General features: G+C 32.9%; 14 protein-coding genes, 1 long non-coding RNA gene, 1 other non-coding gene and 1 pseudogene across 24 annotated transcripts; 5 read left to right on the top strand and 12 right to left on the bottom strand.

The window, feature by feature from the left end:
• Positions 1 to 390: 390 nt before the first annotated feature.
• On the bottom strand, positions 391 to 2349 carry LOC125836852 (60S acidic ribosomal protein P1-like). Its single transcript, XM_049516016.1, has 3 exons — positions 2038 to 2349; positions 1583 to 1798; positions 391 to 594 (listed from the first exon to the last, which is right to left on the bottom strand). Exons 1-3 carry the CDS (start codon positions 2104 to 2106, stop codon positions 541 to 543), a joined length of 339 nt encoding a protein of 112 aa, XP_049371973.1. The 5' UTR covers positions 2107 to 2349; the 3' UTR covers positions 391 to 540.
• Positions 2350 to 4244: 1895 nt separating this feature from the next.
• Positions 4245 to 8315, bottom strand: LOC125835880 (extensin-like; annotated as a pseudogene).
• Positions 8316 to 9717: 1402 nt separating this feature from the next.
• LOC125838653 (probable rRNA-processing protein EBP2 homolog) lies at positions 9718 to 11342 on the bottom strand. The gene is made up of 2 exons (XM_049517701.1): positions 11268 to 11342; positions 9718 to 10719 (listed from the first exon to the last, which is right to left on the bottom strand). Exon 2 carries the CDS (start codon positions 10702 to 10704, stop codon positions 9811 to 9813), a length of 894 nt encoding a protein of 297 aa, XP_049373658.1. The 5' UTR covers positions 10705 to 10719; positions 11268 to 11342; the 3' UTR covers positions 9718 to 9810.
• Positions 11343 to 12736: 1394 nt separating this feature from the next.
• On the bottom strand, positions 12737 to 17125 carry LOC125838622 (GTP-binding protein BRASSINAZOLE INSENSITIVE PALE GREEN 2, chloroplastic). Its single transcript, XM_049517674.1, has 3 exons — positions 15830 to 17125; positions 14934 to 15101; positions 12737 to 13448 (listed from the first exon to the last, which is right to left on the bottom strand). Exons 1-3 carry the CDS (start codon positions 17048 to 17050, stop codon positions 13068 to 13070), a joined length of 1770 nt encoding a protein of 589 aa, XP_049373631.1. The 5' UTR covers positions 17051 to 17125; the 3' UTR covers positions 12737 to 13067.
• Positions 17126 to 19462: 2337 nt separating this feature from the next.
• LOC125838632 (E3 ubiquitin-protein ligase SINAT2-like) lies at positions 19463 to 27522 on the bottom strand. Of its 3 annotated transcripts, none has more exons than XM_049517686.1 (4): positions 26997 to 27522; positions 23007 to 23309; positions 21123 to 21506; positions 19463 to 20027 (listed from the first exon to the last, which is right to left on the bottom strand). In XM_049517686.1, the coding sequence occupies exons 2-4, from the start codon at positions 23223 to 23225 to the stop codon at positions 19704 to 19706; spliced, it is 927 nt and encodes a 308-aa protein (XP_049373643.1). In that variant the 5' UTR covers positions 23226 to 23309; positions 26997 to 27522; the 3' UTR covers positions 19463 to 19703. The 3 variants fall into 3 exon arrangements, with proteins under 3 accessions (XP_049373643.1, XP_049373638.1, XP_049373647.1); XM_049517681.1 differs by having other exon boundaries at positions 27015 to 27445; XM_049517690.1 differs by lacking the exon at positions 26997 to 27522 and adding an exon at positions 24339 to 24367.
• Positions 27523 to 37361: 9839 nt separating this feature from the next.
• LOC125837121 (uncharacterized) lies at positions 37362 to 41481 on the bottom strand. Its single transcript, XM_049516267.1, has 6 exons — positions 41306 to 41481; positions 40352 to 40548; positions 38775 to 38855; positions 38412 to 38648; positions 38111 to 38188; positions 37362 to 37652 (listed from the first exon to the last, which is right to left on the bottom strand). Exons 1-6 carry the CDS (start codon positions 41418 to 41420, stop codon positions 37416 to 37418), a joined length of 945 nt encoding a protein of 314 aa, XP_049372224.1. The 5' UTR covers positions 41421 to 41481; the 3' UTR covers positions 37362 to 37415.
• A 1595-nt stretch (positions 41482 to 43076) lies between these two features.
• Positions 43077 to 55227, bottom strand: LOC125837698 (histone-lysine N-methyltransferase ASHH3-like). Of its 3 annotated transcripts, none has more exons than XM_049516782.1 (14): positions 55123 to 55227; positions 53596 to 53655; positions 52006 to 52141; positions 51682 to 51793; positions 49755 to 49854; positions 48231 to 48309; positions 47970 to 48141; positions 47762 to 47842; positions 47467 to 47647; positions 45791 to 45818; positions 45611 to 45701; positions 44280 to 44370; positions 44107 to 44185; positions 43077 to 43572 (listed from the first exon to the last, which is right to left on the bottom strand). In XM_049516782.1, exons 2-13 carry the CDS (start codon positions 53617 to 53619, stop codon positions 44111 to 44113), a joined length of 1170 nt encoding a protein of 389 aa, XP_049372739.1. In that variant the 5' UTR covers positions 53620 to 53655; positions 55123 to 55227; the 3' UTR covers positions 43077 to 43572; positions 44107 to 44110. The 3 variants fall into 3 exon arrangements, with proteins under 3 accessions (XP_049372739.1, XP_049372735.1, XP_049372746.1); XM_049516778.1 differs by having other exon boundaries at positions 55129 to 55202; XM_049516789.1 differs by having other exon boundaries at positions 43226 to 43572; positions 47515 to 47647; positions 55123 to 55217.
• A 2533-nt stretch (positions 55228 to 57760) lies between these two features.
• Positions 57761 to 64063, top strand: LOC125836651 (cysteine protease ATG4-like). 2 transcript variants are annotated; one of them, XM_049515864.1, is made up of 8 exons: positions 57761 to 58714; positions 58825 to 58910; positions 59180 to 59230; positions 59422 to 59801; positions 61487 to 61625; positions 63319 to 63374; positions 63465 to 63535; positions 63622 to 64063. In XM_049515864.1, the coding sequence occupies exons 1-8, from the start codon at positions 58234 to 58236 to the stop codon at positions 63843 to 63845; spliced, it is 1488 nt and encodes a 495-aa protein (XP_049371821.1). In that variant the 5' UTR covers positions 57761 to 58233; the 3' UTR covers positions 63846 to 64063. The 2 variants fall into 2 exon arrangements, with proteins under 2 accessions (XP_049371821.1, XP_049371814.1); XM_049515857.1 differs by having other exon boundaries at positions 59180 to 59314.
• Positions 64064 to 64951: 888 nt separating this feature from the next.
• On the bottom strand, positions 64952 to 66258 carry LOC125836668 (inactive protein RESTRICTED TEV MOVEMENT 1-like). The gene is made up of 2 exons (XM_049515875.1): positions 66043 to 66258; positions 64952 to 65278 (listed from the first exon to the last, which is right to left on the bottom strand). Exons 1-2 carry the CDS (start codon positions 66244 to 66246, stop codon positions 64952 to 64954), a joined length of 531 nt encoding a protein of 176 aa, XP_049371832.1. The 5' UTR covers positions 66247 to 66258.
• A 640-nt stretch (positions 66259 to 66898) lies between these two features.
• Positions 66899 to 75040, bottom strand: LOC125836685 (uncharacterized). 3 transcript variants are annotated; one of them, XR_007443462.1, is made up of 4 exons: positions 74939 to 75040; positions 73788 to 73917; positions 67786 to 68002; positions 66899 to 67084 (listed from the first exon to the last, which is right to left on the bottom strand). It is a non-coding gene; the product is annotated as an uncharacterized LOC125836685 (long non-coding RNA). The 3 variants fall into 3 exon arrangements; XR_007443464.1 differs by having other exon boundaries at positions 74934 to 74956; XR_007443463.1 differs by lacking the exons at positions 73788 to 73917; positions 74939 to 75040 and adding exons at positions 68097 to 68226; positions 69209 to 69353.
• Positions 70305 to 71945, bottom strand: LOC125836677 (inactive protein RESTRICTED TEV MOVEMENT 1-like). The gene is made up of 2 exons (XM_049515888.1): positions 71742 to 71945; positions 70305 to 70666 (listed from the first exon to the last, which is right to left on the bottom strand). The coding sequence occupies exons 1-2, from the start codon at positions 71943 to 71945 to the stop codon at positions 70340 to 70342; spliced, it is 531 nt and encodes a 176-aa protein (XP_049371845.1). The 3' UTR covers positions 70305 to 70339.
• Positions 75041 to 79243: 4203 nt separating the features above from the next.
• LOC125837248 (probable ribonuclease P/MRP protein subunit POP5) lies at positions 79244 to 82731 on the top strand. Its single transcript, XM_049516414.1, has 4 exons — positions 79244 to 79303; positions 81379 to 81569; positions 81674 to 81811; positions 82254 to 82731. Exons 2-4 carry the CDS (start codon positions 81392 to 81394, stop codon positions 82400 to 82402), a joined length of 465 nt encoding a protein of 154 aa, XP_049372371.1. The 5' UTR covers positions 79244 to 79303; positions 81379 to 81391; the 3' UTR covers positions 82403 to 82731.
• Positions 82732 to 82987: 256 nt separating this feature from the next.
• TRNAA-AGC (transfer RNA alanine (anticodon AGC)) lies at positions 82988 to 83060 on the top strand. The gene has a single exon. It is a non-coding gene; the product is annotated as a tRNA-Ala (tRNA).
• A 2651-nt stretch (positions 83061 to 85711) lies between these two features.
• Positions 85712 to 92220, top strand: LOC125836070 (formate--tetrahydrofolate ligase). 2 transcript variants are annotated; one of them, XM_049515158.1, is made up of 5 exons: positions 85712 to 86150; positions 87533 to 87682; positions 88422 to 89597; positions 90449 to 90595; positions 91728 to 92220. In XM_049515158.1, the coding sequence occupies exons 1-5, from the start codon at positions 85995 to 85997 to the stop codon at positions 92001 to 92003; spliced, it is 1905 nt and encodes a 634-aa protein (XP_049371115.1). In that variant the 5' UTR covers positions 85712 to 85994; the 3' UTR covers positions 92004 to 92220. The 2 variants fall into 2 exon arrangements, with proteins under 2 accessions (XP_049371115.1, XP_049371118.1); XM_049515161.1 differs by lacking the exon at positions 85712 to 86150 and adding an exon at positions 86529 to 86604.
• A 4394-nt stretch (positions 92221 to 96614) lies between these two features.
• LOC125836643 (lignin-forming anionic peroxidase-like) lies at positions 96615 to 100092 on the top strand. Its single transcript, XM_049515845.1, has 4 exons — positions 96615 to 96870; positions 97409 to 97597; positions 98405 to 98570; positions 99459 to 100092. The coding sequence occupies exons 1-4, from the start codon at positions 96658 to 96660 to the stop codon at positions 99869 to 99871; spliced, it is 981 nt and encodes a 326-aa protein (XP_049371802.1). The 5' UTR covers positions 96615 to 96657; the 3' UTR covers positions 99872 to 100092.
• A 1328-nt stretch (positions 100093 to 101420) lies between these two features.
• LOC125836625 (lignin-forming anionic peroxidase-like) lies at positions 101421 to 104308 on the bottom strand. The gene is made up of 4 exons (XM_049515822.1): positions 104033 to 104308; positions 103384 to 103572; positions 102683 to 102848; positions 101421 to 102027 (listed from the first exon to the last, which is right to left on the bottom strand). The coding sequence occupies exons 1-4, from the start codon at positions 104237 to 104239 to the stop codon at positions 101615 to 101617; spliced, it is 975 nt and encodes a 324-aa protein (XP_049371779.1). The 5' UTR covers positions 104240 to 104308; the 3' UTR covers positions 101421 to 101614.
• An 8189-nt stretch (positions 104309 to 112497) lies between these two features.
• Positions 112498 to 115344, bottom strand: LOC125836634 (lignin-forming anionic peroxidase-like). Its single transcript, XM_049515834.1, has 4 exons — positions 115091 to 115344; positions 114442 to 114630; positions 113683 to 113848; positions 112498 to 113027 (listed from the first exon to the last, which is right to left on the bottom strand). Exons 1-4 carry the CDS (start codon positions 115295 to 115297, stop codon positions 112615 to 112617), a joined length of 975 nt encoding a protein of 324 aa, XP_049371791.1. The 5' UTR covers positions 115298 to 115344; the 3' UTR covers positions 112498 to 112614.
• Between the last annotated feature and the right edge of the window lie 11807 nt (positions 115345 to 127151).

Raw genomic sequence — 127151 nt, 5'->3', positions numbered from 1 at the left:
GGTGTCCCAATCTATGTTGCTCGGATTCTTCAAAAATGTGGGTGTGTCAGATCCTTCAAGAGCAGTGCAATTTTGCAGGATCCAACACAAGTAAAGTAACATTTTTGGAGAGTCCGAGCAACTTAGGTCACAATAACTAGAGATCAAACAGTAGAGAAGTCCATCCAAACATGTAATAGTGCTGTCAAAAATATCGAGCACCATAAGATAGAAATAAAACAAAAACTTCAGCTTCTGGTAATGCCATGAACGAACTCATTCCCAATCACATACCATAGTCTCCATGTTGACTATAGGGAGAGCTACTGGATTGGTATGATCGGATTGTCCTCGTTATGAAAGTTTAACAGATCATCCAAACCATAAAACGACATAATTGGAGTCGGTAACAAGTAACATAACTGATGTTCATAAACCATAATTATGTCAAGGTTACATTCAACAGTGACAAGCAGATCAAAAATCTCCTTAACAAGGGTGCTATAACCAAGTCTAATCAAACTTTTAAAAAAGAACCAAAAATCGTACTGGGAGTAGCTCCTAATCAAACAGACTGAATCCCATATCGTCATCACTTTCTTCCTTGGGCTCTTCCTGTTCGTCATTACAACAAAAGCAAACAAAAGTTAAAGAGGTTTGCAACGACAATGAACTACTTCTAATCAAACAGACTGAATCACATGTCATCGTTACTCTCCCTCCAATCAAACTGACTGAATCACATGTCATTGTTACTCTCCCTCCGCTCTCACCACAAAGCACATTGAGGATTTGAATTATACTACCTCAAGTAGTAATAAAAGGGTTCTAAATCTAATTTGTGATTATGTAAAATAACAGTTTAGCAAACATACAAGGTTGGGTCAGAAACTACTCAGCTACCAAATACATTGCATACGACTCTGCTCTCACCCGCTCAAAGAAAAAAGATTAAACTTGAAAAACATTTATAAACTTCATGATTGAGGAGATCCTACAAACAATCTAACATAATTCAAGAACTCCCAATTAAGGAGATTCCACCAAATAATCATAATTACTTTCTTATACTGCAAATCATAACACCTTAATAATAAATTCAACATCCAAACATATCTTAAGAATACACAATTCATCATCAAAAGATTCAACCATGTATTCAAAATCATCTTACATCACTAACATCTTTGCCAAAACTTTTAACTCTTCACCATTTTTAATTTTTTTTTTTGATAACCGAGAAATCCGTCTATGACCGGCCCTTTGGACCAATCACAGCCTTCTAAACTCGGTGGATAATGGGCCCGCCCCTCTACCCTTCTCCACTTAAATACCGGGCTTCGCTTTGCATGGTGTGGGGCTTGAACCTGCGACCTAAGCCACAAATCGTCCACCTTTTGCCACTCGAGCTAGGTCTTGGGGGCTTAACTCTTCACCATTTTTTGTAAAATTATTTATCCATTTTGTTCTCCTTAAGAGTAAATGATATCCAAAAACATGACTCTAAAAAGATTTCAGGATATGCTCATCAAAATCACATTTTTCAATAACAATTTTTCCCTTTCATTGTTATAGAAGCAAAGTAAGAAACATTTCTTCTCACCTTCTTTTCCTCAGCAGCAGGGGCAGCAGCTGCGGCACCACCACCAGCACCACCAGTGGGGGCAGCAACAGCGACTGCACCACCACCACCACCAGCACCGACATTCATGATGAGATCACCAAGGTTTTTCTTCTCAGCAAGCTTAGCAAACAATAGAGGCCAGTATGGCTCCACTGTCACATTAGCTGCTTTGACTAAAGTTGAAATTTTCTCAGCCTATTAACACATCAAACACAAACAGATTCAATATATGCAACGATGAAGCCCTGTAATTAGAAAATATTACACATCAAACACAATCAAAATATTAGAACACATGAAAAACACTGGATTAGAAATATTACACCAAAACCACTATCGAAAAAAACCCAATAGGATTTGAAAATATTACACACTACAACAAAATTACAATAAAAAACACTAGGATTAGAATAATTAGGGCAAGAGAATCTTACGGTGATTGGAATGTCCTCATCATGGAGGATCAAGGCAGCGTAGGTGCAAGCAACTTCTCCGTACGACATATTGATTAACTAACCATAACAGAAAAAAAACATGAAAATGCTCAATCATTTTGAAAATGGAAAAACATAAATGAAAATACTAATAAATGTGAAAATCACATGGAAATGTTCAAACACACCCAATGATGAAATAAACTGATAAAAATGCTGAAAATTACATGAGAAAGCTTAATAACATTCAAAAATGGGGAAAGCCACATGGAAAAGCACAAAACTGCTAATGGACGATGAAAATCACATGGAAATGTTCAAACACACCCAAACGTTACTAAATAAACTGATAAAAATGCTGAGAAAACTATGAAGACAATATGAGTAAGTTCAATCACTTTTAAAATGGTGAAAATTGCATATAAATGTTCAAACAAACCCTAAGATGACAAAGTAAGCAAATGAAAATGCCAAGAAAACTGTGAAAACAGTATAACTAAGCTCAATTGCATTCAAAATGGTGAAAATTACATGAAAATGTTCAAATGCACCTAAAAATGACGAAACAAACTGATAAAAATGCTGAGAAAATTGTGAAAACAATATGAGCGAGCTCTATCGCATTCAAAATGGTGAAAATTACATGGAAATGTTCAAACGCACATAAAAATGACGAAATAAACTTATAAAAATGCTGAGAAAACTACGAAAACTATATGAGCAAGCTTAATATGATTAAAAATGGCGAAAACTACATGAAAATCTCAATCAATTTGAAAATGGCAAAAAATAAACGAAAATGCTACTAGAGAGTAAAAATCACATGGAAACATTCAAACACATCCAAAAATGACGAAACAAACTGATAAAAACGCTGAAAAAACTGCGAAAACTATATTCTTAAGCTTAATTGCATTCAAAAATGAAAAAAATAATAATCATATACCTTCGAGAAGACGGCAAAGAGTGTACGGCGAGTTCGAGAGCAATTGCTGGTCTTCTCCTTAGGGTTAGGGTTTTGTAATTATAGTAGTTATAAACTTATAACGAAAAGAAAGACCTAAATGGGCCTAGAAGGTGAGAAGAAGTTTGAGGCCCAATTTTGTTAATGAAGCCCATTATTGCCCATGTTAAAATTTGTTCAAATTCATCTACTTTCACTTCATAGAGACTCAAGTTTAATTCCCAAAAAATAAAACGTTTGTCTGATTGGTGAATAAGTTAAATATGAATTAGGCTTAACACATAGTTAACCTGGTAACTTATTAGGATTTAGACATTTGAACTAAGCAATGATTCCTCGTCAAGTAAGTTAGAGGGGTGTGGACATATGTGTATACCGACTAGGGATGGAAAGCTGATTTCTCTCATTCCACTCGTCTAGTCCTCTTCACGAATTTGTACAATCAATGCCACAAAAATAGTTAGATCCATTATCAAAGAAATAAGGAAAGGGGCGACAATTTGGCACCAAATAACCAGAGGTGTGGAAAGAGTAGTCGTGAGAAGCGAAAAAACCATCAATAAACGGCGATAGTTCATGGAGGTTTCTACAGAAAGACCCCTTGATTCTGGCAATGTTCCAATTAAACATATCAACTCCTAATAAAGTGTTTCAATTAGACGTTTTTAAATCAAAACTTGAAAAAGAACTTTTACACGTATTTGCATTCGTCTATTAAAGTAGTTAAGTTAATTACATAAAATATATTATCTCCTTTAATTAAACGTATCAACCTCAAGAAAAAAACGCTTAAGGTTTAACAACTTATTGAGGAGAATGAAAATATAAAGAAAATGATTAATTGTATCTAGTTAACTTAACTATCTAATATACAACTCAAAATTTGAATTGAAAAAAATGTCTAATTTAGATATTAGGAGTTGCAGTGTTCAATTGAAACACGTCTTAGTTCGAGTATCTAAACAAAATATCCTGACAAGGTATCTAACATAAAATATCCTAAATACATTGTTTTTCCAGTAATTTATCAGAAAGCATTTTCTGCAATACAAGGAGAATTGAAGGGGTTGGTTACTGTCTCTATGACCCCCAATAAGAAAAATTGCATATTAAGCATTATAACTGATGCATGGACAGCATTGAATTTTTCTTCAAGGCTTTAGTGGGGGTGGGGTGTGGGGTGTGGGGTGTGGGGTGTGGGGAGGAGGTGGAGGGGAATCAACACGAAGGTATGTAGTTTGAATCATTTAACTCTAACAGAGGCCATCAAGTCTTCATATTCAGATCATTCTCTTGTTTCTCTGCCATTGCTGGATTACCACCAGGATGAGGATGTCGTGGGACAGACGTGGACGAGAAGGGGTCATATGATGTGATCCAGAGGAGCAAGAGGCAGGCCTACCATGACGGAAGAAGACATTGTTGGGAGCCTCAAAGTTCTGCGGTCGAAAGCATGGCATTTGGATTATTTTGCTGAAGAGGCACGGAGTTTACTCTAGGAGGAAAAGAGCCTACATGATTTGGAGCTGGCCTAAAGTTCATAGGTTGCATTTGAGGGCCAGTAGGTGAAGCTATACCCTGATTTGAAAATGTCGGATGCCTAAATTGAGGGAGAGGGCCAACAGGTCCTCGAGCAAAGTCAAGTGACATAGGTGGTCCTGGCTGACTAATCTGATTGCTTAATTGGGGTCTTTGAAATCCTTGAATGACAGGTGGGGGATTTGGATGGTCTATTGCTGGTCGTAGATGAGACGGAATCATATTGGATTGAGGTGGTGTAGACCCTAAAGATGGTAAAGGATGTCTTAAGTCCACCAATTTGTCCAAAATGAGCGGAAGGCATATATGGCTGCTGCATTAGTGGTGCCTGTGGGATAGAGTGAACAAAAGGGTTTCGAGGAACTGAACCAAAACCATCTTGCATACCATGTGGTGGACCAAAGGGCGAGGATGTATTTGACAGGTTGGTAGATGACGGTGATACTTGTTGAGTGTTGCTGACCAGGGATGCTGAAGAAATCCCGGAGTTAGCAGGTCTTGGAAATCGAGGTACTGGATTCTGAGATGTAGGTCCAGGAAACCATTGCCCTTGGTATGGCTGAAAATGACTTTGAAGTTGAGCAGGTTGTGCTCCAAAACCTGGTTGAGCCATCCCTTGATCTACTACAGGAGGAGGAGTCAGGCCAGGTGTTGCTTCAACCGAAATAGTTTCTCCATCACCTGATGCTTTTGTGGTTGTGGCGCAGGAGTCATCTGAGAACCAAATGGAACACTTAACTTTATGACGCGCACACAAAAAAAAAAAAAAACTGAATTGCTGCATTGGTATTCACAGTAACACCATGTAAAACACCATACTACTGTATACTTACTGAAGCTGGGGTAACCAGAAGTTCAATTAAAGCAACTGCAGCATCAACCTTTTCATATGTCTCAGCTGATACTTGGACATGCATTTCCTCATAAGCACCAGAGTCAGTTTCACCAGAAGTAACTTCTACCTGGGGACAGATTAAAACACACGTCAATTTTCAAGAAATCAAGGTGAACAATAGGTATATGTCGTTGCAGCTCATACAGGAGGCTTGAAATCCAGACATGATGATCTAATACTAGGAGCAAGTAGAACATAGATTGCATAAAAACTACAGTTTATAGGTGTCTCCAGCCTAGTCTACAACAACATACCCAGCGTGATCCCATAAATAAGGCCTGGGAGGGTGGGTGTACGCAGACCTTACCCCTACCTTGGAAAGGTAGAGAGACTTTCAGATAAGACCTTTGGCTCGAGAAAAGCATTCAAAACAGGTTTGAAAAATACCAAGAGTGCAAAACTATAACCAGAGTATTGATCATCAGCAATTGTACAATTAGATGACACACTGAATATAAATATACACGACAACAAAGTCAGTAATAAAATAATGTCGGAGCTCCAATGTGGGCTCCGGACACCGGGTGGGAAACCAAAATAAAAAATAAAAAAATGTCACGGCTCTTAATAATTACTATATGTTCCACAGTTTTAAGTTTGTCATATAGATTGACCTTAAAAAGCACAAAGAATTGTGCCAATAATAATGCCAAATAAGAGGTCAGACAGTTCAATCTGCATGATTTACATTGAAGAACTCGCAGGAGTCACTTAAAGATGAATCAAAAAATGAAATCATTTATAGGTAACATTTTAGGAATATATCACAATTGTTCTATGCTATCTGGATACCGGTTACAGGCTACAGTTTGAAATACACGAGCACATGAGATGCTTAGCCAGGTGAATACCCTGTACTAACTTGAGCTAAATTTCCCTCTTAAATAGTAAAACATGGTATATAACTAAATCGACTAATTAAAACCCTTAAAACATGAATTAAGAAACAACTAGCTTGTGGCAGTCAGAATCAGTATATTAAAAGACATGACATTGAATTGAATAATTGCACATCTACCATTTCATATCTAAACATGTTCATTTTTGTTGTGGAAGCAAGGACAACTAATAACAATTTTCTCCATAAGTCTCCCGTTAATCCATAGTTTGTCTAACTTGTTTTGCAAGGGAAGGCCATCATTCTCATTGATATCAACACATATTCAAGTCTTATAAGAATGTAAATGTAGTTAATAGAGTAGTAATTTTAAGCCGAGGAGAAGTGTAATCCAATACAATACAGATGATCCTTAATCTTGTTCCAGTTGATAAGAATTCTAAAATATTAAGAATCAACTCACAGAACCCAATGGGAGAACTATTGGAACAAGAAAAAAAGAGAAGGAGCACAAAGTGCCAGAAAACTGGGCTAAACTCACAGGTGCTGGAATTTTTGCCTCCTTTGGTACAGGCTTATAACCAGCAGGTGGCTTATAACTGGGATTCAGTTTTAGAATCTCCCCTGGACATGAATAAAAACAGATAAGATGTATGGTGTATTTGATAATGGAAGAGTAAAAGTCAGTGACTCGAGGGATCAATGATTAATCAAAACATACCAATGATTTCCCGTCTTTCGAGTTGCAGTGATCTCACATTCTACATCCACAGAAGACGTCAGCATAAGAAGCTAACCCACGCAAAATTTGCAACTAAAAAATCTTAATGAGTTGATTTACCTCATCATTAGGTTGATGATCTGAAGACTCGTGATCTTTAGCAGGAGAGGCTAATAATGAGTTTTTGCTGCCTTCTCCCTCCAAACTCCTAGGACTCAGTAGTTGTGTTATTTGATCCACACGACTCTGTGCAAAATTTGTAACGCAGCAATATCACTTAGTGACCTGGAGTAGGAAATTAACAAAAGCCATTCACACAGAATTACACCGTCTTTTAGGACCCAATGGACAAAGGGAAACTATTAATGGCCCATCAAGCCATACTCCATCAATATAATTGAGGCCATAGATGCGTTAAAAAACATTTTTTTTGGGGGGGGGGGTTGATAGAGTTATGATGTTCTTCAAGAAATGTCTAGGATGATTCTCATGTCGCACAAATATATGTGAATGTAATTACGGTTTATTTCTATGTTGCTCGAATTCCCCTAAAATGTTGCCGCACCAATGTCAAGTCCTCCAAAAATGCACTACTTTTGAAGGATCTGCCATGCACCCGTCAGCATTTTTGAAGAGTATGAGCAACATACTTTATTTTCAGCTGTTTGATCAATGTAACATAATATGTATACATATTGCATATATATGCATGTAAATGTGCAGTTACACATAACCTAACATGGTAAAACAATTTTTTAACGACTGTTTTGGAGTGCCCTTGTCCATGTTGTGGATTTCTTAAAGAAAGGCATGCCCTGTTATGATTCTCTGTATCTATATGAGAAACACATGCATAGATTCAATATTAAGGATCACAAAACATAAAACACAAAAAAAATTGTGTAATCTCCAAAAATTGTGTAATCTCAACAGGTCATTTCTTTCTGATGCAAGAAATTATCAAGAAACGTAAAAAAAAAAAAAAAAAAAAAAAAAAAAAAACTAGAAACTAAATATTCTTTTAATAAAGTATTACTTTCAATATATTTCTCAATTTCAAGACAAAGCTTAAAAAAGAAGAGAAAATGTAAATAGGTATATATTGCATAGCAATCTAAAGCACCTGATATGTCAAAGTTCTTGCTTTTCTGACAGTAGTATCCTGTGTGAGATCAGGGCGCCATTTAGTTTTCCTTTGCACCTGTTTAGTGCTATCTTCATTTACAGAATCACTAGCTCCTTTTTTTCCTACTCGAAATACCGGAACCAATGAACCAGCTAATATACATGAGCTTACAATGATGATGATGTTTGAATACATAGTATGCACATAACTAATTACAGAATACTATGACCCCTGATTTTCTACTATAACTGCTATAAAAACCCTAACTTCAGAAGATGCTCCTAAACAGACATAAAACTCAAAACAAACATTTAAAAATGTGAACACCCTAATGCCAGTGTTATAGCATGTATGGCCAAGTACTTTGGAAGATTAACTGTTTGTGTTTGGGGAATTAATTTGAAAAGCACTTTTGTCAATATAGGAGCAACAATTTGTGCTTGACGAAGGTACCAAAAGTGCTTCTTCCAGGGAAAACACTTAACTTTACCCTAAAAGCTTGGTTAAATATCTCAACTCTCTAAAATAATCTCTTAAAAAAAAACTTTTGGCTTCCCAAAAGCTTGGCCAAACATGCTATAAATCTAGTGTGCATACATAATTCTTTTTCTGTTTTGTTTGTTTTTCCCTAAAGTTAACATAGAAAACAACTCTTCATGAACAGATGCGGGTATTAAGATAATCTGTGTCATCCATCAACTAATCCCCATCAAACAGACTGTAATATCACAAACTGAACTTCCCACTTTCCTCAAACATAAATGAAACAAAATCCACAACATTAAAACTTCCATTTTCCATACCAAACCCCCAAATCATTTCACACAGAAAGGAAAGAACATATTTTGGAATAGCACAAGAACAATAACAACATACCCCGTGTAATCTGGGGAGGGTAGAGTGTAAGAAGACCTTACCCCAACCTGGTGGAGATAGAGAGGTTGCTTCCAAAACATCCTTAGATCAAGTGCAGCAAATCAAAGTACTTGTGAAAAAAGGGAATATGGCAGAAAAGAAAGCACTACAGAGCATTCAGAAAAAAGAAACAAAACAACAGCGAAATAGTGCGGTAACAGAAACACAAGTGGTAACAGATATCAGAAGCAAGAAACTGCACATATAACCCTAATACTACTGTGCTCCCAGACTCCCACCAAGCCTAACCCAACTGTAAAGCAAGTCAAAGTTCAACTACCTACTAATCTTCTACCCTAATCCACTACCTCCATACTTTCTTATCAAAAGTCATGTCCTCAGTAAGTCAAAGCTGAATAGCACAAGAACAAAGGGAAAAAAATGAATCTTGATTTTACAAACAACGAAAAAAGGAAGAAAAATATTGACAACAACAAACTACCCATTACCAAAGAAACCTTAAATATCAAAAACCCATGTCACATTTTTACTAAGAAAGAGAAATACAAAACCTCAAAACTGAACTTTTCCACTTTCCACTTTCCTCAAACACATAGGAAGCAAAAACTACAACATTCAAACCTTCATTATTACAAAATCAAACTAACAAACCATTTCACACAGAAAGAAAACAGTATATTTAACAATAGCAGAAGAACAAAAAACTGAATCTTGAAATGAATAACAATAGCTCTCAATTAAGTACTATTTCATCCGCGTAACAAAGGAATAACTTTGGTCTAGTACAACAAAAAGTAGTAAGTGATAACCAGAACTATCTCTTTACGCGCTTGTTGTTTTTTGCAGAACGATCACCTTTGTGGAATCCTCCGAAATCGTTGGTAGTGTCAGCAGTGTTCTGCTTCTTCAAACCTTTTCTCCCACCAAATCCAAACTTGGAATCCTTGAATTCCCTGCTTTTCCTCTTTTTGTCAAACCCCTTCCCTTTCCCACCAAATGTTGCTTTCCCACCTGAACGATCTCCGGGAGATACACCAGGTCTCTTCTTATTTGATCTCTGATAGGGTTTATCAGCATTTCCTCCATTAAATGCCAAATCTAGACCGCCAGCATCTTCTTTATCAAAGCCGCTTTGTTGCCTCTGCTTCCTCCACTTTTTAACAGACTCAATCTCTTGCTTCTTCTGCTTAGTTCTTTCCTTCATCTTCTGTGCTTGTACATCCTTCGCAAGTTTCTTGTTATCTCTGGCCTTCCTCCTCTCCTCGGACTCCTCAATCCTCCTCTTCTCAGCCAAGAGTCGGCCCTTAACTTTCTCCATGTGAGTGTCTGACTTCACCATTTCCGCATAATAATCAGAGGGCCTCAGAAATGGTTCACCAGTTGACTGAAAGTTGACGTACGCTTGGCGTATACCCTCCAACCCCTGCGTGTAAAACGAGTGCTCCCTCGCCAAATCATCGTTCACATCCACCTCTTCTTGCTCCTCCCTGTTGATGCTAAGCCTGTGAGTCCAATCCAAATCATCAGGCCAACTGATATCAGCCAGCCTTTCAAGCAAACCATCCCTGTTATATACAGCAGTTTTTGAAGGTTCAGCCAGCTTTACGACTTGCTGATCTCCTTCTTCATCTTCCGATTCCGACTCTGTTTCTGGATCGAAATCCTCATTCTCTGGGTTCATCATAGCCATTTCATCCGCAACCATCATACACAATCACACTTTCTGATAAGAAGAGTGAAAACATAATATTAGATTTACTGACTAACTAGCTCAAATTACCAGTCACAAGCTCAAATAAAGGAGGCAGGTTGGCATCAAACATAAGACTAAGTTGATAAAAATGCTGAGAAAACTGCAAAAACTAAACTATATGAGCAAGCTTAATATCATTAAAAATACTGAAAACTACATGAAAATGCTCAATCACTTTGAAAATAGCAAAAAATAAATGAAAATGCTAATATAAACAGTAAAAATCACAAAACACATCCAAAACTGACGAAATAAACCGATAAAAAACGCTGAAAAAACTAAGAAACCAATATTCATAAGCTTAATTACATTCAAAAATGAAGAATTTTTTTTTTTCGATTTCTCACACCAAATTTGCACAGATTAATCTGTGTCTCAGAAATCATCCAAGCAAATAACAGCCAAATTAGCACTAAAAAACGCCAAAAAAAAACAAAAAAAAATATATATGTGATTTCAGTTTTCTAAATTACATCAATGAAAAACAATGGAGATTAACAGAGAGAGAAGAAACTTACAAACAATTGGAAGAATTCGAAAAAGTTGAGAGCTTTTTTTGGGACGAAGGGTTTAGGGTAGGGTTTTAGTATTAAATGATGGGCTGAAATTTATTGGGTTATAGTAAATGGGCTTGAAAGCCCAGATAAGGCCCATTTACCCAAGTAAGACTAAAATTACCAGTCATAAACTCGATACTTTCATCAATTTCTTTGAATTTCATTATTAGATAAATAACGATTCAACACTGATGTTGATACGCATTACTATGCCATTACGCGTATACATCAAATTGAGAAAAAATATTTATTTTAATGGATTCATTTAATTGATATCAAATTATCTAAATATCGATAATTCTATCAATTTCTTTGAATTTCATTATAAGATTGATGAAGCTTCAATACCGATGTTAATACAAAACAATATGGGATTACGAGTATACATAAGTTTGGAGAAAGAATCAGGATATTTCAATTGTTGAAGTTGAAGATGGAAATATCAATATCCGTTTAGTTGCTAATGGCTCGATATATTGAATATTTTAGAAAAAAATGGTTGAGGTTTTTATAGTTTATTGAGGCGAATGAAAATAATTAAAGAAAATGATATATTTTATGTGGTTAACTTAACTACCTAATGTACAACTCAAAATTTGAATTGAAAAATGTCTAATTAGAACACTTTATTAGGAGTTGAGATGTTCAATTGAAACACGTCTTAGTTTGAGTATCTAAACAAAATATCATGACAAGTTTAAGGGGCTAATTATATATTAAGCCTATGAATTAAAATACAAGAACTAAATAACATAATGAATATAATTTTATAAGTTCAGGTGACGAGATAAAAAGAATAGTTTGATGCACAAAGCATCTTATCGCACCCAAAAAAGTATAATCAACTCTGTAGTTGCACAATCTTTGAACAAATTGATTGCAACAGTACCTATTTATACAACTTATAACCCGCAGAGTTTTTTTTTTTTTGGTTTCCCACCCGGTGTCGGAATCCACATTAGACCTCCGACTAACTCTGGATCGTGCACTACAGGGCCATTTGGGGTGGCGATCCCAACAAGAGTTTCTCCATACTCAGGATCAAACCTGAGACCTCTGATTTAGGGTGAAACACTCCTACCAGTGTACCATAACCTGTAGAGCTAAATATGATGCCTATAGCATAACAAAATTGATCAGATGATAGTAGGGGTGGAGATCTAACATTGAAAGTACGAGTTCGACAAAATCCAATAATTTCGATCCAAACCATATGTGTCATGAAATCTACTGAATATATACATAAAATAAATATCATAACTCATAAACTTCAAATTCAAAACATACAAACTTCGAATCTTGAATAAGCCTCTAGATGGTAGAGCAGAACCAAACATCTCGGTTTGTGTTGCATACATGAATCCTTCAGCATTTAGCTTCATTTAGGTATCAAGACATTTTGGCATCGATGAACAGCAAAATTTGTGTATAAAGAAGCTTCATTTACGAAATGAGACATTTTGGCATCGATAGACGCCAAAACTTGAGTATAACGAAGGTAAGAACAGCGTAAAGGGGATACCGCCATCACAGCAGAAGGTGTCTTGATATGCAATAGTGGATGGACCCTGAATGCCTTTGCTTAATGCATTTCTCTGGTTTTGATGCCGCGTTTTTCTTTGCAGGGGGCAAAAATCATGGTAGAAACGCATCAACTTATCCAAGTCCCGGAGAGGTAATAGGTGATTATTCCCACGTCCGATCTACATTCCAGTGCTGGGACAAGCAAAGTACATTGCCAGATTGTAAATGCTTCCACAATTAGCAAGTAGTTGAAGCCACATTGACAGATGATGGTTTTGCAGGTTTTTCTGCAGTAGAGTCGCTCAGTTTCCTCTTCTTCTCATCACGGCGCTGCTTATTTGAGGAGCGGTCAGCAGTGGAAACAATTTTTGAAACAGTAAAGCCAGCAACTTCAAAATCATAGGATCTGTTTGGGAGTAACGCGTTACGAACAATGACATCAACACCATCATATGTCCAGACACCTAATTTAGCATCTCCCTTTAGTCCAATGGCAAACCAACCAAGACCAGAAGCAGCAATATCAACAGAACTAGAATCCCACATATTTCCATTCACATGAAATTCCTTCTTCAACCATTTCCCTAGCTCTTCAGATCGTCCCTCTCCAATCGGCGGCTGACAAAATGAAAATACAATATAGCATTTAATCATATCATATACATCAGCCAAACTGTCAAAGCACGGAAGTAACTAAATCAGGTTTCTACATCTACTAGGGACTTTTAAGTCAGTAGCCAACTACAGGGAGACTTGTTTACAAATATCATGAAGTGTCTGAAGAATCTGGCCCCTTCTAGCGGTCCTTTTATGAACCTAAGCCATCTAGACTATGCTTCATCAATTCTCAACCTTACAATTCTAAAGGTTAAGAAAGAAAAACAAATGAAAGCAGCAAAAGAATCATCATACAACTGAATGAACGATTCAGCAGAGATATCTGGAGAAACCACACTAGCTCAACTCAGATTCCATATATTTTGACACCTGGTGAAGATTTAAAACACAGAATGGAAGTGATGTAATATCAAACACGCATGTTTAGGAGTATGTTTAGGCAGATAGACCATTCACCCAGTGCCGCTACCCACTAAGGCTGACCTAATAGGAGAAGAGACTTGGAGGTAACAACCAGAATGAGACATTATTTGATCGTTGAAATGCCAATGTCAGATAGCACTTTTTCTTCTTGCCGAACCAGTTCCAAACATAGCATCAGTTTATAGAAGCTATGAGAAACTTGAAGGATGCTCTAAGACTATTGACGGCGTGGAGGTTGAGGATTGGGGTAGAAGGCTAGGTAGTACATAGTTCCGCATCTTGTCTCTCCTGCTAGTAGTATTAGTATTATTTTACTATTTTCGTATTTTTCATTCTTAGTTTTCTATTACTACTTGTTGTCACTTAAGCCTCTATTTTCTTACTATTCTGTTGTTATTACTGCTTATGTCTTCATAAATGTTGTGTTTTTGCTTTCCTTGAGCCAAGGGTCTATCAGAAACATCCTCTCTACCTGCCACAGTAGGGGGTAAGGTATACATACACTCTACCCTCCCCAGACCCGACTTGTGGGACTAAATTGGGTATATTGTTGTTGCTCTACAACTGTTGACACCTTTAATTCCCGGCGTGAGGATGTTCCAGTACCTAAAATTTCTATTACCAAAGAGCATTTATTTAGCCCTCACCAGTTCCAAACATAGCATCAAACTGTTTTACTTTGTTGCTTTTTTCTTAAAAGTCAAGCACCGAATTCCCTACAACGCTATCATCCAACACTGTTATTCAGTGGCACAGACCATCAGCAAAACTTTCAAACTCTTTCACCCCAACACTCAAAATTCATGACAGAAGCAAAGCCAGCTTCAAGCTAGATAAGACTAAATTCAAAGACGCAACAAATTAACCGTCTTCTGTTGACAATAATATTTTTTTCTTTTCTGCAGTTAAAACTGAATTTACACCAACAGTATTGAATACGTGCAAAAAAATTAATAGGAAGTGCAATATCATAAACTTCAGACAAAAGGGATTTGTTAAAACGAAAGATTTGAAATTAGAAACAAAGAAAGAAGAACATCCAATTCCTAAAGCAGATAGTACCTGCAGCTGACGCCCAAAATGTTCTTCCAGCATTGTGCTGACGTTCTCTGTCCTCCCCATGTGAAGTGGAATTAGCGGAGATGCCCAAACTGTAACATACACGGAATCAACAGATAATTCTTCCACATCCAACCGCATGAGCCCACCTATATGAACTGAATGTCCAACCTGTCCACAGCAAATAATGAAATCATGAGATTTCAAAGTGGATAAAACAAACTAAACCAGAGAAAGCATGTTCTTCAAGTGAAGTTCAAGCATAAGCATAGGAAGACACATCTGATGGAGAATAGGTGCAATGAAATGATACATTTGGGTTGTCTTTTCATATTTAGATCCTGTATCTAAGACTACACAAGCAACCAAAACGGTCATATCTCCACAAGCATTTTGCAGGTCAATAATCTAATCTCTGGTAATATCTTTCCTGGGCATACATTGCCATTAGATTCTCTTTTTAATGCTCTACCGCTTCACATAAAGTATTTGACCTGACCAAAATCTTTTTACAAAATGGAAAAAAGTAAAACAAACTTTTGTGAGGTAAGTAAGTTCAGATAGTTGATTGAAACATATTACAAGCACCAATAAGCACTACACGGGAGAACTTAAGCAAGTATACCACCTCAAAAATGAGAAAGGAATAATGAATTATACTAAAGTTGCTTACTTTCTTATCTGGTTATCTATTAACATTCAGTGCAAAGATTGGATAAGACTAAGATGAGCAAAACGAGATGGACTCAGTAAATTTTCATGTATGATAGTAGTTGATTTCTCCGAAAGACGATAAACAAAGTCAACAACACTCAAAACTGAAAGTGAAATGCAATAGAAAGAAAGCTTTTGCAGTAAAACAACACATTCTTTAAGCAGCCTAGAAGAGAATTATGAACCTTGATTCTATATGTCCTTGGCTTCAACTCTTTACTTATATGAACTAGCTTCTGCTCATCCCTAGTCAACCTTGTCGAAATCTGATGCGGATGTAAAAGCCCCGGAGTATCAAACAACTTGGCATTCCTTGGAAGCACCCCTTCTACCCTCAATATCCCCAATGTAGTCCCCGGCACCGGTGCCTCTGTTAAATGACTTAGATTTCCACCTGAACACTTCCCTATTGCATTGATTAATGTGCTCTTTCCAGCATTTTGTGCTCCTACTGCCCAAATATGCCCTCTTGGCCCGGCCAGTCCCACTACATCATCAATCAAATTCTTCACTCCCCAATCCCTCACTGCACTAACCATATGTACACTCGTCAACTTAATCGCCCCACCCTCTCTTGCCCTTGTCCTAACCCAATGTTCAAGCCTAGTAGGTGATAATGAGCTAGGTAAAAGATCAATCTTTGTAACTACCAATACCATTCTAGGTACATTCCCTGATTTCCCCTCCTTCCACGCCCGCGAATTCTCTTCAATTGTCCTAGAAACTAACTGAGCTACTTTCCTAGGAAACGATCCATCGAAATCAGATGCATCAACCACCATCAAAACAACCGCCCTCGCCCCACTACTCGACATCAACCTCCTCCCAACAGTATGATCAAAATCAAAATCAGGCAACAAATTCTCCACACTTGGATCCTTAACCTTCCCATAATGCCTCAAACTATGACACCTAGCACAAACAACAGGCTTTTCACCTTTCTGCCCTGGTTTTTCAACATTTTCTTGATTTTCATGTTCTACATCCTCATTAAGCAAACCCCTTTTCAGAGAAAACGATATCTCAGGCTCATCAGCAACTGGATTCTTGTTAATGGGTGTTTTATAATTTGGGGGTTTAACACATGGCTTGATGAAATACCCTGGTTGTTTTTGGTCAGAATCTTGCATTTTAACACCACAACCAGGGCAAACAACATCAGAAATGGATTCCTCAAAATTCCCATCTCTAGAAACTGGTAAAGATTGGATTTTTATAGGTGTAGAGTAGTTTCTAAAGCTGAACAAGAATGGAGGGACAAGGGTTTTAGCAGGGTTTTGGGTATTAACATTTTCAAGAATTGGAGGAGAAGAGTTGGGTATGGGATTTTTGTGTGTATATGCTGAGAGAGAAAGTGGAAAAATCAATTTCTTCAACTTTGATGAAGAAATTGATCTGATTATCATTGTTCTTTGATTGTTCTTTCTGTAAATCTAAGGTTGTTGTGAAAGAGTTTCAAGAGGCATTTGTACCCTTTTTTGAGGGTTTAAGGAATTTGTTGTCTCTTTGGGCTGTCTAAAACTAGCTAGGGTTCATTGAAAATTTTAATTTCGGGATCTAAATTACTCTAGACAAGCTGTTTATGACGAGCTCGATGGCTCATCAAGAAAGAATATTAGGGGTTTCAAATTTGAGAAATTCATTAGGGAGATTCTTGCTCAACCAATCAAGTTATTCTTATGAATTTTTAATTTTTTCTTTTTTAAAAGAAAAATGATAATTTTGAAAATTCTGTGTATTCGATTTTTGAATTTAGGATTTTGAAAAAATATAATTCAATCTTAATGAAAAAAAATTGATTTAATTTGATTTTTTTCTTTTCTTTTCGATTTAATTTATTTTTTGATTATTGGATCACGTCAGAAAAAATAATATGAATCTATTCGATTTTTATTTTAGGATTTTGAAAAAGTATCATTCAATCTAAATAAAAATAAATTTGATTTGATTTATTTTTTTCTTTTCTCGATTTAGTTTAATTTTTTAATTATTAGATCATGTCAGAAAAAAATAATATGAATCTAATATAATTTAATTGAAATAATGGACATTTTATTATTACTAAAATAATCCAGTATGCCTAAATATTATAATCAAAATAAAATGTAAATGTTATTTAATGCAAGTTGATTCTTTTATTGAGCATATATCAATAATTAAATATGTTTTATATAAAGATAAATAATTCCCCAGTTGCTGAAATGAGTCTGCTCTTGTTAAAAAGTAAAAAGAAGAGTTGCCACTAATGAGATTCGAACACACGAGCACTTTAAGTTTGCATGTCTTCGCTCTTTCAAGGCACATGAAATCACTTAGGATCACAATTCCAATCTTTGTTGGTCGTAAACCTTCCCTCATAGTGCCCCAAGTCAAATAAGAGAGACGAGAAAAATGCAACTATCTAATCAGGATCACAATTTCGACCTTTGTTGGTGAGTTCACCCTATTAGTGTTCCAAGCCAAATAAAAGAGGAAAGAAGAATGCAACTATCTAATCAACATCATAATTCCGACATTTATTGGTCAATCTACCCTAATAGTGGTTCTCCAAGCCAAATAAGAGATAAGAAGAATACATCTAATCAACATCACAATTCCAACCTTTATTGGTCGATCTACCCTAATAGTGGTTCCCCGAGAAAAATAAGAGAGATGAGAAGAATGCAACTATCTAATCAGCATCACAATTCCAATCTTTATTTGATCAATCTGCCCTAATAGTGGTTCCCCAAGAAAAATAAGAGAGATAAGAAGAATGCAACTATCTAATCAACATCACAATTCCGATCTTTATTGGTCAGTTGGCTTTAATAGTAATTCCCCAAGAAAAATAAGAGAGACGAAAAGAATGCAACTATCTAATCAACATCACAATTCCGATCGTTATTGATCGATCTGCCCTAATAGTGGTTCCCCAAGAAAAATAAGAGAGACGAAAAGAATGCAACTATCTAATCAGCATCACAATTTCGATCTTTATTGATCAGTCTGCCCTAATAGTGGTTCCCCAAGAAAAATAAGAGAGATGAGAAGAATGCAACTATCTAATCAGCATCACAATTCCGATCTTTATTGGTCAGTCGGCTCTAATAGTAATTCCCCAAGAAAAATAAGAGAGACCAGAAGAATGCAACTATCTAATCAACATCACAATTCCGATCGTTATTGATCGATCTGCTCTAATAGTAATTCCCCAAGAAAAATAAGAGAGACGAAAAGAATGCAACTATCTAATCAGCATCACAATTTCGATCTTTATTGATCGGTCTGCCCTAATAGTGGTTCCCCAAGAAAAATAAGAGAGATGAGAAGAATGCAACTATCTAATCAGCATCACAATTCCGATCTTTATTGGTCAGTCGACTCTAATAGTAATTCCCCAAGAAAAATAAGAGAGATGAGAAGAATGCAACTATCTAATCAACATCACAATTCCGATTGTTATTGATCGATCTGCCCTAATAGTGGTTCCCCAAGAAAAATAAGAGAGACGAAAAGAATGCAACTATCTAATCAACATCACAATTTCGATCTTTATTGATCGGTCTGCCCTAATAGTGGTTCCCCAAGAAAAATAAGAGAGACGAAAAAAATGCAACTATCTAATCAGCATCACAATTCCGACCTTTATTGGTCAGTATGTCCTAATAACCCCCCCCCCCCCCCCCCCCCCAAGACAAATAAGAGAGACGAGAAAAATGCAACTATCTAATCAGGATCACAATCCCGACCTTTCTTTCCTATAAAAAATGACTATTGAACACATAAAGAAACTATATGAGGGACTTGATAAAGAAACAAAAAGGCAAGAGAGAATATACAGAGAGAGACTAACAACCAGATAGATTATCATATGGCAGGTCATAAAAAAGCTTAAAATGCCTCACAACTTTAGATACATGATCCACAGTTGAGCTAAACTACAATCGATACGATCGATCCGAAAAACCAGAAACTGTATAGAACCATTTACAAAAAATTAAGCCACCAACCAATTTAGCGATAACTAACTATACTTTCTGGGCATCCCCGCAATGAAGGAAGATGCATATATCTAGTTTACAATGGCTCTCGCCAAATACGCCCAGCTACCTTTAGCTTCAGCTCCTTCCTGTCACCACCAGAGAAGAAGAGTGCCATGCTCCTTTGAATAATCAGCCCGTCTAAACTGTCTCGGACAGTTTTATGACTATCACGGATGCTCCTCGGTACTCCCTGCCATGTTAACTTTCTGCCAAATCCACCTACTTCAAGACTATAACTAAATCTTTTCGCATCATCATCATCACCCATAAAACGAAGGAATGCCATGTATACCGGTGCCAATCCAAGATTGAAAGCCTCAAAGTGCAGGCAAAACTGGTGCCCAAAACAGTTAAAAACCTATTCCAGGAAACAGCAAACAAACTATTACCAACAGCACATTGCAGATGGAACAATGTGAAAATCCACAAAAAAAGAACCTCAGTTATCATGGCTAAATGCTAGACGGAAAATTAATTGATAGGCGAACAACAAAATTATGCATGCTCTTGTCTGCCTTCATTTTCAACCAGAAAAGATAAAGCTGGGCATAAAAGTATGAACCTCCTAGCAATAGCTAAAGTACAAACATGACGATGAATAACAATATGTATACATCACTTCTACAATTGGATGAAGAAAACTACTCCTCTGTTTCAATTGTTTGTCTGGTTTTGATGTGACATGGAGTTTAAGAAAGTAAAGAAGACTTTTGAATCTTGTCATCTTAAACTAAAAATATGTAAAATGTGCCAAAATGTCCTTCAATCTTATTGGCTTAAACATGTCAATGTGGAGAGTTGGAATTAAAGAGTTTGCTAAAAAGGGAAAGAGGCATTATTTTTTAAACAAACTAAAAGGAAAGTAAGACAAACAAATTGCAACGGACGGAGTAGATAATAGTGTCAATCTTTTTTTTGATAAGGTAAATAGTAGAGGATTTTTCCTCAAAGTATCTAATAGGAGGCCAAGATCTAACTTTTAAGAGGAAAAAAGTAACAGAAACAGCCATCAGTTTCTCTCCTTTCACAGATAACAGCTTCAAAATTTTCTAAAGATTTTCTTTCAATGTTACTTAAAAGGGCATGTGAATCTCATTGGGATTTCACCATCTTCCAACGAAGGCAATTCAACTTTAAGTTGTTGATAAAGAAGCACAAAAAAACTGGATGTTTGTGTTTCTTTTCCTTGTGCAGGAAAGCTGTAAAATTACAACATACCCGGTGTTAGCCTACAAGTGGGTCTAGGGAGGGTAGAGTGTACGCAAATCTTACTCCTACCTCATAGAGATAGAGAGGTTGTACCGTCTTATCCTGCATTGCTGCAAGAGGCTATTTCCATGGATCGAACCCGTGACCTCCTGGTCACACGGCAGCAACTTTACCAGTTACACCAAGGCTCTCCTTCACAACAAAGGTAAAAAAAAAAGAAGAGAAAGAACGAGAGAAGACTAACCGTCAACATCCATGTAGCATTCTCAACTTCTTGAGGATTAGATTTGACATAACGATGATTAAAGGTACACCCATCATGCATATCAACCTTGTGATCATCTTTTAGGTGTGCAACGAGGTACTGAATATCACCAGTAACAGCGCATTCAGATCCTGCATATGGGCAATTGTATGGGCGAAATCTGCAGTTCTGCTCATGTCGAAGCCTAGTATGATAAGTGAATATATCTTGACAGCCATAAATTTGGTATCGGCACGGCAATTCTAGTGACTCAGCAATTTTTTCCAGTGCTAGACATCTAATGTTTCCAAGCTCATGGCGGCAAATTGGACATACATGTACTTTTGACTTGCACTTCACGCATAATGTGTGGCCATTTGGACACTTACAAGAAAAAGATCAACAAGCTCAGTAAAAGACCAAGAAATGCATAATGGACTTGAAGAATAAGAACACAAACTTAACAAAAAAGAAGAAGAAAAACGAAACAAAAGTTCAGTCGGCCAACATTTTTTTTGAAGGGACAATATCTTTTTCTTTTGATTGTGCCACAAAACTATCACTCACTACCCTAGAGAAGGAAGTATGCAATGAATACTACATAAACTGTAAATAGGAAAATCATCTTTCCAACTTTCTATCCCGAAAACATACCAAAAATCTGCTATTAATGTTAAATTATATGCTTTACTGACTTCTTTGTGGCAATTCCTTCACATAGGCCATAGAACTAAGAGATGCATTGGGTATGGGTATGTAGACTGTAGTACAATACATAAATATGTTTATCTTGTAGGAAACTAGGTGCTCTCTATCGTTAACTAGCAACGACAAGCATCAAATTTTCACAATAATTTTCTCTAATACAGCTTGTAGAGTTGACTGTCCATAACATGAGACATAATTCCTTCAGGAAACTACGTGCGCTCTTATTGTTAACAAATGATCGGAAGTACAGACTTTAACCATCATTTTCCCCTCATACACCTTATTTGAAGGAAAGAAAGGATCATTCAGACTTCAAGAAAGAAAGATGGGAAACCCTTTTTTGCCATGCCCAAATAACTTGAAAGCTACTATACTTGACCTCTCTTTCCTCAAATGAAAACGTTTTCCTCCTCCAGCTTTTCTTACAAATCTAGACAACTACAAGATTACATTAGAAACTTAATGAACACCTCTCTAGTATGAACACAAAGAAAATAAGAAAACAAAACTGGCCAATTGCTTCGCACAAGATTTTGAAGCACCGGTCAAAGATATCAAGGAGTATGGTCCTTCAGCGAGTAACTTGTGGCTCTTGAAAATAAAAAGAACTCAATTACATGCAAAGTTAGATCCTATCTAAAGGCTTAAACTGCTAGAGAAGGGACACTTCTAATTAAGTATTTTTTTGACATGCAGGTTTGATTTTTTTTCCTTGGCAAATGACGTGGAGATTCCTAAAAGCCTGAATTGATTATATTATGCTGCAACTTCATTAAGATGTGTGACACTTGAATTTAAAAACTAATTAGAACCATTTATAGTCATTTGTCTAGAAAGAAAGCATAATGAGATATTATGGAAGCTGGACATAACTCCCATCAAAAGTGAGATGATTGCATCAACTCAAAAGCAAACTTATGTAAGATAGTACAGCAGTAAAACGTTTTCTTAGAATGCAAAATTCACTATCCAATACATTCTTAGAATTTGGTCTATTAAAAATCTGGTGCTCAATAATCATTTGGAAAAATATCTGCATCCTTATCGAAATTCAACAGCAAGTACCAAAAGCTCCTCCCACCCTGTACCACTTTGGTGAATAACAGAATGTCAAGAGATCACAAATCACTCTCAATGCAAAGCTGCCATTCCAATTTAAGAAATATTAGAATCTACCTGGTGAATTGGTGGATACATTGGATTCATACAAACAGGGCATTCAAGTAGCTCATGAACAGCACTATTAGATCCCGCTCCATTCTTCCCACCAACAACAGCTGCAGCTTTTCTAAAGGGGGAGTTTTTGAATTCAGCACTTTCTGGTGCAATACCATAGTCAGCATATGCACCGCGGGAATCACCAATATCCTGGTAATTACTGCCTCCGGGAGCCATGGTATCTATATAAACTACTAGGTGTTGACAACAATATATATCCTCCTCAAATCTGATCTTCTAGCTCTCTTGACGGCCCTGATCCTGCCACCAAAGGAAGCACGGACATAAATTGGAAAGATATTCATTTTCTGTATAAAAAGGCAGAGAATTCAACCTATCAAACAGAATAAGAAAAAGATCTACATAAATGAAAAATCAACAAGGGGTCGGAAAGGAGGTTTGTGCCACTACTAGTTAGAACAGCCTATTTTAATGCCAGTTAATGCATGCAATCTAACACTAACCACTTATATGGAAATTTATTTGTCAAGTCTTCGATGGCTAACCAGAGTAAAATTTTAAGAAAATATTCATTTCGCAAGTAAAATTAACACGAGAGTTGGGAAAAGGAGAACAGCAGAAAAGAAGTTTAGTTATACAAGTTAGTGTCCCTATTATAAATAATGAGATAACTAGTCTATGAACTTTTCGATTGTCAGCATTCAAGATTAGCAAGCTGCACACATGTCTAGAACAGAAGTCAATTTAATGTATTGTCTTTCAATAACTAGGTCTTGTGTCAAATAATTGCTGTAATAAGATACTTGTGTAAGATCAAAATTTTATTATTCGTAAAAAGTTTGACCAAAGACTTAATTCACCGAGTAAACTTGCTATGTTGTTGTCAATTAATTCACCTATCAATTTTTTTTTTGAACAAACACATCTAATCCCCGAAAGCAATTGCAAGTGGTCCTTTGGCAACTGCAAGAAGTAAAATTAAGATATAAATAATAGTTGCACATCTGTAACTTCTCTTCAGATACTAACAAAGTCCTTGCATTGCAAATAATGCGAAGCTATGCTACTCTCAGGACAAAGCATCCAGAAAAGTGTAGTTCAAGATTGGGAAAGAGTGTTTGTAATGGAAACCAAGCTGCTACAACCTAGTCCAAGATTTAAAATTCCTTTATAGGCATCATTTGATGGGGTCATAGAAATCATCGAGGTGAAGTTTGAAAGATGGACATAAATAAATATAGGATGTTTTATTGATCTTAAAACAGCAGAAAATATACAAAGAGGACGATTATATTGGAGAACAAAGTGATATCTTATCCAGAATGACACCTCATCTGCAGCTGAGTTTCATGGTATGGATTGAGCAACCTATCCAAGACAGCCTTAATTATTGGAAATCAAAGCGACATTTTGTCCAGAATGACACCTCATCTGCAGCTGAGTTTCACGGTATGGATTGAGTAACATACTCAAGAAAACAGTACTTCTTTGGACAAGCCCAAGAAAACTAGTCCCTTCGTCATAAAAATTTGTCCAATTTCATATCTAAAGAGTAAGAAAAAAATCTTCGACTAAGATTTTCAAGTGTCTCATGCTGTTTGAAATGGAAAAGATTACAACTTAAAAAGTTTCTAAATATCCAAATTTATTTCAAAGTTGTTTTTTCATAAGTAAAAGTTTTTTATGAGGATTTGGCATCTGATGCTTTGCAAAGCTTATAAATGTATCTTAACTTGTAATTAAAGTTTCTTACCAAGAGCTAGTTATACTAATTGCACAGCAAAAAGAATATCTGGTCTCATTTCGACTGTGTTATATATTTTTTTTACCGGACACTAACTATTGAAAAGAGTGCATAAACACAGTGGTATAGGGTATTCAAAAACCAAGCAATGTGCTTTTATGTAGCACCAAAGTAGCACTTTGGATTTGTCAATTTGAAGTCAAAGCACATAGATTGAGAACGAATATCACAACCATAGCCACATGGCAAAAATTTGATAGAAAGATGAAAACACATCAGGAAACTATATCTTTGGGTAAAAGATGTGTGTTGGCTAGAGAACTATCCATCACTCCCATGCAATAATCAAAATTTGACAACAATTGGATCCAAAGGTAGAGACATATAAAGAATTAAAAGTAATTCTTTTCAAGATACATTTAGAATTTCATTGACAATAATAGGGCGGAGGGAGAAAGAAGTTATTGAAGAGTGAGGTAAGGTATATAGTAAAATACTCCTATTCTTGGAAATTCTCAAAAGGAAAGTAAGCTAGTAATTCTAGGGCTGAGGGCAATATTAAAAGGAATGGCATTCATACAACTCCTTTATATGCAGAGAACTTTGATTTAGGTGCGTTAATAATCATGAGACTCTTACAAAGAAAGTGATGCCTAATAAGTATAACGACTTAGTAAATACTTTACCTGCTCAAAAAGAAGTATAAAGACTTAGAATTATGATTTTTTTCAATTTTCAAAAAACTCCTTAAAATTTGTCATGCAGCTTCCCTCTTCTTTAGGGAAGTGAGTGTGATATGCTCAAAAGTTGTTTCGAGTTTCGACACTAACCTGTCATTAAAATTGTCTGCCCGACACATTTGCTTAACATTTACCAGCCAAGGCCATCAAACATTTTAGTGTTCGTGCAGGATACCTTGGTTAACCAAACAGACTCCCCGAGATGAATAAATCCAAGTTCTTCAAACACAAATTTTCTTAAGTTAAGTGTGGATAGAGTTTCCCCACCTGACAAGGTTATCCTAAATGTCCAGCAAAGTATCACCTCAATAGGAAGAAGCATAGACAGCATAGCAACTAAGGTATCTCACTTATTTCCAACATCACACTGAAAAAGTACCATATAAAAATCTTCCCAAACAATTTTCTTACACGTGAAGCGAACAAAATGCCTACAACATCAAGAACTACTACGCCTCACTCCTCTTACCGAAAAGACGTAACTTTAATTGGACAAAAATGAGAAGAAAAAGAAGAAGCAACAACAACATAACAACATACCCACCCAGTGTAATCCCACAAAGTAAGGTCTTGGGAGGATAGAGTGTACGCAAACATTACCCCTACCTTGGAGGTAGAGAGGCTTTTTCCGATAGACCCTCAAACCGAGAATTCAAACCAATTTTATGACACAAAGGTTCAAACTTTATGAGCTCATAAGAACTCCCACAAACAAGAAAAGCACAAAAAGGAAGAAAAAAAATCATCATCCAACAAAATTTGCTGATCAACAAAAATAGTAGCCAATACTAGAACAAACATCCAAAGATCCAAACTTTGTTAATCATTTTGAGGAGAAAGAAACCTAAATCCTTGACAAGAGAACATTTCTGAACTCTTCACTTTTTGCCAACATTCCAATTTTTCGATAACCCAGTAAAGGCAATTCAAAAACAAACTCTGACAGCTAGCTCAAAAGTAAAAAAAAAAAAAGGACCCAAGATGCTACACCATATACTTTCTTCACATTTATCTTCCCTCTTTTAACCTTTGATTCCTCAAATTCAAACAAAATCACCAACTTCCCAGAAAGAAAAAGTAAAAACCTGAAAGCCTTCAAACCACAAAGATTATCAGCACCCCACAAACATAAACTTCAAACCAAGAAAAGATACCACAACAGAAGTCCCAAAATCTAAGGTAAAGAGAAAAAAAGAACCAATCTTATGACACAAGGTCCAATCTTTATGAGCTCATAACAACTCCCATAAACAAGAAAACCACAAAAATCATCAGCACCCCACAAACATAAACAACAAACCAAGAAAAGATACCACATCAAAAGTCCCAAAATCTAAAGGGAAAGAAAAAAAAAAACTAGAACTCAAACCAATTTTATGACACAAAGGTCCAATCTTTATAAGCTCATAACAACTCCCATAAACAAGAAAACCACAAAAATCATCAGCACCCCACAAACACAATAAAACACCAAAATCTAAGGTAAAAAAGAGCAAAACCAACCAAGATAAGATTTTGTACCTAAAAGCCTGATTAACTCATCCCATCCTCTACAAAAGCAACCAATAATTGGGTCTTCCTGATAGGCTTCATCAACCAAAAAAAAAAAACAAAGAACAGAAAATTAAAGGGTCTTAACAAAAGGGTAAGAGTGGGTGGTTGAGATGAACCAAATATCCTTAAAAGCTTTCTCCTTGATTTTCGTGTCCACCAAAACAGGCTCTTGTTTTTTCAACAGTAAATCTGAGAAAACAAAACCATTTGTTTGTTTCTCTTTACCAGTATACAAATCTAAGGGTAGCAAGAGTCAAAGATTTGAAAAGGGTCACAATCAAATCATGTAAATCCTCATAAATTCATAATTATTTAACTTATAATTGAGACAACCCCCTTATAGTTTACTGATTTTTGTGACACATACACATGTTTGTGTACAAATAGAAAAAAATTGAAAAAAAAAATGGATTTTTTTGAAATGGTATTGTGAATTTTGTACAACACAGCATTTTTTGTGGAAATTTTGTCTTAGAGGATGACCATTAATGGTGGACTTTGAAGTTTGATGCTGTGTTGGCTTTTTCTGCTGAGGGGGGTGGGGGTCACCTTTTGTTTTCTTGATTTTCTCGCAAAAAAAAAAAGGGAAAAAGGTGGCATTTCGCGTACGCAACGTTTGAATTTTTTTTATTATTACCATATGACTCTTTTTAGAAAAAATTGTGATGATGTTCGGATTAGTTTACACGATAAATTAATTATATGAGTATTTATTACTAGTATTTAATAATATAGATATTAAATAGTTTTTTATTTTTTTTATATACTTGTAATAAATATTGGATAGATTTTTTGTCGAGACTTCGAACGCATATTGAATAACATTTACTTTTTATTAATATAAATATTGAGTAATTTTTTTCCATTAAGATTGAGATTGATGAATAAAAAATTATTCAGTATTATTGTGTCATTGAAATTTGAACATAATATTTCGTATATGAACACAATACATATTGAATATTCCTTATTTATATTAGTGTTATTTTACTAGATCTCGACTATTTCATTATATTTGTTATTGAATTATCATGATTGTTAGTTGAATTCTATTTGTCTGGACTTAAGGAGATGAACATAAATTATCAATTATTTCCTTCATTTATTATAATTTAATTAATTAAATTGAATAATTAATCTAAATAACATCTCATGTAATCACTTAAAGTAAGGATAATTATCAAATATATAATATATATGTATAAACCAAATAAGAAACTATATATTAGAAAAATAATAAATGAATCAGACAGTCTATTTAGATCATATCCTTATGTTATACATTATCATCTTGTATACCATCATATTTTTCTATGATCGATTTCTCTTTAAAATTGATTTTTCTTTTATAATAATAATAATAATAATAATAATATATATATATATATATATATATATATATATATATATATAATATTTTTATCTATAAAATTAATCATGGAATTTTAGTGGTGGATATTGTGTACAAGCAATGAAGCCATGTGGAAGCTGAAATCAATCAGCAATTATTAAAAAAATTATGGGAATTAAATCACTTTTGAACTTGAAGTTTGGCCATGCAAATTTTTCTGCTTAAAATATTTGCTTGGTTAACTTTTTCTTTAACTATTTTAAAAATGTTTCTTTTTTTTTAAAAAAAAAAAAAAAACATTAAAGTACTTTTCTAAGTTGAAAATTAATAGTAATAAAATACCTACCACCATATAAGTAGCGTAACCACATATAATAAAGGATAATTACTTATATATTTTTATCAAATATTTATATTATATGTATATAACAAATTACTCTTCTATATATGTATGTATATAACAAAAAAAAATATTCAGTGAAATTTCATGAATTAGGATCTGGGAGACGGTAGTATACACAAATTTTATAACTATCTTGTAGAGATAGATTCTATTTATAAATTAGTCAAAACACTATTTATAGTTGCATATAAAATCTTGAATATTTTTAATAAATTCTTCATTTTACATTTCCTGATATTTTAGGTGTTTTTTTTTTTTTAGAAAAAAACAATTAACCAAGTACAAAAATTTCTGTGCATTTTTTTTTTCAAACTTTTTTGTCAAAAAATTGTAGTACAAATTAATGTCATTAGCCTAGAGGAATTGATTTCTCCTATATAGTCATGGCCTATTTTTTTTGTATTTTTTTCAAATTTGTGAACCCCACATGATCTATTCTTTCTAACAAATTTAATACTTTAGTCAGAGGGACCATATGCCATGTCTGTGGTATTTAATGCTATATTTAAAAAATTAATTATTGGACCAATGATTTTTCAAAAATAATTTATATTCATAAAAAAAAGATTTATGTATACACTATTGTATTCAAATTTCACTTATAAGCATTAGATCTGTTATTGTTATTATTATGGTTTCAAATTAACTATTCATTTGACTACACAATCAATGTGTTTTAAATTACTTTTTAAAATAGGCAAAAAAATATAATGTTATTCTTAATATTGGATTCGAGGCTTAAAAGAAAAATAGTTTTTGCGCAACTAACATTTAAAATGAGATTTTTTAAAGTGAATTTAAATTAATCAAATTCAAAATTAATACTGAACATCGATTGACGGTAAAGCAGAACACAACAATAATAACAACATATCAGTGTAATCTTTCAAGTGATTTTTAAAATAGGTGGTGTGTACATAATTTTTACCACAATAGATATTCTGCTCGACAAAATAACAAGGGTGAAGAAAGCAATATCAAAAACTACATATTTAGCATGACAAAATATATCGAAAGGAAACAACCACTGTAACAAAATAATACGATAAATAAATTACAATAAATAATATATAGAAAGAGCTCCAAGGAATAAAAACCTACAACAAGAGTGATATCATAACCATACAAAAAAAAACGTTGATTTTTTTTAAAGCTTAAATCATCAACAACGATCTCTTAAAGTTATTTTCATAATTCGATAATTCCAAAATAGCATATTTAGGGGGGTTGGGTCACCTTAGAGGAAGAAGAGTTTTGGGATACGATGGAATAGCAGAGGTGGGTAAGTTACAAGATATTTGTATTGTTTGAAATTTCTTTTACTTTATAATACAATTTAAAGTAATTTTTTGGACTCAAAAAATACTAAATGTCATTAATTAATTTGTCAAATTGTCATGTTATCGTGTGTATTTCACACATTTTATACTTTTAGTTTATTATCAAAAAAATTTAAATGGTTCAGATTTAAAGGGGTAAAAGTGTTCAATAGGTACAAGTCTCGATTCAGGTGTCTAAGTGAATTATGTGGACAATTTTAAGAGATCGCCGATGACTTAAGCTTCTTCTTTTTATGACACATTACTAATATTTATTTATCACGGACCGATAAAAATGTGAATATGTCCATATAAGCTTTGTGTGTATTTATTCTTATAAGTTAAAAAAGGTGTTGATAAGGGTAACATACATAATTTAAAAATTTATGTAGAGAGACGAACATAATTTTATTGAGATAGAGAAAAATTAAAGATAAAATAATAGTCAAATTGCAAATTTAACAAAATACCATAAAAAGTATTTCATTTAGGATTAGAGTAGGAATAAAGAGGGTTAAATACAAAAAAAAAATGTTGATAGAGGTTATATTTATAATTTTTAGATCTAAATTATACTAAAATATAATTTTATTAAAAACTATATTAACAAAAGGTGAATATAATTTTACTAGTGAAATATAAACTTACTAAGTATCAGAACTAACATGCATTAAGCGTTTTGTATTAGGGTTAGGTTTGGAGGGGGAAATGTAATTAAAAAAATGTAATATAAAATTATTAAAAATATAACAACATACATGTAGTAGATATATTATATTAAAAGTTAAATTAGCGGATAAGGTTAAATCAAGGGAAAAGTTACAAGTACCCCTCTAGACTATGACCGAAATTCTAGAAACACACCTTAACTTAACTAAATGTCCTATTACCCCCCTGAATCCATTTTTTTTTTAAATTTTGTACACCTTTTGGCTTACGTAACACACTCCGTAACTTCTCCCAATTGAGACGCGTGAGAGATATTTAGATGTCACGTCAGCACAAAAGGTGCACAAAATTACAAAAAAAAATTGGTTCAACATGAGCATTCTTTCTATTGACATAGTTCACTATCCACAATATTATCAATCATCATCCACTTCAACAACCTATCTTTGGTATAAAGCCTATTGAGAACTGCTAATTAAAGTATGAAAATTCAATTGTTGGTGTATTATACCACATATACAAAATATTACAGTTGAAAATAAAATGACAAAAAATGAATAAACAAATCTTTAGATTGAGGCGCGGATATCTCGCTCTCTTTAAGGAGATTCAAGCCCACTGCGGCATAATCTACACCGATTCAGCAGTATAACTCTTGACTTGTCCTCTCCAGGATACAACAGCCCAACAACAGTGTACAACTCAAACAACTCCGAATTAGTTGAAGAGTCCAAAGCTCCACATAAGAACACCTTCCTTCAACATATATATATAAATACTCTCTTGTATATAATGAATATAGTTGAAGACTTGTAATATTTTCTTTGTCTCAACTCTCTCTTTCACTACTACACACTATAATATTATTTCACACTTCTCATCTTTTTGAGATACATCACAAAGGAAGAAACATCAATATTTATAGGTGCAGTAGTCTTCCATATAATAAATAGATAGAATGAGGGGTAGATAAATGTGATAGATGTTACACGAGTTACAAGAAACTAATAGTCATATGAATTACAAGAAACTAATGACCCTGAGAGTTACAAGAACAAATGGTCATATTGGTTACAAGAATCAATAGTCATCTTCTACCATAATTTATACCACAATTACGTGATACTCTATTCAAAACAACGATATATTCCATAATAACTAGGGTATCAAATGACCAAATAGTGAAACAAATTATTTACGTGCAATTCGATACACTAAACAATTATTATACCCAGAGTTAAAGAAAGGAATAACTATTATATGTAATTTTATCTAGATTATTTTATGGCTCAAATTGATTTCACTAACAGATTATTTGAAAAAAAGAAATATATTCATCTATAAAAAATATCTAAAATTATTTAAATACAATATATATTTTATTGAAATATAAGTCTTGACGTAACTGATAAATTAAAAACCTAACCTAGGAAACTTCACCTATAAGGCTATAAAAGCTATACGATCCTACTAGGGGGTCCTAAGTAGTGAGGTGGCGAATTCTCCTTCAGCCGCCGTCATCGGTGTTCTCGCCGCCGGCACCGGCATATTAGTCACCCATTCCGCCGTCATCGATGTTTGTGCCAGTGGCGGTGGTTTCATCTATAGCCCTTTAGACCAAAAAATTACTGATTTTGAATTTTCGATGATACCCAGATGGAAGAAACATAGCTAAGAATGGTTTTTGTGGATCAGATCTGTATTCATCTAATGCTGGTATGAACTCTTTTACATTTTTTTAATTAACAAAATCATATTAGTTGTCGTGTTTTCTTTACTGTCATTTTGATTGATTTGATGTACTTGAGCTTAGTTTGGACTGTCGTTTTTCCTTTTCATAACTATTTGATTTGATTGATTTGATTTGATTTGATTTGATTTGGTGTACTTGAGCTTAGTTTGGAGGTACGTGTAAGATTTGTGTATACTTTATACACATTGGATCCCCTGTTGTGTGTTTCTATTGGATATGTTGTTGTTGTTACCTGAGGCGGAATTGGGGTTTTTAGTTCATGCATTTTGGACTATGATTTTTTGTTTTGTTATTTGGTTATGAATAAATTATTTATATATATGGAATGAATTTTTTTCAACACTAATATGGAATTTGAACTAAAACTATTAGGTTTTGCCTATCCTTATTAGTGGCCGGGTTTTCTTCACGGGCGGTTTCCCTTTTTATAACTACTTGAGGTGAGTGTGGAAGTAGGGGTAAGGTCTGCGTAGACTTTGTACTCTTTAGACTCCATTTGTGTGAGTTCATTGGGTATGTTGTTGTTGTTATAGGAGGCGGAATCGGAATTCTTGTTAATGAGTTGTGTCCTAAATTTGTACCAACTCTTCGCATTTCTATTTCACAAAAGGTTCAATCTTTTTAGTTTAATTTGCTTTACTTGTTAATGAGTTGTGTCCTAAATTTGTACAAAGTTTTTGCATTTTCTAATTCACAAAGTTTCAATATTTTCGATGGAGTTTGCGTTACTTGTTAATGAGTTGTGTCTTAAATTTGTACAAATCTCAGTTAGATTATAGCTTGAACAAATAAGAAATACATGAATTGGGAGTCAAATGATATATTTGAGTTCTTGAAAGTGTGAGTGTATGTTGTTTTGTTTTTGTAACTCATTATAGTCTCAACTTTTTTTTATGTTCGATACTCATTTTATCTGTATTATTTAAGACTTCTGAATTGCTATATGTTGTCTGATCTTGTACTTATCTGTGTCAAAATTCTTAATCTCTCCGATACTTTATTTTCGCACCTATGGCATATTTGGGAATTCTGTTGCACTGTTCTTTAGTCTCCTACTTTGCCTATAACTTATACAATTGGAACTTGTGGGTTAATATTAAAACTCTGCAAATTATAGAAGATTCATTACCATTTTCAAATTATTAATTGCTTTTTACTTCTTTCAAGTTATTGTTCTGCACAAACAACCCAAGATATGTTTAAACATCTCTCGAAAAGATGTCATTGCTTCCAAATGTTTGAAACATAATGTCTCAACATCATGAGTAAGAATGTTCGAAGAATTTATGTTTGAAACATTATGGAGATGTTTAATTATCTTGAGAGATGTTTTGGTTGTTTGTGAAAAGCTTTTATTTCATCAAATTACATGATAAGCTTTGTTTTGTGTCTCACACAACTAATGTAAGTTGTGTGAGGTTTCTTTTTGTTTCACAAAGCAGAGCGACCCAAATCTTCCTCTTTGGGTCCACCAACTTGTGAAATAAAAAGAAGTCTCACACAACTTGTATTAATTTTGTGAGTCACAAAGTAAATTTCCAAATCCACTCTACTACATATATTTCTGACACATTTCAAAGTAGTAGAAAATTAAAAAAACAAGACCAAGAAAGAAAATATTGTACTCGTAAGAACATAAGTAAAAAGATAAGAGATGAAAAATTGAAATGATTTAAATGTTGTAGTGCAACTTTTGTAGGAGTTCTTATACATATCTAAAAGTTTTTAGTAAGTATAACCCAATCAAAACCATTAATTATCACTAAGTTGGTTAAAGTGTCCTTTCGACATTCAAGACTTGAGGGAGCTTTGTGTAAATAAGAAAATTGAGACCTCCAAAATATGTGTTCTTAACACTAATTTGAGTCCTTTTTCTATTTAAAAAGGTCGAATAGCAATTTTGGCCCCTATGTTGTATGTTTATTCCAATTTGGATCCTTGCGTAATTCAACTAAGCATAATTAACCTTCAATTAATATAAATATGTGATTTTAATCCTTCAAACCAACGAAAAAGTTAAAATTTAATGGAATCATTAAGTTTTTAACTTAAGTTAGTTTGAAGGATCATAATCACACATTTATATTAATTGAAGGTTAATTATGCTTAGTCGAATTATACGAGGACCAAAACTGGAATAAACATATAATATACGGACTACAATTGCTATTTGCCCATTAAAAAATACCAACACATCTTTTTTGTCCTTTCGGCATTCAAGACTTAAGTGAGCTTTGTGTAAATAAGAAAATTGAGACCTCCAAAATATGTGTTCTTAACACTAATTTGAGTCCCTTTTCTATTGAAAAAGCGCAAATAGCAATTTTGGCCCCTATGTTGTAGGTTTATTCCAATTTTGATCCTTGGGTAATCCAACCAAGTATAATTAATCTTCAATTAATATAAACATGCAATTTTAATCCTTCAAACTAACGAAAAAGTTAAAATTTAATGGAATCATTAAAATTTTAACTTAAATTAGTTTGAAGAATCAGAATCGCATGATTATATTAATTGAAGGCTAATTATGCTTAGTCGAATTATACAAGGACTAAAATTGGAATAAACTTATAATATAAGGACTAAAACTGCTATTTGCCCATTTAAAAAAAACCAACAAGTCTTTTTCAATTTAAGGACCCTAAAAACTATACTCCTTCTGAATCAATTTCTATACGTTCCTTTTTAGTTCGGTTCAAAAAAAGTATCTCTTTCCTTTTTGACAACTATTATGTTCCAACTTTGCACATGACATGTTTAAAACCACACAATTAAAAGGTATTTTTGGCATTTGATATATCTTTCTTATGACCATAAGATTCTAAAGTGTCTTCACTTAAACTCTATGTCAAGTCAAATTTGGAAAAACAAATTGAAACAGAGTGAGTATTTTATATCAGGCAAGCAATGTTCAAGATTAAAGATAAGACTATATACTGTGATAAAAAAAAATTTAGAAGTCTGTTTGTGCCACTATTTCTATTGGGCTTTGTTACTATAAATGGTATGATGTGGTAGGGAACCGATAACAACTGTTATAAGCTTAATAGACTAAAATTGTCGTTGTTAATATTATCATTATTCCGTACTAGATAAGTTCAATCATTATGTTATGTTCTCCATAGTTTTTGTATATTCTTACAAATAATTTCTGAATTTGTACTTTGACTAAATGTCATTGATCTCTGTTTGCAGTGCTTTACTTGCCCTGCCTGTTACTTTCCTTACTTACAAAACTAGATTGAAGAAGATGTTATATTGGAGTGGAGCTTTTGATTTATTTGAAAATATTTATTAGGTCTTTTCCATATTAAGAATCTCGGAGCCAATCGATTGAATACTCCTGCAAGTGCCCAAAAAGGTATGACGTTGCTGAATGGAATCGAAAGATAAAAGCTTATTTGCTCATTTGAAGGAATTGGCGCTATGCCTCTCCCTAAAACTTTTACCAGATTGTGCTGGCAGTAAGACATTATTTGTACGACCAGGGCATGTGTAAGACAAGCTGCTTTCTTATATCACAATGATCAGTCTTCGGAAATTGATGATATAGTGGTTCGGAAGATGAGGCAAAAAAAGCTTATGAAGCAACCTAGTTGAATGTTCAAATCAATTGACCACTTTAATTTGGTAATACAACTATAGCCAAGACAATGCTTCATTGTAAGTGCATAACTTTTCACTTTATTGTTTGATCATTGTGTTGATTTCTCAAACTTATTTTTCTTTGAACAAAATTGTTTTTCATATACTCATGAAATGCAACACCATGCTCAGAAGTTAGAGAGTGAAATGTTATGCATTTGTAATTATATATTTTCTTGGCTAGAGTTGTATTGCCAAGTCAAGTGTTTTAATTGATTTGAACCTTTGAGTGAGTTGCTTCATGATCTTCTTATGCCTTAGCTTCAGAACTTACCACTATATCATCAATTCTCGAAGAGTGTGGCCTACCTGAATGCTCAGACATTTATCCCTTGGAAGTTTATTGATATGGTTGGTCGTGTTGAATGATTTTAACCTGGAAATGAACGAGACGAGGAAACCACTTGGTGTTGTAAATCTCTAGTGTTGAGGCTTTATTTTTGCTAGTTCTTAAATATGTATGTCTTAGTTTTGTACTTAATTTATGTGTGTTTAGTATATTTCTGTTGTTACCCCTTTGTAATCTTTTGGATTCAATGATGAAGTTGGTATGAAAATATTGTAGGATTTGTTGAAAAAGAGTGCCATTTGTGGATGGCTTTGAGAGTTTAACACCCCAACTATGAGATGTTGGTGTAATTCTCTTCTTTTTTATTTTACCTAAACTGTCATCATCTGTTGGTGTAATTAACTTCAAGGTGCGTTTAATACATAGACGGTGATGGTTCAGCTAGAAAAAAAAGGAACAAGTGATAGTTAGGATATGAAACTCGCAAAAGAAGTGATAGTTACATGTTTTGACAATTAACTCATAAAAGAGCTATATAACTGAGGATTATATTTTTGTTATGGACATTTACATTGAGGTACTTGCGCGATGATTGCGCAAAACAAAAATTCTTTCAATCATCGCACAAGTACCTCAATGATTTTTGATCATGTATGAAAGTGGGATCCTCAATAGCTAGAGGCAAAAGATTCATATGAGAAAACATAAGCAAAAGGGCATTTACTTGAGCCTTCAAGGATAAAGGTACATGAACAATCGTTTGAGCTACCCTTAGAAACTAATGGATATAAACAAAAAAACAACCCATGATTAAGATACTAATCTGGATACTCTTATAATCTACATTCATAAGTTAGGGTTTGGTTATAGGGTGCAAAAATATATCCATTTTCATATACTTAGATGTACATGAGCACCAAAACTAGCAAACCAGATTTGTTAACCTGAACTCTTGAGACGGACAGAACGTCGAGTCAGCCTTGTACTTTGAGATGATTCAGGCTCAAGAGTATCAGAGTCAATAACTGCACGGGTCCTTGGCCTTTTTCTCGTTGAGGGTTCACGAGGCTGCTGACTCTCAGGAGGAGCAGATGCATCCTCTTCTTCATCCAGAGCTTCTACTTTTGCAATGTTATAATGCCATCTTGTCCCACACCCAGGACAAACTTTTGCAGCCTGCAAATTATGGTTTCAACAAGAATTTAGTTCATCGATCGCCTGCATAGATGAGTGTTGATCATCAACTTTGCAGTGTTTTCCCTTTGAAATAACAGGATTGGTTGGATACTTGGATTAGCTCACTTTTATGTAGGTTAAATATATGTTCAATCATGCAGCTTTCTTGATTGCCTATACGTCGGGCAAATTTAGTTAATAGTATCTTTAATGTGTATATCCAGAATAATCTCATTTAAGAGGAGGGGGTTCACATTCTTCTGTTTCTAAGTCTAGGATTAAACTTGTATCATGGACACTAATAGGAATGCAACTATTATGGTAGAGGATTCAACATCAAAAGATTGGAAAACATATATAAAATTCAATTCGTTGATGCTAAAAATAAAAGGGCAAGATTCAGTCATTGAGTGACAAATGGGAAATTTATGGAAAGTTACACTAGGAGAGAAGAATACCTTGCTTTTGGAGAACTTCATTCTCAGACAGTACATATGGATACGAACATTACAGCCTTCATTTTTGCAAAGCTCAGCCTGGTCAAGTAATCATACCACCATCAGTAGGATGATCTAGCAGACATATAGTTAATCATAGACACATAAACATCTTTCTGATGTTTGCAGTGACATTATCAAACCAAAGTACAGTATATAGGAAGACCATGTGAGTTTACAGCTAAAATGGCAATAAAAGTTATCCAATTTGAAAGGCAAAATTTGTGCTATAGTGAACATAGAGTTGAAGAGAAGAATAGACCTTCACAGCAGCTTCATTGCAAACTTCACATGCAGGAACCTCATTACTGCGAAACCAACTTCTGAGATCAAGGAATGAACGTACTCCTAGTCCTATCTTACCATCTGTCAGAGAAAGCCAGTGGTCCCTCGCAAGTTCCTCAAGGGTCCTCTCCTTTTGAGACATTGAAAAATTTCTAAACGCTGCAGGAATATGTGTTGAACTTCCCTGAGATTGGGATTCTGTTCCAGCTAGAAACTGTTGACCGAAGAATAGTAATTACAATTACAACTCTGATCTAACAACAAGCAAATTTACAAAGTTTATACAGATTTTTTAAATCCAGAACCACATCCACCATTTATCGTTAGGAAGTAAGAAAACCTGATTTTCGAGCCGTATGTTCAGTGCATCAATGGTCGATATAAATCCCTGAGCTGCCGCATCTTGAACAATTGCTTCAATCTGCAGTTATACAGTGACCATATAAATCTCATTAAAAAATTTATGTCAGTCGTATATTCATATTATTTTCTTTAAGAAACACTAACCAGTCTAAGTTAAAGACATAATTATAAGCAAATCATTAAAAGTAAACCTTAGTTATTGACTTATTGTGTACAGATACATTCGGCCCAACGGTTTCAGGATTTTTTTTATTCTCATTAGAAAATTCTATGAAACTGTTGGAATAAGAGTGGAATTAGAGAACCTCCAATTGTAGAGACCCCAAGTTACCTCAAAATATGCAATTTACTCAATAATTGATTGAAATGAGCCTGAATAGAGAAGAATGGACAGATGCATGGAAAATTCATATAGTAAATCCCAACTAGTTGAGGACTGAGACTTAGTCGATTAGAGAAAACATCAATTACTGAAGCCAACAAATTTCAGTTATTTGACTCTCCCCTTTACAACAGTAAGTGAGTTTAAATTCATCGTACAAAAGGAAAGCAAATAATTCGTTCTCCAAAAAAAAAAAGGAAGCAAGATTAGAAAGAAGTAAACTAAGCCTACCAAATCTTTTCCCCTAACCACATTTTGAGCTAATATGAAGTAAATGATCAACCAACTTCAACTTTTGATTTCAAATGGGACTCCTGAATATTATTTTGTATATAACTAGATTGCATAAGTCAGCTCCAAAATACTCTAATTTAACTGAACTTAGTATTATGCTTTCTATTACTTGTGTTTTTTGCTTCGATTATTGTATTATTTGTGTTGCTACTTTTCTTTTCTCCATTATTTTCAGCATGACTTATTCACTACTATATTTACTTTTCATATTTGATTTTGATATGCTTCACTTGAGCCGAGGATCTACCGGAAACAACCAATCTACCTCTACAAGGTAGGGGTAAGGTTGCGTACCCACCATCCTCCCCTGATCCCACTTGTGGGATTACACTAGGTATGTTGTTGTTGTTAGTACTATTCCTAGAAGATGGATGAGTTCATGTTTGTACTACAACTTGAACAAAAGGCTAGCATCAGCTGCTCTATTCCCATATCAAATTCATTACATAAGTTGCAAGTTTATAAGCAATTCATTACTATGAAGCTTAAGCATGAAGTTCTATGTTTTAGAGGACTAATAACATGTAGATCTTCTTTCAAGCTCAGACTTGGAAAGGAAGAAAAGTAACAATTTTTGCTCCTTTCTGTGGAACTGCCAGCTAAAATTTGCAGCAAGCTCCCTTTTCCTATCATCTTTGAGCTGAGGTAAGGAGGTTAAAGAAAAGTAACATTCGGCAGTTTTGTTTTATATTCAATGCAACCTTATTAGCTCTTGTTCTCTATTCCATAGACTAATGAAGATTTTCATTTTACATCCTATTCCCTCTCACAAAGTAAGACAAAAATATGTAGATACTTCCTCATATGGACACAGGATGGCTATATAACAACTAAGGACATTCTCGACACAGTTCAAAAGAAAGGGAGGAAAAACTCACAATGCCTTTATAGAAAGCAATCTGGGGAACTGAAAATTTAGTTCCAAGTTTGGATGACTCATCCGAAACATTGTTGACAACACCATAATGCACATGTCCGTCATACTGGTTTCTACATGCCCGTAGCTCTAACTGAACAAAAGCGAGCTCTCCGTTTATCTTTCTTAGGTATTCATTGAATAGTGACTGATGATTACCTGGATTATAGACATAAATTAGTTTCAGAAACAAATATGTTTTCACACAGATACAAAACAACCCTTTATTTATTTATTTCAGTTAAAGTTTAACATGCTAATTAGAAAACTAAACAGCTATGATGATACTTGTATCCAAAGAAAACGAACAAAAAATTCCAAATCAGAATCATTAAACACTTGTTTCCTGCCTTAAGAACCGAACCGGAAAAGGTAAACTAACTAAAACTCAAAAAGGATTTGCCTTTCCTCCAAAACACAGAGCAATTGGCCCTGTTGATTCACAAAAAAATACAATAAACAAATTTTCGAGAACAAACAATATGTATCCAGTAAGATAAAACTTTCAGTAATCAATCAATAGTTCTTTCATACTAAGCCAGATTTACTCAACTCAACCTTTTTCCACAAACAACAAGCAATAATTCCTCCTCCTTTTTTCAAGAACAGCCCATGAGATAGTTAAATCTTATGCTAGAAAACATATCAAAGTAAAAATCCAATACAAGGACGAAAATGACTAAACATGCAATTGGGTCCTTGAAATTGTTACAGTAACCCCCAAATATCTAAACAAAAACTCAGCAACAACACGAAGAATAAAACCAAAATTTCACAACTAAGTAAAAAATCCAATGCAAGGATGAGAATAAACTAAAATAGCAATTGGGTACTTGGAATTAAACTCAAAATACCGAAAGCCGATCAAACTAGTTAGCAAAAAAAATCGAAAATAATCCAAATAAACAACAAAAACCTGGGGATTTGCCGGTGATTTTGCTGAATATAGATTGAAAATCCTTTTCTTTGAGAGGACCACGAGAGAGTAGAGCTTGAATTAGCGTATGGTGCCTCCATGAAAGCGTCGCCATTGAAATTCGAATTCGAATTTGCACTGAAGAAAGTGAAATTCTGAAAAACCCTTAAAATAAAGAAGAAAGATAATGGTGGCGGGAAAAAGAAACCTTCTTATATATGGACTTGGGCCTTATATAGGCTTTTTGGGCCACTTTCCGTGAGTTTTCGAAATTATCGTTTGCGCTAGATTTTGATCCTCAAATACATGTATATTACGTGTTTAGATAAATTGAGTCAAAATTACGTATATTTTTTTCTTGATAATGTATTCAAGTAGATTCGTTTGTATATGAGATTATTAACTCTCGTGTTCGCCTCTCTCCCATATGTTATCTGTATTTTCAGAATGTATCTGGCATCTCAGATACATGTATTTAGTGTGATCCACATGTATATGACTCTCGTTTGTATTCATTCTATCTCGCTCTGGCCTCTCGCGCTATGTATCTTTATTTCACAGTGTATATGGTAGCAAAAAATACATATATCTAATATCTGACTTGAAATCTGATATGAAATTATTAATTAGTGAGAAAATATATAATTAATACAATTTCAAACTATATAAAGAATTGAAAAATATGATAGAAATGTTTGTGTAATTAGGTAGTTTTTCTTATTTGAGAGGTAAATTTCATAAATATACAATAAAGTAGTTTCATTTGCACCAAATATATTCAAGTTTTTATTTTCATAAAAAAAAGGCTAAAATTAACAATATATGTACATGTAACAAAAATTATTTTCAACAAAATGGTCATATGTCTATACAATGTATCGATATTGTATAAATAGTTGATGTAATATATCAGTGATATAAATACATCTATATACATTGCATAATGATTTTTTTTTCAATCATAACTAACTCAAATCTCCACTAAACAATCTCAAGATTTAGATATGAGTTCCTCTCAATATTTTGAATCTTTTTGATATATTATTCACTCGAAACATTTTACATTTACAACACGTGATTTTTAAAGTCAAGCTTTCAACATTGAAAAAGAAGAAGAAGAAGAAGCAATTAAGGCAAATTAAGGTGCCGAAGTGATAATTATAATAAAAAATCTCATAGTGGATTTTGGGTTATAATTATCATTGAGTGACCATTTTGATTAATTTTCCCTTATTTAAGACGTATACAAAAAATTATAAATAAAATATTTTATTACTATTTTAAATTGAAAAAAATTATAGGTCTGAAAATTTGAACTTCATAAATGTGGATATGAAGTTAGGATAAGGTGGGAGTGACTTTTGTAACAGACAAAATAAGAAAAGTAAGCTGAGATTGTTGGGACGTTTAAAGAGGAGGTGCATGGATGCATCAGTAAAGAGGTGCGAGAGGTTGTCCGAAGAAGAATAGGGGTTGGGCGTGATTAGATATACTTACTGAGGACATGCTCGAGATAGGAAAGTGTAGACATCAAATATTAAGATAGAATAATGGTAAGTATAGTATTCGTGTAATATCTTATTCTTCATTTTTACTGCTAACCCAAGATTCACACACAAATAACTTAAATAGCACGTGTAACATGAGTTACTTGGTGCAAAATCCCACATATCCCGTGTATTCCCACAAGTGTAGTCTGACCTTGTGAAAATAGAGAGATTGTTTCCGATAGACCTTCGACACAAATAAAGCATATCAAAATCACAACACTAATGAACTATATAACTTTGCAAGTTAAAGAAATTGTGAAACCAAATATTCTTTTGGAGGCCAAAAGAGTGCATTGAATAAGAAAACATAACAAGGACTATACCACAATCCCAAGCAAGTTGGGATCGGCTATTTGAATCCTCAACTACACACGAATATCGAGAGCTAACAAATCCATCTTTACGACTAGTAAATAAATTATGATCCACAGAGTCAACTTGTTTCTCGGGGGACATCCGATATAATTGAAACAGGGTGAGCTATTGTTACATTTGTTGTGCTAATGCATCGGAAAGAATCATCAGAACTTCCCTCTCCAGTAAAAGGAAGAGTGAACTGACATTATCACCCGAAAGAATATGTTAAAGGAAACTTTGCACATTTGGTACAGCAGGAGCAAAGCTAGAGGACACTTTGCAATTTTGGATTGTAAGAATATGTCGCGTATCAGCTACTGAGGTTGAATCATGTATATCTTTATTTCGACAGCTTAAGACCTGCAAAAACACTCGTTCCGTTATGGATTCCATTGAAAACAACAACAACAACAACAATGCCTCAACCCCAAACAAGTTGGAGTGGGCTATATGAATCCTCACTGATGAGATCGCTCCATTCAACCTAATCTCATACGAATATTATACAAAATAGAAATAAAAGGTACTACTACAAGTTCTCTGTATTTTGTACTGGTGTATAAATCTCTGATGCTCGGACTCATTAAAAAGAAGTCGACCAGTGCGCGAGGATTGTGCATTTTTAGAGGATTCGTCTGCGGCAGTGTTTTTGGAAAGTCTGAGCACCATAGATTAAAATTCACCCTTTTAACCTGAACTAGGTACATGGATCCATTTCAACTGCAGTACAACAAGTAGTTCAGGGGAGGCTGCGTGTATGCAGACCTTGACTTTGGTGAGGTTGGGAAGCTGTTTCTGAGACACTTGGCTCAAGAAAATCGTTTTTCGGGATTTCAACAACACTAGGAAACAAATAATAGGTTGAAAATTCAATAAAAAGTTGGGACAAAATACCTGATTAAGCAAAGTTACAAAATCCCCAATCTTCTTTTGACATGTCAAGGTGCTCAACACTACCGTCTTCAAACATGATCTGTTAGGGCGGGTGGGGGATGAGAACAAGAGTAAATCTTCAGCCAAATCACGGGTGTCCAAGTTACACGCTAAAAAATTCAAAACTTCCTTACCAAATGTTTTTTGGTGATGCTGTCAAACTGTTTAATGATTCCAAAGGAACTGGAAACATCAGGTATTCGAGACTCCAGTGAATCAACAGGACTGAAAAGTGTAACATGAACAAACAGATGAGAAGAAACCAAATAATAAATGTCCAACTAATGGATAGAGTTCCCACAGAGAAATTTCTCCAGGAAGTCTACAGGACTGAAAAATGTAAAAATATGAACAAATAAATGAGAAGAAACCGAAGATTAAACGGCCAACCAATTAATAGAGTATCCAACAGAGAAACTTGCTAGCTTCTACGTTTAATAGCTATTTCTTTAAATATTAAGTTAACAAGATCGACATCACTTTCATACTTGGTTACCACACACACACAAAGTTAGTAGACAATTCCTAATGCAAAGAATGTTTAGTACGAACCTGAGGATTACATAAGAAAAAGTTACAAAGAGACCTTAAAAAAGAGATGCTATGTGAAAAGAAACCATGGAGATCACATGTGAAATAAATTTCTAATTACTCTCTGAATAGAAATAAATAGAAGGTTTCGTGAAAATATCTCAGCATTTAAAATTGAAATCTGACGTTTGAATAGACTTTCTAGAGAACTAAGAAATACTTCAAAGTAAAAAAAAAAAGAAGCTAAACATTATGAAAGTGGAAGCTAAAATACTATACTCCAACCGCCAAAGCTCATATTTAGGCTATATATATTAGATGTCTAAGTGATTTGATTCCTTTCTTAATGCACTTTCTCAGTCATATGTACACAGACAGCTGATTTATGACTAAAATGGAGAAAAACTGGAGCACGTATGGAAGCTTGCAATCTTTCTCTCTTTCCTAATAGACAGAGTCACAGAACAGCATTAGGTGACAAAAGGAAATATATTTTACTCAGACATGGCCACAACTTATATAACTGTCGCTAGCTATAATGCATAATCTGTTCTGCACATAAAAGATAAGTTCAATCTATAGCACTATTCAAGTTCAAGATTTTATGTACTTAATTACACTACAGAAACGGTCATGGGGATCAAAATATACAAGTTTTGAACCTCAATCTATAAACTTTTAAAAGATCTTATTATTATTATTTTTTATTTTTTATTTTTTAAAACAAGACTCCAAGATTACTGAAAGTAAAACCATAAGATAGTAGTAATAGAAAACAACAATAAAGATAACATATATATTAAATATAATTGGTAACTCAATCACAAATTTTTCATAGAACAAGAACTTGCTGATTTTCCATCACTTGCCAGTAGAAAATGCAAGAAGTGCCTATATTAATAAAAATAATATGCAACCGTACAGACCGACATACCTCTGGTCAGAAGAGCGAATTATTCTTATAATTTGACCTGTGCAATTCCGAGGATGCTGGATTCTCCAAGCAGAGTCAAAACTCCAATTTCCTAAACAGGATGAGGCCCGAGTTAAATCAAAGAAAATTTAACTTCACTAACAAAGATATGCTTGTAGGTCAAATGAATACATAACCTACCTTTTGGGGGAAGTTCAGTTAGAGAATCCTGGAATATAAGTGAAGAAAAGGTTAACAAGTACATTAGTACAATATCGGGAGAAATAGATATTTTAGTACAGGAATCTGAAGGATACTAGAAGAGCTTTTGATATAGCCTCTTTGGGAAACAAAATGTATGCAACTAATTGATCTGTATCCATCAATGGAAACAAAGGTAGTAAAATGGGAGAACTATGAAGGAAATAAGCAGAAGAGGAAACAAATCTATAACTTGGCCTTGGAAGGAAGTGCAAACGAGATGACGAACTTGTTCGTTTTAATAAGTATAAACTTTAGTGAGGAAATATTCTCAGTGTTATCCTATCAAACAAGTAAATGGGCTTGAGGGAGACTAATTTCCTCATCTTGTTCTCTTATTTTCCTCTTTGCACATATCAAAGTTATCTGTCTTCACTTCTTATGAGAATTAAACAAGGGAAAAGAATTTCAAAACCATCTCTTCCTTAATAACATCATTTTGCGAAGAAGATATAGAAAAAGAAACAAATCCGAGAAAAGAAAGAATAACAAGAAAACAAATCAGAAAAAAAGAAGAAACAGTTAGCCTTACTCAAATCTAGAGTGCTTTGCAACTCCTTTAAAATATTCACATGTAAATACATTTATGAAGCAAGAACCAAAACAGATTACCAGAACATTATTGACACCACTCTTATCAATTTCAGGAAAGAGCTGGCTAGTGGCTAGTTAGATTAAAGTTCAAACATTGCAAAATGCCAAAACCATGTCCTAATTAGTGAAATAACATATTTTAAACCCGCCTAAGAATGATCTCCCTATATCATCCAAGTCTGGTGAAATTGAGACAGGCATCTAACACTCTTAACTCAGGCTCATAGATCTGGGAATACCATGGGGTTGGTCTCTACCAAACACAAACAATGCTGTCAGTCATCCAACTAGTCATGAACGATTCGCCAACCATGTTCATCTTACTAGAAACCATAACAGGATATGAACCTATAACATACTTAAATGTACCAATTACCATTGTGCAATCTTCGCACTTTTACCTCAGAAAAAGTAGGTCTGTTTCATCTTCACATATATTACTCATGATCCTCGTGTTGCCTTTCTTTAACCTCTAGTCCACATAGAGTTTAAAATTGTTTTGTGTTTTTCTACAAACATATAAATACAGGTCGTGTCAAAAAATGAACACATAAAACCTCATAAATGGGCTATCTTATAATATTTCTCTTATTTTCCATCTTTACTTTCCAACAAATGCAAGAAGTTCCATTGTCAGAACAAATCTTGTCATTTTGATATAGGAAAGTGATCTTCAAAGTATCTTTCCAGGGAAAAGCAGCAGGTCTTCAACAGGTTGGCCCCTGCCCAATCGGAAAAAGGAATGGACACACTACTTTTAGACAGTAATTCCAAGTACCTGTCCTCTTTATGTCTTCCTCTGACAAAATTCAGAAAGGAACAGAAAGATGTTGGCTCAATAAAACTGAAGGTCTAATCTGTTATCAGTTTCATCTTCACAAATCACCACAACAATTATGGACCAGTACTAACAAACTGAGTCATAAAACTAGACGGTAAACGTCCAAGCCAAAAGAATGATTCCAGATGACACACACTGCTCTTGTATCTCAGATGTTAACAGACAGAGCAGAGGTACATACATGTTTTGCAGATAGCAGTACTTTCTCTTTGGGGAAGGGCGCCGCTACCTGGCATGCCACTAGCTTTAGTGCAGCAGCATCTGAAGAAGTAAGTTTTAGTTTGTTAGGTCTGATTCCCAGCTTTCGCTTGCAATTTATAGCACCACAGTGACAATCTTGATCTGCACCAAATTGAACAAACCTGCTAAACTTGTTAGATGAAGGGCGAATGCACACTCTGAGATAACAGACTGCTGACTGAAGATGCTAGGATGACAGAAAACAAACAAAACAAAAAATCATTCAATGTCCATACTGATAATCGTAGGTCAGATGCTCGCCCCTTTTAATGTCACGTGTCGCAAATATGCCAATTCTTGTCTCACCATCAATCATCCTGGAAATATGATTGAGCATGAAAACAAATAAATCACGCAATAGGTTGATATCCCTTGACACTTGACAGATGGTTTGAATTTGAGAGAACTACAAATAATTAGTACATATTAATGACAATTATATACCATCTCTGCATCTCAGTATTTGGACAACAGCTATGATTAATGTATCTGGATTTGTTTCCCTTATAAGTGGCATCAATCACCATATTCCTATTGATCTCACACAAGTAAAAATTTGTTTCCCCACTGTGCTTCAATTTCCAAAGTCGCTCTTCACATGTCTTGTCATCAATAACTGCAGTTGTAACTTACTAAATTAAGAGCTCAGAATGAACATAACATGAACTATTATTCATATTAAGCAAGAAACTGAAAAAACTTCACCTTCTCCAACATACTCTACAACAAACTCTTTTGTCTTGATATCTTCATCTGCCACAATCCCAGTGCCACATTTCTCAGTCTGCATGTTATGTGTCAACAAAACTTGATTTTCTTAGATGATTATTGCTTGGTTTTCAAAAGAAACGAAAAATAAGAAGAATACAAAATAACCAACGTTTCTTTACTTCTTCACCAGATACGTGACTGAATTAAATGCAAAAATAGATATGAAAAATGGTACCAGCCTGCACTTTTGATGCGAATTGTACTTCGCTTGCAATTGAAAAGTGTTGATGGTCATTTTTGGTAAAAATTGATGAATGTGGTATTTTGAGAAAGGATTTATGAGGGTCCTTTTGCTTAATTACCCCTCTTATATACGTTGGTAAAGGCTAGGTTTTTAAGAAATAAAGACCACAAAGAAGTGAAGAACATTATTGAAAATTATACTCATCCTACCTTCAGTGCTCCACAAAGGTTAGTACACCTCATATGACAAGACATGACATGAAAACCTAGAACTTCTTTCAATAGATCCTATATTGGATCAGTAGAGTTTCTTCCCACTAGATGTTTTAGAACACGTAAAGATAGGTAACTTCTATGCTAGATATGAAACCCCACTACAAAGAAAGGTTAAGAACAAGCATCCTTGAAGGTTTTTTAAACTTACTAGACCAGACCTGTTATGAACAAGACCAAACATAGTTGCCCAAGTTTTCCCTGCCCTCAGGTAGACAAAAATATCTACGTACATAATATTAACTTTCAGTAGACAAAAATATCTACGTAGATAATATTAACTTTCTTTCTTGCAAACTATCTTAAAATTAGGTGCATCCTTTACGATATATACCCCCTCTATGCCAAAAGTTTTTTCTAATTTCACTTCCCAAGAGTCTAAAGAAAATAGTACTTCGACTTAAGTTTTGAAATGTATTTTGCCGCCATTTTTGATATGGGAGAAATTGCAAATGAAAGTGCTTCTGTGCAGTTTATAAGTATCTAAATTTCATTTCAACAGGCAACTAATTTATGTCTGATTTAAGACTGAAATCACTCAATCAGCCAATTTGACCCTACAAAAATGACAATGGTCTATATTTTAAATTGCACATTTATGTGTTTAAATTTTTGTTTTGGCTGGCCAAAAATGTGCAACCCTTGAAGTAATCAACACTTAAGACTCACTCACACATAATGTTTCACGTGGAAACCTGTAATTATTTTTATTTATTTAATTAAATTTTCTTATGATCAAACCAGCTTGACATATAGTTTACTTGTCGGAGAATGTACCTCTTAAAAGTGGAAATAAGAAACATCAGGTTCTAAGCAAAGTTCCTTGGCATCAGTTGTCAGAAAAATGAAAATTTACATGAGAAAGGAATTGTCTACAAACTTTTGCAAAAGACAAAGAAATGACTAATAACGACAAGGTCATAAATGATGACTACAAGCTGTCAAAATATCGCAATAACTAACATCAGTCCAAATATCTATGTTAAAAGTTTATGTGCATACCTTCACTATTTTCATCTTCTTCACAGGACGTTGATGGAATGGCTTATTCAGACAAGAACTCCCACATTTACATCCCGAGGTGCAGCTAGACCATAGCATGCTGCAAGAAAGAGCGAAGTGAAATAACTAACAAACCCACGATTTTAAAGATGGTTTAAATGTCAGAAAAGATGCTGAAAGAAGTATATCTTTTGCGCCGTAGGTGCTACTTCGTCGGATTAAGGTTTGCATAAGATAATTCCAACATAATCTCACATTTTGGTGCATCTGTGATAGGATGATTCGTTAAATCATCTGAAGAAGTCTCACCATTTAATTTATGGGAGGGGGGCGATTGTTGTCTGGGGATAACTTTTGCTGGATAAACACCTATTATGATATTTAACATGTTAAGGCTTCTTTCTTTTACCCAACTGAAGCCTTTCCTACATTCCCTTTCATCAAAGTCCAGCTTTCCTCCCATGATCTCACCTTAAACCTTATGCCAGGAACCTTGCTCTCTACCACTTACAGCATAGTCAAAAGCTGCCTCCCTCGCCATTGAGAACACCCCACCCCTGCAAGCTCTATACTCGCAGATTAAACCACCACCACACCATGCAAGCCCTCCCCTCTCCCCTTCTGTCCTTCTTCCCCTCCCGTATTCCTACCAAAATACTCAACCCACACCCAACTTCTCCTTTTCTATTTCCCTTTTCGTTTCCCCATTCATCCTTCTTTGCGACTTGACTATCTATCACCTTTCTTCTCTTTATCTTTTCTGGGACAAGACTTTCTCCTTTTTCTTAGGCAATTTAAGTTCATTTCTTGAGAAAATAACCAAATACCCCCCCCCCCCCCCCCCCCAAACCTAATCCCATTACCAACTACACACCTATACTTCACGGGGTCTTATGACCTCCTTGACTACAAATGGAATAAATAATCCCTTAAATTGTCAAACTCATATATGTGTAGGATAGTGTGGTGCACGCGTAAATTCTTTAGAAAAATAACATTTCATTTGTTTTCTTATTCCTTTCCTTCTTTTCTTTCTATTCATTATGTTAATTTTCTTTCACTTTCACTTTTTCTTTCTCCTCTATCTCTAGCACTGCCCCCAACCCCCCATACACACAAAGCCACCCAACTCCACCCAGATCTCAATAAACAATATCCCACAATTAGTTTAATTTTCTTTCCATACACTCTTTTCTTCCTCCCTCTCTTCTTATTTATTTCCTTTTTCTGTCACCAGTTGTTAGTTTTTCTCTCCTTTTATGGGATTTTTCTGTTCTTGTTCAATTACCATAACCGATTCTTATACAAAATCCCTAAAATGCTTCTCCTGCCATTTTTATTACTCAAAGTATCTCCGTGTATCTATTTTCTCTATTCTCATAAGAGGAGGGGATTATATTTTGATTTCAAGAAAAACGTATAGAGTGGGTTTTATCATTTTTGGCACATTACCTGCCCACTTGGTTCTCGACATAAACCAGATGGAGTACTGACGAACTCCGACCTACAGCATTCTAATATATTTTTTTACAGTTACAGATCTAATGTTTATTTTTGGGCAACTTTAAAGAGTGATTTGTATGTATCAAAAAAAAAGTCAGATAAAGCAAGAAGAAAAGTGGAAGAAAGGAGAAAAGGAAAAAGTTGCAGGAAAATGTTGTTGGCGAATTCATCTTCTTTGTCTTCTTCTTCTCCGTCAATTACTTTCTCGTCCTCGCCGGCACGGTTGGTGAGTTCCTCCGACAAATATGAAGATTTATCCTCCGTTGGAGATGGAGGTGCTATGGTTGTTGTTTCTTCTTCTCCATGAAACTCCCAATCAACAAATTTATGCAGCAGGTCATACAGATATAATTTCCAAACAATATATTTTAAGTTTCTATCAAAGTTCTGACTGCTAATGAATTTTAATCTAAGTCCTCCTTACCTACAAAGGCAATCCATACCACACACGTCCGAAGATTCTGCTGTTGAACTGCAGGCACAAGATATGCCATCATCTTCTAGCCGCCGCTTACCCTTATTGGTGAGGTATATATCTTCAAGTAGTTAATATCGACACAAATAGAAAAGGAGAAAGGCCAAAAGAAGCTACGGAAAGATAAGAAATAGGTGCACATCAAACAGAACACCATAATCAATTATTTATCAAACAATGTATAGGACTAAGAGATATTTAATTAGGAAACAGACTACCAAACTTTTATCATGCATCTATAAATCCATGTTAACTATTTCTATTGAAGGATACTTCGCCTTATAGAGGTATAGGGATAGGGAGTGGGTTGCCATTTACTCAACCAATCTGGAAGTTCAAAGTCAACAGGATCTCCAATTTTGCTTGTTAATTTGTTGAATACATTCCCTATCCCACCACGGGTAGCACTCTGTACAGAAAAAGAAAACAAATGCATATTAAGAAGATGTTGAGATCACAAACATAAACACACGCACACACCAGACTCCATAAGAAGAAGCTCACTAACAATCATATAAGAACAAGATATCAGCATTCTCATAGGATTTTTAGCTGACATGTTTCCACCATTACACTACTCAGGCTTTACCGTTGCTAAAACTATAAAATACCAAATTTTCAAATAAAGGAATAGCCCAGGCAAAAGAATATAAGAAAACAGCAAATATATAATGGATCCTCCTAATCAGGCTATACCAATAAAAGAATAGTTAAGCCGGAAAAAAATCAGAAAAGCAGATTAGGGACAATTTGTCTACAACAGCAAATGATGTGTGCAGCCGCAGATAATAGACAGCAACAAGAAAGAGTCTGTGTTTGGTCAGTAGCAATTTTTTTTTTTATATAACTGTGGTGCAGGCCATCTTGAGTGCACCTCAACAAATTCCATGGGGTACATGCTAATTCCCACCAGCACAGGTAACTACCACCAAGGCTTGGACATATGGGAAGAGATTACCTAGTGTTTTTGCCTCCATTGAAATTTGAACTTGAACCTCCTGGTTCTCAACCCACTTCATTGACCACAGGGTTACATGTTTAGGTGCGAGCGTGCATATACATTACTTCAAAAATGGATCCTTAACCAAAGAATAAGTTTTAAATGATTGGCATATCATTTAAAACTAGAGCAGTACTGTTTTTTATGTGGTAAAATATTACTGGGATATCCCATTTTCTTTGCTTTAGATTTATTAGAAGAGCGTTTTCTTTACCCTTAGGTGATAATCCCCCCCCCCTTTTTAATTAATTAATGAAGCTATTAGTGCCTTATTTACGATTTTGACATCTTTCGAATAAATAGGACGGAAATAGAAGGCCATGAATAAATATGTGAAATATTCAAGGTCATAACAACCTACCGACACATTTAGAAGTGAAATTTTACCCCTTTTATCAATTACTTCAGGTTTTTGTACCTTCCTTCACTAATTTATCATTTTTCAGAGTAAACAAAGATATGTGCAATGAATATAAGTGTAAAATACAAGGACCGAAAGAATCCACTACTTTTGATAGATTAGCTTGCAGGGCATCAATAAGTAAAAGCACACCATTCTCAACTGCTGCATATTTTTCAAATTAAAATAGAATTCACTTCATAAATGAGATATCTCTAACAAGAAATAATAACAAAGAAAAGAGAGATGGAAGAAAAGAAATGCCAAAACCACAAACTTACTAATAGAACTGAAAAAGAGCACAGGCCTTTATCACGAGAAAGAAAAAAATTGTCTAGATTCAAGTATGTAGCCCCATAATTGACAATGGTACACCAAACAATATAACCTCCTTTGCAAGAAAACTGGACATGAATATTATGCTGAATAAAGAATATAACATGGAAGAAAATCGAATCTAAACCTTCTTCGTAGGCGTAGCAGGCATGGGCTCAATCAAGTAGCAACACTCATTCACTGTAGCCTACAAGGGAAAAAAATAAATGAATCAGTTAGGAAGCAAAGAAGCCAATACAAAATGTAGAACACCACATAACAAATCTCCTATAGAAATATGACTAAAATCCAAGCTTACAAACCAAAGCATATAGTATTAGAGATTGGTGTTAAGCATGCTCCTTGACAAACTTATTTCAATTTATGGACTTGATTCAAAGTGCAAGGGTGAAACTGTCTAATGTTCATCCCGAATATGGACATAGAATCTTCAAAAAAAATTTAAAAAAATTTGAAACTACATAAAAAGTAACATAAGTCACAATAGTAAAACTATTCAAAATATTTAGGAAGTACTTGAAAAGAACCACACTAAAACAAATATCTTTTTGACTCTCTCCAAATAGTAACTTCGACACATAAGGGGTAGTAATTTGTACCAAATAGAAGAAATGTGAGTTCAACACATCAGAACAAAATGGAAACAAGATAAAAGCATCAAAATTTAGAAGAAAAAAAATGGGGAAGAGGAAAATATTCAAAGAAACAAACTAAAACCCATCTTAAAGAACTGCAAATGAAACACATTCCCAATTCTAAATCCAATTAAACAAAGCAAAACACAAAATTTTCAAAATCTTAACAACAGACTCAGATCACTCAACAATATTAGTACAACTCAATAAAATTAGCTTTCTACACTCAAGTCCTACTCTCAAGCAACAAGCTAAGCGCACTTGTTCCACTTCTAGCTCGTTAGGGATAGGATTCCTAAAACCTAAAATCAATAGAGCAGCACAAAACTTGGTGAATTTCCAAACCCACTTACGAAAACTGAAAAAAATACTACATTTTAACTCTAATAGATACTTAAACTCAGTTGTTTTTGCTAGCAAATTTTAGCCAAAAACATTTTTCGGACTCTCAACAACAACAACAGCAACATACACCGTGAAATCACACAAGTGGGGTATGAGGACGGCGGAGTGTAAGCACACCTTACCACTACCTCCCCAATACTTTTTGGACTCTCAGGAACTGACAATTATATTATAACTGATAAGAGTAGCAATTCAAAACAAATCTAGAAAATGTGAATTCAACACACCAGAATCAAATGTAAACGAGATAAAATAATCAAAATTCAAAGAAACAACAAAAAACCCATCTCAAAGAACTGCAAATGAAACACATTCCCAATTCTAAATCTAATAAACAAAGCAAAACACGAAAATTTCAAAAATCTTAAACAACAAACTCAGATCACTCAACAAAATTAGCTTCCCACACTCAGAAAAATCGATAAAACACCACAAAACTTGGCGAATTCCCAAACCCACTTCAGAAAACTGAAAAAAAAAACTACATTTTACCCTCAATTGTTTTTGCTAACAAAACTAAATGTTACAAGAGATGAACAACTCACAGGAGAAATCGAAAGAAGCAAAAAGGGAGAACACCCAGAACAGATAAAGCATAGAAGTGAAGAACGAACCTTTACCGGCGGGAAATGGTAGTCGTCGCCGGCGATTGCCGGAGAAAAAAAAGCCTCCGAGCAGCAAAAAGCAACAGAGAAGAAAGAAAGAGAGGGAGGGAGAGAATGCTTCAAAAAAAAAAGGTAATATAAATAGGTAAAAAAAGATTATATAAAATGGTTTTAATTAATTTAATAAATATAAATAGGTAAAAAAGATATATATAGAAAATTATATAATATTCATCTAATTTTTTTTTTTGTAGATTTATTATTTTTATGTGATAATTTTATAGTAGATTTATTTTTATGTGATAATTTTATAAATTTTGTCGCTAAGATTTAAGGGAAATTGATAAAAAAAAAATAGCTCTTTTTATTTTTATTTACTTTGTTCTTATTTGATTTATCACATCTCTTAAATAATAATAAATAAAATAATAATTTTACTATATCGTTCATAATTATGATAGGTACTTAAATCTTAATTTTTCAAATTAAATATCTATTTTTAGTATAAATATGAATACAACACAAAGAATTTCACTAAATATGAAAAAAAAAAAAAAAAAAGCTAAAAACAATTGAAGTTACATCTCGAAAAGCTGCATAAATGTTAAAAAATACATATATTATTTATATAAGGCATATAATTTTACATGCGTTAAAAAAGATATTTTAATCGAAAACAAATCTATTTGCTCACTAGCTAGATGCATCTCTAAATATGAGTTCCCCACTAAAATCTTGTTTTTAACATTCTTGTCAAGTCTAACATACATAATTTGCTAAATATTTGACAAAAGAAAAAAAGATACATAATTTTATCAAATTTAGTTAGTATTTGGTTATAGATTTAAAATTTTTATTTTTAAATGTATGTTTGACGATGAAATTTGATTAGATTTTAAAAATCTATTCTGCAAAAATTATTTTCAACCTTTTGAAAATTGAGTTGGGTACAGATTAATTTTTGGGTCTTGCACTCACATAATTTTATTTTTGGGGGAATTTTCAAAAATAGCTACAGTACCTCTTTAACTATAATTTGCTTATGTGCACATCATAGCTATAGTTTAAATAGTTATTATGATTCTGGTTTTGTATAATTCGTCCTTTTATAATTATACAAAATTTATTTAATTATATCTAACTGATTATGTGGTAATGAAAGAAAACAATTGCTTAATAAAGGTCATTTAGTTTAATTAGAACACATTACCAAAACTAAGTCTTCTTCTTGATGAAACACAAAGTATTCATTGTTTTCATTCAATCAAAGCTTCTTTAGTATTAGAATGGAAACAATTGATTTTTTTTTGTGATTTAAACAACGAAAAGATAAACATAACAATCTATCCATTACGAGTTGTATATTCTTTTATGTATATGTATTTCATATATTTCTTGGCTAATTCCTGTTTAATTTGTATTAAGATCCGTAAGAATGGTTAAAATATGAAGTAGTTGATTTGTTTGAAATAATTTGTAGATGTATATAATTTGTATCGAATTCCATACTAAGTTTGTTTGTGTGTGATTTTGTCTAAACATATTGTATATAATTGAGTAATTTTCGATTACTTGTATCAGTTGTATATGTTACAATTTGATTTGTATATTAGATAGATTTTATACAAGTTGTGGTGATTCTTTGTCTAAACATATTGTGATTTATGAAAAAAAATCTTATTTTTATCAGTTCTGTATATGTTACTGTTTGATATATTAGATACAATTATACAAGTAGTTATAAATTTTAAGTCAACAAATGTATATAATTGAGTAATTTTCAATTACTTTTATCAGCTTTGTATTAGTTCATACAATTGTATTTGGATACAAATGGTATTTGTTAATATATTTGATACAATAGACTTGTATGAACAAATTGAATACAAATTAATTGTATTTGTAATACAATTATTGATCAGATATACAAATCAATTGTATATATCCCGCCTCTCTTCTTTCTCACATAAGCCTTTCTCATCCATCTTCCAATCTCGCTTGCCTCGCTCCTCCTTATTGTAGTTAGTTTTGATACAAAATAATTGTATTCATGATACAATTATCAATCAAATATACAAATATACCTCTCACTTTTCTTCTTTCGCTCCCAAATCTCGCCCTCCTCTGTCCTCTATCTCTCAATCTCACTCGCCTCTTTTCCCCCTTTAACATGTATCTACGAATCACAATTAATCCTAAACTATAGTCATTTTTGAAAATTTTCGCTTATTTAAATGACTAGTTTAAACCAACCTAAACTTAGGATATCTGTGATACAATTAGCAATTAGATATACAAATCAATTGTATATCTCCCGCCTCTCTCTTCTTTCTCTCAAAAGCCTTTCTCTTCCATCTTCCAACCTCGCTTGCCTCTTTGCTTCTTATAGTAGCTAGTTTTGATACAAAACAATTGTATTCGTCATACAATTATCGATCAGATATCTCTCACTTTTCTCCTTTCACTCTCAAATCTCGCTCTCTCTCAATCTCACGCGTCTCTCTCCCCCTTTTAACATGTATCTACGAATTACAGTTAATTTTAAACTATAGTCATTTTAAACGTTTTCTCTTATTTAAATGACTAGATTGAACCTATCCAAACTTAGGGTACCATTTTTGTTATTTTTTCTCAAAGATTATCATACAATATAAATCTCTCCTCTTTTCCTCAATTCTCTTCTTTCCTAATCCAAGGCAATTTCGTAAACGCCACTTTCTCCAATGTTTGACCTCAATACACGCCAAAATTCCCTTCAATTTTCCAATCATTAGTACACAAAATCCCATCAATTCTCAATCTTTGCTTCAATTCTCACAACCCCAGATCAAAATCTTGACAAAATTAGCCAAAAATTGCTAGTTCTATGTTGTTCTACCATGTAAAAAAATCCCAAAACTCCATAATTTCACAATCTTTACTTCAATTCTCACAACCCCAGATCAAAATCTTGATAAAATTAGCCAGTTCTATATAGTTGTCTCATGTAAAAATCCCTAAATCCCATAAAGTCACAATCTTTTCTCCAAATCTCACAACCCCAGATAGTATTTTGACAGAAAGTTGCCAGTTTTAGAGCTCTTTTTGTACCATGTGTCCTGATACAAACTATAATCTTTGATGCCTAAAAAATCCCAGTTTAGTAGAAGCTCATCTGATTCAGATTCCCCAAGAAAAAATCTTGGTTCTTCTGTTTCTACAGAGCCAGGACCAGGACCAGGACCAAGCAGTAGTAGTAGCAGCTGTAAGGTTAATAATAAATCTTCTGTTTGGTCTGGTTTATTGGTTTCTCCTTTTTCAATATTTGATAGTGAGCCAAAAGGGTGTTTGAAAAAGGGGGAATTTTGTTGTTCAAAGAAGTATAATGGTATTGGTTGGACTAGTGCTGTGAAAAGAATGATAAACAGTGGCTCAATGAGGAGGATTTTTGGGATGGACAAAACTGGGATTCCTAATGGGTCTAAGAGTGATATTTGGCTTTTGGGTGTTTGCTATAAAGTTGTTCAAGATGATGATTCATCCATAGAACCAACTCAAAGTGAAGGTTTTTCTGCTTTTGTTGATGATTTCTCATCCAGGATTCTTGTCACATATCGTAAAGGTGCTTAAAGTTGTAGTCTTTTTTTGCCCTGATTAGTTTGATGTGATTATACTTTGATTTGGTGTGTGGAAGATGTGAATTTGGCTATATTTGATTGAATGTAATTACAGGTTTTGCTCCTATTGGAGATACTAAGTATACCAGTGATGTTAATTGGGGTTGCATGCTTAGGAGCAGTCAGATGCTTGTTGCTCAGGTTTTTCACAGTAGCATAACTCCTTTTCTTTCTTGTTGCTCCCCTCCATCCCAATTTATGTGGCACCATTTGACTAAGCACGTAGTTTAAGAAAGAAAAGAAAGGTGACATTCTTTTTGGGACAAACTAAAAAGGAAAGTGTGCCACGTAAAATGTGATAGCATGAGGACATGTTAGCTAAAATCTGTATATTCTTATTGCCTTTTTGTGAATTTCCAATGCTTACTGTGTCTGGTATAGTGACGTTGACGATTCCTGTATATATATAGGCTTTACTTCTTCATCGATTAGGAAGATCGTGGAGAAAATCTATGGACAAGGTACTTGAAAGTCAAAACACTGCAGTACTTTCAGTTGTTAAAATGCTCAATTTCCAATTTAAAACCGCGATAATGCACAATCAGGTTCTCATCTCATATCTCTTATCCAAAAAATTGAAAAAAAGATCAGGTTCTCATCTTATATATGTAGTGTTTTAGCATGAAAATTTAGCATGTTATCTCATTGGCAGCCGCTTGAAGAAAAGTATGTGGAGATTTTATACCTCTTTGGTGATTCTGAGGGGTCAGCTTACTCTATCCATAACCTCCTGCAAGCCGGCAAGACTTATGGTCTTTCTCCTGGTTCATGGGTGGGTCCGTATGCAATGTGTCGCACCTGGGAAACATTAGCACGCAGCAAAAGAGAAGAAACAGGAAATGCAGACGTTTCTCCGGCTATGGCTATCTGTGTTGTATCTGGGGATGAAGATGGAGAAAGAGGTGGAGCACCAGTGCTCTGCATTGAGGACATTGTCAAACATTGTTCCGGCTTGTCAAAAGGCGAAGTTGACTGGACACCTGTTGTTTTCTTAGTTCCATTGGTTCTTGGACTTGACAAAATCAATTCAAGGTTTACTTTCATTTATCTTATTTTATTGATCTACATTGGATGTTATTATGATGCAAAACTCTTGCCTATTCTTGTTATATAATATCTTTCTGAATTACGGTCATAAATAAATCAAACAAGACTGTGATTGAATTTGTTTGGTCGTGGTGTAAAACACGTGGTGATTTCTTGGGGATCTATCGCAACTTTAACGCTATAACTACTATTTCATTGCCTGTTTTGCTCTATTATTATGAAATTGTATGTAGAGAAATTAGAATTGCTACTGACTGTCAAATCAGCATCTGTTTCATGGAGTTAACTGATACCTTGTGGCTGTAACAACTATTTCCGGAAGTGGATATTCTGAGAATTAATTTCAATAACATCCTGTTAAGTATCTTGCATTGTGATTTAGTAGTTTAACCAATGCTACATGGACTTATGGAAATGATTTAACTATGCTACACAGCCTTGGCTATGGTCATTGGACATTCTAATGTCAAAAGCTGGACTCGACAATTCTGTTCTTTATACAATGTAGAACTTGGCTAAGTTTCCACGCTTTTAGTTTTTTTCTTCTCGTAGAATGGAAAATTAGATTTGGTACACTGTAGTGCTAGTAATGATCTTTAAAGAATCTTTCATAGAATTTAGTATAGAATGTATTTCACTATTTTACCAAGTAAAGAGTTTCCCTTACCGTTTAGGATTTATATGTCTTGGCAATTGACAAACTACTCCTTAACCTTGGACGATTTTTTAGCATTTCTTGCAAAATACTTCTCTTGGGGGAATCAGGTATCTTCTTTTCTCGGGCACAAGATTTTCTTGGGGGAACCATGCATCTTCTTTAAGAGGAGCCGTGGTAGGTTACATTGATTAATACCATGAAGAACAGTAAGCACCAACATAATGAACAAAACTGAAAATAATTTATGGAGATCATGCTTTGGTATCTCAGAAACAAGACTAATTAAATGTATCACAGACTCATTTGAAGACTATCTTGTCAAATTACTTGATCTAACCATTACTTTATTGCAACAAGAGTAGATAGAAGACCGACACTATTGCATGTGATTCAAGGTCGCAAACTGATATTTCCTAGTTCCTACAATGCAAATTCTACCATTGTTCTCTTTCTCGTGGGAACATGAAACAAGAATGGCACCACCAGAAACTCTGGCACTATAATCTAGCTGGAAGGTGCTTGTGTTTAAAAGTTTAAGGACCACATAATAAATTGTATATTTAAAAGACACTGCTAATCATGTTTGTTTAATTATACCTTTCCAAGTTTGAAAAAAACAAGAAGCACTGCTATAGGTTGATCACCAGCATGATAATGATCTCACTGTGATGAATCCTCTTCACTGTATAGAGCAGAATGGATATGGGTGATTCATATGGTTGACTCCAACTAATTTGAGATTCAGGCTTTGATAGGTCATATAGTTGACTCCAACTAGTTTGATTGGTGTTTCGTTTATCTTCATGTTGTGTTAAGACACATTTGACCACTGCTAGAAGGCCATATCTGATTAAGATTAAAATTGTGGATTGAGTTGATGTTTGATGGATGATTTAATATTCCTACTGCAAAAGCCAGAACCTTTACTTGATAATTATATTGTTGTTGGTTATCAAAAGAATAGATCAAAGACTTATGTTTACTGAACTTCCTTTAACATCTTCTATATCAGGTATCTTCCTTTACTGGCAGCTACATTTAGTTTTCCTCAAAGCCTTGGGATCCTAGGTGGCAGACCTGGAGCGTCAACTTACATTGTTGGTGTGCAAGATGATAAAGCCTTTTATCTTGATCCACATGAAGTTCAGCCAGTAATTATCTTTCTTTTTGGTTGCATATCTGAGCTATTTCATACGTTTCGATGGGGTTTCAGTTATTTTGTCATTACATGGATCTAGTATAAATCGGCAAGCCTTAAAATCGAAGTTTTTATGTTTGGGTGCTATATATGGAATTCAGCTTCTTTCAATGCTGTCCGAGTTCAGCAGCCTATTCATTGCAACCATCAAGAAAGTCAACTTTTATTTGGTCTTTGTCATGCTTTTTGTGCATACTTTGCTTGTTTATAAAGGAGAGGTGGGGTGATATGGGCTCCTAGGTAACACTTCGATTTGATAGAGCTGATCTTTAATTTTGATTGAATGAAATGCGTATATACACTGTAACAAAACCTGAAGCCTGAAATGACCGTGAAGTGGGGACGAGAAATTGTGGTAGTGGTAACAGCACTCCACTTCCAACCAAGTGGTTGGGAGTTCGAGTCACCAAGGGGGAAGTGGAAAAACCATAATTATTGGCCCCTTGTTAAAGGATTTTGGAGTAGGCTTTACCTAATCAAGAAAAGACTTGGAAATGGAAACTGACTGGATTTTGTATATTTGACCACAGCATTAAGGACTCACCGAGAACTACTGACAAAGGAAAACTTTTTAAATTTTATTTTAAGATCTCTTACTGTTTGCTGAAACTATATCCTTCTCTTGAAGCTTTTTCTCGATTCCCACTTAGAAAATAAGCTTCTATGAGAATCTCTAAGTAGAATATATTCGGACAGATCTTCGCTGTTTTAGAGGACCTTCATAGAATCTTCTACGGGCAACAGAGCTAGCAAGGCCACCCAACTAAAATACTAGCCATATTGCTGTAGCTGGAGGGGTGCTATATAAAAAACAATCACCAAACTACTTTTTCTGTTCTCCTCTTCCCAGTGCCTTAAAATTGTGGGTTTCCCCAGTGTTCCATTTTCTCCAGCCTACATCTCCACGGCAACCACGATTGACATTTAACTAGTATATCTGACAAGTCTAGTTCAGTGGTCTTGTGCTATGCGTCCTGTTTAGTCAGTGACACAGCTTTGCTAGTCAACTCCTCCTCCTGGAAAGCCTTCTATTTAACTTCACAATTTTCAGTTGTGAAAATTGAATATTGTTCAGTGAAGTTCTAATCTTCCTACATATTCGTTTCAGGGTCTTGATCCATCAGTTTCTTCGTGTAGTTTCCTGACACTACCAAAAAGGGAAAATAAAAATAAAAATATATTGTTCCCTTTATGATCTTTCCCTATAACTTTTCCTTTGAGTCGAGTGGACGTGTAGGGAATCACTCTCTAACAAATGAGTATTTTCTTAATTGGTTGTTCAGCTTTCTTACTATTTCGTCTTGTTAACTTTCTTTATGGTGCTTGTGATCTCATTTGTTGTGATTTTAACATGTGAAGTGTTACGGGCTTATCTATTGGGATGGAGAATTTACTGATTTAGCATTATCTGTCTGATGAGCCGGTTGTTGATATTATAACTGATATCTGTTCTTATATAGTGCTTATCAATGAAGTTCCAAAGTTTGAGGTTTTCAATTTTGAAATATCATTTTTCATTTCGAATACAAAAACTATTTTTTTCAAATACTCACAATTTTCATGGACAAATGCCACCATAATAATTGTGTCATCTGCTTTCATGGATTGTGGGGTGTATTGTTCCTCATTATCTGTCTGGTGTGCAGGTTGTTGATATTAAAATGGATAAGCTAGATGTTGATACTTCATCTTATCACTGCAAGTAAGCGAATTCTCGTTCTTGTTTCTCATCTGATTTTTCCAATTTTTTTTTGTTTTTATCACATCATGGCCTTTTGGATTTCGATTGCAGTACTGTTAGGCATTTTCCGCTGGATTCAATTGATCCCTCCTTGGCTATTGGATTTTATTGTAGAGATAAAAGTATGTTTCCAGAAACTGCTGCGCTTGTCTTACCATGGCTAACACGAGTCGATTCTTGACTGCTAACTTCTGTATAATCTCTGTAGGTGATTTTGATGATTTTTGTATACGGGCATCTGAGCTAGTAGATCAATCAAACGGTGCTCCATTGTTTACCATAACTGCAACTCGTAGCTCTGCCACATCAGTCGAGTACAATGACAGGTTGACTAGTGATACTGGAGTCCCGGAACTGGACTCCTTCGATGCTGTAGCCCCCGGTGAATCAGATGGTAGTAGTAGACCTGAAGATGAGTGGCAACTCCTTTGATTTGACAACACATTTCAGGATCAAAAGTTGTGTAAATAACTTCGTAGGTGGTCTACTTGATTGCGTCCGTGGCCTTAGTGTGTCGCGACTTGTTTGGTGCAGACGATTTCGGGTAAAATTACTGGCTGTAAGATAGACATACTTGTGTAGGATTCATCTTTTTTTTCCTCTACACTTTGATGTTGTCTATAAATTATCCAATTGATTCTTTCTTTCTTAGTATTCAAATGCAGAAGATTGAATAGTTATTTCCCCTAATCTTCCACTTTCGGTGCGTTCGGTACGGAGGAAAACATTTTCTGTTTCCAATTTTTCCATGTTTGGTTGGCTTAAATATTTTGAAAAATGTTTTCTAGATGGACTTATTTTTCCACTTTTAGTGTGTTGCTCCTTTTTCCTGGTCTTTTTAGGTGTTATTCTTACTTCTTGTCTTGAATAAGGTGGGGCTTTGCTTAGTTTGGGTTGCTTCACTTGATTTATGGTGTGTTCGGTATGGAGGAAAATATTTTCATGTTTGGTTGGCTTAAAAAACACTTTCGGTACGAAAACAAAATTCTTTAAAAATGAGGAAAACGACTTCCTTAGTGGAAATAAGGAAAACAAGTTTCATATTGGTTGTGTCCTTTTTGCCTTTCAATACCTTATTTTCACCACCACCATCTCCCCCCTTTGAAGCCTACATAGTACATCCTCACCACCCCACGCTCTCTACCTTCATTCCCATCTTCTATAGTATTTGTCTGAAACATACAAAGGTTTTTAGGATAATGTATTTTGCTTATGTATCGAACACGAAAATAAGTAAAAAAAATCACACCCTTAAAATCGAAGTTCTCTCTGTATGATCAATAGGGTACAAATTCGAGTCTCAGAATAACCATTGATGCTTGTGTGGGGTTGTTTAGAGTGCGCAAATTTGTTCAATCAACATAAAAGATATCCTGCTTTATTTTTCTCCCATTCAAACTAGTCTACACATACACAGTACATTGCGCTAAAGCTCTTGACTTGACACGAAAAGTAAATATCTTTTTTTCATGAACCTCGACAGATCTTTATATTATTTATATAACAAGTACATACATGAACTTTTACAGTTTGCACATTCAACCCTCAATTACATCAATTTTTTCATAATCAATATCTTTTTTTGGAGTTGCAATAATTGGCATTGGTTTAATGTAAACTCCAAAACTTTCAAGTTGATAACCACAAATTGTGCCATGAAATCCATTGAGCCAACCATAATCCAATGCATTTATATTAAATTCTGTGTCTTCAGTTGCCATATAAGTAGGTTTATTTTTTGGAAATGGTCCATATGAATTTTTATTTGTCACAAATGTAATTGATTTCAAAACTCCATCTGTTCCAACTTTTCCATGTCGACCATTTATTCCAATCAAATATTCAGATGGATAATCCAGCTTGATCTGAAAATTCTTAAAAAAAAATTGTTAGATAAAATTAAATGTTTGGGGTTAGTTTTGTATATAACAGGTAAAGTTTAGTGATTTTAATGATACAAAAGATAGTTTTGTGACTCTATTGATATAACGGGAAAAGTTTGATGACCACATGTGACATCAACTTACACACCAAACATGTATTGTATTAAGTGAGTTGTTATCGACTATATGAATCCTCGATGATCATTGTTGATACATTGCTAATCAGAAGTAGAATGAATCATGTATCTCTTATAGATAGAGATCTCCTAATTTTTCTAGAGCAACTAAAAAAGATACCAAAACAAATTTGATTGAGACGTAGCGTATGTCCTATTCAAAAAAAATTACGACTCAATCATAGATAATGAAATCAAAATATAACAACAACAATCACTTTTTTTTCTAGAGTCTATCTAAATCAAGGGCAAAACATGTTTAATGAAGAACAAAATTTCAATTGGAGCAAACAAATTAGTGATACAACGTTGAATCTGAGGAGGGTAATAGAATATACGCAAGTCTTACCCTTACCTCGTAGAGCAAATAGACCATTGGCATGTACAACATCAACAACAACATGCTAAGTAAATCCCATGATATGGGCCATGAGGTATGCAAACTTTACCCTTACCTTACGGAGGTAGAAAGATTGTTTCCGACAGACCATTGGCACAAGTAAAACATTTTGGAAAACAAAATACAACAGTAAAGAAGACACAACACGAAACAATAAAAGTGGAACTTACAATTTCAAGATTTTCTATAGGATCACCATGTCTCACAGATAGAGAAAATTTTCCATCATTGACATATAAAAATTGGAGATGGCTAACTGTTATGCCATAAGAAATAAAAATCATTGCAATATCACCAACATCAACATCTTCCCATGTTGCTCCTTTTAATTTACTACTTGCCACAGTTTCAACTTTGAATCTCATATTTTCCATTTCACAAAGATTAATTTACTCAAGATTGTTAAAAAGACAATTAAGTTGTGAGTTTTAAGGTCTATTAGGACCTTATTATATATACTACTTTATGTTGCAATCTTTTATGCCTTTCCTGAAAATGAATTTGAGATTTGGAATTTTACTTCAATTGGTAGACTAGGTTCTTTTCCTTTTTATGAAGAAATGTTGTTTATTGAAGAAACATGTCTTTTGTATTATTCCACAAGTGAGGTCTCGAGAGGGTAGAACATATACAGACCTTACCCCTACCTCATAAAGATAGAGAGGTTGTTTCCGATAGATTCTAGGCTCAAGTATTCTTTTATGTGTCGTTTACCAATAAATTACACCTCAATGACCTTGGCTCGGGCAAAGCTTCAAGATTAGAAGTTTTGTCCGCGAGGTCAAAAGTTCAGACACCGACCTCCTCCAAGGTCATTCTTGTAAATCACACAACGTTAACGTCCACTTCAAGAAAGGGAAAAGACAACAAAGAAACACTATTTGTAAGATGACAAATATGCATTTCCTTCTATGTTTTGCAAAGAAAAATTCAGAAGTTGGATGAACACTTCTGATTATTTTTCATGCAATTCCATAAACCAAATGTCACATTAACTTAAAAGGGGGTTTTGGGGTGGGGTGGGGGGGGGGGGGGGTGAAGAAAAGAAAAAAAGAACATCTTTGGTATGAACCAAAGAACAACAAAAAGTATCTAAAATATTTTAGCTATGAACATTTTCATGTAAATCACCTAAAGGTAACTTTGCTATCTTCCTCTGCTTTCTCTATTATCTTCACAACATCTGTTTTATAAACATCATCTCAAGATTCACTGCAATGTGATGGCAAAAAAGAATCCGTTAAATACGTATTTACAGGGAGTATATCTTGACAATCGACATATATAGGTTAAAATTTAGATACACTACGATTCTCTTTCTTTTCCACACAACGATTTTAAATATATCAAGGGAAATACGCTAACCAAGGATGAAAGAAAGTCTATAGTACTTAATTTGCATCGTTGTGTCAAATTCGAGCACTTGAAAATAGTAGAACCAGTCAAAATCAAGCTTGACCACAATCACTCCGAGACAAGCTTTACGAGCTGAGAATGAGCCTTGATATCACTATACATGTTAAAAGACTATAGCCCTACAATGGAATGCTTTAATTGAATACAACAAAGTAACTCTGTGAATGTAAAAGCACACATCAAACTCCAAAAGGACAGTGATGTGTCGTTTACTTTCAATTCTTCGGAGACATATCACCTATGCGTGAACGTTCCAGATAATGCAGATTTGATAAAAAAGGTTTCGATTTCTTCCTTGTTAACATGTAAACGAGAAAACTTATGAAACGACAAATAAATAAAAGCACTTCATCAACGGAATAAATTGTTTCTCAATTGGAGCTGTAAAACAAGCTCTTGACTTGCTTCTTGATGGTAAAATAAATCTAATCATCCATAGAACTAGGAATAAGCTTGAGTTTAAAAAAGGACTAGAAAATTTATGCAAGAATACTCACTTTACGGGTCACAGTACTAGCATTCGGTTCTTGATGGAAATTTACATATTATTCAACGGATGCATGAGTGAACGGCGCCATAAGTGCCTCCATCTACGTGAAAGGACACTCGTTCTTGCCGCATCTTTAAGGGGTAAACCGCAAAGAATTTGAACGAGTGTATCATCATCCAACTTATTGAGAGATTCACCTTCTGAACGGATTGATCTTTCACAAACTGAAATAATAGTAAACAAATCTTTTAGGGGTAAACGACAAAGATTCTGAACGAACATGATGCCATCATTCATACTTATCAAGAGATTAAATACCTTCCAAATTGATCACGTTATCACGAACCGACACAGCAGAAGATGACATTGCCGCTCTCTTTGTCATCTTTTGAGATTCCATGAAGCAACACAACACAACAGGCAGAATTTGCGCAAGCAGATGCAACACCTAACACCAAATGACAAGATTTTTTTATGCAAGATCAGATTCAATTTTCTTCTTCTTCTTCTTCTGATGATTGAAGGTAGATTCAAGAAGCTTATCATCATATACAATTCAAATACTCATCAAAATTCAAAGGGGGAAGACCGAGGTGTCGGGGCCATCTTTTCACTCACTTCAACTAATTCCACGGGATGCCTGTCACCTCCCACCAACATCAAAGTTGGAGAGCTAACTATTCCGAATAGTAATACTAGGATTTAGATATTCTAAAACCAAGTGAATCACTTCAACAACAACATACCCCAGTGTATACAAACCTTACCCCTACTCATAGCTCGTAGAGATAGATCGGTTGTTTCAAATAGTAATTACACATAATTATTACCAATTTTAAACATTTTTCATATCTCAAACTCATTCTCAGAACACATAACAAGAGCATACAAAAATAAAATAAAATCAAGTACTCATCAAAATTCAAAAGGGGGAAAGCTACTATTCTTTATTTTTGGTATGATAACCGTGGTCTTCAAACCAGCTTCCGCACACCTCAATTAATTCCACTAGATACATGTCACCTCCCACCAGCAACAAAGTTGGAAATCTAACCATTCCGAATAGTAATACTGGGATTTAGATCTTCTAAAACCAAGTGAATCACCTCAACATAACTACACAATCATCACAACAACACACCCCATTGTACACAGAGCTTACCCCTACATCGTAGAGACACACCGAAGGCTATTTCCATTTCTAATAGTAACCATACATAATCATTATCAATTTTAAACTTTTTTCATATCTCCAACACAAATTCTCAGAACACAGAACAAGGGCATATACACACACAAAAAAAAATAATTAAAATTATTATACAAAATCAATTCCACACAAAAATAATAATTTCACATGGCAATCTAAAATGAAAATCTTACATAGCATTGAAAAATAAATTCAAAAAAACAAAAAAAATGAACCTGACCGGAAAACTGGCCGGCGAGCAGCGGTGGTGGTGATTTGGGGCTTTGTAATTGAAAGCAAAACTAGGGTTTTACTTCTCTCTCAAATTTCTTCATCTTCTACTCTTTAGAGTTTTTGTTGCTTCATAAATATGTATCAATGGCTGAATACGGGCATCTGAGCTAGTAGATAGACATACTTGTGTAGGATTCATCTTTTTTTTCCTCTACACTTTGATGTTGTCTATAAATTATCCAATTGATTCTTTCTTTCTTAGTATTCAAATGCAGAAGATTGAATAGTCATTTCCCCTAATCTTCCACTTTCGGTGCGTTTGGTACGGAGGAAAATATTTTCTGTTTCCAATTTTTTTATGTTCGGTTGGCTTAAATATTTTTTAGATGTACTTATTTTTCCACTTTTAGTGTGTTTCCTTTTTCCTGGTCTTTTTAGATGTTATTCTTACTTCTTGTCTTGAATAAGTTGGGGCTTTGCTTAGTTTGGGTTGCTTCACTTGATTTATGGTGTGTGTTGGGTACGAAGGAAAATATTTTCATTTTTGGTACGAAATAAAATCCTTTAAAAATGAGAAAAACGACTTTCTTAGTGGAAATAAGGAAAACAAGTTTCATATTGATTGTGTCATTTGCGCCATTCAATACCTTATTTTCACCACCACCACCTCCCCCTTGAAGCCTACATAGTACATCCTCACCACCTCACACTCTCTACCTTCACTCCCACCTTCGATAGTATTTGTCTGGAATATACGAAGGTTTTTAGAATAATGTATTTTGCTAATGTATCGAACATGAAAATAAGTAAAAAAAATTCACTTATTTTTTCCTCTTTGTATTGAATGCACCCTTAGTTGAAATTCTCTTTGTATGATCAATAGGGTACAAATTCGAGTCTTAGAATAACCATTGATGCTTGTGTGGGGTTGTTTAGAGTGTGTGAATCTGTTCAATCAACATAAAAAGATATACTGCTTTATTCTTCTCCCATTCAAACTCGTCTACACATACACAGTACATTGTGCTAAAGTTCTTGACTTAACACGAAAAGTAAATATCTTTTTTTCATGAACCTCGACAGATCTTTATATCATTTATATAACAAGTACATACATGAACTTTTACAATTTGCACATTCAACCCTCAATTACATCAATTTTTTCATAATCAATATCTTTTTTTGGAGTTGTAATAATTGGCATTGGTTTAATGTAAACTCCAAAACTTTCAAGTTGATTACCATAAATTGTGCCATGAAATCCATTGAGCCAACCATAATCCAATGCATTTATATTAAATTCTGTGTCTTCAGTTGCCATATAAGTAGGTTTATTTTTTGGAAATGGTCCATATGAATTTTTATTTGTCACAAATGTAATTGATTTCAAAACTCCATCTGTTCCAACTTTTCCATGTCGACCATTTATTCCAATCAAATATTCAGATGGATAATCCAGCTTGATCTGAAAATTCTTAAAAAAAAATTGTTAGATAAAATTAAATGTTTGGGGTTAGTTTTGTATATAACAGGTAAAGTTTAGTGATTTTAATGATACAAAGATAGTTTTGTGACTCTACTTATATAACGGGTAAAGTTCGATGACCACATGTGACATCAACTTACATACCAGACATGTTATTGTATGAAAAGTAAGATTGTGTATCTATTGTGGATTTAGTGACTTGAGAAATAATTTCTTATTTTTACTAATAAAACAATTTAGTGACCACATGTGAAATTAACCTAAGAATGTTGGTATGATCCTTAAATGGACCAAGACATGTTATTGTATCAAGAGTAAAAATCATCAATTATGATTGAGTTTTAAGTGAGTTGTTATCGACTATCTGAATTCTCGATGAACATTGTTGATACATTACTAATCAATAGTAGAATGAATCATGTATCTCTTATAGAAATCTCCTAATTTTTCTCGAGCAACTAAAAAAGATACCAAAATAAACTTGATTGAGATGTAGCGTATATCCTATTCAAAAAAATTTACGACTCAATCATAGATAATGAAATCATAATGTAACAACAAACTTTTTTTTTTTTGAGAGTCAATTTAAATCAAGGCAAACCATGTTTAATGAAGAACAAAATCTCCATTGGAGCAAACAAATTGGTGATTATTTAATTGACAATTTCATATATACCTTAGTTTATGTAAGATTCATTAGTACAAAAAGCAATTAAGTCACTCATTTTATACAAAATAGTTTTGCTTCAACAAAACATAAGAAATTACAACAGCATACCAAGTGAATCCTACAGTGGAATCTGAGGAGGATAACAGAATGCACTCACGTCTTACCCTTACCTCGTGGAGCAGATAGACCATTGATACGTACAACAACAACAATAACAACAACATGCTAAGTAAATCCCATGATATGGGCCATGGGGTATGCATACTTTATTCCTACCTCACGGAGGTAGAAGGACTGTTTCCGACAGACCATTGACACATTTTTGGAAAAGTAAATACGGCAATAAAGAAGACACGACACGAAACATATAAAAGTGAAACTTACAATTTCAAGATTTTCTATAAGATCACCATGTCTCACTGAAGGAGAAAATTTTCCATCTTTGACATATAAAAATTGGAGATGGCTAACTATTCTTCCATAAGAAATAGAAATCATTGCAATATCACCAACATCAACATCTTCCCATGTTGTTCCTTTTAATTTACTGCTTGTCACAGTTTCAGCTTTGAATCTCATATTTTCCATTTCACAGAGATTAATTTACTCAAGATTGTAAAAAAGACAATTAAGTTGTGAGTTTTTAGGTCTATTAGGACCTTATTATATATACTACTTTATGTTGCAATCTTTTATGCCTTTCTTGAAAATGAATTTGAGATTTGGAATCTACTTCAATTGGTAGACTAAGTTCCTTTCCTTTTTATGAAGAAATGTTGTTTATTGAAGAAACATGTCTTTTGTATTATTCCACAAGTGAGGTCTCGGGAGGGTAGAACACATACAGACCTTACCCCTACCTCATAAAGATAGAGAGGTTGTTTCCGATAGATTCTAGGCTCAAGTATTCTTTTATGTGTCGTTTACCAATAAGTTACACCTCAATGACCTTGGCGCGGGCAAAGCTTCAAGATTAGAAGTTTTGTCCGCGAGGTCAAAAGTTCAGACATCGACCTCCTCCAAGGTCATTCTTGTAAATCACACGACGTTAACGTCCACTTCAAGAAAGGGAAAAGACAACAAAGAAGCTCTATTTGTAGGATGACAAATATGCATTTCCTTCTATGTTTTGCAAAGAAAAAATCAGAAGTTGGATGAACACTTCTGATTATTTTTCATGCAATTCCATAAACCAAATGTCACATTAACTTAAAAGGGGGTTTTGGGGTGGGGGGGGGGGGGTGAAGAAAAGAAAAAAAGAACATCTTTGGTATGAACCAAAGAACAACAAAAAGTATCTAAAATATTTTAGCTATGAACATTTTCATGTAAATCACCTAAAGGTAACTTTGCTATCTTCCTCTGCTTTCTCTATTATCTTCACAACATCTGTTTTATAAACATCATCTCAAGATTCACTGCAATGTGATGGCAAAAAAGAATCCGTTAAATACGTATTTACAGGGAGTATATCTTGACAATCGACATATATAGGTTAAAATTTAGATACACTACGATTCTCTTTCTTTTCCACACAACGATTTTAAATATATCAAGGGAAATACGCTAACCAAGGATGAAAGAAAGTCTATAGTACTTAATTTGCATCGTTGTGTCAAATTCGAGCACTTGAAAATAGTAGAACCAGTCAAAATCAAGCTTGACCACAATCACTCCGAGACAAGCTTTATGAGCTGAGAATGAGCCTTGATATCACTATACATGTTAAAAGACTATAGCCCTACAATGGAATGCTTAGAAATTGAATACAACAAAGTAACTCTGTGAATGTAAAAGCACACATCAAACTCCAAAAGGACAGTGATGTGTCGTTTACTTTCAATTCTTCGGAGACATATCACCTATGCGTGAACGTTCCAGATAATGCAGATTTGATAAAAAAGGTTTCGATTTCTTCCTTGTTAACATGTAAACGAGAAAACTTATGAAACGACAAATAAATAAAAGCACTTCATCAACGGAATAAATTGTTTCTCAATTGGAGCTGTAAAACAAGCTCTTGACTTGCTTCTTGATGGTAAAATAAATCTAATCATCCATAGAACTAGGAATAAGCTTGAGTTTAAAAAAGGACTAGAAAATTTATGCAAGAATACTCACTTTACGGGTCACAGTACTAGCATTCGGTTCTTGATGGAAATTTACATATTATTCAACGGAGATATGAGTGAACGGCGCCATAAGTGCCTCCATCTACGTGAAAGGACACTCGTTCTTGCCGCATCTTTAAGGGGTAAACCGCAAAGAATTTGAACGAGTGTATCATCATCCAACTTATTGAGAGATTCACCTTCTGAACGGATTGATCTTTCACAAACTGAAATAATAGTAAACAAATCTTTTAGGTAAACGACAAAGATTCTGAACGAACATGATGCCATCATTCATACTTATCAAGAGATTAAATACCTTCCAAATTGATCACGTTATCACGAACCGACACAGCAGAAGACGACATTGCCGCTCTCTTTGTCATCTTTTGAGATTCCGTGAAGCAACACAACACAACAGGCAGAATTTGCGCAAGCAGATGCAACACCTAACACCGAATGACAAGATTTTTTTATGCAAGATCAGATTCAATTTTCTTCTTCTTCTTCTTCTGTTGATTGAAGGTAGATTCAAGAAGCTTATCATCATATACAATTCAAATACTCATCAAAATTCAAAGGGGGAAGACTGAGGTGTCGGGGCCATCTTTTCACTCACTTCGACTAATTCCACGGGATGCCTGTCACCTCCCACCAACATCAAAGTTGGAGAGCTAACTATTCCGAATAGTAATACTAGGATTTAGATATTCTAAAACCAAGTGAATCATTTCAACATCATTACACATAATCACACAACAACAACAACATACGCCAGTGTATACAAACCTTACCCCTACTCATAGTTCGTAGAGAGAGATCGGTTGTTTCAAATAGTAATTACACATAATCATTACCAATTTTAAACATTTTTCATATCTCAAACTCATTCTCAGAACACATAACAAGAGCATACAAAAAAAAAAAAAAAAAAAAAAAATTCAAGTACTCATCAAAACTCAAAAGGGGGAAAGCTACTATTCTTTATTTTTGTTATGATAACCGTGGTCTTCAAACCAGCTTTCGCACACCTCAATTAATTCCACTAGATACATGTCACCTCCCACTAGCAACAAAGTCGGAAATCTAACTATTCCGAATAGTAATACCGGGATTTAGATCTTCTAAAACCAAGTGAATCACCTCAACATAACTACAAAATCACAACAACAACACACCCCACTGTACACAGAGCTTACCCGTACCTCGTAGAGACACACACAAAGGCTATTTCCATTTCTAATAGTAACCATACATAATCATTATCAATTTAAAACTTTTTTCATATCTCTAACACAAATTCTCAGAACACAGAACAAGGGCATATACACAGACACAAAAAATAAATAAAATTATTATACAAAATCAATTCCACACACAAAACAAAATTTCACATGGCAATCTAAAATGAAAATCTTACATAGCATTGAAAAACATATATATAAAAAAAATTCAAAAAATGAACCTGACCGGAAAACTGGCCGGCGAGCAGCGGTGGTGGTGAATTGGGGCTTTGTAATTGAAAGAAAAACTAGGGTTTTACTTCTCTCTCAAATTTCTTTTTCTTCTACTCTTTGGAGTTTTTGTTGCTTCATAAATATGTATCAATGGATGAAAGATTTATCAAGTGTTCATATTTGTAGTGCTACTTTAAGGTCCTGTTTGGACATGAAAAATAGTGATTTAAAATTAGATTCTATTTGAAGTTGAAGTTTGGATGATTATTTTTATGAAAATGTCATAAATTGTGAAAATTATCAAAATTTCTCTAATTTTTATATAATTCTATGAAAATGAGCAAACTATAATTTTAAATAAGATACCAAAATATTTTACTGTGTCGCGTTGATAAATTGTATATTTTGTGTTCTTTTATAAACAAATATTTGTGATTATAAGATTTTCATATTTTGTGTTCTTTTATAAATAAATATTTGCGATTATAAGATTTCAAACATACACAATTTTATAAGGATGCATAAATCAATAATAGTAGTAACTAACTATTCTTTAATATAATTCTTTCACGATATAATTATTTTTTTCATGCTGAGCATGCGTCTTTTTTTTTTTTTTTGCAAACTTTAAAATGATAATATATATATATATATATATATATAAATTAAACTTATAGTCAACAATTACATTTAAAAAAAATTAATTGAGATCATGCTTTGAAATATCAAATTATGTTGTTTGGAGAATTTGATTTCAAATCAGAATTTCAAATCACATGTTTGAACGTTGATTTGAAATCATGACTTCATATCACATGTTCAAATACAAGCTAAATAGAATTTTAATTTCAAAATTATGATTACAAATATCAGGTTTTCAAACAGTAGGTTCAATTTTTAAGATGTAAATTGGTAAGATGGTATGAATTATAGTTTGCTCATTTGGTAGATTGCATAAGAATTAGAGAATTTTTTTATAATTATTAATAACTTGTGGTGTTTTCATGTTTATGAAAAAAAAAACATAACTTAAGAAATTCAAATTGTATGTCCAAACAAAACTTTAACTTCTAATCAATCTGATTTCAAATCACGTCCAAACAGAGTGAAATAAAATTAGCTTCCATTTGACCATATATTTTAAAAATCTAAATTTTTAAAACTTAAAAATTGTATTTAAATATACATTTTTACTTGAACTTTAAAAAAAAAACAATTTTGTAAGTGAAGTCCCCAAAATTATTTTGTAGAACATGAAAATTTGTTAAAGACTGTTTTCAAAATTAATGGCTATACAAATTGTTAAAAGAATTTTTTTTTTAGAATCTACTCCATAATCTGGCCAAATACCCGCTTAGTTAGTTACCAATTTTAAATAAAAGGGATAAGAATCTGAAAAATACCCTTGATCGGATTTGCTGTTGTGATACTAACATTTCATAAGGACCTATTACCTCCCTAGACTATTTAATACCGTATTTTTTACCCCCTGAACTATTTAATAGTGTATTTTAAAGGTATATATGTGCCCACGTGGACACATTACTATTTATAATTTTGCATTATATTTTATGTCCACGTGGGCAAATATATATGTTTAAAATCCGGTATTAAATAGTCTAGGGAGGTAATAGGTCCTCATGAAAGTTTAGTATCGCAACAGCAAAATCGATCAAAGTTGAGATATTTTTCAGACCCTTATCCCTAAATAAAATGATAATTAAGTAATGCATAGGTAATTATCTTATAAGTGATTAATAATTTTGTACATGGTTATAAATTAATGTTTGTTCTACATTTTCCCTTCAATATTTTGATTTTAACCTAAAGTGAGCCCTTACTATTTCCTTACCAAACTAACTTTTAGGGGGTCAAAAGTTATTAGGTTAGTCGTGCACCATCACCTCCAAAGTTCGATAAAAATTTGATACGTATATATAGAAGTAAGTAGATGTTTGGTCATAGAATTTAAGACCACTTATTTATGAAATATGCATAAAATTTCAACCTCAATTTCTAATCTTAAACTTGCTAATAGATTTTGCTAAGTATATTCTATCATGTGTTTGTGATCGATTGCAACAAATCGTAATTTGAGTGTCTAACACCTTGTTCGAATAGCTGTTATCCGTTATATTGCATTGTTGGTTTAAATACAATGTTTATTTTGATTGTTACTTAAATTTACTGTATTATATCGTCTAAATCCATCGTGAGGTAACAACGAAAAGACTCATTTTATGTAACGATCGATTTGTGCGATCATTTCGTTACCTTAACATTTTCAACTCATTTTATCTTTACTTATTATTTAATAATTCTATTTTATTTTTTACCCTACCTTTTCATAATAGCTCTACCCGATATTTTAATTTTCTTGTAGGTTTATCATCAAATTATAGATGTGTGACATTATATAACGACAAAAAATGATACAATTTAGTCAAACATTGTATTCATTAAAACAAGGAAAAATAACACTTGTACCCCAAAAAACGAAACTATTTACAAGTTGATACCCCATTTATACCCCCTTTTTAATAATTCAGCGCAAAACTACTCATGTGAATTTTGCCTCATTCTTTTCCAAAGTTGTCTTCTTCTTCCCCAAACTACCTTCTACGCGAATTTCGGTGATGGATAACGTTATAATTTGAGTGCATCACAATAGAACTTGTGATTCAAACAACCACTACAATAGTTATCACGTTGATGCAATTTTAGTCAATTCAACTTCTAATTTCACAGATCTGGTTGAAAAAATAGCAACACAACTATAGAAGGATATTGCTACAAGTAATTTTGAAATCAAATATGCACTTTCACACAGATTTCCATCACTGAGAATTATGAATAACATAGGCGTGAAAGTCTATTTTGAATTAAAGAAATACAATCCTGTCGATTTACTGCTACAATTCATCATGAGAACGTAAATTGTCAAAATACTACTCTGTTACTTCTTGATACCATTAGAATGTATATATATACTCCGGTGATATCAATAAGGGACATGTAGTGCTTCAGTGAAAAAACTGTTTGCTTGATACCGTTAGAGTTTATATATACTCAAATGATATCAAGGAGGAAGAGGTAGTGATTTCAGTGAAAACTAGCTAAATTGATGCTTGATACCATCAAAGTATATATACACTCTAATGGTATCAAAGAGAAAAAACAGCGCTTCAGTGAAAACTCTACTCAATTACTCTTTGATACCATCGGAGTATATATATATATATATATATACTCCGATGGTATCAAGGAGGGACATGCAGTATTTTAGTGAAAAAAACTCTTCAATTACTGTTTGATACCATCAGAGTTTATATATATTCTGATGGTATCAAGGAGGAAGGAGTAGTGATTCAATGAAAACTAGCTAAATTGATGCTTGATACTAAGGGTGTCAAATGGGCGGGTTGGATTGAAATTGGAGATATTTAAATGTGTTGAGATAGAAATTGGGCTGGGTCTTGACCCGTCCAAGTTTACTTTGGGCTCAAATGGGCTAAAAAACGGGGTGGGTCTTGACCCGCCCAATTTGACTCGATTAATCTCAATAATTTTAACATAGTGATATTTAACTTTTATAATCACAATTCGAATTTTCGCTCAAGATTTTTTTAAAAAATAATAATAAATGAATAGATAAATCCTAAAGATGTTAAATAGATAATAATTCATAACTTTAATATAAGAACATATCTTAGCAAAGAGTTTTAAAACGAGTTGAAATTGGAAATTGAATTGGGCTTAATTGAAGATTATCTTAAAATGAGTTAGACTTGAATGGGTTGAGATTGAACCCAATTCAAATTATCTTGATCCCGACCCTTTAAATTTTGGGCGGGTTACCTATGTTTGAGTTCATTTTTGACACCCCTACTTGATACTGATGATATCAAAGAAGAAAAAAAAGTGCTTCAGTGAAAACACTATTCAGTTACTCCTTAATACCATTAGGGGTCGTTTGGTTTGAATTCAAGTTATGCTGTGATTAATTCAACTATATATATACTCCGATGATATCAAGGATAATTGTATTTTAATGCGTCTCATTAAGAATAACTAGTTTGGATTAAGTCCAATTTGAGTAAATAGTTACATTAATTAGTCCAATTTGTAGCGTTATTTCGTAAAACATAATAATGTGATATATTATGAAACAATAAGTAATCACCGAACAAAATGTTTAAAGAAAGTTAGTAGACAAATTTCTAAGGGCAATGCATTAGCCAATGTTATTCCTTCCCCTTCAAACAAAAATAAAAATAAAAAAAATCAAAAACCTCCGCTGCTGCCCTCCGCCGGGCTGCCGCAGTGCTGCCGCTACTTCCCCCGCCGTGGGTCGTGTTTCTTCCATCACCGAATTTCAGTAAGTTGCTCGAGTTACACCAAAAACTTGATTTTTACGTACTTAAATTTTCTGCAGGTGAAAATTATTTGGTCTTCCTCACAGAAACCTAGTTTTTTTTTTTTTTTTTTAGTATTCTCAATAAGAGAGCTCGATTTGAATCCGAGCTCTTTGAATTGCCATAAATCCGAGCTATTTTATCTTGTTACGATTTGGTTTGTAGCTTGAGCTGCCGTAAGAATGGGGTAATGGATGATGTATTTTTGTGAAAGTTTATACTTTGCTAGAATCGATTTGAATATATTAATTGAGAAGATGAATAACCCAAACAACAATATATCGAGTGGGGTTTGGGGAGGGTGGTGTGTACGCAGTCTTACCCCGGCCTTAGGAAGGTTAAAATGTTGTTTCCGATAGGCCGTTTGCTCAAGTAAAACAAATATAGTAAGTGAAGAAGTCATGCTAGAAACAATTAAGAAAAAAATACGTAGCAACAACAAAATGTACGATAGCTGAAGTAAAGGAAACAACAGGTAACACTAAAATCGAAGAATAAGACAAAGAGAAGATGTATTATTGTGAAAGTTTATACTTTGCTAGATTATCATAGTTATCATCACCTTTTTCCTATTGATCGATTTGAATATATTAATTGAGAAGATGAATAACCCAAACAACAACATATCAAATGGGGTTTGGGGAGGGTGGTGTGTACACAGTCTTACCCCTACCTTATAAAGGTTAAGATGCTGTTTCTGATAGGTCCTTTGCTCAAGTAATTAAGCAAATATAGTAAGTGTAGATGTCATGCTAGAAACAGTTAAGAAAAGAATACGTAGCAACAACAACAGAATGTACGATAACTGAAGTAAAGGAAACAACATGTAACACTAAAATCGAAGAATAAGATATTTAGAGAGAAGAGGAATTACTCAAACCGTTGTCTGAAATAGATCAAACTGACTGAAGGTATACCTTATTTGGACCATGAACATAGCACCGAGTCTCTGTTCAAAGCAATTTGGCACCCGGTATCTCCAAATCCTTGATCAGCCTCTGCCTCCTCTCATCTTTTTCTACTCCTTTCCACATAAACTAATAGAACCTTAACCTCTAATCACCATAACTAGCTATTCTCTTTACCCATCACATGACCTTCTCGATCCATTCAGCCTCCACATTGATCATAACTTGGTCTTCAAAACCAGCTACCGCATAACTGCCACCTGTTGTCTATCAAACCAGAAGCGTTGTTCTTTTAACCATTTTTGGGTGTTGAAATCACACCTAGAATCGAACAAATAGAAAGTCAGTTTCTTAATTCTATCCTTATTGCTCATTTTTTATTTTATTCTGTGCCTATTGCGGTCCTTAAATTGATGATTTAGGTTGAAATTAGACGTTATGAATCTGCTTTTTGAGATTTCTTTTGAATTGATGATGTTTACCATTTTGTAAATGGTATTATGTTTGTCGTCAAATAGATATATTACACGTGTGAACTTGAGTGTTTTGGTGAACATGAAAAGTCTTGTCACTTCAGTTTAGATTGTTTCTTGTTTGATGCATGGATTTTATTTTTCCTTTTAGTTTAAACCTCAATGTTATTTACTTATGGTTATTCATTGTTTGTTTATGTTACTTTTGTTTTGAGCTGAGGGTCTTTCTGAAACAACCTAACCTCTCTGCGTACATCCTACCCTCCCCAGACCCTACTTGGTGGATTACACGGGGTATGCTGTTGTTGTTGTGCTATTGCACATTTGTAAAAAATAATAATCCAATTTTGACTATGCTAATCCATCATGCATTTTGATCGTGATTATATTCAATTTAAGCGTGTGAATTCACTTTATGCTAACAAGGTGATTTGGAATTGCATATATAGACTATAGCTTATAGAAGCAACCGATCCTACTTCTGCCATGGATGTTTCATCCCGAAAAGATTATATACATGCCTATTTTTGTTATACAATTGTAGGAAGTTACATATTCTTAACCAATGCATTTTATCTGTTGATTTTCTTTGGAAGTTTCTGTTACTCCAGAGCTTACTCTGATGTGTATTATGTTATTTAAACTGTCGTTCATTAGGTAAAAGAAGATCATGGTGGGATTTAAGAATAGATACTTGGTTATGGAGGTTTATTTGGATCCAAATAAAGCGACTGCATCAGATGAGCCCATCGTAATCACTCAATTCAACTTGACCAAAGCCATCAGGGACGTCATTCTTACAAACTTTGGTGAGTGTGGCATCGCCTCATCAGCAAATTCATTTCAAGGTGAGTTTGATTAGTTTAAGTTATATTTTTGAGCACGGCTTTTGCCTCTGTTTTCCTCTTTGTGGAAATCTTGGCGCAGGTTCAAAAGTTCATATTTTGTGCAGTGAAGTATGTGAATCCAATTACAAAACTTTGTATCATACGAGCATCGCGGGAGGAGTATCAAAAAGTTTGGGCTTCAATAACCATGGTCAGGAGTATAGGAAGTTGCCCCGTGGTGTTCAACCTGCTAGACCTAAGTGGTGAGTTGTAGTGTCAAAAAAACGTGTCTTAGAGCTATGTTGCTCGGGACCTTAAAAAATGATGCCACACCCGTGTTGGATTCTTCAAAAATACACTACTTTTGGAGAATCCGACATGGATCCATCGACATTTTTGAAGAGTCCAAGCAACATAGCCTTAGGGCAATACAAACGTTCTCTTTTGAAATCATTTTAACATTGTTCATTGGGTTTCCTACCTGGTGTCCGCCTGTCCGGTACCACTTTGGGGGTCCTGACTAATCCAGATTCCCGCTATTTGAGGCCCATTAAAGGAGGAATTTCTCTCTACCAGGATTATTTCCATTTTCAGGGCTAGAACCCGAGACTTCTAATCATCCCATCACAACCCGAGACCTTATATCATTGATGGGTTTACTTTGCAGCAAATATAACACAGTACTTTTACATTTTCTCCTCCCAGGTAGTATCAGGGCATGTAGAGCTGCAGCTTTGAAATGTGATGAATTCAAATTTCAACAGTACAAGTCGATGGCCGGAGCTCGCCTTACACCAGAGGTTCAGCAGCAAATGCAGAACTATCTCGACAAGATCAAAGGTTTGGAACACTAACATGACAAGTCTCCCGATAACATGTTGTTCGCGCAAGTTGATTCCTACACCACGATTATCAAGAAAGTCTCATGACAACGTGCTCTCTTTTTGATCGTTAGCTGGTTCCCATTTTGCATTTTTTCTAACTGTACATCAATACCTTCAGAAACTTGATGGTTCATTAAAATGACGTTGGGACCCTCTACCTCCAACTCTAAGATTGTGAGTGCTCCTCGAGAGTTTGTTAAAATATATATTATATGTTAAGAATTTTGTCCGGTTTATCAGAAAGGTGCTCAACTCTTGACTTTGACATAAGGTTCTTCAATAGTATGTCTCTCTTTTTTTGAACCGCTTATTAGAAAACGTATATATTTTTTATTTGTATCACTCTAAGGGGTCGTTTGGTATGTAGGATGACATAGATAAAGATAATTTCCACTATTTTAATACAAATAGTGGGGTAAGAAAAACTTTGGATGAATCAATACTCATAATTAAACGTAAAATAAAATAATCTCATATTTTACAATATAGGGAGTTTTAATTTTTTGAAGAAGGTAAAATCATTAATTATAGTTAAAAACTATATAGTATACAAAAGGGGATGTAGCTCAGATGGTAGAGCGCTCGCTTAGCATGCGAGAGGCACGGGGATCGATACCCCGCATCTCCACTTAATTAAACTTTTATAATTATTATTTCTTGGCTTTGGAAATAGTTAACATAAAGTATTTATTTATATTAATCCATTTAATATAAATCATTGTTTTTTGTCTTATAAAGAAAATATGGATTCAATTAATCGCACTTTTTGTCCAAAATCGACTAGTACAATCATTTATTAACATGTGAACTTCATCTTACTTTACGTATTTGCATCCAGCTACACTTTATTCCCTTAAATTCAACGGTCCCTCATCAATGGTCGTTATTCAACCGTCTTTACTTCAGAAAAAATAAAAAAAAATTCTCTTTATTACGAAAAAAGATTTCAAATAAAAAGATGGTGTTTGTATTTGGAGCAAGAGGTTATAATTCTTTCATTTTTAATAGACAGATAGGTATAGTTTTTCATTTTTAATCATAAATTTCGAATTTAAATTTTGAAAATAAATTAAAAAATCTGTCTCGTGAGTAGGGGTGTTTATGGTTTGGATAAAAACCGATCCAAATCGAAAAACCAAACCAAACCGATTAAATGAACCGATTTAATTTGGATTTTGGTTTCAGGTTGTTAAGAACCGATAGTATTTGGTTTGGTTATGGTTTTGTTCGAAAAAAATCGAAGAAATAACCGAACCGAACCGAACCAACAAGTTATATACATAAATTTTATTATTAAACATACATAATATATTATATTCATAAACAATATTAAAGATTTTATATATGTTTCATCAAAATTTATTTATAATTTACTTATGAAAGAAAAAATGTCCAAGGTGAGAACATTTTTCTTATTGGTTTCATGTATATGAGTGTCTATGGAAATTCATTGTGGGACTACAAATGTCATTGTCTCTAACTTCTATGCCAAAATAGTGAATTTTGAAGTTTTATTCAGTAAATTCAATGATCCAAAGTCCTGTAATGTCAGTCATTCTAACTATTTTTTCGTTTGAATGGATTGTTGTCACTTTTTTCACGTTTTGAATGAATTGTTTCTTTTATTTTTATGTATGGTTAATAACCGAATAACCGAACCAAACCAAAATCGAAAACAACCATACTGATAAATGTATATTATATTTGGTTTGGTTTGATTTTGATAATTTTAAAACCGATTAAGTTGGTTTTTGGTTTTGACCAATAACCGATCAAAACCAACCTGTGAACACCCCTACTCGTGAGTGAAAAATGAAAGTGGATAATTTTAAATTAATATTTTGAAAGAGAATCTTCAAGATGGACTTTTTTTTAACATATTTAAATTTACCAGTAAAGTGGGAATAATATATGTTCATCAATCTCAATGCAAATAATTTATTTAAAAAATAGCTACTATTATTATTCTTTAATCTATTGAATAAAAAAATAAATCCTGGTAGTTGCAACAAGTATTTTGATATATTATTACCTATTAACTTTGGATTTATATTGTGTAGGACTAATTAAAAATTTTCATTCTCAAAAATGTTTTATTAAGAATGAAGAAATCATATCTATTTTATCATAATTCTTAATTGTTCCATTTTAACTTTAATGCGTACTTTATTGTCAGCCAAATATGAAAATAGATTTAAGATTTTAAATTTATGATTTCTCAACATGTTAATATTTATGATTTCTCAATATGTTAATAAAGTCTTTCTTTTTTCAAACGTTATGCTTAATCAAATTACATCATATAAATTGAACGGAAAACAATACAATCAAACATTCTACCTTTATCACATGTTTTTATAGTAACATAGACATATTTTAATAGATTTTTTTAAACATAATTTTCTTATAATTAATTTATATCATATAAATTGAAACAAACAATAATTGAATATATATTATAAATGACCACCGACTTAGGAGCAAGGAGGACCAGGACCACCGACTGAGGGGCTAGAGGACCCGCATCAAGGCACATGTGCAGTCTCACGAAAATGTGAATATCTATTTATTCTGAAGTCGTATGGATCAATAATTTAGTGCATTGGAAACTAGACTTATAAACCTTCAATTTGACGGGTTATGCGCATTCTAACTCTTCATATATTGGGAGAAATTCGATGAGACATTAGACCTAAAATGCCAATTTTTTTAATGGAATTCCAAATAACTTTTCCCGATTTTTCTTTTGCAACTTGCACAAAATTCGTGTGTTAAGTGTACATATACTCAAGTCTATGTGAGTGAAAAGATACCCTCGAAAACGTGTTCTGCAATGCATGAATTCAAATTTAATCAGGTCTTATACGTATCGAATAAGGTATCAACAAAATTTTTAAAAATTACACAAATAATATTACTCCCTCCGTCCCATTTTATATGTCATCCTTTTCTATAAATAATTGGTCCATAATACTTGTCATTTCATAAAATAAATGCATAAATTAACATATTGTTCTTTTCAATGAACATGGATCATTTATTTAACTTTTCTAAGTTGGTCAAATGTATATTTTCAAGTCTAATAACTCACAAGGATAAAAAAGAAACAATATAATAATTTATGTATTGATAATATTATGGACCAACTATTTATAAAAAAGAATGACATATAAAATGGGACGGAGGGAGTACTAATTTCTCCCCCACCCCCACGCTCACCCACCCCCTAATTGTCGGCCTAAAACTCAAATCTGCCACAAAAATCTATGCTGGATGGCACAAAGTTCAATGCATCACACATTAGATAAAGTTCTTTTCAAGAAAGGCCTCAAAATTAGGATTATCTAAGCTAAAGCGTCAACATCTCTTCAACAAAGCCAACTACTCTTTTTTTTTTCTTTTTCTCACACACCCTTTGCCAATAATTAACTTTGGACTGTTTTTTTTCTTCATTTTGAACCATTTTCTGATCTAAAAATCCAATCTTGGAAACACCCATTGAAGGAAAAATCAAGATTTTGAAGTTTTTAGTAAAGGGGTAAAAAAGGGTGTAAAAGATATCATGGGAAAGACAACAAGGAAACTTGAAATTGTATCTCCTGTTCCAGCAGATATAGATATTGCTAACTCTGTTCAACCTCTTCATATTTCTGAGATTGCTCAAGAACTCAATCTTAGCTCTCAGCATTATGATTTGTATGGAAAATATAAAGCCAAGGTAGTACCTTTTTAAATGTAGATTCATGTGTTAAAGATATGTTCGAGTTAATTTCTTAGATGGTCGCTTAACTAATAGTTATTATTTCGGAAAGTTAGTATCTTTGTTAAAGAAAATTGGAATCAAGAAAAAAAAGGTGACTTTTTGAGGATCTTTCTTGGATTTCAGCTTGTACTCACTCTGTTGTATTATTTTGGTTTACTTTGGTAATCTATGTTGATTGACTGTGGTAGAGTCAGGATTTTCGTTAAGGAGATTCAAAATATAAAGAACTAAACATGAAGAAGCCAGTAAGATTCAACATATATATATATATATATATATATATATATATATATATATATATATATATATATATACATATTTTTTTTGACATCTTCATAATTCTGAGATTGCTCAAGAACTCAATCTTAGCTCTCACCATTATGATTTGTATAGGAAGTATAAAGCCAAGGTAGTACCTTTTTTTTCTTCTTTTCTTACATGTTACCATTGAAGGTAGATTCATGTGTTAAAGATATATTCGAGTTGGTTTCTCATATGGTCGCTTAACTAATAGTTATTATCTGGAAAAGTTACTTTCTTTGTTGAAGAAAATTGGAATCGAGATAAAATGTGTTTTGACTTGTACTCTGCTGTATTATTTTGGTTATCTATGTTGATTGGTGATTAGAAGAATAGATGTTTATTGGCAGTGCTAGAGTTAGGATTTTCATTAAGGAGATTCAAAATATAAAGAACTAAACATACAGAAGCCAACAAAATTCAACATATGTGTAGTATATATACATAATTCTTTTTGACTTTTTTACACTGTATTTTTTCCGATGGCGGGGTGTCAATTGACTCCCCTCGAATAAGGGTAGCTCTGCCCCGGTGTATTATTATGCTATACTCTTCTGCTTGTAAGTGCTGATAATTTGTTAGATTTTGCGTGGTTTACATAGAAGAGTAATGTAATTGAGATGCACCATCCTTTTATGTTCTCAATAACAAAAGAAGTTTATTTCTTCTCCACCGGTGTGTAGTCAATGACATGATACCAACTAGTCTTGGCCAATGTAAATATGAATTGTTTAGGAGCATTCATATGTTTTTTCTTGATTACCGTGGTGTCCGGGCCATCTTTGGGCACCTCGACTAATTTCAAGGCTAGGACAGATGGGAAGGATCATTCATATGTTGTAATACTACTTTTTGTTGATGAGTGATTATTACTCTTCAGGTACTTTGATTTTGCAGTTTTTCAAAATTGAGTTCCTTAAACTATAATGAAGTGTTATACTCATGAATGTGATGTGAAATCCGCTTTGTGTATATTAATATATTGGCTTTTCTTTTATAGTTGGTGATCTGATATGTCGAATTTATTGTGATTCTAGGTGCTGTTATCCGTGCTTGATGAGATTGGAGGAAGTGAGGATGGGTATTATGTGGTGGTTGGAGGAATAACTCCAACTCCTCTTGGAGAAGGGAAGTCTACTACCACAGTTGGTCTTTGCCAGGCTTTGGGAGCTTTCCTTGATAAAAAGGTAACTTCAAATTCTCGATAGGATGTCCGTCTCACCTACTTAGAGAAAATGAAGAGTTATCTGTGTCTTAACTTTAAGCTAATATATGCTTGTAAACTAATATCTGCTGTCATTTGAATTTATAAAGAAGGATAATAGATAAATGAAGAAATGTGGTTATATTACTTGATTTTGATGGACATCAGAGAGAAGTTGAAAAATACATTGAGAAGTTGGATAGATAATCAAATTAAAGGTCTCTGAATCAAGATTTAGATTCTGTTATTCGAGTCAGAGTCTTCATTGTCTTGTATTTTGATAGAATCTTGTTTACTAATCCAATTAAAGATGTACTTTTTGGCTATATTGGTACTACCTGGCCCTCTCTCCCCCATGGAATATAATGCGATTAGAAGAGAAATCTTGGACAGAGGAAATAGTTGGTTATTGCTTTTTGCTGAATCGCTCGCATATATCGTCCTCTTTTGTCCTTAGTTTCTTAGAGACTGTAAAACCCCACCTAGATATCAAGTCTATCTTGTATACATTCAGGATTGTATTCTTAGCTAAAGTTAAACCAGTAACTTATAGCTGAGCAGCTGACCAAATGATGTCCATGCATTTGTTTATTTTATCATAACGCACGGTTATTGTTGTCATGTTATTTGATAAAAAGTCATCATCCATGTCAGCATTTGCCTCCTATATTTGCTGTCTATTTTTTTCTCTGACCAGTTTCCTTTCCACCTGGTGCTCTAAGGTTGTGACATGTGTCCGCCAACCATCACAAGGACCAACATTCGGAATCAAGGGTGGTGCTGCAGGAGGTGGTTACAGTCAAGTGATACCAATGGATGAGTTCAATCTTCACCTAACAGGAGATATTCATGCAATAACAGCAGCAAATAACCTTTTGGCTGCTGCGATTGATACACGAATCTTCCATGAATCTACGCAGTCTGACAAGGCTCTCTTTAACAGGTTATGCCCGCCAAATAAAGAAGGTAAACGGAAGTTCTGTGACATTATGTTTAGGCGTTTGAAGAAACTTGGTATTGATAAGACGGCCCCCGAAGACCTTACTCCTGAAGAGAGCAGTAAATTTGCTAGGCTAGATATAGATCCTGCTTCCGTCACATGGAGAAGAGTCATGGATGTCAACGATAGGTTTTTGAGAAAAATTACCATAGGTCAGGGACCTGAAGAGAAGGGGATGGTGCGGGAGACAGCATTTGATATTTCAGTTGCTAGTGAAATAATGGCAGTTCTAGCCCTCACGACATCACTAGCTGATATGCGAGAGAGGCTGGGAAAAATGGTAGTCGGGAATAGCAAGGCCGGTGATCCAGTTACAGCTGATGATCTTGGGGTTGGAGGCGCTTTGACTGTTTTGATGAAAGATGCCATTAATCCTACTCTTATGCAGACTCTTGAGGGCACCCCTGTTCTTGTTCATGCTGGTCCGTTTGCAAATATTGCTCATGGAAATTCATCTATTGTTGCTGACAAGATTGCATTAAAGCTCGTAGGACCTGGTGGCTTTGTGGTCACAGAGGCTGGCTTTGGTTCTGATATTGGGACAGAGAAGTTTATGAACATCAAATGTCGATATAGTGGCTTGAAACCACAGTGCGCTGTTATTGTGGCCACAGTAAGAGCCCTTAAAATGCATGGTGGAGGACCTCAAGTCACAGCTGGAAGGCCTCTCGACAAGGCCTATGTAACTGAGAATCTCGGACTAGTGGAAGCTGGTTGTGTGAATCTGGCTAGGCATATTTCAAATACAAAAGCTTATGGCGTAAATGTTGTGGTTGCCGTCAATGCATTCTCAACTGATACTGAAGCAGAACTAAATGCAGTTAAAAATGCTGCATTAGCTGCAGGAGCATTTGATTCTGTAATTTGTACTCATCATGCCCATGGTGGCAAAGGAGCGGTAAGTCTTCCATGTAGTATTGGACCTCCGTTGATTAATGCTCCTTTCCCTACCCTCCTGCACATACACACAAAAATTAAAAAAACAAAAAAAAAATGTCTGAAAAGCTAAGTTGCACGGACTCTTCACTTTCGATGCTGCACCCGTGTCGGATTCTCCAAAAGTACACTACTTTTGAAGAATCTGACAAGCACCCGTTGGCATTTTTATAGAGTCCGAGAAACATAACTGAAAAGATTGTTTAATTCAAACCAGAATACATGCTAAAAACCTCAAAATATTCAGAGAAGAGAAGCCTTTATCCAAATTGACAATATACATTTCTGCAGAATACTTTGTTCGGGACTTACTAAATATCCTAACAAATCGATTATAGAGCCAATAACGTATGCATGATTGGCGGTCCATTGTTTTTGTTATAGCAGAGCTTGAAGCTAATTTTGTTTGTCATAATGGTCGCACTAATTGTTATTATCTCAGAATGAACAAAAAGAAGGTAAGTCAGAAGCTTTGTACTACATACTGGAACAACTTTGGAATTGGAACTAAGTACTATCGGTTCTTATCTAGCCACGCCTCATAGATCTTTGTGGTTATGGAGTGTAAATCAATTGAAAGTTTTATATTCGTTAGGGTCTAGTTTATTAGATTGAAGATTCTCGTACTTCGGCATGAGTTTATGTGATGTAATGAGGATATGACCGTTTGAGAATTTCTAAGTTGTTTCAATCCTCCATCCTTATTTGAACAATAACATGAAAAAACATGTAAATGTGTTCTGTTGACCGTTCTGCTACGGCATTTACTAGTTGCTAATCTGAAATACTGATAAGCTGGAATCGTTTATTCAGGTGGACCTCGGAATCGCAGTTCAGAAGGCCTGTGAGAATGCAACACAGTCACTAAAATTCCTGTACCCGCTGGATATAGGTATCAAAGATAAAATAGAGGCAATAGCAAAATCATATGGTGCTGATGGAGTAGAGTACTCTGAAGAGGTATATTGTTCTATTGCTCATGCCTATTACTGCACTTTCTTTCTGATGTTTTTTGTCTCTCTTTATTACGTAAACATTATTTTGAGCTGACAGTCTATAGGAAACAACCTCTCTACCTTTTTAAGGTAGGGGCAAGGCCCGCGTACACACTACCCTTTCCATACCCCATTTGTGGGATTACACTGGGTATTTTGTTGTTGTTGTTCTACGTACATACACAAATTCAAAAAAGCAATTTGCTGTTTGACATCTCTTATAGTTGCTACAGATGTGAGAGTTAAGTTTACATTTCGTAGATGCTTTGCTTTGTAAGGCCTGTTATCTGCTACTTGTTCCTTGAGTTGGTAGGACTGGGTCAAGCTTATGAATCTAAATAAAATCAAAGATAAGAGTGGTGATCCTTTTTCCCCATAAGCATATAGAATAAGCGGCAGCCAGTGTGTGGCTTAGCGTTTGATGAATGCTCCTTTTATGTTAATCACAACAGTGAAACTATCACTGATCATCTGACCCATTTGAGATTGCTCCAGTGTTATCAAAAGCAAAAAGTGCTAAAAAGTTCCAAGGTTCATTGGGGCTTTATGTGCAAATAAAGCGTGGAATTTAATGAAAAAAGGCGCAAAAGGATAAAAAGATGCAAAGATATATATGTTTAGTCCAAGACTTGATAATTATAAGCATGACTAACAAATAGATGAACAAAGAAATTGAAAAAAAAATCCATCAAGTAAAAATCAATTGTTTAGTGTTGCCTCTACATAAGAGGTTCATTGGCAAGGAAAAGTATGTCTTAGAACCTTTATGACGACATTGAAAAGCACATTAAGTGAGGTAAAATGCTCAACACGTTTTGAGCCTCGCTTTAGGGCTTAAGCGCACCTTTGATAACACTGGATTGTTCTGTAGTTTATAGTCTGATAGAAAACTTTGATATTGTTGAAAGCTATGTTGTGTGGGCTCTCCAAAGATGCTGTTGTACCCGTATTGGATGCTCCAAAAATGCTCTACTTTTGGAGGAACCAACATGCACCCTACAACATTTTGGAGAAGTCCAAGCATTATAGGTTGAAAGCATAGTTACATACTTTTGGTCAATATTATTAACAAGGACTTTGATATCTTTTGCTATTAGGCTGAGAAACAGATTGAGATGTATACCAAACAAGGTTTTACAAATCTGCCAATTTGCATGGCGAAAACACAATATTCATTTTCACATGATGCCGGGAAGAAGGGCGCTCCTAGTGGATTCATCCTGCCCATCAGGGACGTTAGAGCAAGCATTGGCGCGGGATTCATTTATCCTCTTGTTGGAACAATGAGCACAATGCCTGGTTTGCCTACGAGGCCTTGTTTCTACGAGATTGACATTGACACGTCTACTGGAAAGGTAATCGGTCTTTCTTGAAAATTCAAAAAAGTGTGTTGTGGTTGTTTGCACTGTGTTTTGGCAGAAGTGAAGAGTTTGTCAAGTTTTAGACTTCCTTCTCCTCTACAGTGCTCAGCAGTTAACGATACTGCCCCGAACCACTTATGTGTTTCTTATTGTTGTCGTAGAATCAGTGTAAACGAACACTTGCAGTTCTACTTCCCAACGTTGATTGAATAAACATGAATTTGAGTGATCATGCTGAGTTGTTAGACTATTCGAGGTTCGTTTAAAAGGGCCTCTCTTTACCGTCGTTTTCGCGTATCGTATACAATTCTTGTGGTCTCTACTACATTTTTCTTAGATAAGTGATGTATGCTTAGTGTAGAGTATGTTGTGAATCTTGCGCAAAGATTACAAATTTGTGTACAAAGAATAATTCTTGGAATAAGTAATCTTGTTTAGCAATGTTTGTGTCATTTCTGCCAAATGTGGTCATCCTATAAACTTTTGGCTATTTGAATCAACATCATGTCTTAAAGTAAGCCCAATGAAAAAAAGGGAAAATTATACAGAATAGCAAACATTTAGCCTATATTAGGTACTATAGATACAGTTTAAGAAAAATATAATTCGCGGCTACAATTTTCCCACTTCTTGCTATTCGCTTGATTTTGTATAAATTCAGAATTTGTATATTTGGTTCCTGATTGTATAAATTTAGAATTTTGTATATGCTTACCTTAGCTATTTGTATGTGGTTTATGAAAAATTCATAATAAATTACTCTGTTTGTATATTGGCAAGCGAAATATACAAATGAAGTTCTTAAAAATTTCTAAATGTATAAATACAAAATTTGTATATACTTACCGTATTTGTGTATTTGCAAGTGAAATATACAAACAAGCAAAAAAATACAAACCGCAGCCTCCATAGCAACAAAACTATAGTTATGGAGCGCAATTATTGAAACTATAGTTATAGAGCCTTATTATGTCACCTATGTTTGCTATTTCTAAAAAAAAATCATTAATTATTGTATATTCTTACTTTATTAAATCACTTAACGATGGTAGCTTTCATTGATTTGGAGTAAACACCCGAGCGAGTACGTATTTACCATTCAACCCTTCTAAATTGTTTTTTTTCCTTCTTTCACAATTTCAAGAATTCATATTATTTAACTTCAAATTCTAAATTTAAACTTTTAACCAGTTTAATATTCTTGTCACTTTAACAATGTCATATCTGATAATGTAAAAAATTCTTACATTCTTATACTCTACTCAAATAGATTTTGGTATAAAAATTATATTATTGCTACTTGTGCATCAAAGGCTAGCTTCGTTCGTTTATGTGTGGGGTTCGGAGAAGGGCTAGATTATATAATTTTGTACTTTTGCAAAAGATTGTTTTCACGACTTGAAGTTATGATCTTATGCTCGCATAACAATAACTATTATCGTTGCACCATTGTGTCACTAGTGTGTAGATTTATGCAGGGTCGAAGGAAAGGCCAAACCATATTGCATTTATTGTATACAACTAATTTTGATTTTACAAAAGATATGATGTAAACAATCTACTCTAATACAAATAATTATGACTGCTTTTACGGCTCGATTCATAACCAATAAATTATAGGAAAATAATTTTATCGTTATTTCAAGAGTCCCGGTCAACATCAATATACGTGAAGTTTTTCTCTTTGTATATTATAATTTCCATCTTTTATTGAATATCAACGTCAAATCTTTAATGAATTTGTTGTTATTTTCTTTTTCTTTGTTTTAGAGAGACATTTGAAAAATCACTTATTTTTAGCCTAACAAATTAAAAACTCATTCAATTTTGTAGCCATACACGTGTACATGGCGGCATAAATTGTGATTTAAAGTCAAATTATTACTCGAAACCTTAAATATATATTCGATAAGATTCGTAAACACAAAATATGAGAAAGAGTGCCAATTTTCTTGGTTCAATTTTTTTAAAACTATTATATTCATATTCAGTGAAATTTCACAAATAAGGTCTACGAAGAATATATGGCTTGTATGCAGCCTTATCCCTGCCCTACGAAACTATTTTCAATAGACCCTCTACTTAAGTAAAATATATTAAATCAATAGGAAACAAAATACATTAATGAAGAAACTGTATAAAAAAAGAGAGAAAGAAATAATAGCCACACAAATAATACAATAATCGAAAAAAAAAACTATAAATAGTAAAATAGAAATATAAGATGGTAAAAGAAATACTAATAATAGTAAGGATAATTTTTTTTTAGACAAAATAACGAAATAAAGACAGCAATCATGCAAAAAATAAGTAGGTGGCCTCTCTTAAATATAATTATTATTAGTAGTACGTGTTTTTTTGATTGTGATTTCATGATGTATATTTTTGAACTAATTCACTATTAGGTCAAAGAAGTAAACTTGGAGTAAACATAAGTCACTTAATAAAAAAAAAAATCGGTGTCAGTTCGATAAAATTTAATAATTTTGATTTAAATTTTATATTTTTCGTAATAATATGCACAAATCGTAAATTTAGTACTCGATTACTCCAAGGACTTATAGAATTCGTAACTCATAAATTATAAATTTAAATCCACATCAATGTTATTAACATACTAGTAAAATCAAATATATATTTAGTGGTGACAAATAGACGGGTCATATCAGATATAGAAGGGTCAGATCGAATGTATTTATCTTGTCTTAATCATATTGTTTATTCAAGCTTAATTTGACTACGTTCACTTATAGTAATCACTAATCACGCATAATTAATGAGATATAGTAATTAAATCAAAACAATTTAGTTGTCTAAATCACACAATTAAGAATGTTTTTTATAATTTATATGTTGAAATTTTAAAAAATAAGGTCATTCCATAAGTCCACCGACAATGTGTAATTAATTTACAAAAACACCACATGGCGCGGAATTTAGGGACGGAGCTAAAAGCCTACGTGTGAGTTCGGTTGAACTTAGTAGCTTTGGTTCAAATTTTAGATTATTAATAGACTCCCTTAATATGTATAAAAATTAAGAACTCATAAAGTTCAAATCTTGACTCCAAATTTATGATGCGGTAAGTAGCCCTCCATTCTTAATAAGAGATTTGAAGTTCGAACTCTGTGAGCAGAGTCTCCTTTTGTACAAAGAATTTTACCTTCTAAAGTGAATCAAGATATATATATTAGTCAAGTTCTAAAGCATGCACGTATCAGACACCAGATGCATGCACTTTCAAAGTTCGTATCAGACACGAAATCGTTTTACCCTTCAAAACATAATTTTTCAGTGCGAAATAAGATTAGTTAGACCTATAAATATATATTGAATATCAATTGTGCTTTACCTTCCAAAGGAAAAAAAATCAGCGCGAATCAAAATAATTAGTCAGGCTTCAAAGGTACCAAACATCATATACCTATTCTATAAAGGGGAGATTTTCTTGCACAAATTAGGATTAATTGGACCTTAAAGCACATATTGAATGGAGAGACATCGAATGCTTCCAACACGTATAAAGATTAACTAGTGCCACAAAATAAATACTGAATACCGAATGAAAAATTAAAATAACATATACCATTGTATGTTAATTTTGTTTTGTTTTGAAGACACATCACTTTATGTCAAGAATTTATTCCATACATTATTTCTAATAAAATCTTTTCCCTACTTAACCAATTTTTTGTCCCTGCAATAACAATCACAAATTAAATTATTTAATTTATATCATTTTGGACTAGTACTCATATCCACATGGTTCTTAATTATCGCTTTGTTTTCTTTAGAAATAGTGACATGGCGGCTAATTGGACGTATGTACATTTTCTTATCTAATTTTTCTCACATTAATAGCTATAACATTTAATGTGTTTTGAATTTCTTCCGATCTTCGTTATTCATTTTGAAGTCTGACTAATTCTTATTCTTATTTCTTACTTATATTAGGACTTAAATTTGAGATCTCTGTTTTATTTTTTTGATAACCGTATGAGTCAATACTTACATGCACCTCGTCTAATTTTATAGGACTTCTATTACCTCCCACAAACACATGTACTGAATAATTCTATCTAGGAGCGGAGCTAGAGTGTCGATTGGGGGTTAATTCTGTCGAACTCAGTAACTTTTAGTTCAATTAATTTTTTATCTTTCTTTAAAATTTCATATAATTAATATGTATTAATTTAGAATTTAATAACTTTAAAAAAAATTATTATTCAAAACTCATAAGCTTCAAATCTTGACTTCGTCTCTGTTATAACTATGTCCATCAAGACTTAGATGGACGGGGAATCACCTAGTATTTTTACCTCCATTGGAATTTGAACACGAAATCGTTAATTAAGGATTCAAAAATAAGTACCACTTAAGGACAAAACTTGAGAGAAAGCTATATATATTGCGATATTTACTTAATATAAATAGATAAATACCAATAAACTATCTTTTCCAAAATATATTTTAAACCCATAAATTTAAAATTCTGAATTCGCCCTTTTAATACTATTCATCCACAAACATTATTGGTGATCATGACATACCTAATCAAGTGAATTTCTACTTCACTTCTAAATTCTCTATAAATAGCAATTTCTTCTTAAGTATTCTAAAACATGAAAAACAAGAATTACTAAAAAAAATATTTCAATTATTAATCATGTCTTTTTTGAGATTTATAATAGCAATTTTCTTCTTGGTTTCAATTATTGGAGTATCAAATGCTCATTATAAATTAAGTCCTACATTTTATGATTGCACTTGCCCAAATGTTATAGACATTGTACGTGATGTTATGGAGCAAATTCAACGTAGAGATGTTCGAGCCGGGGCGAAAATTATTCGTCTTCATTTCCACGATTGCTTCGTTAACGTATGTTAATTTCATTAAAAAAACATGAATTTCCAAAAACTTTAGTAGTTTTTCTCTTTAACCTATAGTTTCATGCATGTTTATGTGTCTTGACACATTAAGAGTTATGTATACTGATAGCCTAAATATTTTTATATTAGCATTATGGTTTAACATATAATCATAGATTATATATATTATTAGTCACAATTTTAACTAAGGATTTAAATTACATGTACTAATAGTTACATTATTCGGACTATTAAAAAATAATGTCATATTCGTGTTGGATCCTAAGAAAATATAGTATTTTGGAGGATCCGACACAAACCCACTGGCATTTTTTAAAAGTTAGAGCAACATAGCAGATATAGTAGTATATATAAGTTTAAGTTTTACACACTGATAAGGTAGTTAGACAACATTTACGTTATAATAGAGTTTAACCTGTAATTAAGTATTTTTTATAGCGACTTATTTATATAAATATTTTTTACATCGTCAATATATCGTAACTCAGATATATAATTAAATTAATGGTATTATAATTTTGGTATAGGGTTGTGATGGATCAATTTTGCTAGATAATGCAACTGGAATTGTAAGTGAAAAAGATGCAAATCCAAATGTTGGTGCTGGAGGATTTGATATTGTTGATGAAATTAAAACTGCATTGGAAAATGAGTGCCCTGGCGTTGTTTCTTGTGCTGATATTTTAGCCCTTGCATCTGAAATTGGAGTTGTCTTGGTAAGTATAAAATTCCATCGTAACATTTTACTTTCGCATTTTTTTCAAATGATTCTGATAAAAATAATTTTCTTGAGTTGAAAATCAGTCGAAAATAATCTTTTTACTTCAAAAAGGTAGAGGTTATAAGGTCTGTATAATCATTTGTGAGACTATACGGTGTATAATGTTGTTAGTAAGTCCCAATATGTTATGTTCCCCAATTCGTTTTGTTCGTGGTTTGGTGTTTGGTATCTATTTTAATATCCAAATTAACTTGAGTAAAATTTAAAACTAAGCCATTTTTTTTTTAACTTTTATGATTAAAAACAGCAGCAACTGTCATGGAGTTTCACATGTTGAATTTGAAACTCTATGAAAACGACTATTATTCGAAAACACGATTGATTAAAGTGGCAAGTGTACACTATTTTCATGACTAATCTAAATTTGTGTCACTTAAGGTCCATTAAAAAAGAAAACACTTCCTACATTACATTCCTTCTTCCAATTCTGTGTAATTCAGTGTCGTAGTCAGAGTTTTAATTAAGAGGTGTCAGAATATAAAGAAGCTTAATTACGTAAAAGTCAAGAAGTGTCATACAATACTTTTATCTACACAGTATAATTTTTCAACAAAGGGGTGTCGATCAACACCACTCAAGTGATGTAGCTCCTCCGTTGGTGTGATCTATAAGTCATGAATTCAAATTGTAAAATTAATCATCTATGTCAGCGTCAGAATAAACTGTCTACATTATATTCCTTTTTCTAATTTTATCTGAATACGAGATGCTTTGTCTATCAAACTTTTTTTTTTTATTTCAGTCTGGAGGTCCATCATGGCAAGTTCCTTTAGGGAGAAGAGACAGCTTAACAGCAAACAGAAGTGGAGCTAATAGTGATATCCCAAGTCCCACTGAAACCCTTGCTGTTATGATACCACAATTCACTAGAAAGGGCATGGATTTAACTGATCTTGTTGCTCTATCAGGTAATCGATTCGATTAATTTAAATTCGTATAATTTTTTTTTTTTACTATGTATGAGAGATTTTAGCTCTTTCTGTTAAGAGAATTACAACTTCAAAGTCTGAATTCGAAATATCTGATTAAAGAACATACATGAGGACCTTAGCTTTGTCATTCCACCACACCCCTTCAATAGTAAAATTTCATGTATTATAATGTTTGCCCGTTAAAAAAGAATAACATTTTTCTAAATTTATTAGTAACAACAATTTAACTTCAAACTTCTCATTTTACCTTTAACAAAATGATTTATCATCTCACAAATATATACCTATAATTTGTTTTAGCCTACAAGTTTAAAAAATCTTCGTTTCATTCTAAAATTTCGCATCCAGCAAAATACCTTCACGTAAATCAAAACGGAAGGAGTACCATTTACCCTAACTTACCCATTAATATTTATATGATATTCCCTCCGTGCCATTTTATATAAGGTGGTTTGACTCTGCATGAAGTTTAAGAAATAAAGGAAGACTTTTAAAACTTGTGGTCTAAAATGAATGATAGAAATTTGTGTGACTATAAATCATTTCATTAAGGGTAAAATAAATATTTTATAATTAAATTCTTACTTAACATATAAATGTGTCATTCTTTTTGCGATTGACTAAAAAAGAAAGTAAGTCACATAAATTGGGACAGAGGGAGTATATAAATACTTGCAATTTGAAGGAGTTGTTTTTCGTGTTATCTATAAGTCACTAGACTGTCTACATCACACCTCTTAAGGTGCGATCCTTTTCCAATCCCTGTTAACAGAAAGTGCTTTGTGTATTAAACTGCCCTCTGATCTTTTTATATACATTGATTAAGAGTGATCGGATTGTATAATTTTTTTTTTTATTGTGTAGGGGCACATACATTTGGAAGAGCAAGATGTAGAACATTCAATCAAAGACTTTTCAACTTTAGTGGAAGTGGTAGACCTGACCCTACTATAGACCCTAATTATTTAAAAACATTACAAAGACTTTGTCCACAAGGTGGAAATGGTGGTACTTTTGCTAATCTTGATAAATCAACTCCAGATGAATTTGATAATTATTATTTTACAAATCTTAAAAATCATCAAGGATTACTTCAAACTGATCAAGAATTGTTTTCTACATCTGGATCTAGTACAATTGCAATTGTGACTAATTATGCAAATAATCAACACAAGTTCTTTGATGATTTTGTATGTTCAATGATTAAATTGGGAAATATTAGTCCATTAACAGGTACTAATGGAGAGATTAGGAAGGATTGCAAGAGGATTAATTAATGAAATCCTATTTAATTTATGTATGTATGTTTGTTATTTGCTTTTTGTGTAAATGTAATGTGTAATGAAACTCCTGTAAAGATAGGAGTAAAGTCTGCGTACGTTTTATTCTGGATATGTTGTTATTTGTTGTAATGTGTGGTGAAATAGCAATGTTCCTAAATAAGACAATGTTATTGCTAAAATAACAATTCCAATAAGGATTTTTACCATCTATTCATTTTGGAGTACTTCAAGTTATTCTTGTTGTTTTTTTTATTTTTTCAAACTCAAATGTATCGTCGAACTATGAGAAAAAATTCATCTATGTCATATGTAAAAGTTTGGTTCATCTATGTCATTTTCATTTGAGAAAAGGCTCATCCATGCATGAATTAACTTCTTTTTTTCAAACAAAAAATGACGTAGATGAGCCAAACTTTTAATGGATGACATAGATGAGCCTTTTCTCAAAATTTTATGGCATATTTGAGCCTTTATCCTTAAATTTAGGATAAACAATAAGATTGAAATGATATAACGATAATGCATCCACGTATATTACATGTGTTTAGAGGCAAATAATGAGGAAATAAGATAAGACCAAGTACATAGTATGATTTGTATTGCTCATTGTACCACTCTTTATAATCATGATCGTTCTTCTATGACTCTTCTATATAACAAAAAAATATATGTCAAATCTTTCAATTTTATTTTTTTTAAATTCCACATTGGTACAATAATATGTTTAAAGAATTAGATTAGGATAATACCTTATTTAGTAGTCCTTCATGTGGTGACTTATTTTGACATAGTCAACTAAATCATGTATTTGTAATTTGCTCAATTAGTGTTCATTTAATGCATTTGACAACTAGTCATAATTCATAAAATTGACCAATTTGTGAAAATGTTTTCATCACATATATGATTATAATTGATGTTTAATTAATTATTTACTAATATACATATTGATTTTTTAATATTCTAATATTAAATACACTACTAGAAAAACACGAATTTTCGATGGAATTTATTTAAAAAGTTACTTGTTGAAAATATTAGATTTTTACGGCATTCCAATAGAATGTTTGTCGAAAATTTATGTGTTTTTAGTAGTAATAAAAATCATTTGCACTGCCAGTGTTATAGTAAAGTACGTATGGCTTATTTATATCTAAATAGAATTAACTGAAAATATTCAAAAAACAATCGAGGGTTGATGTGAGATGGAAGTTCCTTCATTCTGATTAAGAGATTTCGGATTTGAGTTGAGCTTTTGGAATGAAAAAAAGCAGATAGAGAGTCATTCACCCTTTAATAAGACTTAATTATGAGGTGCGAATCCAAAATGATTAATTAAGACCTTGAAATGAGTATCAAACACTTAATGAGGAAACAAAAAAAATAATCAAGAAATTAATTAAAGGAGAGTTTTGAAAATGACCTTTGAATCTTGTCATATTTAACATGTTTTGAAATTTAAAAGTTGCTAAATAGTAAGTGACGTTTTTTTTTAAACAACCTAAAATGAACAGTAAGACAGATGAATTAAAACAGATTGAAGTAAATGATAAAACTTGGTATTGCTTTTTAGCATACCATTCTTATTTATTTAGGATTGCTATTTTAGCACATATTACATTTAAACAAAAGCAAAATTACACTTGATCAAGACATTATAGTATCTCTCTTTTGGTACATAAACACAAACACAATTTATCATGCATATATTATAACTTATAAACCACTCCTAATTAACTAATTAACCCTCTTACAATCAGTCCTAATCTCTCCATTAGTACCTGTTAACGCACCGATATTTCCCAATTTAATCATCGAGCTAGCAAAATCATCGAAAAATTGGGTTTGACTACCCGCGTAACGATTCACTATCGCGATTGTATCGGATCCCGATGTCGAAAATAATTCTTGATCTGTTTGAAGTAGACCTTCTTCATTTTGAAGATTTATGTAATAGTCATTATCAAAATTATCTGGAGTTGTTTTATCAAGATTTTCAAAAGTAGTCCCATCGTTTCCTTGTGGACAAGTTCCTTGTAGTGTTGGTAAATAAGTTGAGTTTATTGTTGGATCAGGGCTACCACTTCCATTAAAGTTGAAAAGTCTTTGTTGAAATGTCCTACATCTTGCTCTTCCAAATGTATGTGCACCTAAAAAATAATAATATTTATACGATCAGATCATCTGAAAGATGTTAACTAACATTATAACAGATAACTTAAAAATAATGATATAGTTGATAGTATAAAGATTCTTTACACTGTCAATGTCAATTGAATTCCTTTGACAATCTAGAAGTCAAAGTAATAGTCATCTGAATTAAATTGACTAATTTTATATAGTCTGTCAACCTATATACCATCAACATGTAATACATGAAATTCTATTACCAACGATTTATGGTGGAATGATAAAAAATGATTTCGCTCTTATTCAAAGGTCTCAAATTCGAAATTTGGAATGTATTTTTCGACTCCGTCTTGAAAAATACTTAACCAGTGAAATTTCATATTTTGTCACAAGTGAAACTTTATGATATTGACAATGACTATTTCTTAATTACATGATTGAAAAATGACCATTTGTGAATTTTACCCATGTAATTCTCTTTGGCGAAAAGCGCGCCTATAGAGAAGGGGTGTGGTGAAATAGTAAAAAATTTCACGTCTCATAATCAGAGACCTCGAGATTAAATCCTTGAATAATTATAATCCTTTTTCAATGATAGAAAATGCTAAAAGTCTTTATACATGATAATTTTTTTAAAAAATACACGAATTCAAATTAATTGAACAGATCAATTACCTGATAGAGCAACAAGATCAGTTATATCCATTCCCTTGTTGGTGAATTGTGGTCTCATAACATCAAGGCTTTCAACTGGGCTTGGGATATCACTATCAACTCCAGTTCTATTTGCTGTTAAACTATCTCTTCTCCCTAAAAGAACTTGCCATGTTGGACCTCCAACCTGAAAAATTTAGAAAATTAAATTAATTACACAAATATAGGTTTGAACTAAAATTACTGAGTTCGGTTAAATCTATAATTCGTATTCTGGTTATGTTTCTGTTAATGATTGTGGTAGGTTGAATAAGATTTCTCCTCTCTTAATCAGATATATTTTGAGTTTCAACTCTGAAATGAAAAGAATTTCTAGAGGAGATCGTTTAGCACTTTCATCGTAAACAACATCTCTACCTCACAACGTAGGGGATGAGATTCGTGTTCACTCTATCAGTCTCTCCAGACTACTTCTGGAATCATACTGGATATGTTGTTGTTGTTATTGTAGCACTATATCCACTTTAATGGTTTTACACAGAAGCAGAGGCAGATCCAGAATTATTAATTTATTGATTCTTGACCATGATTTTTCTTTGCTTATTAAATTCTGAATAGATTAGGATTTAAATGTGCGAACTCTTCAAATTCAAGTTAATCAAACTATTAAAATGAATACCGAACACCAGATAATATTTTTTATTTTAGATTTGTGGACTTACCAAGGCAACTCCAATTTCAGATGCAAGAGCTAAAATATCAGCACAAGAAACAACACCGGGGCACACATTTTCCAATGCAGTTTTAATATCATCCACAATATCAAATCCTCCAGCACCAACATTTGCAGCTGCATCTTTTTCACTTATAATCCCAGTTGCATTATCTAGCAAAATAGATCCATCACAACCCTGTAAAAAATAAAATAAATATTATCAGTGTAGTTTAACCTATGATAATATATTAATCATTATTTTTATCAAGTTATTATGAATTGATATATCGTCATAAATGACCTGATTGTACAAATATTCATAAAAAGAAAATATAAAAATTGTACACCGACAAGGTAATTTTTTTTTTGTCGCTATCAGGTTAGACTTGCATGATATAATAATAAATAACTCTATATATCACGCTTAATATGATAATCTAGAAAATAGAATAATAACCATATATAACTTAGGAAACTTATATGGATAGTGTAACTATATATAGTGTATATAACTTAAATCGTTAATTAAAAAATAAAAGGGTGACCAATCTACTATTTTTATGTAAATGTTAAACTACACTATGTACTATATATAGTGTATACTAATTTATAATAATAAATTGACACACATAAACATGCATAAAAAAATCACGTACATTAACGAAGCAATCGTGAAAATGAAGGCGAATAATTTTGGCACCAGCACGAACATCGGTACGTTGAGTTTGTTCCATGACACCACGTACAATTTCAGTAACATTAGGGCAAGTAGTAGCATAAAATGTAGCACTTAATTGAGCATTCGATGCTACGAAAATTGAAATCAAGAAAAAAATTGGAACAATAAATCTCAAAAAAGACATTATTGATGAGTGAGGACAACTTTTTTTTTCTTTTTCTTTCAAGAATACTCAAGAAATTAAGTTGTTATATTTTAGTTATTCATTTTGGTTGCTATTTATAGAACATAGACATATAGTAATATCATTATCAATGTAATAATTATATTCTAAAAAAAAAGACAAAGGCAAATATTAGCCGCCTATATGACTATTCTAAGAAAATGAGGGAAGAAAATTATTGATTAGATTATTTTATTTTATTTTTGTCAAGTTAGTTATGAAATTTCAATTTTTGCATTTAATTAAAATCTATAAAATTGGGCCATATATAGAAGACTAGTCTAATTAAAGAATTTAATTGGCACCAACTTGTGATTGTATAGTCCAAACACTTGTGAAGTTATGAAAAGATTTCATTAATTATGTAAAATAATAGAGATTGGAATAAATTCTTGATTTGATTTAGAGGGATATGTTTTTTTTGAAAAAAATAATCCATGGATACATTAAAAATAAAATTTAGCCAAGACTCTAACACGAGTAACACGGGCACATAAAATTCTGTTCTAATCAACAATGAAGGACAACCTTATAAGGTTAAAATAGCACAAGGTATAACATGAGGCAAGTAAAATTTCATACTATAGGCATATAGTAAACTAGAACACAAAATCGTAATTTATTGAAAAAGAGTGTTGAAAAATGAATCGACGACTCATAAGCGTGGCTTGATTGATGATAATTATAATCATTACCACAATAGTCAACATGTTGGACTTATTTATGATTGGAGAAAGAATGTACATATAATATAAATTAAATTATGTCACATAAAATAATAAAGTTCATAAAGTTATATATATATGTAGTCAATATAAGGAATTTTTATATCATCAAACATATATATTTATATGTTATTGCAGATAAACAACTTAATTTTCAAAATTACAAATTTTAAGAAAGCTTAGCTGTAATATCTTTTAAGCAATGTAATAGTATAATTTATTTATTTTACATTGACAGTGAATATTATAACTTGAACCCAAATTGTTTGAAGAGGAAAAAAAATTATATGATCAATATTTGACTTAAAAGTAAACAAGTCAAATTTATAGCTTGATTATACAATATCATCATGATTAAGCAAGTTAAATTCCTTTTGATTTTACCATAGATCAAATTAAGTAATATTTATGGGACTTATGATTGACTCCAAAACTACTAAAGAAATAACTCAAATTTACGATGGAATATTTCGACAAAAATCCATTAAAAATTGACTTGTCGGAAATATTCTATTGGAAATTTCATATTTCTAATGGCATTTCGATGAGAACGTCTCTCGAAAATTCACGTTTTTAATAATGTTTTTTTTCTTTTTCTAACCTAATAATTAATGAATTGGTTAAAGATTGTACATCATGAAATCACAATCAAAGAAACACGTACTAAGAACTATATTTAAGAAAATGCCAACTACTTATTTTTTGCATGAAAGTTGTGTCTTTTATTTGAACAAATTAATCAAATGTACATCTGGAATATAGTGCTAGTAAACACGAGGCCCTGCCCGGCCCGACAGTGGGATCCACAATCCCCGGGTCGACCCACTTGTCAGGCTTATATTTGGCTCAAAGGAACGAAACAAGTTACATTGTCAGATACATCAATTTACGCGATATATTGAAATGTTGAGTGATGTATTCGCAATCGAAACATGATGTATCAGGACGTTGAAGGATGTATTCGAAACCGGGACGTGATGTATCAGGATGTATCCGAATTCCGTCAAATTTAAGGGATTTTTCTAATTTGAAAAAGAATAGGGATAAAATGTAATTAATTCTAATTAACACTATGGGATTTATGTAAAATCTACTGAAAAATAAGTTATATGTAAAGTGTAAGGATATTGGTGTGTGAGGCCTTCTGGAAAAAAAAAGTGTGGTTTTGAAAGAAAAAAAACCCGAATAATGTCACATAATATAAATAATATTTTTAAATTGTCTTAGCTCAACAAGTGATATCAAAGTTAATAATTTAACGAATTATTATGAATGGAGAAATGATACCATAGAGCTCGACTTACTGTCTTTACTTTAACTTGTTGTGTGTGAATTATGAAGAAGTTATCATGATATTCCTTGTATTATAATGTTGTAGGTGAATCGACATATAAGTTACATGCATATATATCGAGTGAAGCCTTTTGAAAAATAAAAAATTGTGCAAATTCAATCCAAAAAATAACAAATATCACATGATATTAAAAGTATTTTTATTTTAGCCTAACAGGTGGTATCAAAACCAATAATTTGATGAGTCGAGTGTATTGAAGATGGCACAATGATATCATGGAGATCGACTTACTGTCTTTGCCTGTCTACGAGACAGTCTAGCTACTACTATATTTTGTGTGAACTATGATGATGTCATAACTCATAATGATATAATTTATTGTATCAGATTGTATCTTGGTGTAACGAAATATAAGTTACATAATGTAATAATACTGGTGCATGTGACGCCTTTTGAATTTTTTTTTATGTAGATTTATTCTAAAACGAGCAAATATCAAACAAGGGTAAAAAGTACTTTTAGACTGTTTTAGCGTAACATGTGATATCAAAGTTAATAATCTAACGAATCAAATATAAAGATAGTGAAGTAACACCATAAAACTCGATGTACTATCTTTGCTTGTCTACGAGCCAGTCTACTACCTTACAAATTTCTCTTAATATTCCTTTTAGATTTGCAATGTTTATTTGCATGCATGTGATGCTGCAGTATTATTCCTCTATTTTCTATTTTTTGTCGATAACCTCAGACCAGTCAATTAAATATTGATTAATATATAATCGATGAATACTACTTGAAAACGATTAGTACCATTAAAAAAAAGAGTACAATAATTGTTACCAAAATAGTATCAAATTCTCGTAAATTTGTGAACACAAGCAATAGAATTAAAATGCATAATTTAATTAATTGCATATTTAACTATGCTTCATCAAATATTATAGGAATTAAAAATAGAATTTATTAATAATCGAGGGACAAAAAATGCTATTCAACCATTTCTAATTTAACTTTATATGACTTTGATGTGAAAAAGTCGAACTTCGATATTGATCAAAACAATATGATTTTGAATTTTTACAATAATGTCAATTTATATATTTGGACTTTATGTTTACTCCAAATTTACTTGTCTCACCTAATTATGAATTGATTGAATAATAGTATACATATAATTATTAAGAATCACTATCAAAGAAATAGTAGAAGTATTTAAGAAATTTGCCAGCTATACTGATTTTCATTAAAATTTTTATCTTTATTTTTATTGAAAAAGTCAAAATGCATGTGTCTATACAATTGACAAATTTGAATAATTAAGTGAGAATTGTCAAATTTGCCACTCAAAAACAAAGAAGAAGTGAACAATATCATTACATTACTACAAATCAGTCAATTTTTGATGAATATATTTTGATTAAATTCGTCAAAAAAATAATATTTATGAAAAAAGATCTTGGAAAAATCATTCGTCGAATATGTTTCGAACAATTTTTCCATTATAAATTTCAATTTTTTGATGAATTTAATTTCTGACAGACAGATCGTTGAAAATTGAATTATTTCTAGTAGTGTCACTTCCTCTAGTACACACATGCTACATCATTTTTGATGGAAATAATACATTTATTTGGGAAAAGTACTATCTGCTATAAGACTTGTACATTACTCATTTGGAAATTAACTCTTACATGGTTAAAATAAGGATAAGTTCATGACCACGTCATAGGCGGATCTACGATATTGAAGTTTATAGATCTAGAGTTGTAATTTATGAATTTTAAAGTTTATTATATGTATATATTCGGTATATTTCTTGACAAATATACAAGGTTTAAAATCCATATTTACCGGTTTGATCTTTAATATTTTCAACACTGAATTCATTGCACTTTTAAAGTTATGAGTTCAAATACGATATTTGTTGAAATTTTGATGAATTCTCACACAAATATATATTTATGTTTCACGTTGAAAATGCTGAATTTAAATATAATCTTTTATGTGTTGAAGAAATCATTTCGTATATTTATCTAAAGCAATTAAAAAATACAAATTGAAACAGATGAAATCAAAGGGCATTACTTGAATACTACTTCAACTACATGTGAAGAAATAATCAAAAGAATAATTTATTAGAATCATTAACTATATATAGACTTAGAATACATGAATTATTCTTGGTTTTGATCTCCAAATTAAGTTTTCCTAAATGACATATATTTAAAAAATAATAATTACAACTTGATATATAACTAATCATTAATTATGGAATTTTTCCTATGAATAAGTATCTTTTTGTGTGTGAATAAAAAGAAGTCTTAATATTTCTTAAATTTTATCTGCATGGCTGACTTTATGGTATATTAATAATTAGAACTCCATAGAATATTCTTATACTAATAAAGTCACTTGACTGCAGTATTAATAGACTTATTTGTATTTTGAAATCTTCCAAATTTTAACAAGAGCATTTTTTTGTATTTTTGTCAAAAATATTTTTTCAATTTTTTTTATGTTTGATTGATTATAATGTTTTGAAAAGTATTTTTTAAGTTTCTTAAAATATGATTTTTATAATGAAAGTAGGAAAAACAAGTTTCATTAGTGAGATTCCAAGCTTATTGTATCTTTTTCAAGCCCCACTTCTTGACCATCCAAACACCTTCGAACCCCACTCTTCACATCAGTGGCGGAGTAAGAAATTTTACTAAGAGATATCAAAATATAAAAAAAGTAGATACACGTAAAAGAAATGAGAATCAACACATAGTATATATATACATAAAACTAAAATTTTAACCTAAAACAACGAAATTTCCGATGAATGCGTATCATCCCTTTAGTATAAGGTGGATCCGCCACTTCCCCACCCCATGTCACACATATAATGTGTGGGATAATATTTTTCTGCTTAATTGCCAAATACTAGAAAATAACTAAGAAATTAATTTGAACAAAACATTTTCTTAGGAAAATAAATTACATTGTGCAAGTTATAATATTATAAGACACAAAGTGGGTGATAAGTTTATATTATATTATATGCAAGCGATAAGGTATCATCGAACTGAACTGCTGCTTAATTTTAAAGTGGATGATAAGTAACAATATTCGTGTCAAGCCTACCATCTCTTCTTACCAAAGACTTTTCATCTCATGTCCGAAAGTAGTGTAATATAAGTGGGATCATTTGTACTTTTGCTCATATTTTGTGTTAGTCTTTAATTTTTATCCCTCATAACAAAGTTTCTTTCACAGTGTATAAGTTTATATTTCCGCAATATAATATTCCATAAGTTATGTTCAGGCGGGACTTCAGCTTCTAAAAAACTACTAGGCACAAGTTCAACTACTATAGTACAAAAATTAAAAAACTATCCCGTTTTAAAGAACAAAGTGTATATGATATAAGCGACCTTACTTCAAAGCCGCATGACTTAGTAGAAATAACGCACATTAGCCACTTTTTGGCCCGATTCTTGAAAATAAGTTCTAGAGTATCAAATTTCACAAGTGAAACTCGAAGAAAATATCCTAGAGTTTTGTAAAATTTCAAACTCCACGACAATGACTATTTTTCTATTTTGGTGTCGGGGTGGGGGTGGGGGTGGCTATTTGTGTAATTCTCCCTAGGACTTATGATATACAAATTTTGGGCTAGGATGTAATGGGCTCGATAAGACTGGGCTTATAATCGAATATATTGAGGTCTGAATATTTTAGATATAATGGGCCTTGTATACATTCTTCATGTTTCTATGGGAAAATGGGCCGTTAATCGTTTTGGGGGAATTTTCGCAAATAGCCACAATAATAAATTTAATTATGTTTTATAGCTATAGTTTACATTTTTACGGATTGTAGTTATTGTTTAAGCTTCCCCGTTTGTCTAATTCGCGGGTGAATTTGTATAATTTGCGAGTACGTTTGTATAATTGAGCTATTTTTGTAAAAAAATGAAATAACGAATTTATACAAACACAAACATCTGAATTTTAAATAATTATACTAATTATATTATACAAAATTACATTATACAAATGTTATACAAATTATATTATACAAAATTACATTATACAAATGTTATACAAATTATATTATACAAATTCTGAATTATACAAACTCGAAACCCCAACCCACGTAATTATCACTGAATGTTGGTCGCGAATGATAATTAACTAAAACTATATCTATGATGACTAATTAACTAGTATACGTTTGCTTAACCATGTAATTTTCCTAATTGTTTTCCTCTTATAAGTTCTAGTCTTATCAATCGTCTTCCATATATTATCAAAAAAAAATTCAACGTGTTTATCGTAAAATTAAAGTCAATGTTTTGGTACGAAAAGAAATACATAACTACTATTATAATCCAAGAGAGAAGATATATTAAAGATAATAATCATGTTATCAATGTAATTAAGCACTAATACATATTAGAAACAACTAAAAAAACACAATGTTATTGGAACATATTTTTTTAATTATCATGCACTATAATTAAGTTCAATCCATTTAATTAATTACATTATCCCTCAAACATAGCTCACATTCATGAACATGCTTGTATTTTCAATATAATAATAAAATTTTAAACTTTCAACTCTTAACTTTCCATAGTGATTAATATTATAATTAATTAAATGGTTATACATTTTTAAGTTTGATACAAAAACCCTAAATGGAACCGCCATACATCATGCCACTACCCAAAAAAAGAAGGTAAATTACAAAAATCACATAGTTGTAAGGCAAAATTACAATCTATCTCTTAAAAGTTTATAATTATAGAAATCCCTCAAACGGATACAATAATATAAGTGCTGATACATTATTTTGATGCACGAGATACATTAATCGTTAAGTAAGATACATTACATTTTATACATGATACACTAATTTGAAGTATATTTTATACATGATACACTAATCTGATGCGCAAGATACAATAATATAAACGTTGATATATTAATCTGATGCGCGAGATATACTAATCTGATGCGCGAAAATGAGGGATTTTGGAGATTTGTAAAACTTATAGGGGATAATGGTAATAAATAAACTAAAAGGTGGGATTTTTGTAATTTTTTCCAAAAAAGAAACAATTAGTTAAAAGAAACTCATCGTTAATCTGTCGATAAATAGTTTGTAGCTAATATAATATTATTTGATAATTTGTTACTAGCTTATCCATTATTAAATAGAATTTGCGACAAAAAAATTCTGTTTAACAATAAAAGATATCGCCCATCTTTAAATTTTTTTTAGTGATACACCACCTAATAACTTATATATAAATGAATTTTATATTTATTAATTGATCAGTAATCATCTAATAATCATGAATATAAATTAGGGTTCAAATACATTAACATGCACACACAACATCCCTACCAAAACATAACAATAAAAATTCAAAACCAGTCGCTAGAAGTCAATAAAGATCAAAAGAAAAAAAATTGATCGTCACTGGTCACTAAAATTTAATATATTATGATAAGTAATTAAGTACAAAGCCCCCATTACCATAACCATGCAATATTAAAACCTTTATTTTCTTCACTTTCCACAGTGATTAGCATTAAGTAAATTGTAGAAATTATTAGATTTTTACGGCATTCCAATAGAATGTTTGTCGAAAATTTAAGTGTTTTTAGTAGTAATAAAATCATTTGCACTGCCAATGTTATAGTAAAGTACATATGGCTTATTTATATCTAAATAGGATTAACTGAAAATATTCAAAAAAAACTATCAAGGGTTGATGTGAGGTGAAAGTTCCTACATTCTAATTAAGAGATTTCGGATTTGAGTTGAGCTTTTGGAATGAAAAAAAGCAAATAGAGAGTCATTCACCCTTTAATAAGACTTAATTATGAGGTGCGAATCCAAAATGATTAATTAAGACCTTGAAATCAGTATCAAACACTTAATGAGGAAACAAAAAAATAATCAAGTAATTAAAGGAGAGTTTTGAAAATGACCTTTGAATCTTGTCGTATTTAACATGTCATACGGGATTTTGGAATTTAAAAGTTACTAAATAGTAAGTGACACTCTTTTCTAAACAACCTAAAATGAACAGTAAGACAGATGAATTAAAACAAATTGAAGTAAATTATAAAACTTGGTATTGCTTTTTAGCATTCCATTCTTATTTATTTAGGATTGCTATTTTAGCACATATTACATTTAAACAAAAGCAAAATTACACTTGATCAAGACATTATAGTATCTCTCTTTTGGTACATAAACACAAACACAATTTATCATGCATATATTATAACTTATAAACCACTCCTAATTAACTAATTAACCCTCTTACAATCAGTCCTAATCTCTCCATTAGTACCTGTTAACACACCGATATTTCCCAATTTAATCATCGAGCTAGCAAAATCATCGAAAAATTGAGTCTGACTACCCGCGTAACGATTCACTATCGCGATTGTATCGGATCCCGATGTCGAAAATAATTCTTGATCTGTTTGAAGTAGACCTTCTTCATTTTGAAGATTTATGTAATAGTCATTATCAAAATTATCTGGAGTTGTTTTATCAAGATTTTCAAAAGTATTCCCATCGTTTCCTTGTGGACAAGTTCCTTGTAGTGTTGGTAAATAAGTTGAGTTTATTGTTGGATCAGGGCTAGCACTTCCATTAAAGTTGAAAAGTCTGTGTTGAAATGTCCTACATCTTGCTCTTCCAAATGTATGTGCACCTAAAAAATAATAATATTTATATGATCAGATCATCTGAAAGATGTTAACTAACATTATAACAGATAACTTAAAAATAATGATATAGTTGATAGTATAAAGATTCTTTACACTGTCAATGTCAATTGAATTCCTTTGACAATCTAGAAGTCAAAGTAGTAGTCATCTGAATTAAAATGACTAGTTTTATACTGTCTGTCAACCTATATATTATCAACATGTAATACATGAAATTCTATTACCAATGATTTATGGTGGAATGATAAAAAATGATTTCGCTCTTATTCAAAGGTCTCAAATTTGAAATCTGGAACGTACTTTTCGATTCCGTCTTTGAAAAATAATTAACCAGTGAAATTTCATATTTTGTCACAAGTGAAACTTCATGATATTGGCAATGGCTATTTCTTAATTACATGATTGAAAAATGACCATTTGTGAATTTTACCCATGTAATTCTCTTGGGCGAAAAGCGCGCCTACAAAGAAGGGGTGCGGTGGAATAGTAAAAAATTTCATGTCTCATAATCAGAGACCTCGAGATTAAATCCTTGAATAATTATAATCCTTTTTTATGATAGAAAATGCTAAAAGTCTTTATACATGATAATTTTTTTAAAAAATACACAAATTCAAATTAATTGAACAGATCAATTACCTGATAGAGCAACAAGATCAGTTATATCCATTCCCTTGTTGGTGAATTGTGGTCTCATAACATCAAGGCTTTCAACTGGGCTTGGGATATCACTATCAACTCCAGTTCTATTTGCTGTTAAGCTATCTCTTCTCCCTAAAAGAACTTGCCATGTTGGACCTCCAACCTGAAAAATATAGAAAATTAAACTAATTACACAAATACAGGTTTGAACTAAAGTTAATGAGTTCGGTCAAATCTATAATTCGTATTCTGGTTATGTTTCTGTTAATGATTGTGATAGGTTGAATAAGATTTCTCCTCCCTTAATCAGATATATTTCGAGTTTCAACTCTGAAATGAAAAGAATATCTAGTGGAGATCATTTTGCGCTTTCATAGTAAACTACATCTCTACCTTTTCAATATCTAGTGGAGATCGTTTTGTGCTTTCATCATAAACAACTTCTCTACCTCACAAGGTATAGGGGATGACATTCGTGTACACTCTATCAGTCTCTCCAGACCACTTCTGGAATCATACTGGATATCATGTTGTTGTTATTGTAGCACTATATCCACTTTAATGGTCTTACACAGAGGCAGAGGCAGATCCAAAATTATTAATTTATTGATCCTTGACCATGATTTTTTTTTTGCTTATTGAATTCCGAATAGATTAGGATTTGAATGTGCGAACTCTTCAAATTCAAATTAATCAAAATATTAAAATGAATACCGAACACCATATAATATGTTTTTTTGAGATTTGTGGACTTACCAAGGCAACTCCAATTTCAGATGCGAGAGCTAAAATATCAGCACAAGAAATAACACCGGGGCACACATTTTCCAATGCAGTTTTAATATCATCCACAATATCAAATCCTCCAGCACCAACATTTGCAGCTGCATCTTTTTCACTTATAATCCCAGTTGCATTATCTAGCAAAATAGATCCATCACAACCCTGTAAAAAATAAAATAAATATTATCAATGTAGTTTAACCTATGATAATATACTAATTATTATTTTTATCAAGTTATTATGAATTGATATATCGTCATAAATGACCTGATTATACAAATATTCATAAAAAGAAAATATAAAAATTGTACACCGACAAGGTAGTTTTTTTTTTGTCGCTATCATGTTAGACTTGCATGATATAATAATAAGTAACTCTACATATCACGCTTAATATGATAATCTAGAAAATAGAATAATAACCATATATAACTTAGGAAACTTATATGGATAGTGTAACTATATATAGTGTATATAACTTAAATCTTTAATTAAAAAATAAAAGGGTGACCAATCTACTATTTTTATGCAAATGTTAAACTACACTATGTACTATATATAGTGTATACTAACTTATAATAATAAATTGACACACATAAACATGCATAAAAAAATCACGTACATTAACGAAGCAATCGTGAAAATGAAGGCGAATAATTTTGGCACCAGCACGAACATCGGTACGTTGAGTTTGTTCCATGACACCACGTACAATTTCAGTAACATTAGGGCAAGTAGTAGCATAAAATGTAGTACTTAATTGAGCATTCGATGCTACCAAAATTGAAATCAAGAAGAAAATTGGAACAATAAATCTCAAAAAAGACATTATTGATGAGTGATGACAACTTTTTTTTTCTTTTTCTTTCAAGAATACTCAAGAAATTAAGTTGTTATATTTTAGTTATTCATTTTGGTTGCTATTTATAGAACATAGACATATAGTAATATCATTATCAATGTAATAATTATATATATAAAAAAAATAATAGGGAGACAAAGGCAAATATTAGCCGCCTATATGACTATTCTAAGAAAATAAGGGAAGAAAATTATTGATTAGATTATTTTATTTTATTTTTGTCAAGTTAGTTATGAAATTTCAATTTTTGCATTTAATTAAAATCTATAAAATTGGGCCATATATAGAAGACTAGTCTAATTAAAGAATTTATTTGGCACCAACTTGTGATTGTATAGTCCAAACACTTGTGAAGTTATGAAAAGATTTCATTAATTATGTAAAATAATAGAGATTGGAATAAATTCTTGATTTGATTTAGAGGGATATGTTTTTTTGAAAAAAATAATCCATGTTAAAAATAAATTTAGCCTAGACTCTAACACGAATAACACGGGACACGCAAAATTCTGTTCTAATCAACATGAAGGACAACCTTATAAGGTTAAAATAGCACAAGTAACATGAGGCAAGTAAAATTTCATACTATAGGCATATAGTAAACTAGAACACAAAATCGTAATTTAGTAAAAAAAAGTGTTGAAAAATGAATCGACGACTCGTAACCGTGGCTTGATTGATGATAATTATAATCATTACCACAATAGTCAAAATGTTGGACTTATTTATGATTGGAGAAATAATGTACATATAATATAAATTAAATTATGTCACATAAAATAGTAAAGTTCATAAAGTTATATATATATAGTCAATATAAGGAATTTTTACATCATCAAACATATATATTTATCTGTTATTGCAGATAAATTACTTTATTTTCAAAATTACAAATTTTAAGAAAGCTTAGCTATAATATCTTTTAAGCAATGCAATAGTATAATTTATTTATTTTACATTGACAGTGAATATTATAACTTGAACCCAAATTGTTTGAAGAGGAAAAAAATTATATGATCAATATTTGACTTAAAAGTAAACAAGTCAAATTTATAGCTTGATCATACAATATCATCATGATTAAGCAAGTTAAATTCCTTTTGATTTTACCATAGATCAAATTAAGTAATATTTATGGGACTTATGATTGACTCCAAAGCTACTAAAGAAAAAACTCAAATTTACGACGAAATATTTCGACAAAATCCATTAAAAATTGACTTGTCAAAAATATTCTATTGGAAATTCCATATTTCTAATGGCATTTCGATGAGAACGTCTCTCGAAAATTCACGTTTTTAATAATGTTTTTTTTTTTTTTAACCTAATAATTAATGAATTGGTTAAAGAATGTACATCATGAAATCACAATCAAAGAAACACGTACTAAGAACTATATTTAAGAAAATGCCAACTACTTTTTTTTTTACATGAAAGTTGTGTCTTTTATTTGAACAAATTAATCAAATGTACATCGGGAGTATAGTGCTAGTAGACCCGAGGCCAGGCCCGGCCTGGCCCTGGTCCGATAGTGGGATCCGCAATCCCCGGGGTCGACCCACTTGTCAGGCTTATATTTGGCTCAAAGGAACGAAACAAGTTATATTGTCGAATGATTGGTTGGATACATCACTTATGTGATGTGTCGGAACGTACGCAATGTATCGAGACGTTGAGTGATGTATTGGAAACGGAAATGCGATGTATCCGAACGTTGGAGGATGTATCCGAAACCGGAATGTGATATATTGGGATGTTTGATATATCCTGATTCCATCAAATTTAAGAGATTTTTGTAATTTAGAAAAGAATAGGAATAAAATGTGATTGACTATAATTAACACTATGGAATTTATGTAAAATCTACAGAAAAATAAGTTATATATTGGTGTGTGAGGCCTTCTGAAAGGAAAAAAAAAGTGTGGTTTTGAAAGAAAAAAAAGCGAATAATATCACATAATATAAAAAATATTTTTAAATTGTCTTAGCTCAACAAGTGATATCAAAGCTTATAATTTAACGAATTATTATGAATGGAAAAATGATACCATAGAGCTCGACTTAGTGTCTTTACCTTAACTTGTTGTGTGTGAATTATGAAGAAGTTATCATGATATTCCTTTATTATAATGTTGTAGGTGAAACGATATATTAGTTACATGCATATATATCGTGTAAAAAATTGTGCAAATTCAATCCAAAAAATGAACAAATATCACATGACATTAAAAGTATTTTTATTTTGTTGGAAAAATAGAGATAAAGAAGATAATTGGAATTTTCTGTATATCCCTTTGTGGCTGTACAAGGCTATTTAAACGTAAAGAATGAATACAAAGTTGAATCCCATCTGTACACTTGTAAGCATCTGATGAATGCAAAAATAACTATCCTAACAAACTATGTACCATACAAGAAAACAAAAGAATAATGTAAAATAAAACTATATACACGTAGGCAATCTTCTGGAAAATATCCAAATGGGAAAACTTGACAGTTGTTGAAAGTGAGTAATAATTGACAAGCCAGATCAGAGGGCTGAGATTTCATCACGAGAAGCAACTAAATCAACGGTGATGAATTGGAGATATATATCTGTTCTTTATTTTCTCTTTGACCTTGGTAGAGAACGCTTTGGTAACATTAACGTTTCATTTGTTTTTGAGCTGAAGGAGAGAATGAGGGAAAAGAGATACCAACATCCCCCCTCAAGTTGGAGGGAGGTGAGACGATGCCCAACTTGCCTAAGAGAGATCGATGAACAGGTCCTGATAAGGGTTTGGTAAAAACATCGGCTAGCTGCGAAATCGAAGGAACATAGCTCAGAGAAATCAGTCCGGCAAGGTATTGCTGACGAACAAAATGACAATCCAAGTCCACATGTTTGGTTCGTTCGTGGAATACCGGGTTCTTAGCTATGTGAATAGCAGCTTGGCTATCTGAGAGAAGGGAACTGGAAGAGAAGAAGAAACAGAGAAATCATCGAGAAGACGGACCAACCAAGTGATCTTAGAAACGACTCTGCGCATTGATCGGTACTCAGCTTCAGCGGAAGAAAGAGACACCAAAGATTGTTTCTTGGATTTCCAAGAGACCGGAGAACCACTGAGAGTGATAAAGTATCTACTGATGGAGCGACGAGAATTAGGGCAACGACCCCAATCAGAATCACAAAAGGCAACCAGATCAAATGAGGAGGATGAAGAAAGAAAAATACCGAAGCCGGGATCGAAGAGAAGATATCGAAAGGCAGCATCAAGATGTGGTTTGCGAGGGCTTTGCATGAACTGACTTAAATGCTAGACATCGAAGGAAAGATCAGGCCGGGTGTGAGTAAGAAAATTAAGCTTGCCCAACAACATTCTGTAGAGAGTTGGATTCGGGAGAAGATCACCTTCATCCATTCGCAACCTGGAAGTTGGATCAAGGGGGCACGAAACAGGATTCAAATCCGTGCATCCAAACTCATGAAGTAAATCCAAGGTGAACTTTCGTTGACATAAGATAATACCTTTAGGTTCTCGGATAATCTCCATGCCTAAGAAATAATGAACAGAACCTAAATCTTTAATTTTGAATTGGGAATCAAGGAACAACTTGAGTGAATCAATCTCGGATGGATCATCCCCCGTAAGTAATATATCATCAACGTAGACAGCCAAAACAGAAATGCGACCTTCTGATTTCTTGAAAAATAAAGAGTAATCGTTGAGTGAATGTGAATAACCTTTGAAATTGAGAGCACCAGTCAGACGAGCATACCATTGTCTAGAAGCTTGACGAAGGCCATACAAAGACTTCTTCAATTTGCAAACATGAAAAGGTGTAGGGGCAGTCATACCAATGGGAAATTTCATATAAACTTCTTCCTGCAAATCACCATGCAGGAAGGCATTATTGACATCTAACTGCGAAATATCCCAATTCCTTTTAACTGCAACAACTAGTAAACATCTGATTGTTGTCATTTTGACAACGGGGGAGTATGTCTCTGTAAAATCAATCCCATCCCTCTGTATATCTCCCCTAACAACCAATCGTGCCTTGAAATGCTCAACAGTTCCATCTTGTTTATATTTAATTTTATAAACCCATTTGCAAGGTAAGGCTTTCTTCCCTTTGGGTAATTGTACCACATTCCAGCTGTTGTTGGACTGTAGGGTTTGAAACTCCTTATCCATTGCTTCCTGCCAACCTGGGTGCATGCTGGCTTGAGAATAACTAGTTGGTTCAGAAATATAAGAAATAGAATTTAATAAAGACTGATTAAAAGAAGAAAAGTTAGAAAAAAGAAGGACAGTAGGAGAGATAGGAGAAGCAAAACAACTCTGAGTGAGGTCAGTGAGAACAACAGAGTTGCAGATGTATTCATCCAAATACCTTGGTGGATGATGTAACCTAGTGGACTTCCTGACAGGGAGAGTACCCGAGGTTGGAATAGAAACAGTAGAAGGAGAAGGAGTAGTGGACGGAGAATTAGGTAGGGGAACTGATGGATCCTGAATGAGAGAATGAGGGGAAGTTGAAACAGACGCAGGAACAGAGGTGATATCTAGTTCATATGATTGAATAGGAGAACCAGAAAAGATAGGAACAGTTGTTGGAACAGTAGGAAATTTATAAAAAGGAAAAATTGATTCATGGAAAATGACATCTCTTGAAATAAAAATCTTATTTGTAATGAGATCAAAAAGTTTATATCCCTTTTTCCCAAACGGATAACCCAAAAAAACACATTTGATTGATCGAGGATCCAATTTGGTTCTATGAATAGGTATGGTAGATGAATAACAGAGGCAACCAAAAGTCCTCAAACCAGAATAATTAGAAGGGTGTCCAAAAAAGAGTTCATAAGGAGTTTTCATGTTTAGGATTCGTGAAGGGTATCTATTAATCAAATAAGTAGCAGTGAGTAAACATTCCCCCCAAAATTTGATTGGAGGATGTGACTGAAAAGGAAGTGATCTGCAGGTTTCAAGAAGATGTCTGTGTTTCCTTTCCACAACACCATTTTGATGTGGAGAGTAAACACAAGATGTTTGATGTATAATTCCTTTTGAAGCAAGAAATTTAGTTGCTTCGTCACTGCTTCCCAGTTCGAGGGCATTGTCACTTCTAAGAATCTTGACTTTGGTGTGGAATTGGGTCTAAATCATAGATAGAAAATTTTTCAAAGCATTGATAGCATTGGACTTAGTACGGAGTAGAAAAGTCCAGGTTCCCCTGCTATAATCGTCTACAATGGTGAGAAAATACTTAAAACCGTCATGAGTATGTATTTTATAAGGTCCCCAAGTGTCAACATGAATAAGATCAAAAATATTCTTAGATGAAATGGTACTAGTGGGGAAAGGTAATTTGGATTGTCTAGCTTTAGAGCAAACATCACAAGGAGATAAAGTAGAGGGAACAGGAATGGAACAAATATTCTTCATATTAGAAAATGGCATGTGCCCAAGTCTAGTGTGCCAAATGTTTACATCAACAGTAGAAAGACCTAAAAACAAAACAGAATTGGAAACTTGTGCATGTGCACTTTGATTACAAACTGAAGTAGAGGGAAAATTTCCTAAACTAGAAATTGCAGCAGGAGTCTTGAGATGACTTGGCTTGCTAGATTCCAAAAGATAGAGGCCTCTATTGACTTTACCAAGAACCGGTGGCCTCTTCATTGAAGGGCCTTGCATAATAGCACCAAAAACAGAAAAAATGAGAATAGAGTTAAATTGAAAACACAACCTATAAACTGATAAGAGATTGTAATTGAAGAAGGAACAAACATGACATTTTTTAGGGTGAGGCCAGGCAAAAGATGTACTGAACCTGACTGAAGAACTAAAGCTCTAGTAGAGTTAGGTAAATTAACATAGACTGGTTTAGGAAACATTGTGATATTGGAAATAAGGTTAATATCAGAAGTCATGTGCTCTGAAGCACCAGAATCCAAAATCCATGAAATAGAGTTCAAAGAAACACTGATAAAAGATTTAGGAGATTTAGAAAGAGGAGGATGTGATATACCAGCACAATTGGCAGCAACAGTGTCCATTGGAGTTTGTTCACCTTCTGTACCAACCCTCACATTTTGGAGTAGCTGATAGAGGCTATGAAACTGATCCTGAGTCATAGGTCTATCCCCTGCTTGAAGTCCACTGTCTTCAGCACAAGCAATATTACTCTTAGCTCATTGGGTAAATTTCTTAGACTTTGTAAACTTAAAGTCAGCAGGAAACCCTATCAACCTATAACAATTATCAATAGTATGATTTTGTTTCTTACAGTAAGTGCAAATCAAAAAAGAAGTGTTTTTCTTTCCATCCGGTAAACCCCTCTTCTCCGAAAAAGGTCTATTAACCTCATATCCTTGTTTAGAAACATAGAAAGCCCCTGCACCTGGATGATTAGAAATCTGAACTTCCCTCTGCTTCTCATCTCTAATCAGAAGGGAATAAGCATAGTTAACAGAAGGTAAGGGAACTAGCATGAGCAAGTTGCTCCTAGGTCTTGCATAAGACTCATTTAGTCCCATAAGGAACTGGATTAGTCTAGCATCCTGTTGAGATTTCAAAGTTTTTACCTTCCCTTCGCAAGTGCAATGGCAAGTGCAGGTATGTGAAACATCAAGACTGTCAAGCTCATCCCAGAGCCTTTTCAACTTGTTGTAGTAAGTGGCACTGTCCAAGTTTCCCTGTCCTAACTCACTGATTTGCTTCTGCAGGTGATAGAGCTGAGGTCCATTGCTTTGCCCAAATCTCTCCTCAAGCTCTTCCCAGATCTCTCGAGCAGTCCTTGAGTATAGAACACTTTCTGCTATTTCTTTGGAAAGTGAGTTCAAAAGCCAAGAAATCACCATGTCGTTACACCTAGACCAAGAGTTTAAAGATTCAGGTGATATGGTGGATCTAAGGATAGTTCCATCAATGAATCCAATCTTGTTCTTGGCCGACAAGGCAATAAGGATTCCCCGACGCCAACCACCATATCCTTTTCTATCAAATATGGTGCTGACCAGAGTCATTCCAGGTGAATCAGAGGGGTGAAGGTAAAACAGGTGACTAGCAGCAACCACTGGAGTTTCAGATGACCCTGCTACACCAATATTCGTTTGAGCAGGAATGCTACCAACAGATGAGGGAGAACTTTCAGTGATAGGATCAGGCATGGTGAAGAAACAGAGGTAGAGAATGAAGGTAGTAGGAACAAGGAGGAAGAACCAGGATTGTTAACCCTAATGCTCTGATACCATGTTGGAAAAATAGAGATAAAGAAGATAATTGGAATTTTCTGTATATCCCTTTGTGGCTGTACAAGGCTATTTAAACGTAAAGAATGAATACAAAGTTGAATCCCATCTGTACACTTGTAAGCATCTGATGAATGCAAAAATAACTATCCTAACAAACTATGTACCATACAAGAAAACAAAAGAATAATGTAAAATAAAACTATATACGGAAAATATCCAAATGGGAAAACTTGACAGCTGTTGAAAGTGAGTAATAATTGACAAGCCAGATTAGAGGGCTGAGATTTCATCACGAGAAGCAACTAAATCAACGGTGATGAATTGGAGATATATATCTGTTCTTTATTTTCTCTTTGACCTTGGTAGAGAACGCTTTGGTAACATTAACGTTTCATTTGTTTTTGAGCTGAAGGAGAGAATGAGGGAAAAGAGATACCAACATATTTTAGCCTAACAGGTGGTATCAAAATCAACAATTTGATGAGTCGAGTGTATTGAAGATGGCACAATGAAATCATGGAGCTCTGCTTACCGTCTTTGCCTATATACGAGCCAGTCTACTACCATATTTTGTGTGAACTATAGATGATGTCATAACTCATAATAATATTCATTGCATCATACTGTAGCTTGGTGAAACGAAATATAAGTTACATAGTGTAATGATACTGGTGTGATGCCTTTTGAAATTTTTTTAATGCAAATTTATTCTAAAAATGAACAATATCAAACAAGGGTTAAAAGTACTTTTAGACTATTTTAGCCTAACATGTGATATCAAAGTTAATAATCTAACGAATCGAATATAAAAATAGTGAAATAACACCATAAAACTCGATGTACTATCTTTGCTTGTCTACGAGCCAGTCTACTACCTTACAAATTTCTCTTCATATTCCTTTTAGATCTGCAATATTTATTTTTACATCATCAAACATATTTATTTATCTGTTATTGCAGATAAACTACTTTATTTTTAAAATTATAAATTTTAAGAAAGCTAGCTATAATATCTTTTAAGCAATGTAATAGTATAATTTATTTATTTTACATTGACAGTGAATATTATAACTTGAACCCAAATTGTTTGAAGAGGAAAAAAATTATATGATCAATATTTGACTGAAAAGTAAACAAGTCAAATTTATAGCTTGATTATACAATATCATCATGATTAAGACAAGTTAAATTCCTTTTGATTTTACCATAGATCAAATTAAGTAATATTTATGGGACTTATGATTGACTCCAAAACTACTAAAGAAAAAACTCAAATTTACGATGGAATATTTCGACAAAATCCATTAAAAATTGACTTGTCGGAAATATTCTATTGGAAATTTCATATTTCTAATAGCATTTCGATGAGAACGTCTCTCGAAAATTCACGTTTTTAATAATGTTTATTTTTTTTTTAACCTAATAATTAATGAATTGGTTAAAGATTGTACATCATGAAATCACAATCAAAGAAACACGTACTAAGAACTATATTTAAGAAAATGCCAACTACTTTTTTTTTACATGAAAGTTGTGTCTTTTATTTGAACAAATTAATCAAATGTACATCTGGAATATAGTGCTAGTAAACACGAGGCCCGGCCCGACAGTGGGATCCGCAACCCCTGGGTCGACCCACTTGTCAGGCTTATATTTGGCTCAAAGGAACGAAACAAGTTACATTGTCAGATACATCACTTTACGAGATATATTGAAACGTTGAGTGATGTATTCGCAACCGAAACATGATGTATCAGGACGTTGAAGGATGTATCCGAAACCGGGACGTGATGTATCAGGATGTATCCGAATTCCGTCAAATTTAAGGGATTTTTGTAATTTGAAAAAGAATAGGGATAGAATGTAATTAATTCTAATTAACACTATGGGATTTATGTAAAATCTACAGAAAAATAAGTTATGTAAAGTGTAAGGATATTGGTGTGTGAGGCCTTCTGGAAAAAAAAAGTGTAGTTTTGAAAGAAAAAAAACCCGAATAATGTCACATAATATAAAGAATATTTTTGAATTATCTTAGCTCAACAGGTGATATCAAAGCTAATAATTTAACGAATCAAATATAAAGATAGTGAAATAACACCATAAAACTCAATGTACTATCTTTGCTTGTCTACGAGCCAGTCTACTACCTTACAAATTTCTCTTAATATTCCTTTTAGATCTGCAATGTTTATTTGCATGCATTTGATGCTGCAGTATTTTTCCTCTATTTTCTATTTTTTGTCGATAACCTCAGACCAGTCAATTAAATATTGATTAATATATAATCGATGAATACTACTTGAAAACGATTAGTACCATTAAAAAAAAGAGTACAATAATTGTTACCAAAATAGTATCAAATTCTCGTAAATTTGTGAACACAAGCAATAGAATTAAAATGCATAATTTAATTAATTGCATATTTAACTATGCTTCATCAAATATTATAGGAATTAAAAATAGAATTTATTAATAATCGAGGGACAAAAAATGCTATTCAACCATTTCTAATTTAACTTTATATGACTTTGATGTGAAAAAGTCGAACTTCGATATTGATCAAAACAATATGATTTTGAATTTTTACAATAATGTCAATTTATATATTTGGACTTTACGTTTACTCCAAATTTACTTGTCTCACCTAATTATGAATTGATTGAATAATAGTATACATATAATTATTAAGAATCACTATCAAAGAAATAGTAGAAGTATTTAAGAAATTTGCCAGCTATACTGATTTTCATTAAAAATTTTATCTTTATTTTTATTGAAAAAGTCAAAATGCATGTGTCTATACAATTGACAAATTTGAATAATTAAGTGAGAATTGTCAAATTTGCCACTCAAAAACAAAGAAGAAGTGAACAATATCATTACATTACTACAAATCAGTCAATTTTTGATGAATATATTTTCATTAAATTCGTCAAAAAAATAATATTTATGAAAAAAGATCTTGGAAAAATCATTCATCGAATATGTTTCTAACTTTTCCATTATAAATTTCAATTTTTTGATGAATTTAGTTTCTGACAGATGGGTCGTTAAAAATTGAATTAGTTCTTGTAGTGTCACTTCCTCTAGTACACACATGCTACTTCATTTTTGATGGAAATAATACATTTATTTGGGGAAAGTACTAGCTGCTATAAGACTTGTACATTACTCATTTGGAAATTAACTCTTACATGGTTAAAATAAGGATAAGTTCATGACACGTCATAGGCGGATCTACGATATTGAAGTTTATAGATCTAGAGTTGTAATTTATGAATTTTAAAGTTTATTATATGTATATATTCGGTATATTTCTTGACAAATATACAAGGTTTAAAATCCATATTTACCGGTTTGATCTTTAATATTTTCAACACTGAATTCATTGCACTTTTAAAGTTATGAGTTCAAATACGATATTTGTTGAAATTTTGATGAATTCTCACACAAATATATATTTATGTTTCACGTTGAAAATACTGAATTTAAATATAATCTTTCATGTGTTGAAGAAATCATTTCGTATATTTATCTAAAGCAATTAAAAAATACAAATTGAAATAGATGAAATCGAAGGGCATTACTTGAATACTACTTCAACTACATGTGAAGAAATAATCAAAAGAATAATTTATTAGAATCATTAACTATATATAGACTTAGAATACATGAATTATTCTTGGTTTTGATCTCCAAATTAAGTTTTCCTAAATGACATATATTTAAAAAATAATAATTACAACTTGATATATAACTAATCATTAATTATGGAATTTTTCCTATGAATAAGTATCTTTTTGTGTGTGAATAAAAAGAAGTCTTAATATTTCTTAAATTTTATCTGCATGGCTGACTTTATGGTATATTAATAATTAGAACTCCATAGAATATTCTTATACTAATAAAGTCACTTGACTGCAGTATTAATAGACTTATTTGTATTTTGAAATCTTCCAAATTTTAACAAGAGCATTTTTTTGTATTTTTGTCAAAAATATTTTTTCAATTTTTTTTATGTTTGATTGATCATAATGTTTTGAAAAGTATTTTTTAAGTTTCTTAAAATATGATTTTTATAATGAATGTAAGAAAAACAAGTTTCATTAGTGAGATTCCAATCTTATTGTATCTTTCTCAAGCCCCACATCTTGACCATCCAAACACCTTCAAACCCCACTCTTCACATCAGCGGCGGAGTAAGAAATTTTACTAAGAGATATCAAAATATAAAAAAATAAATACACGTAAAAGAAATGAAAATCAACACATAGTATATATACATAAAACTAAAATTTTAACCTAACTAAACAACGAAATTTCCGGTGAATGTGTATCATCCCTTTAGTATAAGGTGGATCCGCCACTACCCCACCCCATGTCACACATATAATGTGTGGGATAATATTTTTCTGCATAATTGCCGAACAGTAGAAAATAACTAAGAAATTAATTTGAACAAAACATTTTCTTAGGAAAATAAATTACATTGTGCAAGTTATAATATTATAAGACACAAAGTGGGTGATAAGTTTATATTATACTATATGCAAGCGATAAGGTATCATCGAA

This window comes from Solanum verrucosum, unplaced genomic scaffold, assembly GCF_900185275.1.
Source record: "Solanum verrucosum unplaced genomic scaffold, falcon-dt-bn FXZP01000284.1, whole genome shotgun sequence".
In the NCBI taxonomy this organism is placed as follows: Eukaryota; Viridiplantae; Streptophyta; class Magnoliopsida; order Solanales; family Solanaceae; genus Solanum; species Solanum verrucosum.
Note: the sequence above shows the minus strand (reverse complement) of the source record. Positions and strands in the feature narration are given on the sequence as shown.

Excerpts from the sequence above, each read along its gene's own strand:
- LOC125838622 (XM_049517674.1), bottom strand. The coding sequence starts at position 17,050 with ATGATAATCAGATCAATTTCTTCATCAAAGTTGAAGAAATTGATTTTT. Across the intron at positions 15,102-15,829 it reads CAAGGACATATAGAATCAAG|GTTGGACATTCAGTTCATAT; the intron begins GTTCATAATTCT and ends TGCTGTGGACAG. Across the intron at positions 13,449-14,933 it reads ATTTTGGGCGTCAGCTGCAG|CCGCCGATTGGAGAGGGACG; the intron begins GTACTATCTGCT and ends TCATTTTGTCAG.
- LOC125836677 (XM_049515888.1), bottom strand. The coding sequence starts at position 71,945 with ATGGAAAATATGAGATTCAAAGCTGAAACTGTGACAAGCAGTAAATTA. Across the intron at positions 70,667-71,741 it reads TTATAGAAAATCTTGAAATT|ATCAAGCTGGATTATCCATC; the intron begins GTAAGTTTCACT and ends AAGAATTTTCAG.
- LOC125836625 (XM_049515822.1), bottom strand. The coding sequence starts at position 104,239 with ATGTCTTTTTTGAGATTTATTGTTCCAATTTTTTTCTTGATTTCAATT. Across the intron at positions 103,573-104,032 it reads TTCACGATTGCTTCGTTAAT|GGTTGTGATGGATCTATTTT; the intron begins GTACGTGATTTT and ends TATTTTTTACAG. Across the intron at positions 102,849-103,383 it reads CTGAAATTGGAGTTGCCTTG|GTTGGAGGTCCAACATGGCA; the intron begins GTAAGTCCACAA and ends TAAATTTTTCAG.
- LOC125838653 (XM_049517701.1), bottom strand. The coding sequence starts at position 10,704 with ATGATGGTTGCGGATGAAATGGCTATGATGAACCCAGAGAATGAGGAT.
- LOC125837121 (XM_049516267.1), bottom strand. The coding sequence starts at position 41,420 with ATGGCGACGCTTTCATGGAGGCACCATACGCTAATTCAAGCTCTACTC. Across the intron at positions 38,856-40,351 it reads TTGCTTTCTATAAAGGCATT|ATTGAAGCAATTGTTCAAGA; the intron begins GTGAGTTTTTCC and ends GTATAACTGCAG. Across the intron at positions 38,649-38,774 it reads ACATACGGCTCGAAAATCAG|TTTCTAGCTGGAACAGAATC; the intron begins GTTTTCTTACTT and ends TTCGGTCAACAG.
- LOC125836643 (XM_049515845.1), top strand. The coding sequence starts at position 96,658 with ATGTCTTTTTTGAGATTTATAATAGCAATTTTCTTCTTGGTTTCAATT. Across the intron at positions 97,598-98,404 it reads CTGAAATTGGAGTTGTCTTG|TCTGGAGGTCCATCATGGCA; the intron begins GTAAGTATAAAA and ends TTTTTATTTCAG. Across the intron at positions 98,571-99,458 it reads TGATCTTGTTGCTCTATCAG|GGGCACATACATTTGGAAGA; the intron begins GTAATCGATTCG and ends TTTATTGTGTAG.
- LOC125836634 (XM_049515834.1), bottom strand. The coding sequence starts at position 115,297 with ATGTCTTTTTTGAGATTTATTGTTCCAATTTTCTTCTTGATTTCAATT. Across the intron at positions 114,631-115,090 it reads TTCACGATTGCTTCGTTAAT|GGTTGTGATGGATCTATTTT; the intron begins GTACGTGATTTT and ends TATTTTTTACAG. Across the intron at positions 113,028-113,682 it reads TGATCTTGTTGCTCTATCAG|GTGCACATACATTTGGAAGA; the intron begins GTAATTGATCTG and ends ATTATTTTTTAG.
- LOC125838632 (XM_049517686.1), bottom strand. The coding sequence starts at position 23,225 with ATGGCTCCCGGAGGCAGTAATTACCAGGATATTGGTGATTCCCGCGGT. Across the intron at positions 21,507-23,006 it reads TGTATCCACCAATTCACCAG|TGTCCAAATGGCCACACATT; the intron begins GTAGATTCTAAT and ends TTTTCTTGTAAG. Across the intron at positions 20,028-21,122 it reads ATGCTACATGGATGTTGACG|GTTTTTAACTGTTTTGGGCA; the intron begins GTTAGTCTTCTC and ends TTCCTGGAATAG.
- LOC125837248 (XM_049516414.1), top strand. The coding sequence starts at position 81,392 with ATGGTGGGATTTAAGAATAGATACTTGGTTATGGAGGTTTATTTGGAT. Across the intron at positions 81,570-81,673 it reads ATCAGCAAATTCATTTCAAG|TGAAGTATGTGAATCCAATT; the intron begins GTGAGTTTGATT and ends TATTTTGTGCAG. Across the intron at positions 81,812-82,253 it reads CAACCTGCTAGACCTAAGTG|GTAGTATCAGGGCATGTAGA; the intron begins GTGAGTTGTAGT and ends TTCTCCTCCCAG.
- LOC125836070 (XM_049515158.1), top strand. The coding sequence starts at position 85,995 with ATGGGAAAGACAACAAGGAAACTTGAAATTGTATCTCCTGTTCCAGCA. Across the intron at positions 87,683-88,421 it reads GAGCTTTCCTTGATAAAAAG|GTTGTGACATGTGTCCGCCA; the intron begins GTAACTTCAAAT and ends TGGTGCTCTAAG. Across the intron at positions 90,596-91,727 it reads GAGTAGAGTACTCTGAAGAG|GCTGAGAAACAGATTGAGAT; the intron begins GTATATTGTTCT and ends TTTTGCTATTAG.
- LOC125836668 (XM_049515875.1), bottom strand. The coding sequence starts at position 66,246 with ATGGAAAATATGAGATTCAAAGTTGAAACTGTGGCAAGTAGTAAATTA. Across the intron at positions 65,279-66,042 it reads CTATAGAAAATCTTGAAATT|ATCAAGCTGGATTATCCATC; the intron begins GTAAGTTCCACT and ends AAGAATTTTCAG.
- LOC125837698 (XM_049516782.1), bottom strand. The coding sequence starts at position 53,619 with ATGCCTGCTACGCCTACGAAGAAG. Across the intron at positions 51,794-52,005 it reads CTATACCTCTATAAGGCGAA|ATATATACCTCACCAATAAG; the intron begins GTATCCTTCAAT and ends AACTACTTGAAG. Across the intron at positions 47,843-47,969 it reads AATACTGAGATGCAGAGATG|GATGATTGATGGTGAGACAA; the intron begins GTATATAATTGT and ends TCATATTTCCAG.
- LOC125836852 (XM_049516016.1), bottom strand. The coding sequence starts at position 2,106 with ATGTCGTACGGAGAAGTTGCTTGCACCTACGCTGCCTTGATCCTCCAT. Across the intron at positions 1,799-2,037 it reads ATGAGGACATTCCAATCACC|GCTGAGAAAATTTCAACTTT; the intron begins GTAAGATTCTCT and ends ATGTGTTAATAG. Across the intron at positions 595-1,582 it reads CTGCTGCTGAGGAAAAGAAG|GAAGAGCCCAAGGAAGAAAG; the intron begins GTGAGAAGAAAT and ends AATGACGAACAG.
- LOC125836651 (XM_049515857.1), top strand. The coding sequence starts at position 58,234 with ATGCCTAAAAAATCCCAGTTTAGTAGAAGCTCATCTGATTCAGATTCC. Across the intron at positions 58,911-59,179 it reads GTCAGATGCTTGTTGCTCAG|GCTTTACTTCTTCATCGATT; the intron begins GTTTTTCACAGT and ends GTATATATATAG. Across the intron at positions 61,626-63,318 it reads ATCCACATGAAGTTCAGCCA|GTTGTTGATATTAAAATGGA; the intron begins GTAATTATCTTT and ends TCTGGTGTGCAG.